General features: G+C 40.2%; 2 protein-coding genes, 1 long non-coding RNA gene and 1 pseudogene across 15 annotated transcripts; 3 read left to right on the top strand and 1 right to left on the bottom strand.

The window, feature by feature from the left end:
- The first annotated feature begins 26,947 nt into the window (after window positions 1–26,947).
- BTG3 (BTG anti-proliferation factor 3) lies at window positions 26,948–46,234 on the top strand. 11 transcript variants are annotated; one of them, XM_054675202.2, is made up of 8 exons: window positions 27,048–27,167; window positions 28,095–28,292; window positions 30,721–30,901; window positions 31,670–31,693; window positions 34,874–35,011; window positions 35,595–35,726; window positions 41,054–41,261; window positions 45,550–46,234. In XM_054675202.2, exons 3-8 carry the CDS (start codon window positions 30,729–30,731, stop codon window positions 45,787–45,789), a joined length of 915 nt encoding a protein of 304 aa, XP_054531177.1. In that variant the 5' UTR covers window positions 27,048–27,167; window positions 28,095–28,292; window positions 30,721–30,728; the 3' UTR covers window positions 45,790–46,234. The 11 variants fall into 11 exon arrangements, with proteins under 11 accessions (XP_054531180.1, XP_054531179.1, XP_063659575.1 ...); XM_054675205.2 differs by lacking the exon at window positions 35,595–35,726 and having other exon boundaries at window positions 26,948–27,167; window positions 28,095–28,249; XM_054675204.2 differs by lacking the exon at window positions 31,670–31,693 and having other exon boundaries at window positions 26,948–27,167.
- On the bottom strand, window positions 44,864–127,153 carry CXADR (CXADR Ig-like cell adhesion molecule). Of its 3 annotated transcripts, none has more exons than XM_001156087.7 (8): window positions 126,965–127,125; window positions 92,953–93,119; window positions 88,191–88,395; window positions 81,018–81,173; window positions 79,335–79,457; window positions 78,684–78,822; window positions 74,566–74,749; window positions 44,864–46,737 (listed from the first exon to the last, which is right to left on the bottom strand). In XM_001156087.7, exons 1-8 carry the CDS (start codon window positions 127,005–127,007, stop codon window positions 46,696–46,698), a joined length of 1,059 nt encoding a protein of 352 aa, XP_001156087.2. In that variant the 5' UTR covers window positions 127,008–127,125; the 3' UTR covers window positions 44,864–46,695. The 3 variants fall into 3 exon arrangements, with proteins under 3 accessions (XP_001156087.2, XP_016793916.2, XP_009443294.1); XM_016938427.4 differs by lacking the exon at window positions 126,965–127,125 and adding an exon at window positions 108,418–108,523; XM_009445019.3 differs by lacking the exon at window positions 44,864–46,737 and having other exon boundaries at window positions 73,208–74,749; window positions 126,965–127,153.
- Window positions 121,068–121,720, top strand: LOC101058502 (basic transcription factor 3 like 4 pseudogene; annotated as a pseudogene).
- A 144-nt stretch (window positions 127,154–127,297) lies between the features above and the next one.
- LOC134809234 (uncharacterized) lies at window positions 127,298–139,759 on the top strand. Its single transcript, XR_010154436.1, has 2 exons — window positions 127,298–127,802; window positions 139,404–139,759. It is a non-coding gene; the product is annotated as an uncharacterized LOC134809234 (long non-coding RNA).
- The last annotated feature ends 4,420 nt before the right edge of the window (window positions 139,760–144,179 follow it).

Raw genomic sequence — 144,179 nt, 5'->3', positions numbered from 1 at the left:
GGCCGAGGGGCGAATGATATGGTTTGGATCTGTGTCCCCACCCAAATCTCATGTCAAATTGTAATCTCCGATGTTGGAGGTGGGGTGTGGTGGGAGGTGATTGAATCATGGGGGTGGTTTCTCATTAATGGTTTAGCACCATCCCCCTAGTGCTGTTCTCATGATAGTGAATTCTCATGAGATCTGGTTGTTTAAATGTGGGTAGCACCTCCCCCTTCTCTCTTCCTCCTGCTCAGGTCATGTAAGATGTGCCTGCTTCTCTTTCACCTTCTGCCATGATTGTGAATTTCTTGAGGCCTCTCCAGAAGGAGAAGTTGCTATGGTTCCTGTACAGCCTGCAAAACTGTGCCAATTAAACCTCTTTTATTTGTAAATTACCTAGCCTCAGATGTTTCTTTACAGCAGTGCAAGAATGGACTAATACAACCTACTTAAACTTGATTTTGTGGACAATGTTATCTTATTATCTTATCCTCTTTTAGACCTTGGTCACATTTTACCTGGATCTCTGCCATTGCCCAACTACTCTGGCTCTGTGCCTGCTTGTACACTCTCCCTACCCCAGGACCACCCAGAACACTTATGATGAAAATGCTAATGTTTGTGTAGTGCTTTATAGTCTGCAAAGTACTTTCACATAATCATCTTATTTAACTCTCACCAAAAACTATGAACATGATGTTATTTATATTCTCATCTTTCAAATTGTATTTATTTTTTACTTTTTGTGAGAAAGGGGCTCACTCTGTTGCCTGGGCTGGTCTTAAAATCCTAGCCTCAAGCAGTCCTCCCATGTCAGCCTCCCAAAGTGTTGGGATCACAGTTGTGAGCCATTGCACTCAGCTTCCATTTTATAAATAAGTAAAATGATATTCTAGGTATATATACGATTTGTTCAAGACGAACATCTGACTCCTTACACTTTGCCTGTGCAGCTTTAGCTTTCTAAAGCACAGATGGAGTCTCCTCTTCACAAAACAATGTTAATGTCTTCTAATTACCTACAGAATGATGCAACCTACCTTTCCAGTTTTAAATCCTCCACAACCTATTCTACAATTACTCACTATTCTTAGACTGTACAAGTGCTTTCTCAACTCTATTTCTGTTCACACTCTTCCCACCACCTGTAATACCCTTTTTTTCAATCACCATCTGACAAAATGTATGCATATGCATCACTCAAGGCCCTGTGTAAGTAGCCTTGCCTTTATGGAGTCCTTTCTCAATTAACTATGACACACCCAACCAATGCATCCTTTCCCTCTTTTGCTAAATCATCCAGAGCAGGGCAAATATGAATATTGCTTCTGGAGTCCGAGAACCTGGATTCCAGTATGGCTGTGCCATTTCTGAGCCTTGGGCTTCAGTTCCTATTGATAATAACAGTATCTAGTTCATCAGATTATGATGACATGCCAAACATACTACTAAAAGATATACAATAGTGACCAAACTGGCAAGGTTTCTGTGGCTGTGAAACTTTATATCACAGGGGGAAATAAACAATAAATTAGTAAACATAAACATTGATATGTAATGTCTTAGCTGGTCATCTATTAAAAGGTCCCCTGAGAAGTGAGGAATGAGCAGGGGCTGGCCCATTCAATGTGCTGGAGGAAGTGTCCCAGGAGGAGCAAAGAGCATGTGCAAAGCAGTAGAGCAAAAGAGGCAGATATGTTTGTGGAGCTGACATGTCCAGTAACAGAAGCACAGCAAGGAGAGAACAGAATAAAATGAGATGAAATTGGAGCGATAATCCAGGCCTCATAAACTGTAGCAAAAAAAAAAAAAAAAAAGATTGTATTTGATTTATTTCTTTTTAGTTATTTATTTATTTTTGAAACAGGTTCTCGCTCTGTCGTCTAGGCTGGAGTGCAGTGGTGAGATCTCGCTCAGCTCACTGCAACCTCCACCTCCAGGTTCAAGCAATTCTCCCACCTCAGCCTCCTGAGTTGCTGAGTTGCTCGAACTACAGACTGTGCCACCACACCCGGTTAAATTTTGCGTTTTTTAGTAGAGACAGGGTTTCACCGTGTTGGCCAGGCTGTTTTGGAACTCCTGACCTCAGGTATCAATCCACACGCCTTGGCCCCAGAAAGTGTTGGGATTACAGGCGCGAGTCACCACGCCTGGCTGTATTTGATTTATAATGAGAAGTATTGAAACATTTTAAGTGAGCAAACAACATGGCCCAATTTTTCTTTTTAAAAAAATTATCTGGGAAAAGGGAAGGAAGGGAGGAAGGAAGGAAAGGAGGAAGGAAGGAAGGGAAGGAGGGAGGGAGGGAGGGAGGGAAAAAGAGTGTTTTGGCTAACATTTGTAGAAGTGAAACAACCTTGTTCAGACATTAGCGCATGGGCATGTAAGCACTTTCGGGCAAATTGTATCTGGCATTCTACTGTCAAGAAGTGGGGTCTGGCCGGGGGCAGTTGCTCAGGCCTGTAATCCCAGCCTTCAGGGAGGACCAGGCAGGTAGATCACCTGAGGTCAGAAGATTGGGACCAGCCTGGCCAACATGGTGAAACCCCGTCTCTACTAAAAATACACACACACACACAAAAACTAATTAGCCTGGTGTGGTGGCAGGAGCCTGTAATCCCAGCTACCCGGGAGGCTGAGGCAGGAGAACCTGGGAGGTGGAGGTTGCATTGAGCCGAGATCGCACCACTGCACTCCAGCCTGGGTGACAAAGTGAGACTTGTCTCAAAGAAAAAAAAAAAAAAGCGATGGGAGACTTAAAGAAAAAAATGTGGGATCAGGTCCTCTCCCCTTGAATAGAGAGGTAAGCCTATGACTACAGCAATAGTAACACCATGTGACATATAAGGCTGAGTCATAAAAAGCAACTCAGCCACCATTCTGTGCAGATGCCAAGCAGCTGCATAGAGGAGCCAGTGAAGGTGTTCCAGGCACTGTCCCAGTGGAGCCATCAGCTAACAGCCAAAATCAACTCCCAGACATGTGAGGAAGCAAGATTTCAGATTATTCCAGCCTTAGTCCTTGAGCCACTGCAGCTGATCCCTGCCGCAATCCAGACCTGAGCATATTAAATGTCGTCATTGTTTAAGTCACTAGACTTTGCCGTGTTTTGTTGCACAGCATTAGATAAATGAAACAGCAACTGTTAGTATCAATATCATGTCTGCTAATTACCCAAAAAACTCTCTCCTACCTTCTAAACCTCAATTTTCTTTGACGCGCAAAATACCCAGTTACAAAAACTTATTTCCCCAGATACCTCACAACGTGACGTTAGTTGACATGTAATTCATTTCTGATTAATGAAATGTAAATGAACATTTACTGGTTAGATCTTCCAGGAAAGCTATTTTATTCCTAACGAAAAGGGACAGAATCAGTTAGTATATACCTTTTGCCTTCAGCTTTTGATCTTACTGCCCAAAAACAGGATTCAAAGTCTGGAGCCATCTTGCAACACTGCATCCTTTGGAAGCAACTTAATTAATTAATTTTAAAAATTAACCATTGCAGATGGCCACTCCCGCTATTTTTATTCAACATTATCCTGGAGGTTCTAACACTATAATAAGGAAAGAAAAATAATAAAAAGCAAATAGACTGGAAAGGGAGACATAAATCTCTGTTTATTCACAGACGATATTATCATCTATCAAAAAACCCTAAAGAATCCGCAAATAAGCTGTTAAAACTGAAAGTGAGTTTAGTTCGGTGGCAGGGTACAAAGTCAATATCAAAAACCAGTTGCATTTCTTTATATTAGCAATAAACAATCAGAAATTAAAATTAAAGTTTGCCATGTACAGTGGCATCAAAACTGTAAAATGCTTAAGGATAAATTCGACAAAAGATGTTCAAGACCTGTACACTGAAAACTATAAAACATTGCTGAGTAAAATTAAATGTTAAAGAAGACCTAAGTCAATTAAGAAATATACCATATTCCTAGATTAGATGACTCTATATTGTTAAGACTTCAGTTCTTCCAAATTGATCTGTATATTCAGGGCATTCTAATAGAAATCCCAGCCAGCTACTTTGTAGAAGTAGCAAGCTGACTCTAAAGTTTAAATTAAAGTGCAGAAGATCTAGAACAGACAAAACAACTTGGAAGAAAAAAGAACAAAGTTAGAGGACATTTTGTGTGTGTGTGGTTTTCTTAAAAAGTATTTTTTTAGGAAGTAATTTCTAAGAGTAGAATTAGTGGATAAAAGGCTAGAAGAAAGCTCAATATCTTATTAAAATAAATTTCATAGTTCAAAAACTTTTTGATTTGAATTATTTTAAAAATAAATTTTAGGATCTCGTGAGCTTGAGCAGTGCCCAAGTGATTCCACCCTCTGGAGGCCAGGTGATAATGAAATGAGATGTGGTGGGAGGATGGAGTAGGAGTACCTGCTGGTGACATAAATGATGAATGGGAAAGAAAAATTCTAATTTACTAGCTAAATTAATATTGTGGTAAATTTACTAATAAATAAAAGGAAAAACATCCTACCATATAGAAGATATTTTACAAATATTTGATGTTTATAATTATGCTTCAATAGAGCAAAGACTATCTTCACATTAATTTTTAGAAGCTCTAGAAGATGTACTGAACTGGGAACCTGCTGATGTAAACTTTAGTGCTCTGTGTGCCACTAACCAGACAATTGACTTTGGGCAGGACTTTACGTCTCTAGGTCTTAACCTTGATATTTTCAAAAGGAGGTTATTAAAGGACTATTTTGAGAGTTATGCCACAGATTCTATTTAGGCCTTTCTATTAATATTTCATTACTATTACATTTTGATACAACTTCCATCCATTTCTTCCCTATAGAATCCAATTCCCTATAATTTATCTTTATTAAAGAGCAGTACCATGGGATTATGTCCAAGGAATCAAAGGTTCTAAAATGGTCTTCCCCTTTACCATCAAGGATCAGTAAAGAAGGCATTTAAGCCCAGTATGGTGGCATGCACCTGTAGTTCTAACTACTCAGGATGCTTAGGCAGGAGGATTGCTGGAGCCCAGGAGTTCAGGGTTGCAGTGTACTATGACTGCACCTGTGAATAGTCACTGCACTATAGCCTGGGCAATATAGCAATATCCCATCTCTAAAAAAAATTAAAAATTAAAGTTTGAAAAAGAAGACATTTAGCATGTCTCTACCACTCGTTATGGAAACTTCTGTTTTTGCTTCTTTCTGCAGTCCTCCAAATGTAGTCTGTGATGTATCATAGGCATGGAATACCACCATTATTTCTCTCTAGTGATTTCTAGAACAGTCTAGAGTATTGGAGAATACATAAATAAACTAAAAACAAGTTCATGTCCACCAACTGACCTTTCTCTAGCTACATCTGCAAAGCTCTGTCTCATATTTTTGTAAGTTCTGATTGCTTACTTACTGGGAAAACTACTGGGCTCATAATAATTTTACTCCGAAAAGAGCCCTGTTTAGGCTATCTTATTTTAGTGCAGAGAGTCAGACTTTAAAAAGATACACAACATGAACAAAATTTTGCAAAGTCTTAAAAAGTACTTTGTCTTTTAGCTATGATAGAATGAGGTACAACTACATTATTCTGCCCAAGGTAGGCCCCAGATGAAGGATCCCCCCATATAGGACTTCACTATTTACGTAGAATTTAAGAGATAGGAAATCTCTCCTCTGAAGATCATACTCTTGGGTTCATGAGCTTTTAAAATTTTATTTCCTCCTCTGTTATTCCAGACTATGCCATCAGCCCAAATGACCTGCTAATCTTTACTAGTGTATGTGAGGCTATTCTGAGATATAAGCTTCACATAGCTAATGAAAACTTCAGGGCTAGTCTCACGTTGTTGTAAGGGCAAAAGGAACTTTCTTTTCACCTCCTGAAGGTCTGAGAATTCGAATCTATAAACAAACTTACAATAGACAGATTAATGGGAGAACAGGCATACAAATTTATAAATGTACAAGCACATGGGAGTCAGACAAAGTATAAAACTCAAAGAAGGGCCAGATTATTGAAGGTTAAATACCTTCTTCATAAGGCAGAGGGAAGGAGGGGATGTAGGTAATTTTAGAGGAAGAATAGATAATTTTTAGGGGAGATGAATTGGCTCAAAGAACAGACAATAGCCTGGGACAAAGTTAGTCTGGGCTCTGAGAGAGATGGTGACAATTTATGAGAAGTTTAGTGGCAGAATTGCACTGTGAACAAAGGCTGTCTAATTACACAGATAAAGTCTCTCAGGCACCATTCCTCAGAAGAATAGATGAAAAGTGTGTCTAGGACTATGTGGGGACAATCTTTTCTTTTAATTTTTTTTGAGGGGTCTTGCTTTGTTGCCCTGGCTGAAGTGCAGTGGCACGATCACAGCTCACTGCAGCCTCCACCCAGCTCAAGTGACTCTCCTGTCTCAGCCTCCTGAGTAGCTGGGACTAGAGATGTGCACCAACTCACCCAGCTATTATTTTTTGTAGAGATGGAGTCTCACTATATTGCCCAGGCTGGTCTCGGACTCCTAGGCTCAAGCCATCCTCCCGCCTTGGCCTCTCAAAGTGCTGAGCTTATAGGCATGAGCCACCGGGCCCAGCTGATAATCTTTAATTTCTTCTTTGGTGATTAATCTTCCCTGGTTAGTGAGATTTCAGACAGGAGATTGAAGACAATTGTGTTCCTTTTGGAAGGAATTCCCTCAGTCAGAACTTCAGGGAGAGCTCTCCCTGTGCCTGGGGGAAGAAAACAAAGGAGACCTTGATTCTGAGACAGCTTTTCAGGCCTTCCAATTTTCTTTAATTCACTGTGTTCAACATGCTATAGAGCCACACTATGAGACATCGTTTTCTGAGCCCCAACATTATCCAATTGTCTTAGCACAGGTTTAGAGAATAAGACCACCTAAACCTTGGGAACACTGTGATTATACACCTAGCCAAATCTGAGCACCCTCCTTCAAACCCTTCACACCCTTCTCTTCAGAGTTTTTTTTTTTTAATTTTTTTGAAACAGAGTCTCACTCTGTCGCCCAGGCTGGAGTGCGGTGGCGATCTCGGCTCACTGCAAGCTCTGCCTCCCGCGTTCACGTCATTCTCCTGCCTCGGCCTCCTGAGTAGCTGGGACTGCAGGCGCCTGCCCCTACGCCCGGCTAATATTTTTTGTATTTTTAGTAGAGATGGGGTTTCACCGTGTTAGCCAGGATGGTCTCGATCTTCTGACCTCGTGATCCGCCCGCCTCGGCCTCCCAAAGTGCTGGCATTACAGGCGTGAGTCACCACGCCCGGCCTCTCTTCAGTTTTAAGTACAGGTTAATGACCACATGACTTGCCAAGTTTGTTTGTGTCTCCTAAATGTCGCGCTTTGGAAACCTTGACCAGCCTGTTCTAACCCCCTTTGAGTTGAGCCTCCACATCAATATGCAACTGTTATTCTGAGTGCTTTCCTTATCTGTTCTTTTTATAGTTCTTCTTATCCTTGATCTTTCTTAATAGGCTGTTCACTTACATGGTGTTCTCTTAAGTTTCCCTCTGAGCTCTTAAACTTTGTTTTTCACAGACATTTTCACTCAGGCTTCAATCTTAACGTAGACTATAAACCCTTCAAACTCTTGGGGAGAAGTGTGAATTTTGTCAACTGCGAATGGTCCACTCTGAATCTCTCACTATATGGTACTGAAACTGGAAATACATAAATAAATAAGTTATTTATACTCCAATTCTCAAACATGTTTGCTGCTTTCTGTTGAAATTTCCAAATTCAGGCTGGGTGCAGTGGCTCACACCTGTGGTCCCAAGCACTTTGGCAGGCCGAAGCTGGTGGATCGCTTGAGCCCTGGAGTTCGAGACTAGCCTGGGTAACATGATAAAATCCTGTATCTACAAAAAATTTAAAAATTAGCCAGGTTGGTGGTGCACGCCTGTGGTCCCAGCTGCCCAGGAGGCTGAGGTGGAAGGATCTATTGAGCCCAGGAGATAGAGGCTGCAGTGAGCCGTGATCCAAATTCAAACATTTTTTAAGCCTCATCTTCCTTTAATTGTCATCATAATCAAGTGGTATCTAGTCTACCACACTTAGGGGTAGCTGAGCAAAACAAATAAATGTCTTTAGCTTAGAGTCTGTCTTAGATGGCAGTAATGTGGAGAAATGTATAAAATGACAGCAATACCAAGAGTGAATATAGAAAGCTAAAATCATTAATACTGTCATGTTAATCTCACCAGGTCTCTATGAGAACGAATATTTGGTATGTTTGAGGTGTCGCTGGAGTTTGCACTGATTACTAAACCCTGAATTTTCAAAGCTGATTCTGACAATGCTTTAGTATATTTAGAATTCATCAAAATTATTTCATTAAAAAAGAATACAGGTTGACATCTGTGAGTGCTATCTCACACTTGAGTAAAAATGAAGTCAGCTGCTGCCTGGCTGCAGCAGTACTTTTATTTGACACTTTGAAATACTTGGCTAAAAACGAACTAGTGTGCTGGCCAACAAAATGCAAAAGAGCGTGAAAAGCAGTGGGATGATAAAACTGGGTAAGAGCAGACATTTTCAGTTCAACTGTTTTATTTTATAGTCTAAGACTATAAAAGCAACGAACTGTAAAACTACATGAACCTATTTACCACTGAATTTTACATGATTCTACCGTAAGTGTCATAATCTATCTTTTCCTCAAGAAAAAAATGGTAAGTTCTATATTTAGGCTAAAGAACCCACAGTGCTAATATAACAATCTATTTAGTAGGTTCAATACATTTTACTATTCAGATTTCCATCATTCTTTTAATATAATACTGATCTTTTTACAACTATCTTAGAGAATCTCAAATTTGGTTCACTTTTTTTGGTAAGTACAAGGAAGCCAGGGAGTTGCCTTATCTCTCTCTGTGTCATCTCTCTTTCTCCATTGCTGCTTTCTTTGTCTTCTTGTTCGACACCCTGCGTTTCGAATTCTGCACTTCCTTCCTCTTTTCTGTAATCCATTACCTTCCTGGAAAGTATCTCCTAAGTTCCTTTGCTCCCATAATTACCTTTGACTTAAAGCTGAGTAGGAAGCAGAATTTCTGAAACAATACAGTGAAATGTAGATTATATTGCAGAAAAATAACTTAAAATGAATATTATAACAAATTCAATATATGGAACATTTTTAATGACAATAGATGCATTTTCTTCAACAAATCAATACCATGAGAAATCAAAAAAAAAAAAAAAAAAGAAGAAGGAAGAAGGAAGTCTTCTCTACATTTAAAAGACGGGAGAGTCAAAACATTTAAATATGTGGACTTTGCGTTACCATTCAACTAACCAACAGTATACAGAAATATTTTAGACAGGGATATTTTAATATCGCTGGCTATTCCATAATACCAAAAATACCAGGAATTACTATTAATTTTGTTAGATGTAAAAATGGCATTATGAATTTTTAAAAGACCATATTTTTTAGGGATGCATCTTGAAGTATGTAGGAGTGAAATGACAGGATTTCTAAGATTTGTTTTCAAATATTTAGCAAAGAAAGAAAAAGCAATTACGCAAGTGTGACACAATCTTGGTAATTTTAAATCTCGATGGATATTGGGCTTCATTGTGCTTTGCTCTCTATTTTTGGATATGTTTAAAATTTTTCACTTCATACAATTTTCTAATTTGGAAGTAAAAAATAACATATTCCTGTTCTTAGGTCTCTTGATAAATCCTGAATCTTAGAAACTTTCATTCGACTGTCTTTTTTTAATTCAAGAAAGAGCCCAATATATTTTTGGGTAGCCTTGATTTCTTAGAATCTCACTCTTAATGTCCCAACTACATCCAACACCCGGAAGCCCATTTACCTCCCACCTGGGGCAGTTTGGAGACATCCTGGGTTATTCTGGCAATGCTCAGATAGCTTGATAGCCATAAATAAAATGGCCCATCTTGGTGTTTTCCTAAACAGAAACTATTTTCCCTGTAACTTTATTGACTTCACCTTTCTCCACAGGCAGAGTTTATCACTCTCCACTTTGTTTTATTTATTTATTTATTTGCTTATTTGTTTGTTTGTTTATAGCGCCAGGGTCTCACTATGTTGCCCAAGCTGGTCTCAAACTCCTGGGCTCAAGTGATCTTCCTGCCTCAGCCTCCGAGTAGCTGGTATTACAGGCATCCACCACCATGCCCAGCTCCTCCATTTGATGTTTTCAGAGAATTAAAATAAAGACCTATATTGGAGTATGAATTACAAGTTGCAATTTTATTTGTCTGTTTTGTTTTTTGCTTCTTTTTGGGTTTTGTTTTGTTTTGTTTTGTTTGAGACAGGGTCTCACTCTGTTCCCAGGCTGGAGTGCAGTGGCACAATCACAGCTAACCACAGCCTCAACCTCCTGGACTCAGGTAATCCTCCGACGTCAGCCTCCTAAGTAGCTGGGACTACAGGCATAAACCAACATACATGGCTAATTTTTTAATTTTTTTTTTTTTTTGAGACACAGTCTCTCTCTCTCTCTGTCGCCCAGGCTGGAGTACAGTGGTGCCATCTCGGCTCACTGCACTCTCCGCCTCCCAGGTTCAAGCGATCCTTCCACTTCAGCCTCCTGAGCAGCTGGGACTACAGGCCTGCATCACCATACCCAGCTAATTTTTGTATTTTTAGTAGAAATGGGGTTTTGCTATGTTGGCCAGACTGGTCTCAAACTCCTGGCTTCAAGTGATCGGCCCACCTCGGCCTCCCAAAGTGCTGTGATTCATTGGCCTCCTTGTCTCTTACCCCCAGTAAGTTGTAAGCTCCTTGAAGACAGAGACTGTGATGGTTAATTGTATATGTCAACTTGACTGGCCATAGGATGCCCAACTATTTAGCCCAGCATCATTCAGGGTGAGTCTGTGAGGGTGTTTCTGGATGAGATCAACATTTAAATCAGTAGACCTAGTAAAGCAGATTGCCCTCCGTGCTGTGGATATGACTCCTCTAGTCAGTTGAAGGCCTCAGCAGAACAAAAAGGCTGACCCTCTCCCAAGTGAGAGAGAATTCTTGCTGCCTGATTACTTTCTAAGAACTGGGACATTGGCCGGGCACGGTGGCTCACGCCTGTAATCCCAACACTTTGGGAGGCCGAGGAGGGCGGATTGCCTGAGGTCAGGAGTTCGAGACCAGTCTGGCCAACATGGTGAAACACCATCTCTACTAAAAATACAAAAAAATTAGCTGGGCGTGGTGGCGTGCGCCTGTAATTCCAGCTACTCGGGAGGCTAAGACAGGAGAATCGCTTGAACCTGGGAGGCAGAGGTTGCAGTGAGCTGAGATCACGCCACTGCATTCCAGCCTGGACGACAGAGCGAGACTCCGTCTCAAAAAAAAAAAAAAAAAAAAAAAAAGAACTGGGACATTGACGTTTTTCTGCCTTCGGACTCCATCTGAAACGTCAGCTCTTCCTGGGTCTCAAGCCCGCCGGCAATGGGACTGGAACTACACCATGGACTCTCCTGGTTCCCAGGCTTTCAGACTCAGGCTAGAACTACACCAGTGGCTCCCCTGGGTCTCCAGCTTCCCAACTTATCTTACAGATCTTGGGACTTGCCCGCTTTCATAATCGTGTGAGCCAATTCCTTAAAATAAATCTCTTTATATATATTTATACACATCTTATTGGTTCTGTTTCTCTGGAGAACCCTGACTAAAACAGAGACCATATCTTATGCATTTCTAAAGGCCCAGAACTTGGAACAGTGCCTAACAAAGAGTAGATGCTTCTTTTAAAGGTTTGCTGAATGAAATGGTGCTTTTATAGTCTCTTAAGTGTATAACTCTTATTTGAGTATTGATTTGTTTGTGCATAAAAAAAGTTGGGCTTTGAGAAAAGGAAAAGTTGAGTTCTACATTAGTGTGAAAAAAAGAGAATTACTTGCTTTTAGAAAAAAATCAACTAAAAACTTAATCAACTAAAAGAAAGAAACTACTGAACTAGACCAGAATTGGACTTGTTTCCATATTGTATTGACCCAAACTTTAAATTTGTTCACACATCCATACTTTTACCAATCTGGGTCTTAATTTTCTCATCATGGTCCACAAAGCTGGATCCTAATCTGGCATCTCACTGGCTCTGAACTTTTGTCTCTCTCATCTTTCCGAGTAGCAACTACAAGTTAATTTTCCTAACATTGCTTTTATCTTGTCTCAAAATTTTTAGCAGCTCTCTAATATCTACTCCTTTTGCTCTGGTATTCAAGTGACTCACAATCATCTCTTTTATTTACTTTTAAATATTTTGTAGAGACCATACTTCCCGATGGTCTTGACTCTTGGGCTCAAGCAATTCTCCTGCCTTGGCCTCCCAAAGTGTTGGGATTACAGGATGGTGAGGTCAGGTGCATGAGGTGCCACACGCAGCCTCACAATCTTAACTTGCCTTTTCCAGCCTGTCTTTCATCAGTCTCTCAATCAAGTCCTTTGTCCTTCCTTGTTGGTTAATGACAACCCATTTATTACACATCTTACTAAATTTACTCCAGTTCTGTTTTTTTTTGAGGTGAAGTTTTGCTCTTGTTGCCCAGGCTGGAGTGCAATGGTGTAATCTCGGCTCACCGCAACCTCCACCTCCTAGGTTCAAGTGATTCTCTTGCCTCAGCCTCCTGAGTAGTGGGGATTACAGGCATGAGCCACCACGCCTGGCTAATTTTGTATTTTTAGTAGAGACGGGGTTTCTGCATGTTGGTCAGGCTGGTCTCGAACTCCTGACCTCAGGTGATCTGCCCGCCTTGGCCTCCCAAAGTGCTGGGATTACAGGCATGAGACACTGCACCTGGCCTCCTCCAGTTCTTAAAATGCCTTACCCCTTGCTTGTAGCCAGTCCAAATTCTCTCACGGGATAGTGGAGAAAGCACAAAGTTTGAAGTTAGGAAACCTTGCTTCTTGTCTCTTTCAATACCACCATGTTGTGTGACATGGGGCAATTGTGTCAATTACTCTTCTGGAACTCAATTTCTTTACCTATATGATAATGGGGGAAAACAAAAGGGTTCTAAGTTCTTTCTCAACTAAAACAATACTATGGTTTCTTTACCTTTCAGCACAGCTTTTGTCATTAATTCAACAAACAGTTCTTGAGTGCTTTTTATGAGCAATAAACACCTGCTCTATGAAGCCAGCCTTAACACCCACTACCCCATTCCCAGCAGCTGCACTTGCTGACTCAAGTGCACCGATTGTCTATGCCACTCATTATTTATGTTATTTTTATGCCATAGCATCTTAAATATAGTATTAGCTCCTTATCAGCAGGGACTTATGCTTCTGCATATCCTTGACAGATAAAGTTGTCAGGCTTTGAAAAGTATAACCTGAGAAACTTGCTAAAAAAAATGCTGATTCCTTGGGAAACTTTTCATCAAGTAAGAAATAAAGAAAAAAAAATGTTGATCCCCAAGTCTCCCATCTACCCCCTTCTAATTCTGATTGAGTAATTGGTAATTTACATGGTAATAAATACCATTATCACCACCCCATCATTCAGATTCAGATGGTCCAGGAACCAATTTTGAGAAAAAACTGCTCTGCAGTATATAGCACATTTTCTTGCTTACATTTAGCATGTGCTCAAAAATTATTTTTTAAAAAACCTGTGTTAATTCCAAGGGGATAGGTATGTTTGCATTGACAAAGATCTAAAACAGAAAATGGCTCATGAGAAATGGGTAACTCTAAAATAGTCTGTCCGTATATGAAAAAAAATGCCCATGAAGAAAGAAAAGGGGGAAATGCATAGGACACCGAAAAGACTGCATAAGGTAGACCAGCTGCAAATGAAAAAGTCATTGGCTGAAACCCATAACAATGGGGAAGGGAAGGCTAAATGTCAAAAATGGGCTAATGGTTCTCAAAAAGCTGTTTTGTTAAGTTCAGAGAAAGTCTTCAGACTCCCGCTCAGTGCAGATGGAGGCAAAAATAAAATCTTCAGAATCTCATTTTGTTTCATTCTTTATTCCAAGAAAAGCAACCTTAAATAAAAAAGAACAGAGCTAACATCCTAAGGTGAGGAGTTAAAGAAAAAGAAGAAATAGTAACTTTGAGGGGATTAATATCTCTGGTGCTAGAATCATCTGTAGATTTAGGGTATGCTGTTGATAAGTAATTAAATGAGGAAATGTATAAGAGAAATATCAAGAATTTGCAAATGGTGTATGTCCTGATTTTGAAAGAAGATGAAAAGTGATTTGAAAACTACAGACTTGATCTCGAGCTCTTTAAAGATTTTAGCACAGATTAATAAAAAGTTTATCAGCAATTAGAGATGAAAGAGATGAACACTTTGAGCTAGTTTAGGTATACCAAGGACAGTAATGCCAAGCTACTTCTTTTCTTTTTTAAAATTAATATATCAATTATATATCACAGTTGTACATATTTTGGGGTACATCGTTATTTTGATACATATATACAATGTGTAATGATCAAATCGGTAATTGGGATATTTATCACCTCAAACACTTTTCTTTGTGTTGGCAACATTAGAATTCTCCTTTTCTATCTATTTTGAAATCTGCAATAAATTTTTTTCTTTCAGAGCTTCAGGAGATACCTATAGAAGTTGCTATAATGACCTCAGCAAGGCATTTGACAAACTAATGGTATTCCTATGAATAAGTTTTAAAAAAAAATAGTTCCTTAGGTAAAATTCACACTTCGCGGACTCATGTTTTTGCCCAGACATGATTAATGCAGTGGGGCCTCTGGGGCTTTTTTTGGTGATTCAACAAATATTTATTGAACATTTTACCAAGTACAAGAAACAGGTCTAGGTAGGGCAAATCCAGGAGTGAATAAATCAAAGTTTCTGCTCCCAAAGGTCTTAGTAGAGGGAGACATATAATAGATACACAAATATATTCTGTCACATAGTGGTTAGAGAAAGAAAACAAAAAGCAGGTTAAGGGGTAAAAAAAAGTGTAATGGGGGATGTTTCTTTTACAGGCTGGTCAGAAAGGCTGATAGGATCTGGTGATACCTGGGCAAGGACCTGCTGTGTAATGAGCTTCGTAATTAACCGGGGGAACAATATTCCAGGTAGCAGGACAGCAAGCGTATGGGCCCAGAGATGGAAGCATGCGTGGCTAAGAGACCATACGGTAGGCAGATAGTGGTGCCCCAAAGATGTCCATGCCCACATGCCTGGCACCTGTCAATTTGTTACATTATGTGGCAAAGAAATTGCAGATGGAAATGGCATTTCAGACCTTAAGATAAAGAGATTATCCTAGATTATCCAGGTGGGTCCAATAGAGTCACATGAGCCCTTAAAAGCAAAAAACTTTTTCTGGCTGCAGCAAGAGAGATTCAGCAGAAGGGAAAAATCAGAGAGATTCCAAACATGAGGATAGCATGCACTGTTTCTGGCTCTGAGATATGGGGACCCATGAGCAAGGATTGTCCTCTGGGAGATAAGGGCGGGCCCTAGCTGACACCAGTGAGGAAACAGGGACCTCAGTCCTGCAGACTGAAGGCACTGGATTCTACCAACACAGGAAACAGCCAAGACAGTTCAGACCTCCAAACTACAGAACTGTGAGATAATAAATTTACGTTGCTTTAAGCTGCTAAGTGTGTGGCAATTTGTGGTCATTTGTTGTGGAAGTAATAGAAAACTAATACTATGAGACTTGATTGAAATGGGAGGTGAGTATAGCAGGAGATGAAGCAAGAGAGGGAGAAAGCATGGGCTGGGGGAGGTAAGGAAATGAGGGGTCAGCTACTGTGGGGCTTAGTAGAACATTGTGAGACCTTTGCCTTTTACTATGGGTGAAATGGGGAGCCTATGGGGGTTTGGGGCAGAGGCATGACACGATCGGCTTTACACGATAAAAGGATCACCGTGAACTACCCTGTGTAGAATGCAATTAGACAAATGTTGCCATCGTTCATGCAACAGCTTGAACTAGGGAAATTACAATGGACATAGGAATGGTCAGATTCTGGATATGTTGGGTTGAACCATTTAAAACTGATACTTGAGTGTCTCAAAAAGAATTGAAAATTAGGTTGAATCAAGAGGATTTGCTCAGGGATAGCTTATGGGGTGTTGGGGAAAGAGGGGTGTCATTGTTGACTCCAAAATTTTTGGTCCCAGCCATGGAGAAAAAAGACATAATGAGATAACAAAGAGGAGTGGCAAGTTTAGTGGGAGTTGTGGGACAAGGGCAAACAAGGGTTTATCTTGGGACATGTTATGTATGAAATGCCTATCAGCTATCCAAGTGGAGATGTCCATCACATTGTTAGATACACAAGTTTGAAGTTCAGAGGATTATCAAGAGCTGGAATGATTAATTAGGGAGTCCTCTCACACAGGCAGTACTCAAAACCATGGGGTGAGTTCAAACACAGAGGAAATGAATGTAAAGAGAGGAGTGATGCTGCCTCGGGGCTTAATTGTTTTCGAAAGTCTCTCTTACATTACAATTTTTTTTTTCTGATTTGTGAATACAAACATATCAGTAAGCACACACACCAAAATATTGTTTAAAACATTTAGTTATGTATTTAATGAATTATCTGTCTATAAGATAATAAAATCGAATTAAAAGATACATCAAAGAAATAAAGGGTCCAGAATAAATAAATACTTCCAGAATGAAGAGTCATCACTTTGGCTGGGTGTAGTGGCTCACACCTGTAAATCTCAGTACTTTGAGAGGCCAAGGTGGGTGGATGGCTTGAGCCCAGGAGTTCAGGAACAGCCTGGGCAACATGGTGAAACCCCATCTCTATAAAAAAATACAAAAATTAGCTGCGCATGATGGCACATGCATGTTGTCCCAGCTACTCAGGAGGCTGAGGTGGGAGGATTGCTTGAGGTGGGTGACACAGCAAGACCCTGTCTCAAAAAAAAAAAAAAAAGAGTCATCACTTAATTTTAGATATTCCAAATTAAACAGATTATATACTTGAGGATCCCCAGTGAAATTAGCATAAGCTACACACCCATATTGAAGGACCAGTGAATATATTCTCCCAATAGTTGTTGCTCTGAAACATTTTAGTGTCTTAGAATGGTGCACCTTTTTATATTATATTTATGTTGAGCATTCAGTGAGAAGAATTATTCTCTCCTATTTGTTCCTCAGCTCCATGATAGTTCAATATTTACAAGTCTACAATTACGAACAAAAACAAAACAAAATAGAGTCACCAATCTAACAACTTCATTCTACTCTCCTTCTATACATAATACCTCCATCGTGTTTTGGTTGTTGCTAATGATACACATCATAGTTTATTAGTCTCACCAACTTTCCTTCTGGAAAAAAAAACAGTTATTTGTGAGCACATTAAGCTAGGATAAAAACACTGACAAAAAATGTTCTGTCATAAATCTCTTTTCATGCCCCCCTGAAATAAAGCATATACATATATGCATTATATATAGGTATAGACATGTCTTTTTGTATCACAAAAAGAGTTAGCTGTAACTTCCTACAAGGTAAAGAAAAACCTGACCTGCTGCCATTACCTCCTAAAGCAACTTTTATAAGCACATCATTACAAAATATTTTGCCAACCACATCACAAACATTATTAATATACTAACTACAGTCCAGGTTTTGAGCTCCTCCTGGGCTGGGGTGGGGTGGGAACAAGCTCTTTATGGTAACATTTCATTGGGTCATCTGCTGACAAAGCAGAATTTTAAAAGCCTACCCGTAATCACCCTAATTAAGCCATCAAGTGTCAGGACTTGCTGTGTGAATCTGATTAATTCTAGCCATCTCTGTGGTGCAACTGATGCTGCCTGTATTAAAGGAGTGACTCTGCCTCAGAGGCAATTCCTTTATGTTTATGCCTTCTCCCTTTCTACCAGTCTGTATCGGAAAATTACAAAGAAGGTTTGCAATGATGCCCTCATAAGCCTGTGAAACTTCCTTTCAGCTGGGAGCCCAACCACATACAAACCCTTTTATATACCTACACCATTATTGTCTTTATACTTTTATGCGGTATTTAATTCATAATACAACTTGTAATGTGTAAAGTAGATTGCTCACATATGTCTTAGTCTGTTTGTGCTGCTACAACAAAATACTTGGAACTCGGTAATTGAAGAACAGAAATTTATTTCTCACAGTTCTGGAGACTGGGAAGTCCAAGATCAAGTTGCCAGCAGGTTCTATTATCTGGTGAGAGATGCATCCTCTAGAGAAGAGGAAGGATGTGTCCTCACGTGGCTGAAGGCAAGTGGGATGAAGAGCCTCCATCTAGCCCTTTTATAAGGGCACCTAATCCTGTTCATGCGAGAGGAGCCCTCATGGCCTAATTACCTTCTAAAGGTCCCATCTCTTGGTACTGTTGATAGCATCAGCAACACCTGAATTTTGCAGGGGTCACATTAATTTATAGCAGTATCTTTGACTGTATTGTGAGCAATTTATTATTTCCTTTTGATCCTTTCTAATGTGTGCACTGTTCCCAATGCTCTAGCACAAATATTTGACATGGTTATGCTGCAGATGCTCCTGAAAACAGACATCCAATCCTCCTTCCCCCGTCCCCACCCCATCCTCACTACCACACAACTGACTGAAAAGAGCAAAGAAAAATAAAAGCAAGGTAATTTGTTTTCTTAATAAAAGCATGCTTTATGTGGTTCACTAGGGGATTTATGTTTTAAAACCTATTTATCATCATGCCTGTAAGAAAATGCTATTGAATGAAGGTTGTTGTGATGGTTGATTGTATGCGTCAACTTGGCTAAGCTATGGTGCCCACATCCAGATTGCTAGATGTGAATGTGCTTAATATTTATACTCAGTTGACTTTAAGTAAAGAAGATTATCCTGAATAATGTGGGTGGATATCAATCATTTGAACATTTTAAGAGCAAAAACTGAGGTTTTTTAGAGAAGAAATTCTGCCTCAAAACCATAACATAAAAATCTTGCCAGTGGATTTTGGGTTTAAGACTATAACTTCAACTCTTGCCTGAGTTACCAGCCTGCCAGCTTGCCCTGTAGATTTCGAACTTGCTAGCTCCCACAGTTGCATGAGCCAATTGTTTAAAATAAATCTCTCCTCTCTGTCTTTTTTCTTTTAAAATTATTTATTTATTTTCTCTCTGTGCCTCCTATTGGTTCTGACTCTAGAGGACCCTGATTAATAAAGTTGTATTTCAAGCAGTTTTTTTTTTACGTTATTTCTGAACCTTTTGCTAATTGAATGCAGGCATATCTAGCTTTATTGCCCTTCACTTAATTGGAACTTGCAGATATTGCATGTTTTTTTACAAATTGAAGATTTTGGCAATCTTGTGTCAAGCAAGTGTTTAAGCATCATTTTTCCAACAGCTTGTGATCACTTTGTGTCTCTGTGTCACATTTTGGTAATTCTCACAATACTTCAAACTTTTTCAAAATTAATATATCTGTTAAGGTGATTTGTGATCAGTGATCTTTGATGTTACTATTTTGATTGTTATGAGGTGCCATGAACCACACCCATATAAGACAGTTAACTTAATAGATAAATGTTACATGTGTTCTGACTGCTCTACCGACCTTTGCCATTTCACTGTCTCTCTCTCCTTGGGCTTCTCCATTTCTGAGACACAACAACATTGAAATTAGGCCAATTAATAACCGTACAATGGCCTCCAAATGTTCAAGTGAAAAAAAGAGTCACACATCTCTCATTTTAAATCAAGAGCTAGAGATGATTAAGTTTAGCGTGGATGGCAAAAGTCAGTCGAGACAGGCTGAAAGGTAGGGCTCTTGTGCCAACTCGTCAGCCAAGTTGTGAATACAAAAGAAAAGTTCTTGAAGGAAATTAAAAGTGCTGCTCCAGGGAATACATGAATGATAAGATAGCATGATATTGCTGATATGGAGAAAGTTTTAGTCTCTGGATGGAAGATCAAACCAGCCACAACATTCCCTTAAGCCAAAGCCTAATCCAGAGCAAGCCCCTAACTCTCTTCAATTCTACCAAGGCTGAGAGAGGTGAGGCAGTTGCAGATGAAAAGTTGGAAGCTATCAGAGGTTGGTCCATGAGGTTTATGGAAAAAAGCCATCTCCATAACATAAAAGTGCAAGGCGAAGCAGTAAATGCTGATAGAGAAACTGAAGCAATTTATCCAGAAGATCTAGCTAAGAACACGGTTGAAGGTGACTACACTAAACAGCAGATTTTCAATGGAGACAAAGCAACCTTATAATGGAAGCAGACGCCATCTAGGCCTTCATAACTGGAGAGAAGTCAATGCCTCACTTCAGATCTTCAAAGTATAGCCTGAATCTCTCTCTCTCTTTTTTTTTTTTTTTTTTTTTTGAAACAGAGCCTTGCTCTGTTGCCCAGGCTGCCAGACTGGAGTACAATGGCACCATCTTGGCTCACTGAAACCTCTGCCTCCCAGGCTCAAGCGATTCTCCTGCCTCAGCCCCCTGTGTAGCTGGGATTACAGGCATGCATCACCATGCCCAGCTAAATTTTGTATTTTAATTTTGTATTTTGTATTTTTAGTAGAGATAGGGTTTTGCCATGTTGGCCATGAACTCCTGTTGGTCTTGAACTCCTGGTCTTGAACTCCTTGAACGCCATGTGGGTCTTGAACTCCTGGTTTTACGTGATCCACCCACCTCAACTTTCCAAAGTGTTGGGATTACAGGCTTGAGGCATTGCGCCCAGCCTGGCTAACTCTCTTAATAGGGGATAATGCAGCTGGTGACTTTAAGTTGAAGTCAGTGGTCATTTACCATTCTGAAAACCCTAGGGCCCTTAAGAATTATGCCAAATCTTCTCTGCTTATGTTCTAGAAATAAAACAACAAAGCCTAGATGACAGCACATCTGTTTACAGCATGGTTTACTGAATATTGTAAGCCTACTTAAGTGACTTATTGCTCAGAAAAAAATATTCCTCTTAAAATATTACTGCTCATTGACAATTTACCTAGTCACCCAAGAGCTCTGATGGATATCTACAAGGAGATTAGTGTTGTTTCATGCCCTCTAACACAACATCTATTGTGCAGCCCATGGATCAAGGGATAAGTTAGAATTTCAAGTCTTATTATTTAAGAAATACATTCATGGCCAGGAGTGGTGGCTCATGCTTGTAATCCTAGCACTTTGTGAGGCCAAGGCAGGCGGATCATGAGGTCAGGAGTTTGAGACCAGCCTGGCTAACATGGTGAAACCCTGTCTCTTCTAAAAATACAAAAATTAGCCGGGCGTGGTGGTGCATGCCTGTAATCCCAGCTACTTGGGAGGCTGAGGCCAGAGAATTGCTTTAACCAGGAGGCAAAGGTTGCAGTGAGCCAAGATTGTGTCATTGCACTCCAGCCTGGGCGACAGAGCAAGATTCCATCCCCCCCTCCAAAAAAAAAGAAAAGAAAAAGAAATATATTTATAAGGCTATAGCTTCCATAGGTAGTGATTTCTCTAATGGCTCTGAGCGAAGTAAATTGAAAACCTAGGGAAAGGATTTACTATTGTAGATGCCATTAGAAACATTCGCAATTCACAGGAGAAAGGTAAAATATCAACATTAATAGAAGTTTGGAAGAAGCCGATTCCAACTATCATGAATGACTTTGAGGGATTCAAGAATTCAGTGGAGGAAGTAACTGCAGATGGGGTAGAAATAGCAAGAGAATTAGAATTAGAAGTGGACCCTGAAGATGTGGCTGAATTGCTGTAATTTAATGATAAAATCTGAATGAATGAGGAGTGTCTCCTGTTGCCCAGGCTGAAGTGCAGTGCTGCGATCAAGGCTTACTGCAGCCTTTAACTCCTTGGACTCAAGCAATCCCTCCCAAGTTGCTAGGATTACAGGTGTGAGCCACGGTGCCTGGCTACAAAATGGTGTTTTGAGATAGAATCTACTCTTAGTGAAGATGCTATGAACATTGTTGAAATGACAACATAGAATTTAGAATATTACATAAACTTAGTGATAAAGCAGCAGCAGGGTTTGAGAAGATGGACTTGCATTTTGAAAGAAGTTCTACGGTGAGTAAAATGCTACCAAACAACATCACAAGCTACCAGAGAAATCTTTCATGAAAAGGAGAGTCAGTCAATGGAGCAAACTTCATTACTGTCTTATTTTTTTTAATTGCCACAGCCACCCCGACCTTCATCACCCGCCACACTGATCAGTTAGCAGTCACCAGCATCGAGGCAAGACCTCAACCAGCAGAGAGATTAGGACTCCCTGAAGGCTCAGATGATCATTAGCATTTTTGGCAATAAAATATTTTTTAATTAAGTACTTTTTAGACACAATGCTACTGCACACTTAATAGACTACAAATAGTGTAAACATAACTTTAATAGGCACAGGAAATCAAAAAGTGTGTGACTTGCATTATTGCAATATTCACTTAATTGTGGTGGTTTGGAACTGAACTCGCAATATCTCCGAGGTATGCCGGAATACCTATATTCTTATTATATTCTTAATTTTGTTGCACTAAAATAAAGGTAGGAGTTGTGCTCGCTTCGGCAGCACATATACTAAAATAAAGATAGGAGTTTATGCATTACTCACTAATAAAAGTCAGTTTCTCTGCTGGCATGGAGAATAGGAGAGTATTGCCAAACAACAACAACAACAACAATAATGGCACCTCTCCTGCCAAGCTGGGAAATTTTACACCAGGGATTTCCAATATGAACTTCTACCTAAGCATAGAGTGTCTGGCCCACTTGAGTGTCATAACTTATACATCACCCTAACCTAGTTCACATAAATCCTAACCAATTACCAAACAATAATATGAAAAGTTTGATCAAAGCATTTTCTTCTGAAAAAGATGAGCCAAGTTTGAGGCCTCTTTGAGGTAGGGAGGAAAGTTTCCACAGTTAATGCAACTCAAAATAGGAGGTTGGTGTGCCCAGTTTCCATTGCCTCATTCATCAAGAGAGTTTGTGTTTTGACTTTTGGAAGTCAGTTTTATGGCATGATGTAACGGAGAAAATAATGAAGATTGCAAATTTTCTTTATGCTTATACTTTAATCACTGCTGCTTTATGGATATTTAAGAAGCTAATGCAAGAGAAGTAGATTTAGTCTTTTTTAATTTAGTTACATGGCTAAGTTCTGGAAATCTTTGAAGAAATGTGTTGAAGTGTTCTTAAAATTATAGTCTCAGATCTTACTTGCTGGACCTCCAAAGGCCCCAGAAGGCTGCACACACTTTTCCTTGATGTTACATAGCATAATGTAACATATGCTATGTAACGTAACATCCTCTATGTTACATACCAGTTTCTCTACATAGCTAATGCAACTAACATAACACAAAATCCTCCATGTCCATTATAAAAGTGACTGTTTTGGCAGATCATGAGGTCAGGAGATCGAGACCATCCTAGGTAACACAGTGAAACCTTGTCTCTACTAAAAACACAAAAAATTAGCCGTGCATGGTGGTGGGCGCCTGTAGTCCCAGCTACTCAGGAGGCTGAGGCATGAGAATGGCGTGAACCCGGGAGGCGGAGCTTGCAGTGAGCCGAGATCGCACCACTGCACTCCAGCCTGGGCAACAGAGAAAGACTCTGTCTCAAAAAAAAAAAAAAAAAAAAAGACTTTTGTATTCAGATTCAAACTTGACAAGTGAATTGAGAAGATGGTACCCAAGACTGTTTTTTTTTTTTCCTTCTTTTCTTTTTTAGACAGTGTCTTGCTCTGTTGCTCAGGCTGGAGTGCAGAGCACGACGATCTCAGTTCACTGCAACCTCCACCTCCCAGGTTCAAGCCATTCTCCTGCCTCAGCCTCCTGAGCAGCTGGGATTACAGGAGCATGCCACCACACCTGGCTAATTTTTGTATTTTTAGTAGAGATGGGGTTTCACCATGTTGGCCAGGCTGGTCTCAAACTCCTGACCTCAGGTGATCCACCTGCCTCAGCCTCCCAAAGTTCTGGGATTACAGGCGTGAGCCACCACGCCCCGCCGACTGTTTTGCTTTTAATGCTGAACTCTTGAGTTCAAAGGATTTTAAAGACTCACGTATTTAGTGAAAATAAGTCCTAATTTTGAAAGCTATTTCACAGATTTTGTTGATTCTAAGTTGCATTCTCTGCAACTCTGAGATACAACCACAGGATGTGTGTGATGATTCCTGTGATTATAAAGCCCTAGACATATTAGAGTGGCTCATTTTCATAAGAAACCACTTGTGCTAAAAGCAAACTACACCATTAACACACAATAGAAGTGAATATCTTAAAGTTAGCTGTGAAATGGAAATACATATTAATGAGTATAGTAGTTCCCTCTTATCCCTGGTTTCATTTTCGCCAGTTTTAGTTACCAGTGGTACAGTACAATAAAATATTTTGAGAGAGAGCGAGCATACATTCACATAACTTTTATTACAGTGTACTATAATAATTGTTCTGTGTTATTATAATTATTGTTAATCTCTTACTGTTCCTAATTTATAAATTATACATAGGGTTTGGTACCATGTGCAGTTTCAGACATCCACTGGGGATCCTGGAACATATCCTACCGTGGATAAGGGGGAACTACTGTAATTATTTACATCAGCTCTGCTCCTGTCTTATTCCAGGATGCTACAACAGAATACTATAGACTTTGTGGCTTAAACAACAGAAATTTCTCACAGTTTGGAGGTAGGGAAGTTAAAGATCAAGGTACCAGCAGATCCAGTGTCTGGTGAAGGTATGCTTTCTGGTTTGCTGTCTTCTCCCTGTATCCTCACTTGGCAAGAGAGCAGACAGAGTGATCATCTCTCTCATGTTTCCACTTACAAGGGCACTAATCCCATTCATGAAGGTTCCACCCTCATGACCTAAGTGTCTCCCAAAGGCCCCACCTCCAAATACCATCACATTGGGGATTTAGTCTCCAACATACGAATATTGCGAGGGACACAAACATTTAGTTTATAGCAGCTCTCCTCTTTCAGTCCCATAAAGAGGAGGGCTCTGCCTTGCCATACCAATTCATTTGTGATTTTGTGATTCCAACTCACAAGGAAAGAGAGCTGGGGCAAAGCATCTGAAGCACACAAGAGTAGGGCAAGTTTTGAAAGAGACATACAAACAAATACTGTGTGTGCAAGGGAAGTGGATGAGAGAAAAAGTGTTTAAGAGACATTGTTTGCTATGTGTCTATTTCACAGTGTTCAGCTATGAGAATTTTTTTTTCTTTTTTTAGACAGAGTCTTGCTCTGTCACCCAGGCTGGAGTGCCATGATGTTATCATAGCTCACTGCAGCCTCAATTTCCTGGGCTCAGGTGATCCTCTCACCCCAGCCTTCAGAGTATCTGAGACTACAGCTGCATGCAACCACACCTGGCTAATTTGTGTATTTTTTGTAGAGATTGGGTTTCATGATGTTGGCCAGGTTGGTCTTGAACTCCTGGAGTCAAATGATCCTCTCTCCTTGACCTCCCTAAGTACTGGATTACAGGCATGAGCTACAGTGCCCAGCCTGAGAATTTTTTAAAAGTCATTTTGAAATTGGGTTTCAGGTTCTTGCCTGTATTTTTTGAATATGGTACTGCTCTAAGACCGGAAAATGTGGACCACAGATTTATAAATACTACACAAAATACTAATCCTAAACTATAGAAATTTCTGGACAAATTTTGAGTAATGTGGGTGGTTACCTAGCTATTTTATGAAACTGCAGAATTAAAGGCCTTTATCTGTAAAAATAACCTCATCAGATTGTTATGATTTTAAAATAAAAACGCCTTCACACCTCCTAGAAGACTCCAAGGTGTAAATATCCTCTTTAAATGTACCAGTAAGTAGACTAAGTCCTAGAAGAGTATAATTTTTTTTTTTTTTACAAATAAAGTTTATTGTACTGTTTGGGGGATGGTATATTTATTACTGCTAAAAAAATTACCATTTTGAATTGCTAATTGGCTATAACAAAGATCAGTAATACAAATTTAAAACATTCATAAAACTGAGCTGAAAACATGCTCCCAAGCCTAGTGGGCAGTAAGGAATCTGGCCAATATACTGTACAACTTGAACATTCAGTTCTTAAGTAGTTTACAACATGGTTTAGCCCTCTTTTAATAATAATAATAAAAAGGTAGGAATATCTTGTATTCCTCCCGCTAGTTGGATGTATTAAAGTGCTTTCACAAAACTAAGACCATGGTGCTAACTCAATATAAAAGGTTGAAAAGATGTTCCTTCTTTTCTTCAGAAAGTTAATGTTCCCTCTCCATATTTGTATTTGCTCAAAGATGAAGCTTTGCATCTGGGAAGTCCTTGAGTAGAGTGTCTCAGAAATAGAAAGCCTGGACTCTGAAGGCTTCATTCCTTTGGCCAACATCTTTGGAGCCTCTCCTTTATGCAAAACACAGTGGCCGGTGCCAGGGCAGCACACAAGCGTCCACAGGAGGCAGGCCCTGCTGTGAGGGGCCCGGGAAGGGCCCAACTAGGAGTGCCAACAACCGCCTAAAATACAGCAGGGCGGCTGCACGGTTAACGTGCGTGTAATTGACTACAGCAAGAAGGATGAGGATCTGTCCATAAATGCCAAGTTCCCCTTCCCGTCGAGTCCGTGTCCCCCATGAAGCCCCGGGTCTAGAGAGCTGGGTCTAGAACTCGCCATCCCGCCCTGAGGGTGTCAAGTGCAGCGTGGAGAGACCTGAGGGGGAAACAAAAAGGCCGAGACAGCCGAAAGGACCAAGCCCGCGCGACCCCCGAAGGCGCTGACGCACGTAGGGCGGCCGGGCGGGGGGTCCCACAGGCCCTCAGCGCCGCTTTTTGCCGGGGAGGGTAGCCCGCGGTTCTGCGGACCGCGCCGTCGCGGTCGAGGGTCTGCGCCAGGCTCAGGGCAGGGTGAGGATGTGTCGCCTCCCGTGCGGCTAGGCCCGGGGCTCCGGGGTGGCCTCGCGGCGAAGCCCCGCCCCCGGCACCGCCCCTCAGGCGCGCGAGCCGATCCCGCGCGGCGCCAACCCTTTCCCGGGTCATCGCCCCTCCCCTCTTCCGGGCCGCGAGCCCCCTGCGCGCCGCTTTGGGGCTGCGCTCACTCGTGTGCGCGCTCGTCCGCCCGCCAGTCCTCTCAACGCGCGCTTGGCCGCCCGACGACGCGGGAGCCGCACGCGCCGGACGAGGCTCGCTGCGCTCCCTGTTGCCCAGCGCGGGCCCGTTGAGGCGGAGCCCTCAGTTCCCGGCCAGGACACGGTCTGGGCCGCCGAATCTCCGGCCGGAGAGCGGCGGCGGCAGCGGCGGTGAGGAGACCGGGCCGGGGAAAGGCAGACATGGCGGGGCTGTGGGTATCGGGGGAGGGTGGTCCCGTCGCCCCTGCGGCCACGTCGAAGGCTCGCTGGCGGGCGGCGCACCGGGGACAGGGGAGGGGCAGGGGATGGAACCAGGTTGCATGGGCTCCGGCTCGGCGCCAGAGCGGGGCTGCGGGCCGCGAGGGCGGCCCGCGAGGCTTTCCGCGGGACCCTCGGCGGGCGCCTGAGGAAAAAGACGCCGCCTCAGGGCTCCTGCCACAGCGCGTTACATTCCGCCTCCGGGTGGGCGACAACCCCGCGGCTTCCCACCCTCTGTCCACCCCCTTCGCGTCGGTGTTTTTTCTGGAGCTCCGCTCGTTTGCTAGAGAGTCGCGCCTCCGGGAAGCCGGGTCCTCGAACCCAGGGCCGCCCGCCGGGGACAGCGGACCCGCGGGGCAGGCGCACCCTGGCGAGGATGTTGTCGGGGGAGGCTGGGCATTGGGCGCCAGGGCCCTTCCCCTTGAACTTGGGGAAAACCGGGATTGCAGAAGTTGGGCGCAGCTCAAGGCGGTTCTTTCAAGAGTGGGTGGAGATGTTTGATCCCTCCTCACCTACCTCTCTCAAAACCCCAGCGGGAGAGCCTAGCAGCAGGTTTCGATGGCTTCAAAAAGTCCAACTCTTAGCCCCTTGGAAAATTATTTCCCCTCTTCATGGTTTGGAGCCCGCTTTGTGGCGCCGCTGAGGTCGGGCCGGGGCTCCTCACCCCACGGGCCAGTCTTCTCGCGCCCTCCACCTTGGGAACGTCTATCAGGAGAAAAATGTGTTCCTAGAAACGTTTGCGATTAGCTTTTCGTTACAAGGGAGGGAAAAGTACAAAAGTTATAAACTCCTGCGAGGCCGAGCTTGATTCTGGATTCCCTTTGGGTTTTATCCACGCAGCCGTGAGCAGAGGAGCCTTGTGGAACAAAGTAGAACTTGAGGAGCAGCCGCCGCGGTGACGAGGTCCCAGGATGACGTCACCGTGCGATATTTAAAATGGGAGCCTTTTGCTCTGAGTGTGGGTGGAGGACGCCTACTTACTCAAGACGCCTGAGGTCTTCTTGGCCCTGCTTGCCTCTGGTGGTTCTTGCCCTGACTGTAACTCTCCCTCTTTCACCTTTTGGTACTCCTAGAATACTGGTGGGAGTGGGCTTATTTTTCAGCTGTTCGAGCTATCATTTCTTCAAACGGGGAAAACAAAAGTCCAAATGAGTCATCTTGTGTTACAACCAAAAGCAACCACTAAGTGGTTCTTTCCTTCTTTTCTATTTTTTTATATGAAGCAGAGCAAACAAAAACAAATCCAGAACTCAGATATGTGGCACATAGTTGGCAAATGTAATGAATGAGGAGAAAGATCTAGTTAAAAGATTCAGTAAATTTCTTTAGTGTGGTTCCTTGTTTGCTTTGGTGGAGTGGAGGCTAATGTAGTTCCATCAGCAAAACTTTCTTCCCAACCCGTATATTAAATTGCCTTGGGTTTTCTTTTCCATCATATCGTGGTGGAATATAAACGTAGCTTTACAAAGTGGAAATGGCTTACATTTTTCAGGAGGAGGCTGCACAGCAGTCGTGCTGGGCTGGGGTTATGTATACTTGTACACTCGTGTGTGGACCCATGCCCGGTGCCTGGTAGCTGGCTGTAGAAGGTGAATTTCTCATTCTAGGGTTCTGGGAGGAAGATTTGTGTGCCTTCCCCTCCATCAGGCTATGTGTGGCTGCCAGCACACCTCTCAGATAACTGTGTAGAATTTATTTCACAGTGAGGTTCCTTGTTTGAATTTGCACTTGGAATAAAGGAGTCACATTCTGAAGAGAGACTTAAAGAGCAGTTTGAGAAAAGAAAGCTAACAATCAGCTTTATTTTTTTGGAAATGTGGGAACACAAACTACTGCTAGGTTAGTTGTTTTTATGCTAAACATAGCAGAGGCTGTATGTTTTTAATACGTAATTGGCTCCCAAAAAGGTGATGTTGCTTACTAAATGCAGCATCTTAATAACTCCAGGTTACAGCAGCCAGATGAATGAGCTCACTGAGTAGAGACAACATACATCAAAACAATCTTAGGACAAGGGTTTGCCCTTAAGGATTAATCAATGATAAGTCAGATATACCATTTTTAAAGTCCTTTGAGGCAATCCAAAATGTAGCTAAATCTCTGATTATTTCTTTTAGTTTGTTTTTCTGTGGGTGACCTGAATTTCCATTTCTTAAATATGTCCTGATAGATCCACTAGTTTTTGTGTCTCTTAACTTGTGGATAAATGTATCTCTCTTCCTGAAAGAGTACTTTCGGAAAGTCAATGCTGAAATTTTTTATGTAGAACAGTTTTGGGATTTAATTTATATACCGTGCAATTCACCCATTTAAAATGTACAGTTCAATGGTTTTAGTATATTCACGAAGTTGTACAACGATTACTATAGTGAAATTTAGTAAATATTTTTATCACCTCAAAAAGTAACCCTGTACTTATTAGCAATGCTCCTTTTCTTGGCTTCCCACTTTCCCGTAGGCCACTAATCTGTTTTCTGTCTATATAGATTTGCTTATTCTGGATATTTCATATCAATGGAATCGTACAATATGTGGTCATTTGTGACTGGCTTCTTTCCCTTAGTGTGATGTATTCAAGGTTCACCCATGTTGTAGCTTATATTAGTACTCATTCGTTTTAACTGCTGAATAATATTCCATTACATGTATATACCACAGTATTTGTCCATTCCTTAATTGGTAAACATATAGATTGTTTTTACTTTTTAGCTATTATGAATACTGCTATGGGCATTTCTGTATTCAAGGTTCACCCATATTGTAGCTTGTATTAGTACTCATTCCTTTTCATTGCTGAATAATATTCCATACATGTGTATAACACAGTATTTGTCCATTCTTTAGTTGGTAAACATATTGTTTTCACTTTTTAGCTATGATGAATACTGCTATGGCCATTTCTGTACAAGGTTTTGGTGTGGACATATGTTTTCATTTCTCTTGGGCAAATAGTTAGAAGTAGAATTGGCCGTGTCATATGATAACTCTGTGTTTAACCTTTCTAGGAACTGCCGAACTTTTCTGTTATAAAATAGCTCTACGGTTCTAGATTTTAAAGTAGACTTTTTTTATGTTTTAAAGTTCAAATCATTTCACAGAATTTTAAACTTAGATTATTGCAGCTAAATATTGACACACACAGTAACATCTATGTCGTATCATTTATTATAGTGCTTCTCTTTTACTGATAGGTGTGGTTTTATTTTAGCCAACAGGAGCGATGTGCTCTCTTTATGGAATTTCTTCATGAAGCTAAGTGATAAGATTTTTAAGTAGTATTTTATAATAAGGCCTTTATGGCATAAAGATAAGTAGATTGTTCTCTACTCCAGATATAAGCCAAAGAAATACAAGATAAAATTGGAAGGAGGAAGGGGAGAGCTGTAAAGGAGGTATATCTTACAGAGCTTCATCTTCCCAGTTTTTATATTTTGGTTTTTTGAGAAAACATGTTTTATCTTTGCAGGGAAAAAAATGAAGAATGAAATTGCTGCCGTTGTCTTCTTTTTCACAAGGCTAGTTCGAAAACATGATAAGTTGAAAAAAGAGGCAGTTGAGAGGTTTGCTGAGAAATTGACCCTAATACTTCAAGAAAAATATAAAAATCACTGGTATCCAGAAAAACCATCGAAAGGACAGGCCTACAGGTAAAGGATTAGATTGGATTAGCTAGAGGCTGATCAACCCCTGAGGTGGGTTCAAGGCCAGATGATTGAAGGGTGTGCAGACCATGTCTACAGGTGTTTCATCTGCAAAATATAGAACTCTGGGGTGTTTGTATATTTTCTCCTTACTCATTTTAAAACAAGTATTTGTTGGTGGAGTCCCACTGCCTGGACACAGGAGGCCAATGCTATGGGGTCATAGGAGTTAGTCTTTTGTGGTTATAGCCTGGCTCCTAACAGTGCATTTCTGTTTATCACAAATACTTAGGGATTTTCACAATTCTAGAGGACCCCTAATAACACATTAATGGGCATGGTAGGAGTTGAAAGAAGTGAATCTTGCATCTAAAAGTAAATTACATGTTATATGTTCTTTGAAAAAAAAAAGTATGGAAAAAGGGAACTAAGATTATCAGACACCTGATATGTCGTTAATACAAGAATAATCTCATTTATATATTTGTGGTAGAAGTCAGTGTAACTATTTTCTAGATGAATGTGACTCACCTGTGATCCACGACTAGTAAATAATGGCTCTGGGATTTGCTTTTTTGGGAGTTTTTTTTTTTTTTTGTGGTATTGTTTTTGCTCTGTCACCCAGTCTAGAGTGCAGTGGTATAACCATAGCTCACTGCAGCCTCAAACTCCTGGGCTCAAGCAATCCTACTGCCTCAGACTCCGAAGTAGCTAGGATTATAGACATGTGCCAACACACCAGGCTAATTTAAAAACAAATTTTTTTTTATATAGATGGGATCTTGCTGTGTTACCCAGGTGAGTTTCAAACTCCTGGCCTCACGCGATCTTCTCCCTTTGCCTCCCAGAATGTGAGTATTACAGGCGTGAGCCACCATGCCTGGCCAAGGTTCTGGGATTTGAACTCAGGGCTACATGACCCCATGTTTTCATGGGCTTTCTGCACACCACAGTGTTACCACTGTTTTGGCACTGAGAAGGAAGGTAATTCTCACTTGGAGCTGTCTTTTGTACTCTGCTTTATAAGGTACATTTACAGCTTAAAGTAAAGAAGAGCAGACTCCTATAAAACATGCCCTGGCATGCTCACTGTAGTATTTATGTGACTGCTCAGGAACCTCAGTTGAGAATGTTCTGCTAAACTCAGCTGCCAAACATTGTCCCATTTTGTGGATGTGGCCACAAGAAATAAAAGTGGAACAGTGACTATAGTGATAACTACAGAAATTCTCTTTTATTTGTGTATATTGATGTCCCCAAAGTTTCCTACACAAATCAACACTTTGTGCTTTGATGTCAGAAGGACTTCCTTTCTGCCACTGAGCTCTTGCAAGTACAGCACTATTCAAGGAGTCTAAAAAGGAGGCAAACATATTATTTGCTAATTTCTCATGTACTGAAAGTCAAGTGAGCTTGTGTTCTATTGACAAGAAGAGAATCAAAATAGTATATTTTCCTTTTCATTTTTAATCCAAAGAGGTTTCCAGTAAATTGGAAAATGAATTAAAATAGAAATGTGCACGCTAACACAGGCTCAAGTCATTTTTTATCTTATCTCTTGATTATCTTAAATTTTTTTTTGCATATTTTCATTTCCAATAGAGTGAACAGCTTTCGTTAAGTTAGAACTGTTGAGGCTTTTTACTCTGATTTAACTGACATTGGATGAAGGCTTTTTGGAAGTGCCAAGCCACCATACTATTACTGAAAAAGGAGGCACTGTCAAGTAAATACTTAAAGGTCAGACAGTGTACAATTTCATTTCCATTAATTCTAAAAACTTGAGAAAAAAACTGAAACGATTAAATTGGCATGTGATCAGAAGTATCATTACTGAGTCATTTTAAAGCTGTATTTGAAGTAGAAAAAATAGTGGGTTGTTACTATTATAAAAATGAATAGAATATAAGATTAACCAAGTTAGTAGAGACTTCAGTCCATAGAATAGGTGGAGTGTTCTTTCTCTTACAAAATGTTTGTAAGTTGAAATTGTTTTTCTGCAATATAAATAAGATACTTGTGGAGAGCAATTTGGCAATATTATCAAGATCTATAAAAATATTCATACCTTTTGAACAGTAAGTCTCCCAAGAATCTATTCTAGAAGTATAATTAGAAATGCAGACGAACATGTATGAATATGGATGTCTCTTACACTTTGTAATTGCACAAATGGAAAGAACTAAACTGTCAACATTAAGTAAATGATAGAATATTTTTATGCAACTTTTAAAATTTTGTTTTTGAAGAGTAGTTAATGGATAAGTAGTCAGTATGTAGAGTGAAAAAAAACAGTACAAAACATGTAAGGTATGCAGATTTTGTTGAAGCATAGTCTCTGTTTAAGCATCTATATTTATATATAATTTGTAAGCTTAGAGCCTGTATCACCTTAATTGTAGATGAGAAAAACACATACATCTAAGATATATCTTTTTATCCTTAACTGCTTTTGGTCCCAGAGCACATGGGATCTTTCAAATTACCCTATACAATATTAGAATCTATAGCATAAGACCGTGTTTTTAAAAGGACTAAGCAGTATTTTACATACTAGAAAATAATTTTTCTCACTTTGCCTTTGTTATATTGTTAATGGTGATGCTAAGATAGGTACGTATATACAGGGTTGAGTATTAAGGAAATAACTTGCTCTTTGGAGTCTAGTGGCCTGGATTTGAACCCTAGATCCATCACTTAGTAGCTGTGTAATGTTGGGAAGTTACTCAGACTCTCTCTGCCTCCTTTTTTCTTTATGTTGAGGAAAAAAGTATCTAACTCACAGGATGATCATGAGAATTAAGAGTTAATACATGCAAAGCATTTAGGAAATTGTCCATTGCATAATAAATTTTTAAAAATGGTTATTATTGTTAATATTATTATGTAGAAACACTTATTCCTATTACCTATTGAGAACTTTTTCATTTTTTAAATAGAAATTAAAACCAACTAATAATTTAACTTTTACAAAAACTTTAAATAGCACATTAGTCTTTATATCATTGTATTTTACAGCGTAATTACTATTCATCAATTAACTTGTATTTCCATGTTTTATAGTTACAGGTCTGAGGAAGAGGTACAGTGACTTAACTAAGCTTACCTGATAAATACTAGGATTAGTGCTGAAATCCAAGTTCTCTTGATTGATTCTTGATTGTAGGCAGTAAATACTTTTCCTTCATAGGCCCTATTTCCCTACTTAATCAGAATGCTTATCATTTAACAGAATGCATATTTTTTATTTATTAAACATTCCATTAGGTAGATGTCGTATACTAGGTTAAAAAAAGATGGGACAGAGGCTCTATTGGTTTAGAAATTTTCCTCACTTAATTTTGACAACTATTTAAATAAAAGTGCTTGGGTAAATAGAAGTTAAATGAAATAAGCCAATAACATGTTAGTTAGGTATTTTAATCATAAGTATATGATATGAATGAATCTGTGTCCTTCACTTATCCTGTATTTATAGAACAATTATAGGTAAAGCAAGGGTGTCCTCTTACCACTTTACTATCTGAGATATAAAAGCAAGTTAATGACAGATCAGAACTTGTCATAAGCATTTCCAAATACCATCTGAAACATTAGATGAGGCCTTTTGTTAGAGATTTTTTTGTATAGGAACTTGGCCTATGGAAACTTTTACCTTCAGAGTTCTAAAATTTCGTGCAACTTTCATACTCCTTGCTCATTTAATGTACATGGGTGGTCAAGTCTCTGGGTAGACTGAGGTAGACCCAGTACTAGTGATTTCCTTGGGCTCACATAGGTGCCGTCTTTTTTTCAGGCTGCCTCTGTGCCTGTAGTTCACATTTATTATCTGTTTAGGATAGATATGCTCCTAGGTTCTCTACCAGGGTATTTTTTTTATTACTATTTTATTACTCACCTTGGCAAGTATGAATAGATATTACGGCGTTTATGATTAAATTCATTTAAATCCATTAACGTAACTCCACTTTGTTGTAGATGTATTCGTGTCAATAAATTTCAGAGAGTTGATCCTGATGTCCTGAAAGCCTGTGAAAACAGCTGCATCTTGTATAGTGACCTGGGCTTGCCAAAGGAGCTCACTCTCTGGGTGGACCCATGTGAGGTGTGCTGTCGGTGAGTTCTCAAGTTTAGAGGCTGAACTGATGACCATGCTGGAACTAATTTTATGACATTCTGTCATGTACGGCCTGCCTGTGTATCTTTATGGCCAGGAGCTGGTGGTTTAACTCTCTCAGTGTAAATTTTATGAAATACTTTTCTGGAGGTGATGTTGAAGGACTAGTTAGATTTCTGCTTTATAGCCGAAAAAAGAAACTGATTAGGTGGGGGTTTTCTAGTAGTGCTTTGCCAAGAAGCTTATTGTAGACCAAGAAGTAGACACCTAGATTCCGCTAGGTGTCTATTATCTTTAATTGGTGGTGCACTTGTCTGTCTTCAAATTAAGAAGCTAATCCCAAATAATACTGGATAACCACTTTTGGTTTGTTTCTGTTTCTGTTTATTCTCCCTGTCTCCTCTTTTTTTTTTGGGACGGAGTTTCACTCTTGTTGCCCAGGCTGGAGCGCAATGGTGCATTCTTGGCTGTCTGCAACCTCTGCCTGCCGGGTTCAAGTGATTCTCCTGCCTCAGCCTCCTGAGTAGCTGGAATTACAGGCGCCCACCACTGTGCCCGGCTAATTTTTTTTTATATTTGTAGTAGAGATGGGGTTTCACCATGTTGGCCAGACTGGTCTCAAACTCCTGACCTCGTGATCCGCCCGCCTTGGCCTCCCAAAGCGCTGGATTACAGGCGTGAGCCACTGCGCCCGGCCTCCTCCTTTTTGATTATGTAAGTGACTGAGTGATACTTCGTGGTTTTATTTTTATAATGGAAGTTATTTTTCACATGTCCTAATGAATAGAGTTGTGAAAGATCAGTGCTAGGTATGAAATCTTTTTGAACTCCACTTGCTCAAAAACCATTATTTGTGGACCAGGCACTCTCAGTTGTAGGGTTTTCAAAAACAAAAGCAACATTCTGCTTTTAGGTAATTCAGTTTGAAATTAAGGAGAAGAAAAGTAAGCAAATTACATTGTTATCTGATTTATGTTAGAAATGTGTACAAAATGCAGTGGTAGGTTGCACAAAGTAGAAAGTTACTGCATCTGGTGAGGAGTCAGGAGACTACTGAGTAGGTGATACTTGAGCTGGGAGGTGAAGGATGAGCCATGGTTGACCAGGTGACAAGGTGGGAAGGATGTTCTAACTAGCAGGAAGAAGATGAACAGAGGCATGGAATTCCTGCAAGAATTTTCCTGTGGCTCTACCTTTAGGATGTTTCTATTTGGTTTTGAGGTACAATTCACCTGACCACCTGGCCTCTTTATTGATGGTAGTAATGTTGCTTTTTGAAGGAACCCTAACTATGTACTCCTAAGGTGGTCGCAGACTGACCTGATTCCAGCAATGAAGGTGGAGGTGAAGACAGGAGAGATGAATTACATGATTATTCTTCCATTAAATTTTGTCAGGACCACCGCTTGAGGTTACTACCTGATTTGCCAGTGGTTGGTGTAAGTTTATTGCTTTTGGAAACCAGATGTAGGTGGTAGAGGTTTGTGATAAACGTTCTCCAGTACTTCTTTCTCGGGTAGAAAAGGAGCAAGCTATCTCAAATTTAGGTCTGAGAAAATAAACATTTTTAGATTCTGGGACTAATTAAGGACCTGCTTTAGGCTAGTTTCAGACTTGGAAAACTTTGGCCACTGAACCTGTGCAGAAGACCTCCATTTATAAGAAATAGCTGTCAAAAAGCTACTATATTGAATTGTTTACTTTTTAATTTGACCTGCACTTAGATCCTAGTTGGCTCCTATTTAACACACAGTTAAGTTAGTTGTGTGGTTTCTTAACCCATGAAATGTGAGAAGCAGCATTTTAAAGAGGGTTGATGAGTCAGACGCTACCAAAAAATGTCATGTGGTCTGACATAGAGGCAAAAATGAAAAAGCTAAAAAATCAGCACAATTATGTTATCACACAATCAAATAGTTTATGTTCAATATAATGATCCTAAACCATCAGGGGAAAGTTTTTATGTCCAAGGATGTTTAACAAGTTACATAATTATATAAACATTTTGGACCTATGTATTTAAAATGCTTAAAATAAGTCTCAGTACCTGAACATAAAAACTTTAGTTATACGGACATTCTACTTCAGTAGACATTTCATTACTTGATGATGCCTGGTAGGAAAAAACTGCTACTTTGCTTTCATCTTATTAATCTTAGAAAACCTTTTCATTCAGTAGGCTTCTAATTTATATGTAAATTTGCCAAAAATTGGCTCTGATGTGATTTTTTTCCACAGCTAATAGAAATCACCTGCGAGTGTCAGGTGTTCATTCAATAACAGAACCCCAAAAAGAAAGACGTATTAACCGTTTAGTAGAGGTGGTTGATATAAGTTAACAGAGGAAAAAGACATTGAGAAATATTTTTTCACCCAAACTGGAAACATAGATATTTTGAAAATTAAAGCTGATCTAGCAAGTATACAATTGATCAAATATCTGAGAATCTTTAAAAATAATAACTCATTGGTATACTAGAGACTTAAGATTGTAAAAAAAAATTGAGATGCACTGAGAACATTCTTCATAGTCTTCACTTACTCTGATAGAATAAAATGCTGCAGGAGTACAAAGAGTGCCATATAGTTAGAAAGGTTATCACTTCGTGATACAGAATAGAAAATAAATCTTGCCTATGATGAGAAGTTCTGAGAACAGATGCCAGCTTATCTACTCAACATATTTTACAACTTTTTTTTTTTTGGTGATTTCTGCCATCCTTTTTTTCCCCCAATAGAGTGTTAAATACTATTGATTGTTTCTAAATAACTAAATTAGCCTTGATGTTTTACCAGTGATCATTGAAAAATGGAAAGTTTAAAAGTTGTCCAGGTGTCTACTAATTCTCCTAAGGGATCGACTGCACATTGTAATGTTATAGTAGTATAGTCAGCAGCTTCTCTTACCATGAAGAGAGCCTTCATACCAAAATAGTACAAAGGGAAAAATGCAGAACCAAACTAGGTGTCAAAGAAATCTGAGTTAATAATGCTGATCCTTCAATCATTAGATATTTGCCCTTGGTTGAGGTTTCTGTCTACAAAGGCAGGAATTTTTCTCAAATTTCTTGCCTTTCCATTTTTGAATTGTGATTCCATTAATGGGCAAAACTGAAGATAGGCCTAAGTCATTGTTATATTAGTGTCATTAACACATGAATTAACCCTTGATTGTCTTGAAATTTGTTGAGTCTTCCAACTGTGGAGGGGACATGGAGTAAATGTGTATTGCTAAAACCTTATGCTAAGTAAACTTGAAATTAGAGAACACAAATTTTATGTTGTGAGGAACTCAATTGTTTAGGAATTTATTTTTTGTTTGTTTTGTTTTGTTTTAGAGAGAGGGTCTTGCTCTGTTGTCCAGGCTGGAATGCGGTGGCATGATCATAGCTCACTATAATTGTGAACTCCTGGGCTCAAGCAATCTTCCTGCCTTGACCTTCCAAAGTACTAGAATTATAGATGTAAGCTACCATGTCCAGCTTCTGTTTAGGTATTTTATACTACGAAGAGTCACCAGCCGTAGATCAACCACTATCTAGCCAGCTCCAGCTTCCTCGTCCAGCATATAGGAAACTAAGGCCTAGGGAAATTAAGTGACTTGCCTCTGGTGACCAAGCTAGTCAGTGGCAGAGCCAGAATGAGAAACTAGTCTAATGCCCTTTCTACCATCCCGTAGCAACTTTTTTTTTTTTTTTTTTGAGACGGAATCTCACTCTGTCGCCCAGGCTGGAGTGCAGTGGTGCGATCTCAGCTCACTGCAACCTCTGCCTCCCAGGTTCAAGCAATTCTCCTGCCTCAGCCTCCCGAGTAGCTGGGATTACAGGCGCTCACCACCATGCCCGACTAATTTTTTGTATTTTTAGTAGAGACAGGGTTTCACCATGTTGGCCAGGCTGGCCTTGAACGCCTGACCTCATGATCCGCCCGCCTTGGCCTCCCAAAGTGCTGGGATTACAGGCATGAGCCACCGCGCCCAGCCCCTGTAGCAACTTTTATGAGGTAAACTAAAAAAGAATAGAAAAGCGAAGTTATGTACTATATTTAAGTAGTATTTATAGTTTCATTTGGCCTATAGGAATGGAAGACAGCATAGCTATCTGAAGAAATAGAACTCATCTATGTGTGATCTCTGAGACTGCTAGATTTCCACATACATTTTCTTTTCTGTTTTTTTAATTTTTTGTTCTTGTTTTTTTGTTTTTTTGAGAGACAGGGTCTCACCATGTTACCCAGACTGGTCTCAAATTCCTGGGCTCAAGCAATCTGCCCACCTAGGCCTCCTGAAGTGCTGGAATTACAGGTGTAAGCCACTGCACCCAGCCTCATGTACATTTTCAAAGGCTTTATAGCAGTTAAGACTTTTACTTTATAATAGATAACCATTCTGATTCAGAAATAATTTGAGACGAGTGCTATCTTGAAATGAATTAACTTCAGCTAACTATTGAATCAAAAGCTTGACCTTATTTCTACTTAGAGTTACTTATTTTTATCTTTTTTCAAACTTAGAATCACTTTAATTGCATTTCTAACTGTATGTGTTTTGTAAGAACTGCTTAACAATATCCTTTGTCCTGATGCTAGAAATTGTTTGATAGTGTTGACACTGTGCAATCTATTTAAATAGATTTGTGGATTTCTCCTATGTCCACTGAATAAAATCTCTTGGTTTTACTTGAGTTTATTACACTATTTTCCTACAGTTCAGAATTTTTTTTTAAGTAACCAGCAGCATAGGTTACATATTTTGACAACTTAAAAAAAATCAAAAATCTTCAAAAATGTTTTGGAAGAATAACAAGATTTTTTCATCTTACCTTAAAAAAAAATTAAGATGAGAGGTGAGTAGTTATCCTAGGAAACTCTGAAGTAAGCAATATAATTTAAGCAAAACCTCTATATTCTTCAACAACTATCTTTTTTCTTTAATCTCAATAACTGCCTCAGTTCTCATTTTTGTGAGTATAAATAACAGGCCCCCTTTTTTATTTAATTGGGGTTAAAGTCAATTTTATAGGAAATTTCTAGTTGATCTGTGACTTGAATTACTAGCATATATGTTACATTTATAAGTACAGCTGGGGCTGGGCGTGATGGCTCACGCCTATAAACCCAGCACTTTGGGAGGCCGAGGCGGGTGGATCACCTGAGGTCAGGAGTTCAAGACCAGCCTGGCCAGCATGGTGAAACCTCATCTCTACTAAAAATACAAAAATTAGCTGGGCGTGGTGGTGGGCACCTGTAATCCCAGCTACTTAGGAGGCTGAGGCAGGAGAATCACTTGAACACCTGGGAGGTGGAGGTTGTAGTGGGCCGAGATTGCACCCATTGCACTCCAGCCTGGGCAACAGAGTGAGACTCCGTCTCAAAAAAAAAAAAAAAAAAATCAGCCAGTGGCGCATGCCTGTAATTCTAGCACTTTGGGTAGCTGAAGTGGGTGGATCTCTTGAGCCTAGGAGTTTGGGACCAGCCTCAGCAACATGGTGAAACCCTGTCTCTAAAAATGTATATAAATTAGCTGGGCATGGTGGTACACTCCTGTAGTCCCAGCCTCTTGGGAGGTTTGAGGTTGGAGGATCGATCACCTGAGCCCAGGAGGTAGAGTCTGCAGTGAGCTGTGATTGTGTCACTGCACTCCAGCCTGGGCAACAGAGTGAAACCCATCTCAAAAAAATAAAAATACATCAGAATGTTTTATTCTACAACCAATTTCATTGGTACATACAAAAATGTAATCAAAACAATGGACTTTTTTTGATGTTTTAAACAATTTTTTTTTTTAGGAATTAGTAGAAAGAAAATAAGGGAAAGAAAATGGGGTTATGTTTATGAATACTTAAATAGACCAGAAGTAGAAAACTGTGGTTTGCTTGCTGGCATTGAGCTGTATTAGGATATTAAATGTGTAGGGTCAAGTTCTGTGATGATTCAATCTTTGCCTTGTATTGATGGCATGTCCAGATCTCTTTGTTTTTATGGACATTTTTTGCTTTGCTGATGTGACTTCAAGATTTGTAAGTTTTTAATTTTATTCTTAGGTATGGAGAGAAAAACAATGCATTCATTGTTGCCAGCTTTGAAAATAAAGATGAGAACAAGGATGAGATCTCCAGGAAAGTTACCAGGGCCCTTGATAAGGTTACCTCTGATTATCATTCAGGATCCTCTTCTTCAGATGAAGAAACAAGTAAGGAAATAGAAGTGAAACCCAATTCGGTGACTGCAGCCGCAAGTCCTGTGTACCAGGTAACCATGAAAACAGCTCAGTTTTAAAGGGATGTGCAGGGATTGCCAGGACCTTTCAGGTAGTCCTACTTGGCATTGCCCAAGGTTTCTGACTTGAGATTCTGGATAATAGTTCTTGCCTTTCCCCATGCTAAGGGAAAGCTGTTTCTCTGGCACGTAAATAGGCATCCTGAGTCATTTTATCAAAGGTCAGCTTCACTATACAATAACTAGGATAAATATATTTCAGAAAAATTGGCAAAAAGTAGAAAATTCATGATGGTAAAACATTCCTGATATTTTAAAATCTCATTCAAAAGTTACCACTTATTTTTTGTAGTATGTAACACTTTGTTTTGTACCTTTGGGTTTAACTTTCTATTCTCTCCCGTTCCATGATTAAAGAGAAACCTCTCTAAATTTATTATATTATAATTAATATTTTACTCAAGCTGAAACATTGTCTCCCTTTTTGCTTTACTAGTTGAAAAGTCATATAGCTAGTGTGCCTGCACTTACAGATCCATTCACTGATTTACTATTTATATCTACATACCAAAGAACATTTAATCGACTTTAAAAAATTGTTGACCAAACAGCATTCTTCAACAGGAAAGATATTTTAAAGTCATAACAATTTAAAGAGATTTTTTGAGTTGAGCCTTATTCTGTAAATGTACTTATTACTAATTTTTAAAGGTATCTATTTTTACTTACTTGCTTTGATTAAATGTAATGAAACATACCAGGTTTGTGGTAAGGTTGAGCTGAAAATGAAAATTTAGACCTAATGAGTAAGAAGCAGAATATTGGAGCTTTTAGTATGATAAACTAAACTTTTAAATTCAGCATACATTTACATAATGAACATTATTTCGGTGTAACTTAATTTTTGGTTTCTCATTTTTTTCTCAGTTGAATTATTCTTCCTAGACTTTAGGGGAAGATTATTCCTGAAGATTATCATAATTTAGGAATCTATGTATATGTATATGTATATGTATATAACATGTACCTGGCTTTATGAAACTTCAAACAGTACAAGACAGTATAATAGTGAGAAGTCCTCTTTCTCCCCAACCACCAGTCCTATGCATTTCCACAGAGACATTCATTACCAGGTTTTTTTTTCTTTTTTTTAGTATCCTTCCAGAGACATTCCCTATATCAATAAGTAAACATAGTATTTGTACTTCAGGATCATTTTTAAAACCCTTGCCATAAATATTTGAGGCATTTTTTTTCTCTGTGTGATGGATTATATATTGCAAATTAGGTATATTGAATTTTCTGGAATTCATCCAAATGTGTGGCAATTTTACCTCAGAATTTTATTTGTTGTTAAGCAAGAATGTAAGTCTCAAATTAAATTGATTGCTGCTAATTTTTTACAAGCAAATTAACCTTTAACTTTTAGGATTTCTTTTAAAATTAAATTGCATTTATTTTCCCTCATGTTGAAAGACTATTAGGATAACAGAAAGGTATGGAAATTGAGGTGTCTCTTACGTGCTTTTTAAGGAAAACATTTCTCCTTGGCCTAATACTCATTAGCAAAACATTTTATAATAGAGAAACACTACTTGTGTGAAAGCTAGTGCAAATGGCCCACTTTGATTTTCTTCTTTCTAGTATCTTGAATCTGGCATTGCCACAAGCTTTAAAAAAGTTTTATCAAATAAGGACAACAAAATTTCTAGCTTGGAATTTTTGTTCTCTGCTGTTTTCTAAAAGGTATCCCAAGAGAGGGGATAAAGAATTATTCATATCTTAAAAAACGAAGAAATGAAGATTGTGTCAGTTCTCCTGAAATAGATCTGTAGATCCAATTCAGTATCAATGAACATCTTAAAAGGTTTTTTTCTGGAAAGTGACAAATTGATTCAAAATTTTTAAAAAGGAGGATCAGTTGGAGGGCTCACACTAATTCAAAGCTATTATATATTCATCAAGACAGCGTGGTAATGGTTTAAAAACATACAAATATATTGATGGCACAGGATAGAGAGTCCAGAAGTAGACCCACATACATACAATTAGTCTTTTTTCTCCCTTTTAACAAAAGTGCCAAAGCAATTCAATGGGGAAAGTCTTCAAGAACTTGTGCTGAAACAACTGGATGATCCGTGTAGGAAAAAAAACGAACCTAACTTAGCTGACACCATACACAAAAATAGTGATTTGAGATGGATTGTGTACCTAGACATAAAAGATAAATCTCTGACGCTTTTAGAAGAAAACATAGGGAAATATAATCTTTATTTTGTGACAGGCAAATATATCTTCTAGAGGGTCACAAAAAGTAACTAATAAGGGAAAAAAATTGACAAACTGGACTTCATCAAGATTAATCATCTTTTTGTTCATCAAAGAAACCATTAAGAAAATGGGCAAACCATAGACTAGGACAAAATATTCTCATTACATATATCTGTAAAGGACTTATTTCCAGAATATACTTTTTAAAAAATCGCTCACAAATCACTAGTAAAAGGTAAATGATTCAATGAAAAATAATGGGCATATCCTGCTGTAATCTCAAAAAAAGGGCGGGAGGAGCAAAAGATGTGAATAAACACTTTACAAAAGGAGTTATGTGAATGGCCTCATTTATGATCAGAGGAATGCAAATTAAATCCATATGAAACACTAGTTCTTCCAGAACTGCACAATTTAAAAGCCTGACAGCATGAAATGTTAGCAAGGATGTGAAGCAGCTAGATTCATAAACTTGCTAGTCATGTAAAATAGTACCACTACTTTGGAAAACTGGCACTTTTTAACGTTAAATGTGTAACTCTTCTATTACTCAGCAGTTCCACTCCTAAGTATTAAATATTTACCAAAAGAAACGAAAATATGCCTATAAAGCCTTCTATTAGAATTAACTATGCTGTTATTCATTGCAGCATTGTTTTGTTCGTTGTGTATCATTGTTTTTTTAATAGTAAGAGACTGAAAACAGCCTCAATGTCCCATTACTAGGAGACCATTTAATTTATAGTCATTGCTATACTATCTAGCTGTAGAAAAATGAGAAGGATCTTTATGTATTGATATGTTTCTGAAATGTATTATTATGAAATGTAAAAAGCAGGATACAATCCAGTATACATATATATTTTTAAAGTGTGTATAGATGTGGATAGAATATCTCTAAAGGTATTTTTAAAATACCTTTAAAAGGTATTTTAAAGTTGCCCTTGAGAAGGTTTAAGATAAAGAAGATAAAGGGTGAGATAAAAAAAGAGGGACTTTCCACAGTTTACCCTTTTGTACCTTTTGAATTTTCTATCATGAATGCAATGCTATACACAATATAATTTTTTTTTTTTAAATCCTATACTTAGAAATGCAGATTTGAGATCAGCAAAATCAGAAATTTAAGAAGATGTGGCATTCTAAGCAGAGAGGTCTAAAACTGCTGATAAGAACACTTTGAATAATGTGAACCTGATGTGCCCACCTGATTTATGGGATAATCTAAAACTATTATTCCCAAATACTAAACTGGCTACATCAGAATCACCTGGGGAGCTTTGTCAAAATACCTGGCCTCTAGTTCTGAGATTTTATTATTGTTCATTAGACCAGTGCTAGGGCATGAATGTTTTGTGTTTATCTTTTTTTTTTTTTTTTAACTTTTATTTAGGTTTAGGGATACACATGAAGGTTTGTTCCATAGGTAAACATGTGTCACAGGGATTTGTTGTACATATTATTTCATCACCCAGGTGTGAAGCCCAGTACTCAATAGTTATCTTTTCTGCTCCTTTTCCTTCTCCCACCCTCCCCTCTCAAATAGACTCCAATGTCTATTGTTTCCTTCTTTGTGTTCATAAGTTCTTATCATTACCTCCCACTTATAAGTGAGAACATGCGGTAGTTGATTTTCTGTTTCTGCATTAGTTTGCTAAGGATAATGGCCTCCAGCTCCAATGTTTTGTATTTAAAAGCCTCCAAGTGACTCCTGGCTTAGCCAGCTGTGGAAACCACTGGACTAAAACAAGTATGTCCTTACAAGCTTCCATTCGTTCCATGTTTTGGTCTTTTCTGGTTGAAGTTGTTTAGGAAGTACTGTGTTTGAGTTTATTCATTTCTTTATGCATTCAGAAAACATTGGTCACCTGTTATACATTATACGTCTATTACACATGAGGTTTTTAATGTATTTAGACCTGACAATAGGAGTGTCACTTAGATGTGATCTCAGTGTTGTGGGTAACTTTGTATGTCTTTAATGAGAAATCTGGAACATAGATGATGAATTTTTCCTTTGAATTAACTTAATGTGTTCTCTTCCCTACAGATTTCAGAACTTATATTTCCACCTCTTCCAATGTGGCACCCTTTGCCCAGAAAAAAGCCAGGAATGTATCGAGGGAATGGCCATCAGAATCACTATCCTCCTCCTGTTCCATTTGGTTATCCAAATCAGGGAAGGAAAAATAAACCATATCGCCCAATTCCAGTGACATGGGTACCTCCTCCTGGAATGCATTGTGACCGGAATCACTGGATTAATCCTCACATGTTAGCACCTCACTAACTTCGTTTTTGATTGTGTTGGTGTCATGTTGAGAAAAAGGTAGAATAAACCTTACTACACATTAAAAGTTAAAAGTTCTTACTAATAGTAGTGAAGTTAGATGGGCCAAACCATCAAACTTATTTTTATAGAAGTTATTGAGAATAATCTTTCTTAAAAAATATATGCACTTTAGATATATTGATATAGTTTGAGAAATTTTATTAAAGTTAGTCAAGTGCCTAAGTTTTTAATATTGGACTTGAGTATTTATATATTGTGTATCAACTCTGTTGGATACGAGAACACTGTAGAAGTGGACGATTTGTTCTAGCACCTTTGAGCATTTACTTTATGGAGCGTATGTAAGTTATTTATATACAAGGAAATCTATTTTATGTCGTTGTTTAAGAGAATTGTGTGAAATCATGTAGTTGCAAATAAAAAATAGTTTGAGGCATGACAACGCGTGTTTCTGTTGTGTGCATAAAAGGGGAAAAGAACAGGGGTATTTCCCTTCAATGTATTTAACTAAATAGCAAAAACATTAAACAGAATGTAAGAATTTTAAAATTTCCTTTGAAAAATCAACTATTAACCATACTTTTCCTAAAAGACCACATATCAAAATATGCATATGAAAAGTTAAAAATTTGTTAGTGGTAGTTATTGAAAATATAATAAAACATCTTTTAACTATCAGTGTCACTATACATCATAGGGTTTTTTAACCAAGAATTTGGCTCGTACTAATTTTGACATGACATCTGACTTACATGTCTAATGCCATTGCATAAAGTAGATGTGTTCTTACAGCTGCTCTAGTCTCTGTGCCTTGTGCTTTTTTTAAAAAACATTTAAGTCTTTACTAGAGGCCTAAAATAAAGTCAAAGAATACAATACTTCAGATTCTTCAGTAGTCCATATTTATACAACTGTAATTCCATCAGTCTTGTAAGGGTACTTGAACTACAAAAAGAAAAAAAGAGATATCTCTATAAGAGTTTTGATTTTTCTCCAAAGGTAAATTTTTAAAAACTAAGATCAGCAATACTTTTTCCATCACCTTCATCTTTAAATTTACAGTCTTAAATTATTTGACTTACCAGAAAAATCACAACTTGCTAATAAATCATTGGATGGCCATGGCTATTCCACAAATTATTGTTTTTTTAGGAAGATAAATCCTGTTTAAATACAAAACTGCACAAATCATAAAGGTATAGCTCAATAGTATGAAAATGTAAAGTCAGTTTTTAAAGTTTGCAACTTCAGAAAACTCATTTTTAAACCTTAGAGACTTTTCTAGTTTTAATATTGTACTCTTTAAGCCATACACAATTTTAACATCTCTCTAAACCATATCTACTCTTTTCCTGAAATCTAGTGACTGCCTATTCAAACATGAGCATGTCTATTAGTGTCACAAGGGAGATGTGTTTTATCTTTTTTAACCAAAGTTATTGAAAGAAAAAAAGGGAAAAAAAAATTACTTTCAGAGTCATCACACTGCTTCCTTATGGGTCCTTGAGAGTTTTGTGGTGATAATGACAGATGTGTAGGTGATTGGTGTAAAGTTGGAAAGTTTCAAGTATTTTTATCATGAAGTTAGCAGACAGAATTTATTTGTTGCTTTGCTTATGAGCAAATTGGTCCTCATCTGTAGGTTTTTCATCTGTATTTAACCATGTATGGAAAATACTCAAAATAAAAATTAAAAAATACAAATTTTAAAATATAACTATTTTCATTGCATTAGGTATTATCTAGATTTAAAGGATGTACATAGGTTATATGCAAATACGAAGCCATTTTATATAAGGCACTTGAGCATCTGAGGATTTTGGTATCCAGGAGGGTCCTGGAACAAATCCTCCCAAGGATACTGAGGGATGACTATATAGGTTTGTTGGGAAAATCAGAAGCATAATAGTGTAAAGAAGGAAGTGTTATTTTTGGCACATACCTAGTAGCCAGAACATTCCACGTTACTACAAAATCTCCTTAATTAGTTCTGACGATTAAATGACAGGGCCTCTTGGGGAAACCACTAGTTTTGAATTCAACTGCATACAGGTAGATGTATTACTCATAGAAGATTCTGCCAGTGTTTCGACTACCCATCCTCCACCTTGTCCTGAAACTTATTTAGAGCAAAAGAAAGCTCTCATAAATATGGCTTTTCCAATCTATTCCTAATGAAATAAAACTGTCACTCAGCAACTGGGTCTTAAGTTCTAGCAAGCATGGGGTACAAAAGAAGTTTGCCAAACCCTTTTTTAGTAGTAATTATGACTCTAGGTGCTTTGGTCTCTTAAGTTTGTCTCCCTTAGACAACTCCAAGGTGGCTCTTAAAACATGACTACATAATTTCAGCTTGAAAGCCTTATCGGGCTATTTCAAGCAGGAGTGGTTTATCACTGAACAATAATTTGTTTAAATTCTCCATTTTATTTTTGTATTTGTAGGCATAACTGCAAAGCTCTAAATTTTATAGGTTAAACTTGGATATTTGAAAAAACATTTTTAGTAAGTTCTATCACATTAATACTAAAGAAGTGCTTATTTCTGGTTTATTAGTATAATATTTCTCTCAAAGTATTTAACTTTTTAGTAAACTTCTGTGGTTCCAAGCTAAGATAATAAAGCATTTATGTTGACTTCTCAGCTAACAGAGGTATGTGTTAATTTCTTATTTTATGATTAGGAAGAGGGAAAAATACAAACACCTACCATGTACAGTTTATTGTGTAGCCATTCTGTCCATTTTACAGATAATAGTAAGTTTTTTAATTTTTATTACTACATGGCAACAACTTATTTAATCATCACAGCCTCAGGGGGTAGGTACCATTATCATCCCAGTTTAGATAAGGATTCCAGAGAAGTTAAAAATGCCCAAGATCACAGAAAACTAAATAATGAAGCTCTGACTTAAAACCCAGCTGGGCTTTTTTAAGGCCCATGCCATGGTACCTTGCCACCAGATTCATTTTGTTACCTATAAAATCTACCAAATCTTGAAACTTGTAAGAAGGTTCATTATCAGACCAAGATTTTTTTTAAAAAAAGGAACCAGTGCGAAGGTAAATTAATGAGAATATAAGACATTAAAGTATCTATTGATTAACCACTAATAAATCTTTGGCCAAGTTTCTTGTTACAAACTACTCAGATATATCTGAAGAGGGAGCTGGCTGATCATCTGATAGTAATTTTATTGCTGGAAATAGAAATTAAATTGCAATAAACAGTACAACCCAGTAGACTGAAGACTGAGATGACAAAGCAAACTGTACCAATGACTTGTTACATGGAAAGATCACACATAATGAGTAGTAATTCCCAAGTCTGTCACAGTCTTTAACTTTTTTTTCTTACTTATCAGTTACTTGGCAATTTAACAGAGTGTACAACGTTAGTAAACTTTGTGCCAAATTTCTTCATATACTCTGGAATCTATTGCAATGGATGAAGCAATAACATTGTGAGGCTCTTACGGAAACACAACAATATCCCTGCATTGCATATGGCACTTTATGGCATTGACTCATACTGCGAAGTTGTCACACAAGCACTCATGAGCACAAGGGAAGGCTCATGCAATTCCTCTTTAAAATATGTACACTTTATTCATTGCAGAAACCATCACCCACTTCCAAATTTAATAGCATTAGTCCATCTTCTATGTTCCTTTGTTCTTTCACGTATACTTTTAAGGATAACATAAGGACAAAAGTGGAAGCATGTTTAACCCTTATCAAAAACAAATTCACCATTAAGACCTGTAGCAGATACATCACTGCAATTAGGGTAGTTTGATGTTTATTCTGTAAAGCACACAATCAATCAGCACAAATAAAAGTACTGAATTTGTTTCTCCTATCAAAAAAAAAAAAAATACCTAGCTATAAAAATTTCTTCCATAAAAGTTAAGAAACATAATCATGGGAGACTTTGTGCTTAAATTTCATAGGACTTAAAAATACGAATTATGATTTAGACAGCAATGCCATGGCTAAAAAACGTTTATTTGTGTGTATACATATATAAAATTTATAAAATATAAATCCATACGGAATATGGGTGAAACACATTTCTATCTAGACTAGAGGTTTAATGGATCATTTCTGTGTATAATATTAGTGTTATGACCAATAAATATATGAACACTAAATACAAATTAAAACATTTATTTTGGGAATCAAAATTAATAATGCCCAATATTGGTGAGGGTGTAGGGGAAGCAGTCTCTTACAGTGTTACTAGAGGCTTAAAGAGGAGGGCAGTTACACCTTCTTGAAGTATATATCCCTTGATAAAGCAATTGTACGTACTTCTAGAAATTTATCTACAGAAGTACTCAAACGAGGACCATTACCTACGTAATAAGTGTTCACTGCAACATTGTTTTGGGTGGCAAAAATAACAAAAGCCCAAGTAGCCACCAATAGATGAACAGTTTAATAAAATTTGAACATCTGTTCAAGGAAATGCTGTGGAAAATACCATGTAGCCATTAAAAAAGAGTAGAATAAAAAAAAATGGTATGCCTAGAATGGTGCTAGTATTGTCTGGGGGCAAAAAATGGTTAATGGTAGTTAGTGTTCTCAGAGGCGGGGAATGGGACAAATACAGAGAATATTATTTTTCTACTTTCAACATTTTGATCTTTAAATTTTTATATTGAGCATTATTACTTTGTAACTGGAGGGTAAAAAGACACTTTCTCAAAGGGCTTTAAGACAAGTTCAATGGATTTATTTTTAGCAGATGCAAATGCTGCCATCAGTGATAATCAAATTGTATGTTTTGTGGACAATCTGTTGTATTTCTGAATTAAACAATTGCAATGTGGCTACAGTTTTATGTTTGTAATCATACTGTGTCTACAAGGAAATATTCTGAAATAGTAAATACTTATAATGGGGTAGCAATAGTGCATAGTTTCCTCCAGTGTTCCCATTATATATAATATGATAATATTCATGAGAAAAATGTTAAATATAGTATTTGGTGGGAGAAAACCCCATTATTAAGAAAAAGTATTAGGGAGTAGAGGGATGCAAAAAAGAAAAGAGAAAATTTATTAAATACCTGGAAATAAACTTTAACAACAACAAAAAGGAGTGAGTCCTATAGAGAAGAAAATTATTAAAATTTGGTGAAAGACAAAAACTGAATAGAAGAATATATCATTTTTAAATGGACTTGATATTATAAAAGCTTTACTTTTCTACAAATTAATATATAAAGTCAATAGAAATCATAATTTTAAAATCCCAGCAAAATTTTATGTAACTAGAAAGCCTGATTTTAAGTTTACATGGAAGAGTAAATTTCAAGAATTACCAAGAATTGTTTTAAGTAAAACAATGAGCAGAGAGTATTTTTCCTTTTACATTATTTATTAATACATACTCTGAAGTATAACATAGGAATAAACTAATTCACCAGTGAAACAGAATTACAGGTCCAGAACCAGAAACATTTATATACAGAAGTTTGGTGAATGAGGCTTTTCAAATTAAAGATGAAGAATCCACTAATCAAAAATTAATAGGTATTCTTATACACCAATAACAGACAAACAGAGAGCCAAATCATGAGTGAACTCCCATTCACAATTGCTTCAAAGAGAATAAAATACCTAGGAATCCAACCTACAAGGGATGTGAAGGACCTCTTCAAGGAGAACTACAAACCACTGCTCAAGGAAATAAAAGAGGATACAAACAAACGGAAGAACATTCCATGCTCATGGGTAGGAAGAATCAATATCGTGAAAATGGCCATACTGCCCAAGGCAATTTATAGATTCAATGCCATCCCCATCAAGCTACCAATGACTTTCTTCACAGAATTGGAAAAAACTACTTTAAAGTTCATATGGAACCAAAAAAGAGCCCACATTGCCAACTCAATCCTAAGCCAAAAGAACAAAGCTGGAGGCATCACACTACCTGACTTCAAACTACACTACAAGCCTACAGTAACCAAAACAGCATGGTATTGGTGCCAAAACAGAGATATAAACCAATGGAACAGAACAGAGCCCTCAGAAATAACGCCGCATATCTACAACTATCTGATCTTTGACAAACCTGAGAAAAACAAGCAATGGGGAAAGGATTCCCTATTTAATAAATGGTGCTGGGAAAACTGGCTAGCCATATATAGAAAGCTGAAACTGGATCCCTTCCTTACACCTTATACAAAAATTAATTCAAGATGGATTAAAGACTTACATGTTAGACCTAAAACCATAACCCTAGAAGAAAACCTAGGCAATACCATTCAGGACACAGGCATGGGCAAGGACTTCATGTCTAAAACACCAAAAGCAATGGCAACAAAAGCCAAAATTGACAAATGGGATCTAATTAAACTAAAGAGCTTCTGCACAGCAAAAGAAACCACCATCAGAGTGAACAGGCAACCTACAGAATGGGAGAATATTTTTGCAACCTACTCACCTGACAAAGGGCTAATATCCAGAATCTACAATGAACTCCAACAAATTTACAAGAAAAAAACAACCCCATCGAAAAGTGGGTGAAGGATATGAACAGACACTTCTCAAAAGAAGACATTTATGCAGCCAAAAGACACATGAAAAAATGTTCATCATCACTGGCCATCGGAGAAATGCAAATCAAAACCACATTGAGATACCATCTCACACCAGTTAGAATGGCGATCATTAAAAAGTCAGGAAACAACAGGTGCTGGAGAGGATGTGGAGAAATAGGAACACTTTTACACTGCTGGTGGGACTGTAAACTAGTTCAACCATTGTGGAAGTCAGTGTGGTGATTCCTCAGGGATCTAGCACTAGAAATACCATTTGACCCAGCCATCCCATTACTGGGTATATACCCAAAGGATTATAAATCATGCTGCTATAAAGACACATGCACACGTATGTTTATTGCGGCACTATTCACAATAGCAAAGACTTGGAACCAACCCACATGTCCAACAATGATAGACTGGATTAAGAAAATGTGGCACATATACACCATGGAATACTATGCAGCCATAAAAAATGATGAGTTCATGTCCTTTGTAGGGACATGGATGAAGCTGGAATCCATCATTCTCAGCAAACTACTGCAAGGACAAAAAACCAAACACCGCATGTTCTCACTCATAGGTGGGAATTGAACAACGAGAACACATGGACATAGGAAGGGGAACATCACACACCAGGGACTGTTGTGGGGTGAGGGGAGGGAGGAGGGACAGCATTAGGAGATACACATAATGTCAAATGACGAGTTAATGAGTGCAGCACACCAACACGGCACATGTATACATATGTAACAAACCTGCACGTTGTGCACATGTATCCTAAAACTTAAAGTATAATAATAATAAAAAATTTTTAAAAACTAAAACAAAACAAAAATTAATAGGTATTTGGCTATCCATTTTTAAAAATTAACCCCCTACTTCAAACCATAAAAATAGATTCCAAATATATTAAAGAAATCACGTAAGTTATGAAACTACAGGAGTACTGAGAAGAGGCTGACTCACACCTGTAATCTCAGCACTTTGGGAGGCCAAGGTAGGAGAACTGCTTGAGGCCACAAGTTTGAGACCAACTTAGGCAACAAAGTGAGACCCCATCTTTACCAAGAATAAAAATAAATAAAAGAACTGAGAGGAAATATGGAAGGATTATACATATATAATATATATTATATATATACACATTATATATATATATACACACATTTTGTATATATATATAAACTTTAGCTTTGGGAAATATTGGAAGACAGGCCATTTGGAATGGGGAAAAAATTTTAAATTTTCACAAAATGTGTAAAAGAAAATGAATTAATGTCACTATATACAAAAAGCATCTGTATATAATTAAAGTAAATCATTTAGTAGGGCCAAATCAATAAAGAAACACAAATGGCTAAAAACATTAAAAGATGAGACAATGGCACACTAATGACGAGGGAACTATAAATTGAGACCATATTTAGACCAGATGAAAAGGAATAAATCGCCTATAAAAATTACTGGCCACAAGAGGGCATCAGATTTCCCTTTCCAGCTTAGCTAAATACTATATTCGCAAAGAATAATCTAGCTTCTACATGAAAAGTGTTAGTGGTTATAGCTTAAATCACTTCTTTTCCTATGGGTCTACATGTAAAAACTGTCACTGGTAATGGAGAATTTTAATGAATTATGTCATAGTTATTATACAAAACATTTCTTTACTATAATTATTTTTCTGTTAATAAAAGTAGTATTGTTCATTTAAGAAAAGAATTAAAACCGGGCGCGGTGGCTCATGCCTGTAATCCCAGCACTTTGGGAGGCCAAGGCGGGCGGATCATGAGCTCAAAAGATCGAGACTATCCTGGCCAACATGGTGAAACCCCGTCTGTACTAAAAATACAAAAAAATTAGCTGGGCGTAGTGGCACGCACCTGTAATCCCAGCTACTCAGGAGGCTGAGGCAGGAGAATCGCTTGAACCTGGGAGGCGGAGGTTGCAGTGAGCCGAGATGGTGCCACTGTACTCCAGCGTGACGACAGAGCGAGACTCGGTCTCAAAAAAAAATAATAATTAAACACCCAGAAGCACAAAGACAGATCATTGGAATCGAAAACCACTATTAATAGTTTAATGGATGGGGGAGCTTCTACTTTATATACTCCTATACTGTTGTATGATGATATGAAATATATTCATTTTATGGTCACACAATTCGAAAACATGGAATGTTTTCTTACGCCATTGTTTTTTTCCTAAAACATGATTTTTTATAGTTTCACGGTACTCATATGTATGTGCTGTAATTGATTTAACAAATCTTTATTACTAGATTTTAAGCTACAAATCTCTTTCAGAAATATCTTTTCAATCATATATCTCAATGCATATCAATGTCAGATGTTGGTCAGGAGTATTCATTTAAAGTCCAGAAATAAACAGACAAGTTAATCTCAGAACTACCAACTTTATGAATTCACACATAAAAAATATAGACAATACATTTTTCAGAGTTAATTTAATAAGTAAAGCCACAAAATTCAATGGAAAAACAGTGTGATTTTGTTTTACTAAACTCTATGGAAAAAAACAAACATTGTTTTTGCATCTTATAAATCATCCATCAACCACTTCTAAAGAAGAAGTGATAAAATATACTGATTGAAAATGAAAATGTATTTAAAAATTTTGAACTTTGTTTAAAGAGACTGTAACATGAAAATATAAAGTCAGTTTTGTTATTTGAGTTTTTGTTTGTTTGTTTGTTTGTTTTTTGAGACGGAGTCTCTCTCTGTCGTGGAGTGCAGTGGTGCAATCTCGGCTCACTGCAACCTCCGCCTCCTGGGTTCAAGCAATTCTCCTGCCTCAGCCTCCAGAGTAGCTGGGATTACAGGTGCCCGCCACCATGTCCAGCTAACTTTTTGTATTTTTAGTAGAGACAGGGTTTCACTATGTTGGCCAGGCTGGTCTCAAACTCCTGACCTCGTGATCCGCCCTCCTCGGCCTCCCAAAGTGCTGGGATTACAGACGTGAGCCATCACGCCCGGCCTAGGGGCAGGACTTTTTAAAACTTTCAGAATCGCAAGACCTTAATAATAGTAAGATGTCCAAATACATTAGGAACCATTTGAACGTTTGCAAGACAGAATAACCAAACTTGTGAATGCAGGATGGCACGATGATGTGTACGTGAACCACCCTGCACTACAATACGCTCTTTCCTCAGAAGATGATCTTCACATCGCTGTTACAGACCAAAATAAATAAAATAAAAAGCCAAAGCTACGTCTTTAATTAAAAATCATCATTTATTGATGGCTTCATACCAGCCAAACGCTGGACTAGGTGCTTTACATGGACTATCTCATGTATGTTCTTGAGGTCTATACAGTTTGTTCTTCATTTGTTAAGTGGCTGAGTCAGGATAACCTCTAACTCCAGAGTCCAAACTCTTAACCATTACATTTACTTCTTCTAACAGAATCCTTCCATTTATCTTAAATCATGAGTAAGCACAAATCTTTCCCACCTGAGTTGATTGCATACACATACACACACAAACACACAAACCCAGGAATAAGCATGTCCTATGGATGCAAGCCTCGAAAGCACTAACTTGTGGCTATAATGGATCCCTTTCTAACATAGCAACAAAAGGAAGGAAGGAGGTGAAGATCCATTCTGTGTGAGGTACTACACCCGTAAGCAGCCCTGTAGATCCATTACAAGCTAATTTTAACAGAGATGGGACCAGATCATAATGAGGTCTTTCTGGTAAACTGTCCTCAAAGAAAGGGTCCAAAAAGGAATCCCATGTGATCATTAGGATAGTGCTGAATTTTAAAAATCTCTTTAAGATATTTCTCTCTTCTTCCTCAGCCTTTGAGCAAACTCAAAGAGAGGATTATACATTTATTTCTTAGTTAACATTTGGGTATTTAATCATTAAAATATGTCTGTTCACTGATACCAGGGGGAGCAAAGTGGATTTTCGAGTGTGTGTCAGCATGGCCAAATCATCTGATGGCTATTTTGGATGAGATGGTAGCGTATTTCAAGTATTGCTCTGATACTAAAATGGATGATGTACAACAGTTATACATATATGTTGGAGAAAATGTGAAAAACAACCACCCCAAGTTAATCTCTTAAAATTTGGTATATCTTTCCTATGACTACTACAGACATTTAAAGGTTTTTATTTTAACATTTAAAACAGCCTATGGACATTTCTGTTTTTTGCAGAACTTTAACTGCTATGTAAATTTCTTCACTTAACTGTACCACAAATCTTTTGCCCATAACATTACAAGAAGTTTAAACCAAATCTATATATACATACATTCATAAAGCTCTCCTGGTCTACTATAATAGCACATCTTTATCGTGTCCCGAACACAGCAGATAGTATCTTTTACTTGACAAGGCAGAGATTATGGTTCCTCTCATGTAATTGTTTAATTTTACTTTGTGTTCTCTCGTTTCTGTGAACACATAAAATGTCCCCTCCTTGTCAGATTAAAAGACTGGTGAATGTTAGAGGACTATGATTTCCCAACAGGTTGCAAATTGCAGTCACTGATATCTTTTCTATCACGTTCTCTCCTCCCAGAATCGCAAGGTCATTCTCCTGTTCCCCAAAAATTATCTCATTGTTGACAGTTCTGGGACTATGTGAGAAGATGTCTTACTTAGCAACATTAAAAGAGCACAGTGCCAGCAGCCAACATTGAACTTGGGATAGTGTGTGACAGCTGACCTAAGATGTAACCTAGACACATCTTTTCAAATGCAAGATAACTCATTTTCTTCATTAGTTTGTGCTGATTCCATAAAACTGCTCTTGGCAAAAATTCCGACAACTTGAAGAAACCAAAGATAAATCAAGGAGACACACTGTTATGGGGATACATGCAGCAATGGCTTGATATGAACACAGCCAGAGCTGCTACAATTATTATCATCAGCAAAGATTACTGAGAGTTTATGTGTTGAACAGTTAGATGTAAAGATGTTTCTGCCTTTCAGAACTCTGACATCTGCTTAGAGATAGGAGATAAACACATGAAAAGACAGGTGACCCTGAGCTCCCAGTGAGGGTACAATTTCAAGGAGGGAGAGATAAGTCAGGTTGAACCAGAATGGTTTGGAAATGGCTTCTCTGTGGGACTTAGGAAGGATTAAGATTACATAGCCATAAAAGGGCAAATATAAACAGTCAAAGATAACTTGAGGGGAAAAGTTGCGGGTCAAATCACAAAGAACTAATATTATTAATATTTAAAAGCTCCTCCAGCGGGCTGCGGTGGCTCATGCCTGTAATCCTAGCACTTTGGGAGGCCAAGGCGGGTGCATCACCTGCGGTTAGCAGTTCGAGACCAGCCTGGCCTACATGGTGAAACCTTGTCTCTGCTAAAAATACAAAAATTAGCTGGGCGTGTTCGGCTAGACCAGGAATCAGGAGACCTAGATTCCACTCCTAGCTATGTGGCCTTAGGAAATGGTGGCAGGTGCCTGTAATCCCAGCCACTCAGGAGGCTGAGACAGGAGAATCACTTGAACCCGGGAGGGCAGAGGTTGCAGTGAGCCGAGATTGTGCCACTGCACTCCAGCCTGGGCAACGAAGAGTGAAACGCCGTCAAAACAAACAAACAAACAAACAAACAAACAAACAAACAAACTCCTCCAAATTAGCAGAATACTAGTACAAAGGAAAAATGGAAATCTCAAAAATATAATTTTTTTTTTTTTGAGACAGAGTCTAGCTTTGTCACCCAGGCTGGAGTGCAGTGGTGTCAGAGCTCACTGCAGCCTCAATCTTCTGGGCTCAAGTGATCCTCCCACCTCAGCCTCCTGAGTAGCTGGGACTACAGGCACATGCCACCACATCCAGCTACTTTTTTATTTTTTGTGGAGATAGGGTCTCAACTATGTTGCCCTGGCTGGTCTTGAACTCCTGGCCTCAAGTGATCCTCCTACCTCAGTCTCCCAAAGTGCTGAGATTACCGGTGTGAGCCACCGTGTCTGGTCCTACAAATGTTTTTAAACAAAGAAAAAGATGCTCAACTGAGCAAATTGAAAGAGAGGTAGACTTTTAAACCATGTGATAATTTTCTCCTGAGGTCAGGAAAGATCAAGAAGTTGGATAAAAGTATGGTGAAGATTTTCAGGGGATAAACACTCTCATATATTGAAAGCATAAGCTGCCACAACACTTAGGATGCTGTTTTAATAATATCTATCAAAATATTCTTTACTCATTTGCTCCTTTTAGAAATTTATTTTAAAGATATATTTATACATACACAAAATGACACACATACATATACATTGATTGTAATTTTACTTGTTATACCAAAAGGATGGGATTAATTTAAATGACCATCAATTGGAAACTGATTATATACATTATAGTGTATCACTTTGATGTAACACTGTACAGTTTTGGGAGAAAAAAAGCTTGCTTTGTACCAAAGATAGCAGATACAAAGGGAAATACAGAATGACCTGAGAGCAATTATTAAATTAAAAACAAGTTTGTGACCTAGCAAGATGGTTCATGCCTATAATCCCAGCTCTTTGGGAGGCTAAGGCAGGAGGATCACTTGAGCCCAAGAGTTTGAGACCAGCCTGGACAACATAGTGAGACCCCCTCACTACAAAAGAATTAAAGATTGGCCAGGTGTACTGGTGCGTGCCCATAGTTACAGTTACTTGGGAGGATGAGGTGGGAGGACTGCTTGAGCCCTGGAGGTTGAGGCTGCAGTGAGCCATGATCACACCTCTGCACTCCAGCCTGGGTGACAGAGCAACACTCTGTCTCAAAAAAGAAACATTGTATAAACTTTTATTTTAAAAAAAATACATGTATATGCCAGTATAAGGATAGAGTAAGTATAATAGCGGAGGGTCAGATGTAAAAGTCTGAAGCCACTAAACCTATGGTTTAGACTTTAATCTTTATTTATGTATTTTTGGTTTTGAGACAAGGTCTCACTCTGTCACTCAGGCCAGAGTTCAGTGGTGCGATCACAACTCACTGCAGCCTTGACCTCCTCAGGCTCAGGTGATCCTCCTACTTCAGCCTCCCAAGTATCTGGCGCCTGCCACCCTGCCCAGCTAACTTTTGTATTTTTACTAGAGACATGTTTCGCCATGTTGGCCAGGCTGGTCTCCAACTCCTGGGCTCGAGATATCTGCCTGCCTCGGCCTCCCAAAGTGCTGGGATTATAGGTGTTAGCCAACACGCCTGGCCTGGAATTCTTTAAATTGGAAGTTGTCTAGGAAAGCTTTTGAGCAAGAGAGTGAACATAAATGTTTTAAGAAAGTTAACCTAGAAGTGAGAGTTTTCGTCAACTCTTGTCTAGGAGAACATACTTAACTGCAGAGGCTGTTTAATAAATTAACAAATTTAATAAACGGCTGTTTTCATAATCAAGTGGATTCATATTTCTTTCTAAAGTGGTCCAGGGCCAGGTATGGTGGCTCATGCCTATAATCCCAGCACTTTGGGAGGCAAAGGCTAAAGACTGCCTGAGGCCAGGAGTTTGAGACCAGCTTACATAACATAGCAAGATCCCATCTCTATAAAAAATATAAGTAAATAAATAAAGTAGTCCATCACCTCTTCATGTCTTCCTGAGGTTAGAGGCACCCAAGTCCTCTATATGCAATAGTAAATGAATAGGAAAGGTTGTTTCTCTTTATAAAATACAACAGGAATGGAACAAATCATGTCTTCATACAAACACACTTTTATTGAGCACTTACTCTGCCAGCTAATATCCAGGCCCTAAATGGCCAGTGTAACAAGTTTGTGATTCAAACCTCACCAGCACCATCACCATTCAAGGACTGCTTTCTGTGTTCTAAGCCTCTTCTCTCTCCCATTCTTCATCCGAAATTTCCTAAATTTCATCTCTTTTCTGTCTTCTTAACCTACCCTACAACTGCCAACCCGCCCAGGGAATGGCCTCACCTATACGTCATAAAGAAAAGTGAGACCGGCAGGGCGCAGTGGCTCACGCCTGTAATCCCAACACTTTGGGAGGCCAAGGCGGGCAGATCACGAGGTCAGGAGATCAAGACCATCCTGGCTAACACTGTGAAACCCCGTCTCTACTAAAAATACAAAAAATTAGCTGGGTGTGGTGGCATGCACCTGTAGTCCCAGCTACTCGGGAGGCTGAGGCAGGAGAATCGCTTGAACCTGGGAGGCGGAGGTTGCAGTGAGCCAAGATTGCACCACTGCACTCCAGCCTGGGTGACAGGGTGAGACTCCATCTCAAAAAAAAAAAAAGCAAAGAGAAGAAAGGAAAAAGAAAAGTAAGACCGTCTAATAACATGCTATCCGCACAGTCACAAATGTGTTAAATCTGCATCCATCTCTCTCACTTTCTCAAGTTCTTCATTTCATCTTGGCCCCTTCTTTCCAGGCTCTCTTTCCACAGCCTACATTAATTATGCTTGCATCTCTCCTATCTTAAACTAACCTTTGCCCTGCTTCTAGTTACTGTGCCCTCTTGCTTTTTCCTTCCCTTCACCACCAAGGACTTTGAAAGAATACTCTATTAGCTTTTATATTGGGTCTTATGAATCAGCTGTCTCTGGAACTAGTGGGGGATCCGGTGAAGGGGGCATGTGGGGAGGCAAAGAGAAGATAAACAATAACCATTTCATCTGATATGATTTGAACCTTACATAGGATTTCATTTGAGACAGGTATATGCAAAATGTACTGCTTCCTTAGATTTCTTAATTTTTTTTGAAGACAAGGTCTTTTGCTCTGTCACTCAGGCTGGAGTGCAGTGGCGCTATCATGGCTCACTGCACCCTTGGGGCTCAAGCAATCCTCCCACCTCAGCCTCCTGAGTAGCTGGGACAACAGGCACGTGCCACCATGCCCGGCTAATTTTTATATTTTTTGTAGAGAAGGGGCTTCACCATGTTGGCCAGACTGGTCTCGAACTCCTGGGCTCTGCCTGCCTTGGCCTCCCAAAGTGCTAGGATTACAGGTGTGAGCCACTGAGCCCAGCCCTGCTCCTTAAGATTTCTTTAATCCACTGTTCTAAGTGTTGACCCAACAATCCTACCAGAACTGGTCCATCATCATGTATGATTTCATTTTCACAGTAGGGTTTTCTTAGTTCCTGCGTGCCCCAGGGCGCTGACTTGGGCTTCTTCTCACTCTACACACTCTTACCTGGTGATTTCACCATACGCCTTTCACTTAGAAAGGCCAGAACTTATCACCTCACACCTGTTAGTTTAGCTATTAAACAAACAGACAAAAACAAACCAAAGGTAAGTGCTGGTGAAAATGTGGAGAAATTGGAACTCTTGTACACTGCTGGTGGTAATGTAAATTGCTACAGCCATTACAGAAAACAGTAAGGAGATTCCTCAAAAAATTAAAAATAGAACTACCCTATGATCCAGCAATCCTACCAATCTTTTGGTATTTTCAGAAGAACTGAAATCAAGATATTGAAGAGCTGTTTGCACTCCTATGTTCACTGAAGCGTTATTCACAATAGTCAAGATGTGGAAACAACCTAAATGTTAATAGATGGATGAATAGATTAAGAAAATGGTATCTAAATACAATGGAATATTACTCGGCCTTAAAAAAAGAAGTCCTGCTATATCCAACATGAATGAACCTGGAGGACATTTTGCCAAGTAAAATAAGGCAGTCTCAGGAGGACAAATATTGCATAAAACCACTTTTATGAGGTATATAAAATAGAAAGCAGAGAGTATGACGTGCCAGGAGAAACGGGGAGGGAGAAATGGGGAATTGCTATTCAACAGGTAAAAAGTTTTAATTATGCAAGATGATTAAGTTCTCATGTTAAATGTTTTTACCACAAGTTAAAAAAAAAGGCCAGAAGTTCACTTTTTTCCTTACCAAGGTTTCTTAAATTGTGTTCTAGAGGTCAATGCATCAGTTAAAAAAAAAAAAAAAAAAAAAAAGCTTGCAGAATGGTCTGACGTGTGAGAAAAAGTGGTTTCACTTACATTTCATTTCATTTTTCCCAACAACCCTTTGTCTTAATACCTGTGCTCTGAATGCTCAAAAGAATGAAAAAGACTCCAGGAATGCAACATTACATATGACATAAAATTAAAAACAATCTCTAGGTCCAAAAATAAGAAAATGATAAGTTATGGAACGTCAACTTAATGAAACATCATGCTTCATTAAAATGGATATATATGAAATACTTCCAACAACAGATGTTTAGGATACAATAATATTAAGTAGAAAAAAAATTAGAGAACATGCACTTTAAAAATCAAACATATATATTTAAATATGCCAGAAGTGAAATAGGACAGACAGGTTTTGATGATGATGTCAGGTAAAATATTTTAAAATTCATTTACTATTGGTCACAGTGTTATCTTAACAAGGAAACAATTTTTTTTTTTTTTTGAGACAGGGTCTCACTCTGTAGCCCAGACTGAAGGGCAGAGGCACACTCACAGCTCACTGCAGCCTTGACCTCCTGAGCTCAAGTGATCCTCTCACCTCAGCCTGGCGAATAGCTGGGACTACAGGCATGTGCTGCCACATCCAGCTAATTTTTGTATTTTCTGTAGAGACGGGGTTTCGCTAATGTTGCCTAGGCTGGTTTTGAACGCCTAGGCTCAAGCAATCCACCCTCCTTGGCCTCCCAAAGTGCTGGGATCACAGGTGTGAGCTACTGCGCCAGGCTGGAAAACAATTTTTTAAATATTTCACAGTCAAGTCAGATGAAAATCAAATTTGAATTTGGATAATAAATGAATTAAACACATGCTGGCTTATAGAGAAATTATTTCAATAGTTCTCGTTACTGGCAGGTATTTTGATATAACACAGTAAATGATGTCACACATTACAGCAGTACTGGTGTATATCCTAGAGTTTTGGAGATAGTCTAAACAGCATGGAAATGTAACACATTTAACTATAAATATAGTGTTTTTTTGTTTTTTGTTTTAAAATAAAGACTAGTCAAGTGCAAAAGTGAGAAGGGGCAAAAGAGTAGAACAAAGAGCTTGACCTGTAACTGTGAACATTGAATGGAGATAACTCACTACCTTTGGAACTGCTGGTTCTGCTTTTGATTGAACAGTGACAGAGAAAGTGTGAGTAGAGACATTTATTTTTCTCATGGTTAGTACATAACACCAATGGACTACTTCCGAGTTACTGTAAAAATCCCAAAGGCAGGGTAACCATAAATCTTACTGCCCAATCTGACATACTTTTGAGAGCAAATGATTTATTGCTGTTATCAATTACACCGAAGTAACAGACATAAATCTACCCCCGGAAAAGTGGGATACAGTCACCTTATATTAGTGAGATATGAGGCAAATATTACTAGTATAATACAAGAATAATAACGATGCTAAAAGCTAACACTTAACTGAGCACTGACCAGGTGCCAGCCTGTATACTTGACATATGTAAACAGCAATCCCATAAAAATTGGGATAGATACTACAAGGTAGATACTATTATCCTATTTTATTCATGAGGTAAAGGAGTATAGAGAGGTTAAGTGTCTAAGGTCATCCAGCTAGTAAGTAGTGAAGCCAGAGATGGAACCAGAGCTGGCTATCTCCCAAGCTCCTTTTATGGTGTTATCCTGACCAAAGTATTTTTGGAGGATTCCCTAGCTCCCTGCCAACAGCCTATTAAGCACTTACTGCATTTGCACCAAATTAAATTTGTTCAATCAATGGAACCCTGTTGGGCATGTTTCTTTTTCCTCCTTTTCAAAGCCCTTAAAAACTTTTTTTTTTTTTTTGAGATGGAGTCTCGCTCTGTCACCCAGGCTGGAGTGCAGTGGCGTGATCTCGGATCACTGCAACCTCTGCCTCCCAGGTTCAAGTGATTCTCCTGCCTCAGCCTCCCAAGTAGCTGGGACTACAAACACCCACCACCATGCCTGGCTAATTTTTGTATTTTTAGTAGAGACAGGGTTTCACCATGTTGGTCAGGTTGGTCTTGAACTCCTGACCTCAGGTGATCCACCAGCCTCAGCCTCCCAAAGTGCTGGGATTACAGGCGTGAGCCACTGCACCCAGCCTAAAATCATTTTTTTTTTTTAACTTTAAAAATTTTACAAATTAATCCCAGCACTTTGGGAGGCTGAGGTGGGTGGATCACGAGGTCAGGAGATCGAGACCATCCTGACTAACACAGTGAAACCCTGTCTCTACTAAAAATACAAAAAAAAAATTAGCTGGGCTTGGTGGTGGACACCTGTAGTCCCAGCTACTTGAGAGGCTGAGGCAGGAGAATGGCGTGAACCCGGGTGGCGGAGCTTGCAGTGAGCAGAGATTGCGCCACTGCACTCCAGCCTGGGCAACAGAGCAAGACTCCGCCTCAAAAAAAAAAAATTTTTTTTTTACAATTGAGGACAGGCATGGGGGCTCACACCTGTAATCCCAGGACTTAGGAGGCCGTGGCAGGGGTATCACTTGAGTTCAGGAGTTCCAAACCAGCCTGGGCAACACAGCAAGACCTCTCTCTACCAAAAATCAAAAAAATTAGCCAGGCACGTGGGTGCGCCTGTTATCCCAGCTACTTGAGAGGCTGAGGCAGGAGTATTGCTGAGCAAAGAAGATCGAGGCTGCAGTGAGCTATAATCGCACCACTGCACTCCGACCTGGGCAATAGAGCAAGACCCTGTCTCAACAAAACCAAACAAAACCAAACAAAACAAAAAACAGAAAAGCCTTCCCAACAGGAGCAGCAGCAGATAGAATGAGACACTTCATTCAAGGTTGCCAGGAATATTATCTTTCTCACTGGCTGACAGCATTGGAACCCTAAATATCAACCCGTATGTATGTATGTATGTATGTATGTATGTATGTATGTATGTGTGTGTGTATATATGTAATATATATATATTCCATATTTTTCCATTTCCCTACTTCCTATTTGAGTGAAGTGCCCATAGTTTGGGCACTTGTTTATATCACACACATCCTTGGTAATCCACATTTTTCTATCTCCAGTCCTCTCTCCTACTCCAGATACATCTAGGTATCTATTCAACATCTCCATTTGCATATCTAACAAACTTCTCAAACTCAACATGTTCAAAACTGATTTCCTTAGCTTCACTTCTGAACATTCAAAGAATTAGTGCTCTGATCACCGCCTTTACTTCTGTCTGCATTCTCTACCATGATGACTTCATCTATTCCTGTCTAAAATCTGCCTTAAGGCTTAAAACTGCCCAATTTTCTCTCCATTTCTGAATTTTCTACTTAGGTCCAAGTTGGTAATTCACCTGCCTCCTATCATCATGCCTGGATTCTAATAGACATTTTATATGTTGCATGGCTAAAACAGGGTTCTGCTTTCAAATTTGCTAATCCTTCTGTCTTTCCTAGCTTAGTATCATAATTTCCCACACAGTTGCTCCAACCAAAAACCTAATATCCACTCACCCATCATGACCAATCCATTCACTGTTAACTTTTTAAAATAAATATTCAGGATAAACTCACAAACACACATACACAAGTACTGGACTATGTATAGAGCATTCCTAGAAGGGTAAATAAAAAACTGATCACATTTTTCACTATATACTCAGACCTTTTGAATTTTATTCTGTGAAACAGATGACCTATTCAAAAATTATCAAAATTGAAGAAGCAATCAGTTAATGCCTTTTGAAGGGGAAGTGGGGACAGAAACTGGGAAATACGGGTGAGAGGGTTAGATTTCACTCTATACTTTGTGCATCACCTTTCTGAAATACTTTACAAACTATTTCAGGTTCATTAATAGTTATCTTGTGAATAACTTAAAATGTAGAAGTTCTTATCACTTCCTGGCCTTTTGGCTAAGATCAAGTGTGAAATGTAGAAGTTCCTCTAAGCTTTACTTCCCTCAAAAACTAGTTTTATCTTGTCAGCAGGATTCACTTAAAAAGACAAATTCATAATGTTTTTTCTCTTTTTTACAGGGTCTGCTCTGTTGCCCAGGCTGGAGTGCAGAGGCACAATCTCGGCTCACTGCAGCCTCCGCCTCCTGGGTTCAAGCAATTCTCTTGCCTCAGCCTCCCGAGTAACTGGGATTACAGGCATGTGCCACCACCCAGCTAATTTTTGTATTTTTAGTAGAGATGGGGTTTCACCATGTTGGTCAGGCTGGTCTCGAACTGCTGGCCTCAAGTGATCCACTTGCCTCGGCCTCCCAAAGTGCAGAGATTACAGGTGTGAGCCACCGTGCCCAGCCTCATAACCGTTTCAACTACTTTTTCACTTGACAAGCAGATGTGAAGTTAACAAAGTCACCCATATTTGAAATAAAGATAGTATATTCCTGGGGCAGGCAGAGGCAGTTGAGGATCATGAAATAACTATGTTGGCATAGTTATTTAGGTGTTGATACTGTTATTATGCCATTGAAAGTTAAACAGAGAACCCTCTGGATACATGTTTTATACCAATGCACACTATCTTATTAGTCCCTCTCATAATGTGCAGTCATCATTACTGTTACGGGTTGAGGTGTCCCCATCCTCTATGGGACACCTCTATGTTGAAGTCTCAGATTCCCTAGAATCTCAGAATGTGACCTTGTTTGGAAACAGATTTGCTACAGACACAATTAGTTGAGATGCGCTTATATGGGTAGATCCTAATTCAGTGACTGGTGTCCTTAAAAAAATGGAAATGTACACACGGTGATAGACATGCATAGAGGGAAGAGAGATGGAGAAAATGGTCACCTACAAGCCAAAGACAGGGGTCTGGAGCAGATCCTTCCCTCACAGCCCTCAGAAGGAACCAATCTTGCCAACACCTTGATTTTGGACTTCCAGCTCCAGAACTATAACACATTTCTGTTCTTCAAGCAATTTGTAGCCATTTGTTACAGCTAATACAATCACACATAGAAATGACTTGTAAATGACTAGGCATTTCAGAAGACTAGCCATTTAAAAAGACTTTGACGGAATACTCTTCAGGTCTTTTGGAAAGCTAAAATCTTCTAAGAAATTGTTTTCGGTATTTTCGCAGATCACCTCAAATTCTGATACTAAGATATATTATTAGTATACCAAAATTAAACAACAAATTTTAAGCAGGTATTTTTTTTTTCAACCACACTAAAAGTCTGCAATTTTGTGAAGCCCAGGGGAAAAAAAACTTAACGTTAGTTAGTGCCTCAGCATGGAAATCAGTCATCTGCAAAGGGTTTCCTAAGCACCCAGAGGCTCCCTAAGTTGGTTAATTATTGAAATTATCTGGGAGAGAAGAGTCACTGATTTCACCCTAGACCTACTCAGCAGGAATCCGTAAGAAGGGCTTTAGAAATATATTTCTAAAATGCTTCTTATAATGAGTTCTGTTTTCCGTGTTCGCTACTACTGAGTCAGGTAACCCCATGCTGTATTTGTGCAAGTTAACTCTTTAAGCCAAGTGCAGCCTTTCCCCTCACTGCACATACTCATCCTTTTTCTCATGATACTGCCCCTTTTTTTTTTTGAGACGGAGTCTCACCCTGTCACCCAGGCTGGAGTGTGCAGTGGCGCGATCTCGGCTCACTGCAACCTCTGCCTCCCAGGTTCAAGCAATCATCCCACTTCAGCCTTCCAGGTAGTTAGGATTACAGGCATGCACCACCACGCCTGCCTAATTTTTTTTTTTTTTTTTTGTATTTTTAGTAGAGATGGGGTTTCATCATGTTGGCCAGGCTGGTCTCGAACTCCTGACCTCAAGTGATCCGCCTGCCTTGGCGTCCCAAAGTGCTGGGATTACAGGCGTGAGCCACCCAACCTGGCCAATACTGCTTTTTTGAAGAGACCAGGCCAGGTGTCTTGCAGAGTATATGATGCATATTTAATGAACACATATTTGTCCCTAGTGTCCATAGGTTTCTTACTAAATATCCACTCAACATTTACTGAGCAATTTGGAAGTCATAGACTTAGGCAGTGGGGACTGAGGTGGGTAAATCACCTTCAGGTTACTGAAGGAGGTATATCAAGCATGTGAAACAATTAGAATGCAAAGGTTTTGTGCCATAAAAGACCTGTGTTGACACTGAGGAGGGCACAGAAGTATCCCTAATTTGGAAAACCTAATAGCTTCTTTTTGTATAGTTACCTTAGAGTAGCAACTTTTCCCCCTATAAATATTTAACACAATTTAAAAATCATCTAAGTAACAAAGTATGTGTTTGACTTACATTTTGGAAATACTGGCAGAAAAACTGAGCTTAGTTTCTTGGAGTAGCTTCTTGATTTTTTCACTGTTGGTATTATTGCATCTTGAAATTATCTTTGATTATGCCTTAGACTTACACTATTTTTACTGAATAATAAGTTACTTCATACCCAATGTTGTCTCAGTTTAATCAGCTTTGCCATTTGTTAACCAGAAATATGATCCAGCCATTAGAGCTATAAGATTAAAATACGGTCTAAATGAAAGGCATTTAATTATTCTCAGTTCCACTTGGCATATTGTACTGTAATCTCGATTCCTTGAAAGTCTGTATCATTATCAGCATCCCAGCTATCAAGGATAAATACAAAGAACTTTCATTATTATATCAGTTCTATCTCTTTGAAATCTTCCAACATCCCCTGTGAAGTAGGTATTTTGTACCATTTTAAGCACTAGGAAACTGAAGCAAAGTGAAGCAACTAGTAATAAGCGGTATTTAAACATGCCTGACTCTAAGCCCTGTGCTCTTCACCTTTTAATCCCCGAGTAGAAAATTTCACATCAGTATAAATCCGTGGTTCTCAAAAGGAGGCGATTTGGCTCCGACCCCAGGGGAGATATTTGGTAATGTTTGGAAATACTTTTTATTGTCACAACTGTGGTGGGGATGCTGTGGTGGGGGGGACCAGGGTGCTACTGATATCCAGCGGGTGGAAGCCAGGGGTGCTGCCAAACATCTTGCAATGCACAGGACAGTCCCCTACAACAAAGAATTATCCAGCCCAAAATGTTAATAGTGCTGGTTGAGAAACCCTAGTATAAACACAATATTCCTCAACATGCTTCTTAAAGTAGCATCAACAGCCCATTCTGGTTTTTCCTGAAATCAACATTTACAGTGAAAGAAAATACTTTAAGCCATAACGAGATGTTACTTTGGTTCGAATATCTGTGCCTCCCTAAAATTCTCATGTTGATATACATTTTATTAGCCAGAAGCCCAAATCTCACCATTATGTTGAAATCTTAATACCCAACGTGTTAGCACTCAGATGTGGGGCCCCTTTGGGAAGTGATCAAGTCAGGAGGACTCCACTCTCATGAATAGCATTAATGGCCTTATGAAAGAGGCTAGAGGAAGCTCCCTTTCCTCCTTTCTGTCATGTGAGAATACAGCAAGAGGCACCATCTTTGAAACAGAAGGTAAGCTCTCACCAGACACCAAATCTGCCAGTGCCTTGATCTTTGACTTCCCATCCTCATATCTGTGTATATATACACACATTGGGCAATGTATCTGAAAAATGTTTGAGTTTATACTGTAAATTCTGAAATGATCACAAAACGTTGGAGGTTTCAACCCCAAATAGTATATACTGTTATATAAGCACACAGGAATGGGGAGATAATGGTCTGTATGCTTGACATGTTTTCAATGATGTATTAATATGATTGTCGCTATCTTTATTCTTTCTATTTAGAGGATACACGGTGGGGGGGGGGGGGGGGGGAAGGAAACCATGACACAGCAAGCAGGGAGGAATAAAATATTAAAGCTTTAGTGGACACTGTATAAAAGGCACAATAAAGCCACACCATGAGGCAGAGAACTGCTTTCTTGATTTTATTTCAAAAGTACACAAGGTCACAAAACTAGAGCAAGTTGTTTTTCTTAACAAATTTTGTTCTTACAAATTTCAAAATCTGCACCATTGGATATATAAGCCAGAAATCATACATACAAAATCTGAAACTGACACTGTCAGTTCTATACTTTGCACACGTGAAGTGTCAGAATATTTTCCTCATTAGTACAGGTGTATTTATCACTAAAATTCACAATTAGGGAAAAGAATAAGTGAATCAATGAATTGTGGTTCTCTTAAAACTTGTGTCATTAAATAAGTTAGCAGAAAACACAAAGTTCTGTTTTGATGGAGCTTTTAGTCTTGGTGACCAAAACCAAACCCAACTGATATGTACTATATTCTTAAATTATAAAATAAGATAAATTATAAAAGTTAACCATAATGAATAAGAGGCTGGGGTTATCTGCTATAAGATAAATGATCAGCCTTCCCTAAAGATAAATAAACTGAACCACAATTCACAAATGTGTTTATTATTCTTCCCTGCTTCTATAACATTTATAAAAGGAATTTGTGCTCAGTTGTGGTCTATTTTAGTGTTAAAATAGGTAAATGAGTAAGAAATCCTATTGCAGAACATGATGCCTTTATTGCTGGAATATCCAAAGGCATTCAAAATATTAAAACTTGCCCAGAACATTTACACTACTAAACACAGGAATGTTATAAAGATATATGTACATATATATATAATATATAATGTCACAAGCCACTAAGAAGTTAAAATTGTGCCAACATTTTCTACAAACTACTCTTTATGTGACACATCAAAGCATTAACCACATAAAATATGAACTTTTTCTGTTCACACTGGAATAAGGCATCTGAAAGCCCTAAACACTGCTGAAGTGAAAATTAGAAGAAAAAACTCAACATTCACATAACATCAAATGTACATGCTGCACGCACACAAAAGACACTGAGAATATTTTTAAGAAGCCACACATCACAGAATTTGATAGTCAACTTCATGCAATGAGTTCCTTTTATATTTCATCAAAAGGTTTACTTGCCCCTTTACTTGTTCCAAATTTCCAAGATTAACTCTTAAATTTGAAAAAGTATCTTTTTAATAAAAATCAGGTATCTCTTTATATCCATGATCTATATGGATAGTGATTTGGATTTTTTCAATCAAACTCTCCCTAAGATACACTCAGGCTGTGTTTCCATTTTAGAAAGTCCATGGCAGATAGCTCAAATTAAAAAGAAGCAATTTGTCCAGAATAATTGGTTACTGTCATGAATAACAGACATTTTTGGGGGTGGGGGAGTGAGAGGCTCTCTAATAAGGGAATCATATTAGTTAAGATTACCAGCAAGAAAAAAAATAGCTGTAAACTACTCCATATTCAAAGTACAGAACTGGCTGGATGCTGCGGCTCACACCTGTAATCCCAGCAATTTGGGAGGCCAAGGCAGGAGGATCTCCTGAGCCCAGCAGTTTGAGACCAGCCTGAGCAATAGTGAAACCCCATCTCTTAAAAAAAAAAAAAAAAGTACAGAACTATATATTCTACAGTATCATTTCTCTTCAAATTATCCTCTGTAACCTAAAGAGATGGATGGTATCAAGTCTCTCAGTTATAAAGTAGAATAAAATGGCTTTGCTGTTAAGATGCAGTACTGGGCCGGGTGCAGTGGTTCACGCCTGTAATCCCAGCACTTTGGGAGGCTGAGGCAGGCAGATCACGAGGTCAGGAGATCGAGACCATCCTGGCTAACACGGTGAAACCCTGTCTCTACTAAAATTACAAAAACTTAGCCGAGCGTGGTGATGGGAGCCTGTAGTCCCAGCTGCTCGGGAGGCTGAGGCAGGAGAATGGCGTGAACCTGGGAGGCGGAGCTTGCAGTGAGCCGAGATCCCGCCACTGCACTCCAGCCTGGGTGACAGAGCGAGACTCTGTCTTAAAAAAAAAAAAAAAAAAAAAAAAGATGTAGTACTGTCCTTGACTGATCTAACGGAAATGCTTTAGTAATTTTTTGTTCAACTACTTGATTACCAGTAGTAATTCGGGAGCAAATATTTGATCTCTGGTTCAACTAAATTATCAGTGAGAACTACTTGAAAACGTATTGGTACTATTTGGCTGACAGAATTTTACAGTGAGACATAAGCCTTTAAAACAATGTCCTCTAAAATATGAAGTATATGGGAAGAGAAGTCTTGTTCCTCATATGTTATTAAAAAAAAAAGGAAGGAAAGTCTTATACGTGTCCACTTTCTATGATAACTTCTACTTAGATCAATAGGATAATTTTCATTATATGAAAGTCAGGAATAGGAAGAACCAAAACTTTATTATTAATGTTCTGTTTATTTACTTATTTTCTATAATATTTTACAAATAAACTTTATTCATATAAAACAGGCCAAACATCTGACTTTCAAAAATGGCTAGTGTTATAAAATCAGAAACATAGAGTGTTGGGAATATTGAAATTTCTAAACCTTTATGAATAACACAATTGCTTAAGTTATATCCACAAAGAACAGAAAAGAGGCAAGCTTGAAAATGTGAGGATAGAAAGGTGTCACAGTGATGTGTTTTTAGAAACAGTACCTTCACCTCTAAGCACCTTTCAGGTAGGTGATAGCTAGCTCATAGGCACCAGAAATTCATAATAGAAATTAAATTACCAAAAGGCACAGAAGAAAATGTTAACACAAGTATAAAAGTAATTTTACGTAAGGTTAAAACCTGTTTTTAAAATGCTTCCAAATATGTAAAACTATACACAAATCCATTACACATTCAGCTTAAGTTTACCATTAAAAAGTGTACACACAATACTCTAACTGTAAATACATGCCACCGTTCATAATATAGCATTTACCACCACAGCACCCAAAGATATTAACAGAAACCAACTCCCTACTAAAATCTAGGGAAAGGTTTTAGAGCTAGTGAAATAATTTATTGCAGACCATATTTATTATAAAGAAACTGTTGGCTCATTCTACTATATCCACACTCCCTCACAATCTTAAGGGAAATACAATAAACCCACTTTCTTCTCCTAAAATGATATTTAGCACATTTGGCAAGGAGGAGTAGTCCCTTTACTCCTTTTTCTTATCTTTTTTTCTTTTAAGAATAAATCACTTTCACAAAACTAAGACAAACTTTTTCGAAGCTCAGCTTGATTTGCTGGAACTACACAGAGACATGTTTGATCACACAACAGCAACTGTACATCCTCCCAAGTCTGGAATACAGAATTGATGGAGGACACTTAACTTGCTTAAAATGTATTTGATTATTCTGCATTTATGATAAAAAATATCATCCAGGGATTATATTCAAGAGGGTAAATTTAGGATTACATGTTTCTAGAACATATAATATGTAACACCATCCAAAAACAACAACAACATAAAGCACTGGAACCAAAGAACCACTTAAAATTTAGAATAAATTAGGAAATTTCAATCTATAAGTGTCAAACAATAAATGAGTTATAATATTTTTCTAATAAGAAAAATATCACCTGGGAACTATGAGATACTACATCCTTGATCTGGCTGGCCACCATTTTGAAGACCACCACAGATCTCAAGGCATGAGACCACTCACCAACAAAATCTATCCCTGCTATTGCACCTAGTGTCATCTCAATATGTGGCTGACAGCAAATGTTCTAACTTAATCTGATAGATGCTCCTTTAGCATATAAAAGAGCTTGCTAAGTCCCTATTACCTGTAGCAGTCTATCAACTAAATATTTAAGAAGTCATTTCATAGACAAGGTTTATGAATGACTTAGAAGTAAAATTAGTAATTTCTAAACCACTGTAGTGTTTTCTATGTTTCTAGAGATATTCCAAACACAGAGTTTTCAAAGGAGCTGTAAAACCAAGTACAAACATACGTAAGTAATTTTGTCATGGATATTTCTGTACTAATTTGGGGGAGACTGGTGGGCCATAAATAAATGAAATACACATCCTAAAAATAATGGTAAAAATGATCAAGTACCACTTTCAGATGGTTATTCAAGTATCAACTTGGTATGCAAGTAAGTTCACCCATGTCTTCACCTATGATTTCATATTCAAAGCGCTACATCTTACTTAGGTACTGATAAATTTAGAAACCTTTATGATCAACCTCTTAAAGAAAATCCAGCCTTTTCAGATGGTAAACTTGTCTTTACTAACTTTAATGCCTGTAACTATTTCGATATAACCAAACAAAAATTTTTAAAAATATATTCCGTACAGTTCCTGATTAACTTATTTTTTGATGTATTTTGAGGCTAGTAACACAATTTAGACCAGAATAGGTTTTCATATATCAAAAAAAGGAAAGGAACACGGAGAGCACAGATGAGACATATAGAGGCTCTATACTATAGACCCATCCTTGCTCTGTGCTGGAATCATCACAGGAATCGCACCCATTCGACTTAGATTAGGGGCAGCTACCTTAGCAGGTGGGAGAGTCGGACTCTGAGGAGTGCGTTCAAAGTCTTCACTTGGTACTTGGTTATACTGAGTCTTGGAATATCCTTCCATGTTGGAAGGAGACATGGACCCCAGGGATGAATGATTACTGCCGATGTAGCTTCTGGCAGTGGACGTACGGCTCTTTGGAGGCGGCACATCTTCCCTGCAAAGCAAAATCCCCAATACATGTCAAGAGAATAAGTTTCGAAAAACCTACAATTATGCAAGCTATGAATCATGGATAAGAGCCTGTATTTAGGTACTAAACATATAAAAGTGTGTGTGTGTGTCACAAAAAAGCAAAAAGCACAAGCCATAACGTCATAAATTGTGTATCTGTCTCCAATCTGTCATTCTGATTAAAGAGTTATAACTTCACACTTAATGAAATATGGTATTTACACAAATGTAGATGATTCTAGAATGTTGTCTTACAAAACAAAAATCTCAAATAGTTTCATATTCTAGTATCACTGGTCAAGACAATCTAGTTAAAGCCATGTAACACTTTATAGTTGAGAAAACACTAACACCTACAGGTATATTTCTATCTTAATCACACCTGTAATCCCAGCACTTTGGGAAGCTGAGGTGGGCAGATCACTTGAGATCAGGAGTTCAAGACTAGCCTGGCCAATATGGCAAAACCCCATCTCTACTAAAAATACAAAAATTAGCTGGGCTTGGTGGCAGGTGCCTGTAATCCCAGCTACTCGGGAGGCTGAGGCAGGAGAATCGCTTGAACCCAGGAGGCCGAAGTTGCAGTGAGCCAAGATCGCGCCACAGCACTCCAGCCTGGGCGCCAGAGTGAGACTCTGTCTCAAAAAAAGAGAAATAAATAATAAATTTTAAAATTTTTTAAAAAAGGAAAAGAAAAAATTCTTTTTATATTAAAGTTATCTAAAACCTTAGCTGAAAACACTACAGATTTAAGTTTGCTGGGAATTTAGGCATAAGAATTTTCATACCAAACACTGACAGAGAGCTCAACTGGCCCTCCACATCCACGGGTTCCACATCTGTGAAGCCAACAAACCATGTATAGAAAATTTTGTTTTAATATTTTTAAAATACCTAACATGTACAGCTTTTTTGTCATTATTCCCTAAACAATACAACAATTATTTACATAGTATTTACATTATATTAGGTATTATAAGTAATCTAGAGATGACTCGGAAGTATACAGAAGAATGTGTGCAGGTTATATACATTGTATCTTTTTCTTTTTCCTTTTTTTTTTAAATAGAGACATCTTGCTCAGGTTGGTGTCTTGAACTCCTGGGCTCAAATGATCCTCCCATCTCCGCCTCCCAAAGTGCTGGGATTACAGGCGTGAGTCACTGCGCCTGGCCGCCATTTTATATCAGGGACTTGAGCATCCTTGGATTTTGGTATCTGCAGGAGGTCCTCCATGGATACCGAAGAATAACTATGTATATGAGTTATCTTTGGTGCATTTAAAAAATACAGCCATACTCGTTTCATTGTGCCTTGCTTTTATTACACTTCATAGATACTTACTGCATTTTTGTTTTGTTTTGTTTTGTTTTTTTACAAATTGAAGGTTTGTGGTAACCTTGTGTCAAGCAAATGTATCAATACCTTTTTTTTTTTTTTTTTTTTTTTGAGACAGAGTCTTGCTCTGTTGCCCAGGCTGGAGTGCAGTGGCCTGATCTCAGCTCACTGCAAGCTCCACCTCCTGGGTTCATGCCATTCTCTTGCCTCAGCCTCCCGAGTAGCTGGGACTACAGGCGCCCGCCACTGCGCCCGGCTAATTTTTTGTATTTTTAGTAGAGACGGGGTTTCACCGTGTTAGCCAGGATGGTCTCTATCTCCTGACCTCGTGATCCACCCATATCGGCCTCCCAAAGTGCTGGGATTACAGGTGTGAGCCACCGTGCCCGGCCACCAGTACCATTTTTCCAACAGCATGTGCTCACTTCATGTCTGTGTTGCATTTCGGAAATTCTCACAACAGTTCAAACTTTCTCATAATCATACCTGTTAGGGTGATCTGTGATCAGTGATCTTTGATGTTACTATTTTAACTGTTTTGGGGCACCATGAATGATGCCCATAAGAGACAGCAAACTTAATAAATGTTGTGTGTGTTCTGGCCACCCCCCCCAACATCCTCCCCATCTCTCACCCCTCCCTCAGGCCTCCCTATTCCCTGAGACACAATGATATTGAAATTAGGCCACTTAATAACCCTACAATGACCTCTAAGTGTTCAAGTAAAAGGAATAGTTATCATGGCTCTACTTTTTAAAAAATTATCTTATTTATTTTGAGACTGTCAACCAGGCTAGGGTGCAGTGGTGCGATCCTAGCTCATTGCAAGCTCAAACTCCTGGAGTCAAGCAATCATCAGCAAGGCTCTCTTTAAATCAAAACCCAGAAATAATTAACCTTAGTGAGGACAGCATGTTGAAAACCAACACTGGTTGAAAGCTAGTATCTTGCACCAAACAGCCAAAACAAATTGTAAATGCAAAGAAAAAGTTCTTAAAGTAAAGTCAAAGTGTTACTCCAGTGAACACGTGAACGATAAGAAAGTGAAGCAGTCTTATTGCTGATATGGAGAAAGTTTAGTGGTCTGGATAGAGGATCAAAATAGTCACAACATTCCCTTACACCAAAGCCCAATCCAGAGCAAGGCCCTAACTCTATTCAATTCTATCAAGGCTGAGAGAGCTAAGGCAGCTGCAGAAGAAAAGTTGGAAGCTAACAGAGGCTGGTTAATGAGTTTAGGGAAAAAGGCCATTTCCATAACATAAAAATACAAAGTGAAGCAACAAAGTGCTGATGAAGAAGCTACAGAAAGTTATCCAGAAGATCTAGTTAAAAGATCGTTGATGAAGGTAACTACACTAAGTAACAGATTTTCAATAGAGACAAAACAGACTTCTACTGGAAGAAGACACCATCTAGGCCTTTAGTGGCTAAAGATGTCAATGTCTGGCTTCAAAGCTTTAAAGGACAGGTTGACATCTTGGCAGGAGCCAATGCAGCCCAGGAGTTCGAGACCAGCCTTGGCAACATGGTGAAACCCCATCTCTACAAAAAATACAAGAATTAGTCAGGTGTGGTGGCTTATGCCTGTAGTCCCAGATACTCGGAAAGCTGTGGTGGGAGGATCACTTGAACCCAGGGTGCAGAGGTTGCAGTGGGCCATAATTGTATCACTCCACTCCAGCCTGGGCAACAGAGAGCGAGACCTTGTCTCAGAAAACAAACAACAAAAAACCCAACAACCAAAGAAAGAAATTGCCATAGCCACTGCAACCTTCAGCAACTACCATCCTGATCAGCCACCAGTCATCAACAGTGAGGCATGACCTTCCACCAGCAGAGAGATTAAGACTCACTGAGGGCTCAGATAATCATTAGCATTTTTTAGCAATATTTTTTTAATTGGGGTATCTACACTGTTTTTTTACACATAATGCTACTGCACATTTTAGACTACAATATAGTATAAACATAACCTTTTATGCACTGGAAAAACAAAAAAATTCATGTGATTTATCGCAGTGTGCTTTAACTCTGAAATGTGCCTGTACAAGTGTCCAGACCCCACCCTAGACCTGCCAAATGTCAATTTCTAGGGTGTGAAGTCACGTGTTATTACTTCTAAAATTCTATTATCTAATATGCACACTTCTCGTTAAGACCTACTGATTTAGAATATTTAAGGAAAATAAAAATTATACTACCAATTGTTCTACAAACTTCCAGATTACTTGATACAATCAGGTCAGTTTTTTTTTCAAACCTCAATATCTACTTCATCCCTACCACTGCAGGCGGGGATTCTTCTCAAGAAGCAGGCAGTCTTGAGATAATCATTTGGCAGTGGTTCTTAAAATGGGGTACGAGAAGGTTGGGGAGCGGGGCACAATGAATGGTGGTTGGAGCTCTGCACTTGCAGTTAGAAGTAAATGCTTTCAAATGCATTGAGAAGAAGGCGGCCAGAGCTTTTACCCATTCTCCTAAGAAAGATGCTTTAGGTGGTTAATAAGAGAACGAATGCTTTAGAGAAATGACATATATTTGGTATACATCAGTCAACTCCTGTCTCACTTAATTACCTGATATCGTGATGAACTTCCTTTTCATATTTTTCTTCTCTGCGCTTTTTACGACAGCAAAAGATGATAAGCCCAATGAGCGCTAGAGCAAGCAAAGTTCCTATAATGGCTCCTGCAATTAGTCCAGCTTTATTTGAAGCTAAAATAAGAAGAATTAATAGTAAAAAAAAATATATATATATATACATGTATAGATACTGAAGGTAGGCTATACATTTTTAGATTGATTTCATCACATGTGTTAACTTTAAGACAAATTATTTAGTCTTTTTGATCCGGGGGAAAAATTCATAAAAAGAACTGTCTTCTGAACTGTATAATCTATTCCAAGCATTAAAATGATAAAACCTGTCTGAAAGATTTTAATATTCAAAGCTATCTTGGTTAACATATAAGAATGTTCTAAGCTACTCATACTTATAACAGCTAAATATGGTACAAGGGTTGATTTGACAACTCTTACCTTCTTATCATTGCAATTATGAAGTTTTTTTAATAAAATATATTTTTCTAGAAAAGCTAATAATCAAACCACAGTGTTCTGATCAAAGTCAGTGTCCCTTTGCCCTTAATACACACTTGCTGACTGAACTAAAGGAGGTGGTATAAAGATAACAGAAACAAAACCACCAACAGAAAGAAGATACTTACGAGGGACAACGTTTAGACGCAACAGGCACTGATCAGAGCCCACTCTGTTTCTGACTGTACAGCTGTATGTCCCAGAGTACTCAGAAGAGGCATTTTTTACAGATATAACAGACGAAGTCATTTCTATGGAAGGAGGAAAAAGAAAACAAACTCATTTTTATAGTATGTATTGTTGTCAGGTGTTAGTAAACATAGTCCTCTCCAAATTTAACAATCCAGTTAAAAGCAAGACAGACCAAGGCTGGATGCAAGCAAACTGGCATTGAGCCACACAGATGTTTCCAGAATTCAATCATGCTTCCAGTTCACATGTATCAAGGTGAAAGTAACCATGATCCCCTGCAGCACACAGCCTCAGCTGGAGCAGGGGTGCTGGTCCACTGTGTAGCTGCTGCAAACCCATCTTGGGGCACATAAGACTATAAACGCTACCGCATTCCACAAAGGATCTTTCCTGCAGCAGGAAAACATACAAAACCTATTTTATTCCCCACTAGATGGAAGAAACATACAAAAGGAAGTCAGAAGAGGACTCCCAGATTGGTCTCTTAGTTTGAAAAACAGAGAGGCAGAGAGAAAACCTACTAAAGACCAGGATGCAGTGGATGGCGGGGTGGAGCCTGGTCATCAGTTTGAACTAAGAAGTCAATTATAACAAATAGGTGAGCAGATTTGGCCAATTTGTAACTTTCTAGTTAGTGTCACACGGGTTTTCTTTTAATTTACAGACACACCATGGGTAAATTACTATATTTTCAATCTAGGCAAAACACTAAAGAGCCAACTCTTATTAGACTTTAGCCACCATCTAAGTTATAATCATGAACATGTCTCATCAATTAAAAAAAAAAATTCGCCAGGCGCAATGGCCCACACCTATACTTTGGGAGGCTGAGGTGGGTGGAGAGCCTGAGCCCAGGAGTTTGAGACCAGTGTGGGCAACATGCGGAAACTCCATCTCTACAAAAAATACAAAAATTAGCAGGGTGTGGTGACACATGCCTGTAGTCTCAGCTACTCGGGAGGCTGAAGTGGGAGGCTCACTTAAGCCTGGGAGGTGAAGACTGCAGGGAGCCGAGATCCTACCACTGCACGCCCAGCCTGGGTGACACAGCGAGACCCCTTGTCTCGGAAAAAAAAACAAAAAACAAAAAAAAGTACCAAAGTAACTAATATCCTAAAAAAATGAAATCATAGAATAGCTCTTCATTTATAATATATGACACTAAATTGATATTATAAAACACTGAAAAATTCCTATGGAAATCCTGATTATTCTATGTAGAAAAGGGAAAGAAAGCATTTGGGAATCTACAATATACAAGCAGGCTGGGCACATGCCTGGGCTCATGCCTGTAATCCCAGCACTTTGGGAGGCCAAGGAAAGAGGACTCCTTGAGCCCAGGAGTTTGAGACCAGCACAGGCAATGCAGGGAGATCCTGTCTCTACACATTTTTAAAAAAAAAATTAGCAGGGTGTGATGGCATGCACCTGTAGTTCCAGCTAACTGGGAGGCTGAGGTGGGAGGATGACTTGAGCCTAGGAGGTTGAAGCTTCAGTGAGCCGTGATTGCAGTGAGCCTGGGTGACAGAGCGAGGCCCTATCTCAAACCACACACACACCCCTACTAGACCTTAGTCCAAATCAATGGCATGTGGTACAAATACTATTATCAGCAGTACCTGCTAACCATGAAGTGGGCATTTTCTGTGAGTCAGACAATTTTTGCCACTCATACTGTAATGGAAGTGAACCTTCTTTTGGTTCACATTTTATCTTAAAGTCACTTCCAATTTCTTCTGATCCATCAACGTAACATCTCGCACCTGAAGGCTTAACTGAAAAAGAAAACAAATTATAAATTTACATAAGAGAACGGAACTTACTTTTATGAATACAGCATTGTACACAACCACTGACTCATTATCAGTTGGTTCTGGGTTCAGAATTCACAAAAGAATGAAAGACCACAGTAAGTGATCAACATCAGTTTATTCAGCTTTATCTGACACAAAACAGCAAAGAATAAGCTCAGACAAGCAGCCACTGCATTAGTAGATATGGCAATATCTCAGGCATAGCTCGGTGCCTGTCCATTTCATGGGGCACATCTGAAAAAAAGCAAGAATGATGCACTTGCTTTTTTCAGCAAGACCACTTGAGAGTCAAGGAAGCTCCCCCTTCCATTCCTTAGCTATTCTTCCCCATGCTTGACATGTAGCCCTCTGGCAGTATGTACCAAGTCACATCCCTCTAGGTGCCATAACCCTGACAATCAGGCAGTTTATCATCAACAATACTAACAACACTTAGTGTAGCAAGGAACAACTAGCATTCTGCATTTACATCACCTCAAATCCATCCAAAGAGCAGGCTACAAAAAAGAAAACCTGGGCTGGGCATAGTGTAATCTCAGCACTTTGGAGGCCAAGACAGTGGGGGGATCACTTGAGGTCAGGGGTTTGAGACCAGCCTGGGTAACATAGTGAGACTCTGTCATTATAAAAACTTCGAAAAATTAGCTAGGTGTGGTGATGTGTGCCTGTGGTCGTAGCTACTTGGGAGGCTGGGGTAGGAGGATGACTTGAGACCAGGATTTTAAGGCTGCAGTGAAGCTTTGATCATGTCACTGCACTCCAGCCTAGGTGACAGAACCAGACCCTGAATCAAAAAGATATTCATTGCCTGGAAATTCATGTGTAAAAAAGAATATTTAATTAAAAAAAAAAAAGGAAATCTGAGGTTATATTCCAGGTATTTCTGGGTAACTGTTTAGAACAACTACTAACTCCATTACCTGCAACTCACCCCAATCCTGGATTAACACCTTGGCATTGCATACTCTTCTGCTGAACTTTAGTAAGGTATAATATTCACACAATAAAGTTAACATGTTAATCACGTGGGCTGATCACTTTTAATAAATGTGTCTATATCCATTAAGCACCACTCCAACCCTCTCCCAAGGAAGTTCCCTCATGCTGGTTACAATAGATGTGACTCCAAAACCCTGGACCCAGGAAGCCACTGATCAGATTCTACCACTGTAGATTAGCTCTTCTTCTGGAACCACATGAATAGAATACTACAGTATGTATTTTTTTGTCTTCTTTTATTCAGCATAACATTTCTGAGATTGAGCCGTTATTGTATATATAGTTATTTTAGTATTTCAATGGACTATAACACAAGTTTGCTTATCCAGTCACCTGTTAATGAATACTGTGTTTCCAGTTTGGGGCTACTGTCAAAGCCCAGTCAGCCAAACTGACAAGGAGCAAGTGTGTGGTCTATCAAAATCAGATTGACTAGTGAGGACAGCATTACGAGGAACCACGGAATCCCACTGGACAAGAGCAGGGATGCTGAAGGATTCTCAGGAGGTTGTAAGGAAGTAGCCATCAGCTGTCAATCAGCTGTTTCTGAGATTAGGAAAAATGAGGATTAAACAGGAAGTGGGAGCTGTGAGGAGGTGGGGCCATTTAGTAATTGAGTATTCCAGTAAAGGATGGGTAGAGAAATGTGGGTCTGGGGGCAACACTAGAAAAGACAGCAATAGTCTATGCTTTACTACTACTCTATAACCTTGGGAGAGACAATGTTTTCTATAAACTCTGTGGCTGACTTTAATCTGTATCTGTCCTTCCGGCTGATAAACGTCAAGACTTTTTTCTTTTTTAGTTTAAGCTGATTTTCATTTTTTCAGTCGTGAATGGGTTTTTATTCTTTCACTACTATGAATAAAGGTAAATGCATTTTTGTTTTGCAGTATTATGAATAATGCTGCTTGAACACTCATGTGAACATTGGCGTATGCTTTCCTTTGTCTTAGTAACTGCTGGATCATATGGTGACTGCACATATTTTAACATTGTAAGAAATTGTCAAATTGTTTCCCAAAACTGGCTCAACACAATTTATCATATTCAGTGGGGTATCTTCAACTAAGGTTATCAACCATGACCTTACTCCTTCTTAGTAACTCCTTAACAAATTTAATTGTATTCCCCTTCATCTGCTCCTACTTACATTTTTAACATAAGGGTCAACACATATTTAACTGCACTGTTGATTTTTCCAAACAAATCTGTTTATTTTTCAATCTGACCAGGTGCTCTGGAGACTACATCAATTGGACTTTTAAATAAGTTTTGCAAATTATTTCATTCTGGGAGTCTTCAATGAAATGAGCCTTGTTCTCTTCCAGTTCTTCAAACTACCAATAAATCCTTTATTAGAATAAATTACCAGCAAATAAATAACTGATGCAATGCTTTGTGCATCAAACATCTATGGGTAATATGGTATTCTAACTCTAACGCTCATCCTTTCTATATCCATTTTCTCCCATATAACCAGCAATCTAAACATATCTAATAACGGATAGTTATTTAAAATTGCTGCTAGGAAATTCAGGGCCTCACTACAACCCGTCCACAATAAAACAAGATTCTACCAACACAGGTTTCTGAATGACACTTTGGAGCGGCCCACCTGCTTTCCACTGGGAAGAGGAAGTACAAGTCTTTTACATGCCAACATCCAACCATTACACTACGAGGAAGATTAATTCTTAACCCATGGTACTCTGCTGGAACAGAAGAAAACCACAAAGAGAGCACGAATAAAGTCTTGTCTCCTAAATGTTTCTTTGGTCTGGACTTCCCACATACTGGCCGCTGTCCTCAGAACATCTGCTTCCATGATCACTAACACAAACAACAGTCCTTCTCAGATAAGGGTATGTGACCATCAAGTTGTAGTTGGACATGGTATCCCACCAATTTAGTAATGCTCTGTTCCATACACGTATTCCTTCATCATCTTTCCCTGCTAGTGGCTGCACCAGTCTACTGGAAATACTCTCTAAATCCCTACATGAGACAGGGGATACTTTTATCATGATGTCATCCTTCCAAGAAATATAATTTCTTATTGGTTCAAAAATACCCTGACTCCAGGCAAAATCTATCAATAGATGCTAAAATCAATAGGCAAAAGTTAAATAAGAAATAACATATCTGCATAGTCTCGAAGTAGCTCCCCCAAGACATTTTTTAATTATAGAGGGAAAAATAGTAACTCTAGAGTGGAGAAGCCCATCAGATAAAACTTAAACCAAGTGATCACGATTAACAATAAGACATGACATCACGTGCCCCCGGACGTGACTGGAGGAGATTAAGGAGATATAAATGCCATGTGGATTCTAGACGCAATCCTAGTACAAAAAGGACATTACCGGAAAACAGTAAAATTCAAATTGGGTCTGTAATTTAGTTAATAGTATTGTATCAATGTTAATTTCTTGGTTTTGATAATTATAATATGATTTTGTAAGATGTTAACATTAGGGGAAATTAGATGATGGATCCACTCTCAGAAACTTCCTTGTATTTTTGCAACTTTTCTATAAAACTAAAAATTATTGTAAAATAAAAAGTAGTGAGGGGCCGTGCCCAGTATCAATGGTTTGCAAATCCCTTAGGACCTTTAAGGCCAGTGATGACTGAGCCACTACACTTGCTGCTGCCACTGTGGCATGGTGCAGTGGGAGTATACCATATATGTCCAGGAATTGTTAACTGTGCACGTTCTGCTCTTCAAAACAACTCTGTCTCTTTATACCAAAAGGTTTCAATAAACAGGCCCTTCCAGAGCTCCAGGGGAAGGTGCCCGTGATATATGGCCACAACAGTAACCTTCTATCAACTCTCTTTGTTATCATTTCCCACTTCTGCTTCTTTACTGAGCTGCATCCACAAGAGCTTTTGCTGTGTCTGAAAGAGCAAGGCAGGCATGGCAATGGAGCAAGCTACAGCAACATGCTGCCCCTCACATCCAGACGACTATCAATCATTTCTGTGGGTTAACGGCCACATAACACACAAGCTCAATGAATGCACTGCCATTACCCTGTGAATGCCATGATGGCAACTACTTCAGATTTCCCACAAAAGAACCAAAGCATTAGACAGAGCCACTATCAGTCAATCAAATGAGCTCCAGTGACCACCACTTAGTTGGGTCACTAGAGGGCACTTCATCTTATCTTTTGCCCCAGATAATCCAGGCAGAATTTCCAGGCAAAACTAACAGATAAGCTTCAATCCAATTAATTTTCACCTTCGAGAGAATATAATTCTGGTGGTTTCTCCCAGCAGCAGTCACGACTCATCTAAAAACATGGAAGAAAGAGCTACAAGGAATTCTCTGGCTCTGACACAACCTCGTCCAGATCAGAGTTCCAGTCGTCCCTACTCTTCGGCAATCACTTCCCTGCTTTCTCCTCTCATCCCCAGTTTATCCCCTCTCCCCCTCCTTGGTTTGAACTGAAGGCTGACTTGGCTTTAAAATTCTCCCCAGGAGTAACTCAGGGTGAACTGTGTCAATGCTTCCCACTTACCCATTCTTAGGACATGCTGGGGTTCAAAGTTTAATATAAAAAGGCCATTCCTACTGCCGGGCAGTCACGGCTCCTGCCATGAGTGAACTGAGCCACATTATGTGCCATCCCTACCATCCAACTCAGGTTCCTTTTTGGGACATGTTCTGCTGTAATGTTCTCTTCAGTTGAGAACTGCAAATGTGACCCTGAACCTGGTCCCACAGGATCCAGACAATACACAAACACACAAACATGCTTGTCCACAACTCTTCTGGGAATATGTGCCAACCCCATTAACCCCAGTGTACCTGTCCCATCAAACAGGGGTTTCACAATAAATAATTCCGATAATCAAATATCTTCTGCTTCGCATATCATGAACCAGTTAATATTCCGTATACATCTTCCAACTTAATAGTTCCTAGAGAGCAGTGTTGGAAGAAAGTATAGTCAGGGTTATAATCTCAGGAATTCCTGGGTCTGTGATAAGAATTCGGACCAGGCAGCTGGGTGCGGTGGCTCACACCTGTAATCCCAGCACTTTGGGAGGCCAAGGCAGGCAGATCACGAGGTCTGGAGATTGAGACCATCCTGGCTAACATGGTGAAACCCCGTCTCTACTAAAAATAAAGTCAGCCAGGTGTGGTGGCGGGCACCTGTAGTCCCAACTACTCAGGACGGCAAGACAAGAGTATTGCTTGAACCCAGGAGGCGGAGGTTGCCGTGAGCCGAGATCATGCCACTGCACTCCAGCCTGGGTGACAGAGCGAGACTTGGTCTCAAAAAGAAAAAAAAAAAAAAAAAAAGAATTCGGACCAGGTGTTAATCTTTCACTTGCTTATACATTTATAACAAAGAAAAGTTACTCCATGTTTACTCAATGAAGACACAGAAAATTCAAATTTCCAACATTACCATATTCCTTTTCCTGGTTCCTTTTTTAGATTGACTTACTTTCACACCACAAGAAACATTTTTAGTTAGTGCGATTCAGAATGATGCATTTCACCAGGACCTCTTCAGGTCCCCATTCAATGATGCTGCCAGCAGAGTCTATCTACCAAGACAATGCATGAATTTGCCATGAAGGTACACAAAAATCCCCACTCTTGTTCCTAGCCTCTAGGAGTAAGAGTTAAGTGCTGGGTCTACTTGTAGGAGGAGTAGTTAAGTGTTGGGTGCCCAAGTCATCTTGAACATTGCTCTCCTAAAGAGTATTCTTGTAATCTCAGCACTTTGGGTGGCCGAGGTGGGTGGATCACCTGAGGTCAGGAGTTTGAGACCAGCCTGGCCAACATGGTGAAACACTGTTTCTACTAAACATACAAAAATTAGCCAGGCGTGGTGGTGCATGCCTATAATCCCAGCTACTTGGGAGGCTGAGGCAAGAGAATCACTTGAACCTGGGAAGCAGAGGCTGTAGTGAGCAGAGATTGTGCCACTGCACTCTAGCCTGGGTAACAGAGTGCAACTCCATCTCAAATAAAATAATATTAAATTAAATTAAAATTAAAATAAAGAGTATTCTTTAGAATATTCTACCCCACCCCTAATCAGTTCTCTAAACAGAAGGAATGAGGTAAATGTTGATGTGGGAGGCCTGCCCTGATCAGTTACTTCCAGTCATGCTAGACAATTCTAGCATCAGCTTTTCCTATGAAAGTCAATCCCCAAGCGTCCCCTAAAACATGAGGACAGGGGAATTTACTGTCATTAAACAGAGAGCTAGACAGCTATGTTTTTCTACATGGTAGCCAATGTACATTTTGTGTAAAGCTTACCACAGTATGGTTTTAGAAGTATATTTATGAACTATTATCTTTCAGTTTCTCAATTTGAAGGGATTAAGAGTGCTTGTAGACATTATCACAGAATCTAGAGAAGGATAATAAACTCTGTAGTCTTTGGCAGTTTACAAAGCAGTTTACACTACCTCCCTCTTAACTATTATGGAGAGGGCTGTAAGATATCAGTGAATGTCTCATCTCCTCACTTTAATGATGAAAAACAGTGATGCCAAGAAGCTTAAATACTATGTGATGCCTAATGGCCTTACTTGAATTCAATACTCCTTCTTCCATATTTCTTCACCTCCATTCTAAATGCTTAAATTATTCATCATAGAAACATGGTTCTACATAATTCTCAGGGCAAATTCTGAGGACAAGGCAAAAACCCTAGATCTCCTAACTCCTAGCTTAGGGTTCTTCCTCCATACTATAATACTCGTTCACTTATTTTCAAACTCTTATGAATTTCACAAAGAAGTTGATCACTTCTTACTTTTCCTATCCAAAACCAAAAGCTAGTTTTATATTTGATGCTATCCAACATAGAAGTACTTCAAGTGTTTAAAATTGTTATTCTAAAAAATTAAGCTTTGTTTTATACAAGTGCTGCTACTACAGTACTATGACTAATCATTCTCTTACTCAGTAACCCGTTAACACAAATAAAAATAACTTACCAAGAACTACCAGATGAATCTTCTTATTTGCAACACCAGGAGCTTTTTTCACTTTGCACTGATATGTGCCAATATCTGACAGCTGTAAATTCGTTACATTTATTGATGCATCACCAGATTTGAGATCATTACTCGTAAAATGTACTCGGCCTTTCAGATCTGGATAGTAGTCATCATAAATTTTGTCTCCAGAATATAAAATAATCTAAAAGAAAGCCAAAATTAGACAGGAGGAAAAACAAACACACACACAAAAAACTGTCTCTTAAAGGAGCCCTGGATACACCTGCTGCTACAGAACCCCCCGCTCCCAGAAAAGAAAAAGAAGAACACAGTATTATGGGGAAACATAAAACTACCCAAACCACAGAACGAGAAAATGGAAAGGAATCAATATGATCCTTGGGTATAGTCCCAGACTTCTCTTTTTAATGGGGAAACCAAGACGCAACATGATAAAATAGTAAAGCCCTATACTGTCCTAGAGAGCAATTTAGTAAGATTGGGCAAGAACACAGATTTGCTTGTTCGTTGTCTTTTCTTTTCCTTTTCTTTTCTTTTTGAGGTGGAGTCTGTGTCTGTGGCCCAGGCTGGAGTGCAATGGTGAGATCTCAGCTCCCTCCGCCTCCCGGGTTCAAGCAATTCTCTCGCCTCTGCCTCCCCAGTAGCTGAGACTTCAGGCACGTGCCACCACAGCCAGCTAATTTTTGTATTTTTAGTAGACAAGGGATTTCACCACGTTGGCCAGGCTGGTCTCGAACTTCTGACCTCAGGGGATCCACCTGCCTTGGCTTCCCAAAGTGCTGTGATTATAGGTGTGAGTCACCATGCCTGGCCTGCTCATTCTTATATACTCTATTTTTCAACTGCCTCTGAGGCTGTAGTTTGCCAACCAAGTGTAACAAAATCAAGTACCTACTGCCCCCTGCCCCTACAAAGGCTTATCATAATTTGCCTGTGGAATCTAACAAAAAGATAACTTTGTTTGGTCTTAATACTAAGTTGGAGTTACTTGAGGGCTCTAGACTCTAACAGATAAAATCATAAAATAAACCTCTTAAGATACGTGTACCCAGGTTAACAAGTCCTTTGAATGAATCTTCTGTAACTAAAGCAAAGACCTGTGCCTAATCCACTGAGTTTTCTGAACCACACATAGCCTTTGAAGGCAATTACTAAAGGCTGGATGCTTTAGAGGGAAAATAAAATCTATGTTTGGAATATTTTCTTGGAAGAGAACTGTAGTAGTCATCTCTAACAATCTCTAACATTAATTTAACACATTTTATAATTTTTCTTTTTTGCTAATGAAATCTCTTCATTCTGGTTATATAAGACCCATGGGCCAAAGAGCAGTGATGCCAAAACTCAAATAATAATCAGGAAACACAACTACGGCCTGTATCCTGCAATTAATTTCTTTTACCTGAGTGCTAATTGTGGGCAGTATAATCAGAATAAATGTCATCTAAGAACACTGTTTTCCAGGTTTATTCTGCAGAAACTTCTTGAGTGGAGGAACTTGGGTTCTCTTCTGTATTATCTCCTTCCCAACCACACTGACCCCACCCCAACCCACCAAAGATCTTTTTTTTTTTTTTTTTTGAGACAGTCTTGTTCTATCGCCCAGGCAGGAGTGCAGTGGTGTGATCTTGGCTCAATGCAACCTCCACCTCCTGGGTTAAAGCGATTCTCCTGCCTCAGCCTCCCGAGGAGCTGGGACTACAAGTGCCCACCACCGCGTCTGCTAATTTTTGTATTTTTAGTAGAAACAGGGTTTCACCACATTGGCCTGGTTGGTCTCGAACTCCTGACCTTGTGATCTGCCTGCCTCGGCCTCCCAAAGTGCTGGGACTACAGGCATGAGCTACCGTGCCCAGCTAGATCTTTTATTTATATATGAACTGTGTGCATCTAGGTTGCGCTCAATACCAGTTTGCTAAGTAAATAAAAGAAGTAGTTGACGGGTCCACAGCTGACTTACTCTGTAAACACAAGCTATTACTTTATTTGCTCAATCTTCTTGACATACCCACTTGTCAAAAGCAACACTGACTAGTCCACAAATCTGGCTACTCTATCTTCCTTTGATTAATTTCCTTTGATTAAAAGGCTTATCATAATTTGCCTGTGGAATCTAACTCTAAAGGTCGTAGAGTTCAATCTCTTGTACTTCCAATAGCTCATTATGCTCCACACACACCTTAGTAGTCCTTTAAGGGGGGCTTGAGAAATAAGATGCATTCCCGCTGTTGGTTATTTTATAAGCTAGCTTAGTGTCTTCCCAGAAAACAATGTTATAAATATTAGTTAAGGAATGGGAAATTTACCATGAAATTTTACATGTCTTCAGATTCCCCTTCACAACCCTGCAAGGACGATGGCATTGTCCACATTGACATTTAGGCTGAGGAAAGAAGTGGCTCTCACTGATCAGCTTTTGCCAAGTCACACAACAAAGATGCAGACCAGATCCATTTAACTTGGCACAGTACATGATTATCATTTCAATATCATTTATAAGCTTACAGAATGCTTGTGAATACAGTATTTTGCTGAATTCTTATAATGACCCTGAGATGCTAGGTATAGCTGTTCCTACTTTACACATGAGGAAACAGGTTTATGAAACACGGGAGGCAGCAGAGGACAGTGCAAATGATAACAGAGCAGCTGTGAGAGTCAGAGGGACCTGGGTTCAAATCCCAACTGCACTTGTTACTCTGGGCATGAAAATCTCTGGGCCTCTGTTTCCTCCTTGCCATATGTATAATAATTCTCACCTTACTATGTTGTTTTAAGGCTTAAGTATATACAATTAAAGTATACAAAACACTGCCCAAGCACGTTGTTTACAGTAACTGCTTACTAAAGAGATCACATAAGGAATAAGAATGCAAATTTTTCCAGCTCAGTCCTCCAATTCCTAGTTTTTAACCATTCTGTCTACTAGCTGAAATATATTAAAATAGGGGCTCTGTTAACATATGTAGCTTAAATTCCATGTATGCATCCTCTTCTGCATCAATCTCTTCCTAACCCTTCTTTCTTTTGGTCTGATGTGACTGTGTTTTAGGTTAGAAGCTAGGTTTTTAACCCAGAAACAGTCACTCAGAGTCAAGTCCCAGTTTCACATTTATCTTACAACTCCTGTAGACAGCAAAGCCATGCCTCTCACTCAGCATGGACGACTTGGAGTCTTCTTCTCGTTAACAGACACGCTAATGGCTCAGGGCACAGTGCTTCTTGGTCTCCACATGCACCTGGTCACAAGCTTCACTCAGCAGAAGCACGGAAGACCCACGCTCTCCATATGGTTCCTAGGCTTCCCCTGTCTTACGCACAGGATCAGAGTCCTGGGCTCTAAAGCGGGACAGGCCCTGCACTGTCACAGGAACGGGGAACTGCAGGACCTCAGACAGGAGCCTGTACTCTAGGTGCCAGCACCTCCAGAGAGAGAGAAGGGAGAGAAGGGGGAGGTAAGAGTGACAGGGAACAGGGCAACGAGGCTGAGTAGATAAAATGAGTCAGGCCCGATTTATTTTGCTCAGGGAAACAGAAAGAAGTTCTGGTAACAGAATCAGGGCAGAGGTTACATCTTCGGAGGGGGTGGCTCTAGTCACTGACAACTTGGGAAAGCACCTTAATTATTTCCTTAACATAAACATCAAGGGCAAACCGACTGGGTTTGCCAAAAATATTAATTACCTAACTGCACTGATTCAGCCATTAAATGGAAGGATGTTACTTGTAACTTTTAAATATCCCCTTCTTTTACATGAACAAATGAAGTAAAAACAAAATTTCTCTTCCAAATATATATATTACTATATTTACCTAAATATTTGGACTTATTTTCCTCTCCCTGATCTAATATAATTTATTAACTTTTTAAAAAATTAAATGTGTCAGACAAAGCCAATATGCAACATTCTAAATAAAGTATTCTGGAACCATTGAAAAGGTAAAACATGACATATATTTGGAGATGAGATTATTAGGCATGTTTCCTCCTCTGTGCTATTTTTGGCTTTCCAAGTTTTCTACATTAGACTCTTATTACTTTGATTAGAAAAAATACTGAAACAATGTTTTAAGATTTTTTAAATTTAAGACTAAATATTTTATAGATTGTTTTTTGCTCTAAAGACTTCATTTTTACACTGGGAAGTTTTAAAGTCAAAGTAAAAAAATAAATTTAAAAAGATTTTGTCTTTTAAAAAATTCATTGGACAGGATATTTAACTTGAAACAATAAGGAAAATAGGCTGTAATACTATGTAGTTGTTACACCATAGCTAATGACACTTCTACTGCTGACAGAATCCTTGGGTAAAACTTAAAAATTTCAATTCTGTCTCACGTTTAACAAAGCACAGTTGTGTGCCATCTCCTAACACAACACACACTCCTGTCTCAACGTCATGCCTGCTCCATCTAGGCCTCTGCTATTCCCCGCCTCAAATCCAGATTGTCAGAACTTTCATAAGTTCCTCTTCTTCCCTGAAGTGTCTCTAAGAACTCCAGTGATCTTTTGCTCTTCTGTAACCTTAGGTCACACTCATTATCTATTTCCCTCCATTACATGTGTCCTCAATTTCCACCAGAGCAATTGCCTTCCTCACCCAGACCATAAAGCCTGAGAAGTTGGGGGGCTTCCTTCCTAGCTCCCTGCAGCCCATCCATGTGACTGGCAAGGTGATGGACACATCAGATAGTTGCACAGACAGCTGCTAAGCGAGCAAGGACATATCAAACTTACCACTTGATCCACCTTCTGATTATCAGCTGGTGATATCAGCCACTCGATGTCCAGAGGTCCCTGGTCTTCGGGACTAAGCGTAAATTTGCATGGCAGATAGGCAGTTTCCCCTTTGGCTTTTTCAATCATCTCTTCAGGAGTAGTGATACTCAAACTTCTGGCGAAATCTAGAGAAAGAAATGTACAAGGGACTAAGCATTTGCTATATGCTGACAGCCCACACAGTGCCCCGCAGCCATTGAGAAGCAGCACATTGATGCGAGGGATACAGGACGGGGTTTGGGTCCCGAGGAATGGAGTCCGAACTCAAGAGATGCCCAGTTTTTAATTTGTGCCTTTGTAAAAGTAGAATGACACAAGTAGTATCATCTTATTTGATACAATTCCCTTAAGGAACGCTGTGAACTTCCTGACATTATGTAAGTTTCTACTGGTAGAAGGTTTCTATATGCAAGCAGATGTTTAAAACTGAATTTGGCTAGAATCTCTGAAAGGTGAGTGATACAGGTTGGATTTGTGACCCCGCCCAAATCTCATGTTGAACTGTAATCCCCAGTGTTGGAAGAGAGGCCTGGTGGGAGGTGACTGGATCATGGGGGTGGATTTCCCCCTTGCTGATAGTGAGTAAGTTCTCAGGAGATCTGGTTGTTTAAAAGTGTGCAGCACCTCCCCCTTCTTTGCTCTGGCCACGTAGGACGTGCCTGCCTCCCCTTCGCCTTCTGCCATGATTGTAAGTTTCCTGAGGCCTCCCCAGCCATGCTTTCTGTACAGCCTGCAGAGCCAATTAAACCTCTTTTCTTTATAAATTACCCAGTTTTAGGTATTTCTCTATAGCGGTGTGAGAATGGACTAATACGGTCAGTCATGTCATACAAATTCAAGGCTACATTAATTCATGCTCACCACAAACACACAGGGAACTAAGTCACTGTCAGTAGGGTATATGCTGATCAACTGTGACACAGTTTCTGCTAAGGCTTCTTTAAATTTTTATTGGATTTAATTCTATAACCTTCTATTGAATGCTTAAAAATATTTCTAAGCAATAAGTTTTGATGAGGATAATTCAAAAAGAAAAGGAACACTGTCAATTTACTTATCTTTTAAAAATGTACAGCCAGGCACGGTGGCTCATGCCTGTAATCCCAGCAATTCAGGAGGCCAAGGTAGGTGAATCATCTGAAGTCAGGAGTTCGAGACAAGCCTGACCAACATGGTGAAACCCCATCTCTACTAAAAATACAAAATTGGCTGGGTATGGTGGCACATGACTGTAATCCCAGCTACTTGGGAGGCTGAGGCAGAAGAACTGCTTGAACCTGGGAGGCGGAGGTTGCAGTGAGCCGACATTGTGCCATTGCATTCCAGCCTGGGCAATAACAGTGAAACTCTGTCTCAAAAAAAAAAAAACAAAAAAAAACAAATAGTTGACTCATATTATTTTGGAGACACTTCTTACTGTTCATCCCTTTTTATTTGCCTTCTGAAAAAGCCAATAATCACATTTATTTTATTTTATAAAAGACTTCTTAAAATTACATAACTTAATTTCACCAACATGGTGAAACCCCATCTTTACCAAAAATACAAAAATTAGCCTAGCTGGGTGTGGTGGTGTGCACCTGTAATCCCAGCTACTCAGGAGGCTGAGGCAGGAGGATTGCTTGAACTGGGGAGGTAGAGGCTGCAGTGAGCCAAGATCGTGCCACTGCCCTCCAGCCTGGGTGACAAAGCAAGACTCTGTCTCAAAAAATTAAAAAATTAAATGCAAATTTAGTCTGTAAGTGAACAATCACATAAAACTTTTTTTCCTATTCACACTATAAAAGTATGCATAGCACTAGTTTGTCACATCTATGGTTTACTTGTGATTACCCAACATTTTCTTAAGTATAAATTCAAACATCTAAAGTATGCATAACCATTAAGTTTCACTACTTTCTGTTGAAGAGCAACTCTATTTGGACCTATGTCACCTGACTCTGACAACCTTCAGAGCTGGATGATGACCTGGAGGAGGCCCTAAGCACTAAGATATGGTATGGTTCACGGGGCCTGCCTCTCTCTTCCTCTCCCTTTTCCCCTGCTCCCACTAAAAAAAAAAAAACACATTAGAGCAAAATTAGGAATAAATCAATCCAAAGTCCTAATTCTCCACATGACTATCTTGATGTTGTTTTTCAAATAAATTTTGACAGAACAAACTAAAATGAAGAGGAGTTAGTCACTGCATGATTCTTTCCATTAGTCCTAAAATAAGCTTAATATACACAGACTATCAGTTCTAATAAAATTTTAATAAAGTCAAAGCCAATAGACTGAGAACTAAAGAAAATCCTGGTTACATTCAACACCATTTACGTTTAGGCACCATCGTAAGCTTTCAATCACATGCAAATGCACTCCTGAAATAAATTTAAATTGGGATTCAAATTATCTGCACCTGCTCCCTTAAACCTGAGGCCCGCCCAGCTTTGACCAACAGGATGTGCCAGGAATGACCTGTGTAGTTCGAGGTTAGGCCTCAAAAACCCTTGCTGCACCCACTCTTGCCTCCTCGGTCACCGGCCACTGTGTGAACAAACCACAGAGGGGGCAACGGAGGTGTCTGGCCAACCCTCGAACACTCAGCCCTAGTCTAGACCAGCTCTCTGCAGCCCCACTGTTGAGCCCATAATTTTCCATCCTAGCCTAGTCTAACTCGCAACCCACAGGATCATGAATATATGATTTTTGTTTTAAGCCTCTAGAGTTTGAGTTGTTTTGTTATACAGCAAATATTGATCAGACATCATCCAAACCCACTGATCCAGCCCAAAAGTCCAACTACTCTGGCCTCCATTTCATGCCCATGTTTCTATTTAAAATGATATGATTTGGTATTTATGTACATAATCTCAAGTGTTTCTCCTAAATATGTAACCTAAATACACTCTATTATTTCTAATAAACTCAGTTCCATTCCTATCTCATTCATTAAGGCATTTCTACCTCTCCACCCTACAGTGATTTTTCTTTCTTTCTCTATGAATGCTGATTGTACTTTACTTTCTACCATCGGTATCACTTACTTGGCACTTAGCATATGTTGCCTTGGAATTTTTTTTCCTCTATAAATTTTATGGTGAAACTGACTTAGGTGGCATCCAGAGTTGTGTCACATGTTCTATTTTTTATTTTTTTAAGAGATGAGGTCTCACTATGTTACCCAGGCTGGTCTCTAACTCCTGAGGCTCAAGTAATCCTCCTGCCTTTGCCTCCCAAAGTGCTGGGATTACAGGCTTGAGCCACTGTGCCTGGCCTGTCACATCTTCCTAGATGTTGAGAAACTTATCTTCTTCCCATGTTACCTTGTATTTTTGCGAACTTTTAAAATGCATGCCCTGATTTACTATTAAATCATTAGCTCTATTAGGGCTAAAATAAATTGAAAATTGAGGCTACCTCTATCTCCTGCTGTAGTTCTTTGCACATAACAGAAAAGAATTAATGAGTGAATTATAAATTTGATCAATTTCAGAAATTTAGTTTGGTTATTAACACATCATGCATCAAATAATATAAGAGTAATCTAAGTACCCTTAAAAATAAAAATCTCATTCCAAAACGAATCAAGAAATAGTTCAAATATGGAGCTAAGAATATATAAGTGAGAATAAAAAATTGCTATCAATAACAATAAAAACTTCCTGGTTACTGTGTGTTTTTAGAGTTTTCATTTTGTAGAAATCAAATAAAAATGTTAAATAACTTCAATTAGACACCTACATTTGTAAAAGTTGAAATCCCCCAAATTCATGCTCTCAGTACTTACACTATACAAAGTGATCAAAATAAAATACAACTTAGTTTTTATATTATCTTTCTTTCTCGTTTGATACATAAAAATTAATTTTAAAAAACTGCCTTAAAATAGTCATATATGTGTAACAAAATAATCTAAAAAGATAAATGTCAAATTGTTAACAGCAACTACTTTTGAGAATTAGGATTTTAAGGAAGACAACTGTCCATTTCTGCTTTATTCTGAGATTTTTTAAAATGAGTATGCTGCTTATGATATTTTAAAACGATTTTTTAATGACTTTTAGATTGTTTTGTTTTTTGTTTTTCTTTCAAAAAATGGTTAAAGCCTTCAATTCCTCTTCACTGTGTTGCACTAGAAATGAATTAAAATCTTGAGATCATATAAAACAGTTCCTGGGTTTCCTAGCAACACTGAAGGGCCTCTTTTCACAGAGGAATAGTTTTTCAAGTGCTGAAGTACGCAACAGACACAAATTAAAGACAAAAGACAGACACTTGGTCTCACGCAGCGGCCCTGGGCATCTTTCCTAATACTGCCCAATTTTATTTATGCAGCAAGTAGATTAACAATTTAACTTGCAAACTACTTGCAGGTTGAAACACGGTTTAAAAGGTAAATCAAATATCAAATCTTCTTACAATTTTATTCAAATTTATAATTCAGGATGTGATAAAATATGCGGCACATTATTAAGCTGCAAGTATTTGCAGTCTAGTTAATAAGTGCACAGCACTAGATCATATTATGTAAATAAACAGACGGAACCACATCCCATATTGGCAGTGACTGAAATAACATTTCCCAGTTTTCTGCTTGCTTTTCTTATCTCCAGTTTCTAAATCACTTGGATCTTTAAAGCTTCTCTTCTGCACAGTCTGACTTATATCTGAGCATCAAAGTGACATGAGTTCATCAAAGAGTATTTTTTTAGCCCTTGATGTCACCTCCTACTACGGCCTTAGAAGATCTGGTTCCACTATAAGATTGGAAGCAAACTGGAGAGAATGGAAGAAGCTATTCTTCTAGAAGGGAGGTAATGTTATGAACTGATAACATGCATTGGCTTCTTTCACTTGTTTTTTCAAATTTAAGCTGTTTGTTAACCTAGGTGGTCTTCAGTGATCTTTTCCTTCTGGCAATCTTAAAGTCATAAACATTAGAAAGTGCTCGTGAAATGTTACCACTAGTTTTTTAAAAAGAGAAGTAAACATGAGAATTTTTAATAATGTTTTGAGTGAGGAAAGCCTTAGAGAAAAGTAGAAGAGAAAAACACAAAAGCTATGGAAGAAGACAAAAATTTAACTATACTAAAAATCTTATTAAAAAATCACCATTTGGCAAAAACAGAGTAATAATTGTTTCAGGCAAAATATTGAAAATTGGTGCTGAAAGCTATGATGAGAAACAGCATTTGTTACATAATGTCAAAGTATCTTCCCACAAAACACTTTCATTACAGAGGAAAAAGTAGTAACTTTACAGTGAAGAAATCTGGTATACATCACCTTAATCAAACGATCACATTTACCTTCACCAGAACAAATGGACATTATGTACCTCCTGATTAGAAAAGAACATAGTATTACTTCTGTAGTATTGCATACCAAGTCAAAAATGCATACTCTAGCCATGAAAAGGCATGGAGTAAACTTAAACACAAATGCATATTACTAAGTGAAAAAAGCCACTGTATGATTACAACTATATGACATTCTGGAAAAGGCAAAACTACAGAGAGTAAAAAAAAAAAAAAAAAAAAAAATCAACAGATGCAGGGGAAAGAGGGAAGAGGAGAATAGGTAGAACATAGGATTTTTTTTTTGAGACGGAGTCTTGCTCTGTCGCCTGGGCTGGAATGTAGTGGCGCGATCTTGGCTCACTGCAAGCTCCGTCTCCCAGGTTCACGCCATTCTCCTGCCTCAAGCCTCCCGGGTAGCTGGGACTACAGGTGCTCACTACCACGTCCGGCTAATTTTTTTTTTTGTATTTTTAGTAGAGACGGGGTTTCGCCGTGTTAGCCAGGATGGTCTTGATCTCCTGACCTCGTGATCCGCCCACCTCGGCCTCCCAAAGTGCTGGGATTACAGGCGTGAGCCACCGCGCCCGGCCGGAACATAGGATTTTTAGGGCAGGGAAATGCTTCTGTGTAATACTATAATGGTGGCTGCATGTCATCCATTTGTCCAAACCTGTAGAATGTACAAAACCAAGAGTGAACCCCGATGTAAACTATGGACTCTAGGTGGTAATGTTATGTCAATACGGGTTCATCAATCCTAACAAGGTACACTCTGGTGGGGGGCGTGTTGACAAGCGAGGGAGATGTTGGTGCATGGGGGAAAGGGGTACAGGGGAACTCTGTACTTTCTGCTCGATTTTGCTGTAAATCTAAAACTGCTGTACAAAATAAAGTCTATTTTTAAAAAAGATTAACAAGAGAGCACACAACCATATTTATAATTAAATAAATATAAATTAGAATAACGTAACATATTTCAAATATAAAATTGACGGTGGTTAAAAAAATTCAATAAGGCCAATCTTGGCAAAAGTGTTGGAAACTGTGGCAACACAGAAAGTAAATCAGCACAACCTACTGTCAACGCAGTAGAAGACGTGTGAAATGTCAGTGTGCTAATCCACTTTTAGGAACTGCAGCTGAACTCTCATAACTGAACAGCTCATATGTACAAGGATATTACTCACTGATGCTCTCTGAAACACAAAAACATCTGAAAACAACCTAAATGTCCAACAACAGTCAGGAAAATCAGAGTAAGAAATTCAAGCTCACCTACCTCAGACAAAGAGCAAGGACAAACAGATCAGGTAGAGCCAGTCCCCTCCAGCAAAAAGATGCTACTAAAATTTGGCTTCTGGGGAGTAATGCTGACTTTCACTCATATAAATAGAAGTATGACTAAATATTGCCACCTTCACCTTTGGTTCCATTCACCCAACAGCAAATACAATCATCGAATGAAATTAGGTCTTTCAAAAGGAACATAACATTAAACATATAATGTATACTAATAAATATATTAATAGAATAAAAATACTTTTGGGGGACGGCGGTAGAGTAAATCATGTCCCCCCCAAAATTCATATGTTGAATCCCTGACCTCCTATGTGACTGTATTAGAGGTAGGGCTTTTAAGGAAGTGATTAAGATTAAATGAGGCCATAGCATAGAGCCCAGAACAGATGGAACTGACATCCGCTTAAGAGAAGGAAACACCGGAGCACTCTCTCTGCCACGTGAGGATAGAGGGAGAGGGCAGCTGTCTACCAGCCAGGAAGAGGGCCCTCACCAGAAACCAAACTTGCTGGCATCTTAATCTTGGACTGCCCAGACTCCAGAGCTGTGAAAAACCAAGTTTCTATTGTTTAAGGCATCTATGGTATTTTGTATTGGTATTTTGTCTATGGCATTTTGTTATGGCAGCCTGAGCAGACTAATACAGACTGCATATAGAGCAGTGAAGTTTCTCATCATGGATAGGGTATACTGTTCAACTGGACATGAAGTTAATGATTTCAGCAGAAATTCTCAAGAAGATTTAAACATATTGGGAATTCGCAAAATGATGGAAAAATGTACTTTTCAATCCATTAGCCAATAAAGACACGAGGAACTGCCTGGATGGTCCCTCTCAGGAGAAAAAAAAATTATGTACATTAATATACAGAAGTGCACAGGAATTTAAATTTATTGCTTATCTGTAAGTCAAGCATTATGCAAAGGGCTTTAATTATTTCATCTGATCCTTACAAAACCTGTGGAACAGGCATTACAGACAATGACATCAAAGAACTGCTTCTTATGCAAAATCCAAGTAAATGTTGAATAATACCAGTTACTTAATCCAGACTAATGTGGAAGGAGAAGAGGGAAGTGAAAGATCATAAAGGCACTGAAATAAGAAAAATGAGGATATGAGACAAGAAAATTCAAGAGCAGGAAGAAGTCTGTTTAGGTAATAGGGATATCCTTGTAGATCCCCTGAGAATCTAAAATAAGGAAAGCACAAACCAGCGACAGTTTTAAAGCTGGGCTGGAAGACTTCTAATAACACAAGAAAATATGGGGGTAATTTTATAATTCAACCCACATACTTGATTTGGAGGCAGGGGGACCAGTGGCAGCAAGCTGAGATGATGTTTGATCAAACTGTTTGTTTCCCCAGCACAACCCTAAATTTCTCCTTTGAACTCCTTATCTCAGTGACGTGACCTACTACCAACACTTTTGGCAATCAATCCCTGCATAAGATCACAGATGCAAGAAATAGCTGCATCACCAATCATCTGCACAAACCTGGAGACAAAATGAAAGGCAGCAGGGTATCAACGTTCACTCATTCAAAGCATACTATGTCCTATTAATTCTGCCTCTTTAATACATTCCAAATCCAACCACTTTTACCTATATCCAGGCCACTATTATCTTTCATGTGGCCTGGATGTAGCCTGCTAACTGGCTTCCCTGGAACCACACTTTCTCATTTTAACTTGTTCTCCATACTTCACCCAGAGTGTTCTCTATATAATTGCTTTTATTTATCTATTTTTTTGAAACAGGGTCTCACTCTGTTGCCCAGGCTGAAGTGCTGTGGCACAACCAAGGCTCACTGTGGCCTCAAACCCCTGGGCTCAAGGGATCCTCTCCTGCCTCAGCCTCCCAAGGAGCTGGGACTACAGGTATGTGCCACCATGCCCACTAATTTTATTTTTATTTTTATTTTCCCAGTGGAGTTGCAGTCTCGTTATGTTGCCCAAGCTGGTCTTGAACTCCAGGGCTCAAGTAATCCTCCCACCTCAGCCTCCCAAAATGCTGGAATTACAGGCATGGGTCACTGCATCCAGCCTATAACTCCTTTTGTAAAAAAGACGTCACTGACATGTCTGACAATCTCTGGTCGCTCCTCATTGATTCAGACACCTTAATTCTCCCTCAAGGTCCTTTGACTAGCCACCCTCTAGCACCTTTAGCTTCTTACCACTTCCCACTCCCACAGTATAATACAGCCATCATCATCTCCATCATCATCTCGCCTCACTCAGCACGAGCACAGTGTAAGATACCTCCTCTTGCTGGGCGCGGTGGCTCACACCTGTAATCCCAGCACTGTGGGAGGCCAAGGCAGGCGGATCACGAGGTCAGGAGATCGAGACCATCCTGGCTAACACGGTGAAACCCCGTCTCTACTAAAATATAAAAATTAGCCGGACGTGGTGGCACATGCCTACGGTCTCAGCTGCTCAGGAGGCTGAAGCAGGAGAATGGCTTGAACCCGGGAGGTGGAGGTTGCAGTGAGCCGAGGTCGCACCACTGCACTCCAGCCTGGGCAACGGAGACAGACTCTATCTTAAAAAGAAAAAAAAAAGATACCTCCTCTTCTGCTCCATCCCACCTTTTAGGCTTACTATGGTCTCAGTTCAGCCCCTTCCTCCAGAACGTATGTCCTCTAATTACTCCTCGGACTAGCACTAACAATGCTTTCATCACGGGCACTTTCCTCACTTTACTGAAACTGCGCTCACCCTCTGCCTCCAGGGACTATTTCACATTTGACTTTGGTGGCAAAGCTCATGCTGTTCTTGATCATCACTGGTTTTTTTTTAGCAGAGCAAAATTTTGGGCACTTGGCATTCAACAAACATTTGTTGAATGAAGGTTTTCTTTTTTCTATCACTGAGGAAACAAAACAAAAGGAACACTTTGAAACATATTTTCTGTGTTTTTAACCTATCCCAGAAAGATACTAGATGTAAACCCTGATCAGTGATGGCACATACACAGGGATTTTAAAGATCATGACTCACTGTAGAATTCAAGCAGGGACAGAGAGGAGCTATGAATTATGAGTTAGGCAACTGCATAACTGCATAATCTGTCTTGACATCTAAGCAGTCAACAAAGCACTTTGTTGTAACAATAAAACAGCAATCAGGCAAGTCTGGATGCCTGGAGGTAAGCAGATAACAATTTTGGGATCTCTGAGGGAAGTGGCAGGCAAAACAATGTTCACAGGCACAAGTGCCTTTGTATAAGAGAAGGGAAATTGCACTAGGAATGAATGACGGTACATTTACAAATAGTGAAAAAAATTGACAACAAAATGAACCACAACAGTGAGATTGTTTTGGTCTGGGACCAATAATAAAAACAACAAATCAGAGGAGGCACTAAGGGGAAAAAGACAAATCAGTCCACATGTGTGTAACACTGTTGGCATATGCTTTTCCTTCTATGTGCAAAAGTCCCTTTTCTCTCTTACTCCACCTTGTCCCCAGAGAGCACCTCTAGTCATTTATCAAAATACATTTTAGGTTGGGCATGGTGGCTCATGCCTGTAATCCCAGCACTTTGGGAGGCTGAGACGGGCGGATCATTTGAGGTCAAGAGTTTGAGACCAGCCTGGCCAACATGGTGAAACCCCGTCTCTATTAAAAATACAAAAAATTAGCTGGGCATGGTGGTGGGCGCCTGTAGTCCCAGTTACTTGGGAGGCTGAGGCAGGAGAATTGCTTGAACCAGGGAGGCAGAGGTTGCAGTGAGCTGAGATCACACCACTGCACTTCAGCCTAGGAGACAGAGTGAGACACTGTCTCAAAAAGAAAAAAAATAAATAATGCACTTTACTTGTCAGCTCATCTCAGAAGTTCCCCTGATCCCCACAGGCAGTGTTAATTGCTTCCTCCTCTGTTTTATACATTTCCTCTAGGTATTTACATGTCCCTATTCTGAAGCACATACTAACTTAACTGGAAGTGAACGTGCTTCCTCTCTGGAGGGTGTGTCCCTAGACTTATTCAGTCAGCCTTCTCCCTTCCAGCCTTGGACAAGTAGAAGGAGGGAGCTCAGAGCAGAGGGAAAGTGAAATGAAGGAGCTATCTGAAGGCAGACCGGTGATGGGAGAGAGGACCATAAGGCATGAGAAGGGAGCCCTGGGGTGACTGTGCATCCAGAGAAGCAAAGAACCCGAACAATGAAGCCTACATGGGAGAAACAGCTCAGGGAATTGAGCGAGCCTGGTCACATACTGATGGAAGGAAAGACAGGATACTTATTTTTTGATGAGAAATGTTAGCAAATCTGAGAAGAAATGAATACTGATGCTACTTTATGTATAGTTGTTGACATAAAAGAAGTATGTTAAGAACAACTTTTATTGTGGATACTCTAAAATCACAACTACAGATTCTTCATTCTATAGACGAAAAGAGTTGTTATCTTTCAGCTATCTCTAGGATGAAATAAAGGAAAAAAGATTACACACTGATACATGATTCTTCTCAAAATATCTGGCGCCATTCCAAAGAAATTAACAAAAAAATGAAAAGTTTTACAAATAAAAACAGGAGAAGTTTTCTTTTTTTGGAGGCAGAGTCTGGCTCTGTCACCCAGGCTAGAGTGCAGTGACACAATCTTGGCTCACTGCAGCCTCCACCTGCTGGGCTCAAGCCATCCTCCCACCTTAGCCTCTTGAGTAGCTGGGACTACAGGTGCACGCCACCATGCCCCACTAATTTTTGTATTTTTTTTGTAGAGATGGGGTCTCACTGTGTTATTCAGGCTGGTCTTGAACTCCCGAACTCAGGCGATCCACCTGCCTGGGGCTATCAAAATGCTGGGAGTACAGGTGTAAGCCAACGTGCCCAGCCAATAAGAGGAACTTAAATTTATATTCCAAAGTCTTACATGCTTGTTCGGTTGCTTGGAAAGGGGATATGACCTTAATACCAAATGTTATGAAGAACTTATTTAATATTGAGCTTTGTGAAAAATGTCAAAACCCGTCATAAGGGTTACTATTTTAAAGGGAGAACACATTCTGAATGTGAATGCTGAATTCGAATCATAGAAATCAGAAAACTTACTATAAAAACACAGTAATATGGCTCATCCCTGTAACCATCCCAGCACTTTCGGAGGCGCTGAGGAGGAAAGATCACTTGAGTCCAGGAGTTCAAGACCAACCTGGGCAACATAGTGAGAATTCATACCTACAAAAAAATAAAAAAATTAGCCAGGCATGGTAGATCTAAGCAGGGTACATCATAGTGAGAGCTCATATTTACAAAAAATCAAAACATTAGCCAGGTGTGGTAGTGCACGCCTGTGGTCCCAGCTACTAGGAAGGCTGAATAGGAGAATCACTTGAGCCTGGGAAGCTGAGGCTGCAATGAGCCATGACTGCGCCTCTGCCCTCCAGCCTGGGCAACAGAGCAAGACGCTGTGTCAAAACACACACTCAATAATAGTCAAAAAATGATTCACTACAGCAACTTTAAGAAATAAGTTAGAGGCCGGGCGCGGTGGCTCATGCCTATAATCCCAGCACTTTCGGAGGCCAAGGCAGGCGGATCACCTGAAATCAAGAGTTTGAGACCAGCCTGGCCAGGATGAAACCCCATCTCTACTAAAAACACAAAAATTAGCTTGGCGTGGTGGCATGTGCCTGTAATCCCAGCTACCCAGGAGGCTGAGGCAGGAGAATCACTGGAACCTGGGAGGCAGGGGCTGCAGTGAGCCAAGATTGCACCATTGCACTCCAGCCTGGTGACAGAGCAAGAGTCCTTCTCAAAAAAAAAAAAAAAAAAAAAAAGGAAGAAAATAAGTTAGACAAATCAGGAACTAGTATGTTAAAAGATTTATAAGTAGATTTAGAGGTTCGAGAAAATGAAGAAGAAGATTGATAAAGACAAGTGTAATTTTGTGCATTTAATTACAAATACTATAGATGTCTAGGTTAGCAAGTCACTGAGATACTCTAAACTCTATACAAAAAGATGACTACCATGCTATTTGCACCATTTCCTTTCCCCCTCTGCCAGACCCTAACTCCAACCTTTGCCTTTCTTCTTCCCAGGAAGTTGCTTTGAGATTAGCAATATTTGAAAGTCATCTAAATAGTGAGTATCCCAGTTTATAGAAGGGAAAAACACTTTAAATATGTTAACACTAATTAACTCTACCAACTAAGGCTTTAAATACTGCTAAGGCCGGGTGCCGTGGCTCAAGCCTGTAATCCCAGCACTTTGGGAGGCTGAGACAGGCAGATCACAAGGTCAGGACATCAAGACCAGCCTGGCCCACATGGCGAAACCCCGTCTCTACTAAAAATACAGAAACTAGCCGGGTGTGGTGGCAGGCACCTGTAGTCCCAGCTAGAGGCAGAAGAATCGCTTGAAACCCGGAGGCAGAGGTTGCAGTGAGCCAAGATCGCGCCACTGCACTCCAGCCTGGGTAACAGAGCGAGACTCCATCTCAAAAAAAAAAAATATATATATATATATACATATATATATACGTATATATATATAGCTATATATATAGCTGAGAAAGAGAAGAAAATACAGGGAAGTAGAAATTATGCTCTTCATTGTCTAGGAGTTTTAGTTCTTTAATTCCCACGAGTGTTACTCAGTATAGACTGTTAATATGTACTCAGAGCTAAGGAAATTAATACAGCAAGATAAATTAGTAACAATGAGAAATGGCATAAGTATACACACTTGCTCTTCTTTGTACTTTTCAAATATCAATTCCCAGCTCCCTATCCCCAATGAGAAATCAAAAAGCAGGCCCCCAGGAAATAAACTGGAATAGAAATGGGGAAACCTTCACCTTAACAATAAACAGCAACTAAACAGTTACTGAGTGCTTATGACAGACCAAGCACTTTTCAAAATGCCCTACACGTATTAACTCTTTCCATTCTCATAACAACTCCAAGAAAAAGGTACTAATATTATGCATCCGTGTTTTGCAATGAAGAAACAAACACACTGAGACACATCTAAGCTACTGAAGGAGCAAGATTCAAATCTAGGCCGACTGATTCTGGAGCCACACTCACTCTGTATGCAGAAGTCAATCCACGAACATCATACAACAGTAATAAAGATTTCATTTCTGAAGTCACTATAAAATACAATGGGTGCATTATTAGAAATCCTATTCCAATCACCATGGTAGAGAAATGTTTGGAATTTATACTCTTCTTCTATGCTACATTTCTAGTAGCATTTTAGGTGGCACATGGTTCAGGGGTTTGGGTGAAACTTTTTCTTTTTTTGGAAAAACAGAAAAATAAATGTCAGACTAGGTTATCTGACTGTTGCCAAATTTATTACACAAAAAAGCTCTGTATGATTTTGGACAAGTTGCTTCCCTAGGGCTCAAATGTAAATTAGGGGTGTTGAACTAAATTATCTATTTCAGACCTAACTAAGTATGTTCTAATTCTAGCCCATTGATCAATCAACCAACAAGAAGCCTTCCCTGACAATCATTTCTTCCCCTCCCCTGTATCCACATCTCAAAGGCATTAGCAGGAGTTCTCTGAGTCCAGCTCCCAACAAATGCAGACATTTCTTAAACAGTAGGAGTTCTAAAGTTAGATCTGGGTTCAGATTCAAATTTATCTCACTAAACGCTTGGCCACAGGCAATTTCTAGCCTCTCCGTGACTAGATGTTTTCCTCTCTAAAATGAAGATTAAAAATAATAATGCCTACTTCATTGGAGAAATTAAATAACACATGTAAACCTCTTAGAACAGCTGCAGCACATCCTGGTGTTCACTCTTCAATAAATAGTAGCTAGTAGGCAATTCACTGTCATCTGATAAGCCTAATACTTCTACTATGATACATAACCCTATGTCTTGTCATCTTTTATATTTAAAAGGCATTTAGCAGTGCCTTCCACTAGGAAGAACTCACAATTTATTACGTAAAAAAAATGACACTGAAATGTATCCACTAGATTTGGCAATTAGAACATCATCGGTGTCCTAGGCCAAATCAGATTTAGTGAAGGTTTTGGGGAGCTGCAACAGGATATTATCTGACCACAGTGCTTGAGAGATGTGAGCAAAGACAGAAATGACTACTAGTTTGAGAAATTTGTTCTCGATGAGGGGAGAAAATAGACAGTGTATGATATGTGGTCAAGGAAAGGTTCTTTTTGAAATGGGAAACATTGAGTACATTTATAAGTCAAAAGGAAAAAGCAAATAGAATAGGAGACGTTAAAAATCTTATAGCCAAACACCAGAGACTAAAAGATCAAGCCCTCAAAAAAGAATGAGACCTAGAGAACTGTCAATAAGGACCTGTTCACCACACCTGTAATAGCAACACTTTGGGAGGTTGAGGCAGGAAGACTGCTTAGGCCCAGGAGTTTGAGACCAACCTGGGCAACATAGGAAGCCACCATCTCTAAAAAAAAAATTTTTAAGTTAGTTGTACGTGGTGGTGCATGCCTGCAGTCCCAGCTACTACGGAGACTGAGGTGGGAGCCTGGGAGGTCGAGGCTGCAGTGAGTTGTGACTGCATTACTGCATTCCAGCTTGGGTGACAGAAAAAGACCCTGTCCCCCACCACCAAAAAAAAAAAAAAAAAAACCCAAAAAACAAATATCAGGAATAAGACACCTTTTATTAGACCCTAGGCACCGTAGCTCAAGCCTGTAATCTCAACACTTTGGGAGACAAGGAGGGAGCATCACTTGCTCAACCAGCCTGGACAATACAGTGAGACCTTAACTCTAAAAAACCAAAAAGAGATTGAAGGAAAGATGTAAACATTGGCACACTTATCATTAAGTTTACACATTAGAGTACAAGAAATTGCAAGAATTTGTACCTGATATCCTCTGTGACAAACGGGGACTACAATATTAACTTAGAATACAAGAGGCTGAACATTTTGTAGGTAGAGAATTTTAGAGACTGGTCCAAGTCTGAGACACCTGTGAGGAGGAATGGCGAAACAAATCAAAGTCAACAGAGCAGCAGAAAAAGTCCGACATGAGCTGAGAGTTGATAAAGCTGAGCAAAGATACACTGGGATGTGCCAAATAATTTTCTCTAGTTTTACATATATTTGAAATTTTCCATAACAAAAAGAATAAGAAAAGAAAATTACAATGAGATGGCACTAACACATCCACCAGAACAGTCAAAATGAAAGAAGGCCATGATAAGGATGTAGCGCAACTGGAACTTTCTTAACTTTCTTTTTTCTTTTCTTTTTTTTTTTGAGACAGAGTCTCGTTCCGTCGCCCAGGCTGGAGTGCAATGGCACAAACTCAGCTCACTGCAACCTCCGCCTCCCTGGTTCAAGCGATTCTCCTGCCTCAGCCTCCTGAATAGCTGGGATTATAGGCGCCCTGCCACCACGACCAACTAAGCTTTGTATTTTTAGTAAAGATGGGGTTTCGCCACACTGGCCAGTCTGCTCTTGAACTCCTGACCTCGTGATCCACCCACCTCGACCTCCCAAAGTGCTGGGATTACAGGCGTGAGCCACTGCGCCTGACCGCAACTGGAACTTTCATACTCTTTGATCGAAGTGTCAACTGGTACAATTAGCTTTGGAAAACTAACTGGCAGTATCAACCACAGTGAAACTTATGTATAACCTACAGGACTCAGAAATTCCATTGATAGGGAGAAATTTATGTGCATATGCATGAAAACACATGTAGGATAATGTCACAGTAGTATTTTCTTTTTCTTTTTTTTTGAGACTGAGTCTCGCTCTGTCGCCTAGGCTGCGGTGCAACAGTGCAATCTCGGCTCACCGCAACCTCTGCCTCCTGGGCTCAAGTGATTCTCCTGCCTCAGCCTCCCTAGTAGCTGGGATTACAGGCATGCATTACCACGCCCGGCTAATTTTTGTATTTTTAGTAGAGAAGGGGTTTCACCATGTTGACCAGGTTGGTCTTGAACTGCTAACCTCAAGTGATAGGCCCATCTTGGCCTCCCGAAGTGCTGGGATTACAGGCGTGAGCCACCACGCCCGGCCTTCACAGTAGTTATTTCATAATGGCAAAAAAGCTGGGAAAAAGGGTCCATCAGTAGAATAAATAAATCAATGTGATACAGTCACATATTAGAATATCACACAGCAATGCAAATGAATAAAACAAAGCTACACAACATGAATAATCTTACAAACATGAGAAGTAAAATAAGACAAAAAACACAAACTGTAAAATTCTATTTATATAAAATGTTAACACTAATCTACACTGTTAGAAATCAGAAAAGAGTGGAAAAAAGGGTGAAGGAGGCCGGGCCCAGTGGCTCACGCCTGTAATCCCAGCACTTTGGGAGGCCGAGGCGGGTGATCGATCACTTGAGGTCAAGAGTTGGAGACCAGCCTGGCCAGTATGGTGAAACCCCGTCTCTACTAAAAAATACAAAAAAAAAAAAAAAAAAAAAAATAGCCTGGCATGGTGGCATGCGCCTGTAGTCCCAGCTACTCAGGAGGCTGAGGGAGGAGAATCGCTTGAACCCAGGAGGTGTAGGTTGCAGTGAGTCGAGATCAAGCCACTACACTCCAGCATGAGCAACAGAGCGAGATTCCATCTCAAATTAAAAAAAAAAGAAAAAGAAAAAGAAAAATAGTAAAGGAAGGGACTGGAAGGGGCATGACAGGGCTTCTGAGATGTGGGTTGGGTTCTATTTCTGGATCAGGTTGCTAGGTATGCAGGTGTGGCCACTTTGTGACAATGCTCTACCCTGTACGTTTATAAAAATTAATGGTCTAAACTGTGTGGTATTCTGTGCATGTCATAACTTCAATTAAAAGCTTTACTTAAAAATAAATTTTAGAATACCTGAAGGAATAAGCAACAAAAAAGCAAATTCAAATTGTCTTTGTGTTAAATACATAATGTTCTAATGCTTTATTAATGTACTTAATTCAAAAAGGCGGCTGGGCACAGTGGCTCACACCTGTAATCCTAGCACTTTGGGAGACCAAGGTGGGTGGATCACTTGAGGTCAGGAGTTCGAGATCAGCCTGGCCAACATGGCAAAACCCTATCTCTATTAAAAATACAAAAATTAGCAGGGCGTGGTGGCACATGCCTGTAATCCCAGCTGTTCAACAGGTTGAGGCATGAGAATCACTTGAACCCGGGAGGCAGAGCTTGCAGTGAGCTAAGATCATGCCACTGCACTGCAGCCTGGGAGGGAGAATGAAACTGTGTCTCAAAAAAAAAAGCCAGGTGCAGTGGCTCAAGCCTGTAATCCCAGCACTTTGGGAGGCCGAGGCGGGTGGATCACGAAGTCAGGAGTTCGAGACCAGCCCGACCAACATGGTGAAACCACGTCTCTACTACAAAAATTAGCCAGGCATGGTGGCGGGCTCCTGTAATCCCAGCTACTCAGGAGGCTGAGGCAGGAGAATCACTTGAACCAGGGAGGCAGAGGTTGCAGTGAGCCTAGATCGCGCCACTGCACTCCAGCCTAGGTGACAGAGTGAGACTCTGTCTCAAAAAAAAAAAAAAAAAAAAAGACAAAAAGTCCAGTCAAATTGGACAATAAAAAGTACCTCCCCAAGCCACACAGCTGTGCATCACAGTCCGTGAGTAGGAGCAAAGAAACTGCCCCGGAGAACTGATCCACATCAGGAACGGGAGCTGGAGTCTGACCAGGACTAGTGACGAAATTCTGGTTTTAAAGTAGCCAGAAGACCAGCAGGGGTGTGAGAGTTGGGGAAGGCTCTGGAGGCCTCACTGATATTAAGGAGAAGGTGTGATGCAGAATGAGAAAGCTGGGAGGCATGACATTAGAGTTCAAGATTTTAGAAGTGAAGATCTAAGCATTAAAGGGTCTCTGGTTGGCCGGGCGTGCTGCCTCACGCTTGTAATCCCAGCACTTTGGGAGGCCAAGGTGGGCGGATCACCTGAGATCGGGAGTTCAAGACCAGCCTGACCAACATGAAGAAACCCCGTCTCTACTAAAAAATACAAAAAATTAGCTGGGCGTGGTGGCGCATGCCTGTAGTCCCAGCTACTCGGGAGGCTGAGGTAGGAGAATCGCTTGAACCCGGGAGGTGGAGGTTACGGTGAGCCGAGATCGCGCCACTGCACTCCAGCCTGGGTAACGAGCGAAACTCCATCTCACAAAAAGGGTCTCTGGTTTAGCGTGGGAAAAAAGAAAAAAGAACTAAGCATGCCGGGCGCGGTGGCTCACACCTGTAATCCCAGCACTTTGGGAGGCCAAGGCAGGCGAATCACGAGGTCAGGAAATTGAGACCATCCTGGACAACATGGTGAAACCCCGTCTTTACTAAAAATACAAAAAAATTAGCTGGGTGAGGTGGCAGGCACCTGTAGTCCCAGCTACTCGAGAGGGTGAGGCAGGAGAATGGTGTGAACCCAGGAGGCAGAGCTTGCAGTGAGCCGTGATCTCACCACTGCAATCCGGCCTGGGCGACAGAGCCAGACTCTGTCTCAAAAAAAAAAAAAAAAAAAAAGAAAGAACTAAGCATAAGGAGAGCACTGCCTAAGTAAAATTGCTAAAAAATACCTTTCACTGTATTTGAAAGGTCAAGAAAATGTGGTGTAAGGATGTTAGAAAAGTGCATTGTAAAACGTAAATACTAAAATGCCAGATAATGCTGGGGCAGGGGGTGAATATGAAGCTGAGCATTTCCTGTCAACAAGGAGAAGCAGGCTGCATTCCAGCCTGGGCGACAGAGCGAGATTCCGTCTCATTAAAAAATAAATAAATAAATAAATAAATAAAAATAAAAAAATAAAAAAGGAGCAGCAACTATAAGTTAGATATAAGCAAAGGGCAGAAGTCTCAAAGGATGAGGGGTTCCCAAGGTGGAGGGAAAAATGGTTTAGAGATGCCAGTTAAGGCATGGAAGGAATAATCAGAATACCTTACATTTTCAGATAGCATATCTGCTATGATTCCTGCCTTGCTCTGCCTGGTACCATAGCTGCACGAATAATTGTCTGACTCCTCCCTCTGGATTTAAGCTTGCCAAGAGTACTAGAATGGTGTGTTACTCATTTAAATCTCCTGAAGCAACTATTACAATGCCTTGCCCATAAGTACATATTATTTATTTGCCCTCAAACTTCCACAGGAATTGAGGCTGCTTATCAGAAATATTTAATACAAATTTACAATGGAAAATCAGATAAGGGGAGCTAAAAAGTAAACATCCTGGCAGAGATTTGCTGAACTGGATTGTGACTCAACCCTTCCCCACTCCACTAGCACACAGACATACTCAACTTGGGGGAGCGTTCAAATTCCAATTCTAGTCAAAACTATTCTTCTTCTTGGTTGGTCTAAAAGCAGTGCATTATTTCAATCAATTGTTCACAGTTACAGATCCAACTCTTTGTTCTTCTCTTTCCCCCCTTCTTACTACTGCACTTGACTAGTCAAAAGAAAAATTATTCTCCTTTTCAACCGAAATAGTATATTACCTTCCTCATATTCTCTACTACATAGATCCTAATTTCAGAATTCTCTGGCAAAATAAATGCAAATAGGGTATTTTGCATTATGGGTAAGGCAGATCAGTTGCCATGGTGAATATTTTCATCACCTTCATAGAATAATATGTATCACTCCATATAAGGAAATCTTCCTTTGCCTCCTGGCTCATATAAAACTTGTAGCTCGCTTCTCTTCCTCTTCAATTAACATGAGACAGGAAAAGTGACTATTTAGCAAAACAAAAACAAAAACAAAACACCAAAACCCACCCAGATGAAGTGTCTTATAAAGATGTGATCACAAAAAATAAGAAATCCAAGAAATAGACACAGATGTTATTAGCAAAATGAGCAAATAGTGTATTTCCTTATAGAAAAGTCCTGAAGTTAATGAAGAAAAAGTTAACTCCAATAAGAAAATTATCCCTGTTGTGAGCATGTCTAACCTGATTGCCCCAATGTTGGTATAGATGCCTTTTTAGTAACTCTAAGTGAATTCAAATTTCCCCAGCAACCACTACCTGGGGCCATTCTATCCTGCTTCTTTTGGACCTTTCCATAAATGCATTTATTTCCCCCCCTAGGCAAATTAAAAATATAATTATTATGCATATACTTTTCTGCTTTATACTCAAGATGTGATTGGCTTTAACTATGGAATAAGGAGAGCTGATACAATTTTGTGTGCCTGTAACAAATGTATTGATGACTACAAGAGATTAAGTAAGAAATAAGAAACTATTTTAGCTCATCGCTAACAGGAAACAAATACTATGTGACAAAAAAAAAAAATAACGATTTTAGAAGTAAAATCTCATGAAAACTATTCCAAAGGCATGTTCCATTTGAGAAAGCTGTTTTGATGGCACACTGCCCCCATGCTTTTTCAGGTTAAATGTTCTAGGACTATGGTGGAAGATGACTGGAACTAAAACTCCTAGTGCTGACCAATACAGTAACTGCTGGCACTTGAAACATGGCTAGTGCAAATGAGATGTGCTGTAGGTCAAACACTGACCAGATTCTGGCAAAGTACGAAAAACATTTTAATATCTCAATATTTTTCATTTGAATACATGGGGAAAAAAGCATATTTTGTATGTATTGTGTTAAACAAAATATATTGTTTCATTTCACATTTTTCTTTTTGCCTTTTAATGTGGCTACTAGCAAATTTTAAATTACATATGTGGCTTGCATTATATTTCTGTTGGACAGCACTGTTCTAACACCAATGCCACAATTGCCTCGGCTTTAGGACTTGTTTCCTATATATGAGAATAATATGATGTGTCCTTTCTATCCCAAGGTTAAGAGAGTGGCTCTAAATGAGATCCGTGTGCAATTGTCTTTAAAAATAAGATATGATCATTTTGCTCGTCCAGATTTACAAGTTCATTCTAGAAGTATCAGATTTCCACTGTACAACTGAGTAAGTTAAGAGTCTTCTCAATTCTTCCTGCAGAATTACCCTGGCACAAAACAAAGTCAAAAGTTTGTATCTGGTCCTTGACAGAAATCTCCCATGGGAACTGTCCAGTATTCGAGTGTTTAAAATACATGTGAGAGAGACTGAAGAGAATAAGTGATAGTCACTCCAACAACTGAACAAAGGTGGGGGCTGAACAAATTTGGTTCATTGTATGTCCCTTGAGATTCCTTGAGAGGACTTCAAACATACAGTCAATCCACCCTTCCTCTGAAAATGTCTAAAACTCACATAGAACACACATCTAACGATGGGAAAGTGAAAAAATAACTGCAATTAGTTATGTTGTTTCTTCTTAAAATCTTAACATACTTTTATTTCTTAGAAGTAAATGAAATTAAAACCATTCCCATTCCACTTTGTAAGAAATATCTTTGAAAGAATGAAAATGATTTTAACGTTTCCAAAGAAATTTGCATTTTCTTAGTATGTATAAATGTTGGTTAATTTAATTGTTAATCCTTTTTCTCACCAAGTACCAAAGGACAAATTGAACCATACCACTGATCTCACACTTACCCTAAAAATATTGTTACTATTATCTCCTTCCCTTTTCCTATCTTCCTTTTTTTATCAATAGATCAAGAAAGTCTTTTCTTCTGCAAACACCCCACCAACTGAAATAAACTACAAAAACTTGAGTCAACTTAAACTCAAAGGCTTAATTTAAGTCTAATTGGCTAACTTTTTTTGGACACAGGGTTTCACTCTGTCGCCCAGGCTGGAGTGCGGTGGTGCAATTATAGCTCACTGCAGCCTTGACCTCCTGGGCTCAAGTGATTCTCCTACCTCAGCCTCCCGAATAGCTGGGACTACAGGAACGTGCCACCACATCCGGCTAATTTTTGTATCACACGTGGCTAATTTTTATATTTTTTGTAGAGATGAGGTCTTGTTATGTTGCACAGGCTAATCTTGAGCTCAAGTGATTCTCCCACCTCAGCCTTCCAAAGTGCTGGAATTACAGGCGCGCACCACCAACTCCCAGCCTCTAACTGGCTAACTTTTTTTTTTTTTTTTGAGATAGAGTCTTGCTCTGTTGCCCAGGCTGGAGTGCAGTGGCATGATCTCGGCTCACTGCAGCCTCTGCCTCCCGGGTTCCAGCGATTCTCCTCCTGGGTAGCTCCTGATTCAGCCTCTTAGGTAGCTGAGATTACAGGCACACACTACCACGCCCAGCTGATTTTTGTATTTTTAGTAGAGACAGGGCTTCACTATGTTGGCCAGGCTGGTCTCGAATGCCTGACCTCAGGTGATCCGCCTGCTTCGGCCTCCCACAAGTGCTGGGATTACAGGCATGAGCCACCACGCCTGGCCCTGGGTAACTACTGAAAAAAGAATGGGTGAGGCAATAAGGTGAGGGAAGAAAGACAAATGGGAAGGCACAGAAGAGATCAATGTAGGCCAGGCACAGTGGCTCACACGTGTAATCCCAGCACTTTGGGAGGCTGAGGTAGGTGGATCACCTGAGGTCAGAAGTTCAAGACCAGGCTGGCCAACATGGTGAAACCCCAACTCTACTAAAAATACATACGCGCGCGCACACACACACACACACACACACACACACACAAAATCACCTAGGCATGGTGGTGAGCGCCTGTAATCCTAGCTGCTTGGGAGGCTGAGGCAGGAGAATTGCTTAAACCTGGGAGGCGGAGGTTGCAGTAAACCGAGATCGTGCCACTGCACTCCAGCCTGGGCGATGGAGCAAGACTCTGTCTCAAAAAGAAAAAGAAAAAGAAAAAGAACCAACCTAAATCCAAACCCAATTGAACAATTATTATTCTAGATTACTAGGTTTGTTTTCTTAAGAAACAGAAGTTAGATGAAAGACAGTAAGATAAACCCATAAGCTCATTCTGGTTGGATAATTTTTAATTGTTTTCTGCATTATTTTAATAATTATCTTATTTTAATAATTAATTTAATTTAATAATTATCTTCACATCAACTACTTGCTAGCCACCAAATAAACTGAATCCAAAGTTCCCAGCCTCAATTATTTCCTTTATTTAATGACACAAAGCATCAACTCTCATCTGATGATGACTTCTATGACAGATGAAAGGTGGAAATAAGGGAAGGGGAGAGAACTGGCTGCAAGTAGGAGAACTAAATGTGAGTGGTGATATAAACTCCACCCCTGAACACCTGGCAAAGCTGACACAAAGCTGACCTGTGCAGGACACAGAGCCCAGCCCTGCTCACCTCTTCCATGAGGTATCTATTCTTGATCTTCAAATGCTCTTTCTCTTCTAGGTCCTTCCCAGGCCTACAAACATGAATTCCTGTCTAGCATAACTTTCCCCATTTATGCAATGAACATGCCCTGTGCCATATACTGGGAATACAATGTAAACAGTGCCTGACCTATGAAATGTACATTCTGGCAAGAGAAAACAATGACAGTATCGGCATGCTTGATAAAGGTTAGAACATGCTGCAGTAAGTAACAGGATGTGCCTGGAGGACAGGGTAAAGTTCACTCAACAGGAGGCCAATTATGAAAGCATCTCAACAAGCTGAAGAGAGAATGGTATAACCTAGATTACAGGTAGTGGCTGGAGGGACACAATGACTTCGAAATTGGATATGAGCAGATGGGAAAATAGGAAAGGCCAAGTAAGATATTCATATTTTCGCCTGGGCATTTTGGTGTCTGAAAATGCCAATTAATATGAGAGAGAAGAGTGTGAAACAGAATCAGCTGGAGATGCCTGTGGGAAGTCTGTGTAGAGACATTAAGTGGATGGTTTTGATGTGGGTAAAGTTGGAGAAGGGAGACTAGAAATGTACTGGAGACTGTAGGCAAATAAACAGTAACTGCACCCATAAACTGAGAAATGTTGGCATTTACGGTACACGAAGGAAATGGACCATACAAAGGGAAATGAGGAATAGCTCAAGAGCAGAAAGAAACTGTTCAATAGAGCTATTTGTGCTGGGGTTTAAGAGGCTGAAGATACGATGTGACCACCGGATGTAGCCACAGTGTCAACTGCAATCTACAGCAACTGCAGTTTCATAGAAGTAGAAGGGGATGAAAATTAGATTGCAAAGGATGGAAGAATTAGTGGGCATGGAAGAAAATAATGCAGTCAGTACATGCAGGCTATTTTTTCCAGAAATCTGGTTAATAAAGAAAAATAAAGGCTGAGCGCAGTGGCTCACACCTGTAATCCCAGCACTTTCGGAGGCCGAGGCGGGCGGATCACCTGAGGTCGGGAGTTCACAACCAGCCTGACTAACATAGAGAAACCCCCGCTCTACTAAAAATACAAAATTAGCCGGGCGTGGTGGTGCATGCCTGTAATCCTAGCTACTCGGGAGGCTGAGGCAGGAGAATCGCTTGAACCCGGGAGGCAGAGGTTGCGGTGAGTCGAGATCGCGCCATTGCACTCTAGCCTGGGCAACAAGAGCAAAACTCCGTCTCCAAAAAAAAAAAGAAAGAAAGAAGAAAAATAAGGCTAAGTGCCTGTAGTCCCAGCTACTTGAAGGCTGAGATAGAAGAATCACCTGAGCCCACTGTACTCCAGCGTGGGCAAGAGAGAGAGACACCGTCTCAAAAAAATAAATAATTTAAAAATAAAACATAAAGGCAAAGCGACAACAGTACCAAAGGAATATAAAGAGGGATAAATAAGCTTGGTTAAAGTTGACGGAATCCAGATATAATAGATGGGATAACAGAGTGACATCCCTGAGAAGCCAAAAGGTCCAAAGTTCAGGAACTGGCCTTAAGGAGAAATACCATGTTTTGTGGAATGATGATGTGGACAAGACTGTAGGCCTAGATGGAGGGAAGTTAAGAGTCTTTATCTGCTGGCTTCTACCTTCTCCCCTGGGATATGCTACTGTCCTCTGGAATTAAGGCCACACATGCAAAGCTTCACTGTCAAACCACCTGCAAATGTGAAGTTTATTTTTCACTCTCCACTTACCTGATGCCCACTCCTCTATCAAAATTTGGCACCTGGCCAGGTGCAGTGGCTCACGCCTATAATCCCAGCACTTTGGGAAGCCAAGGAGGGTGGATCACCTGAGGTCAGGAGTTCGAGACCAGCCTGGCCAACATGGCGAAACCCCATCTCTACTAAAAATAAAAAAATTAGCCAGGCGTGGTGGCGGGCACCTGTATTCCCAGATACTCGGGAGGCTGAGGCAGGAGAATCGCTCGAACCCAGGAGGTGGAAGTTGTAGTGAACCGTGATCGTGCCACTGCACTCCAGCCTGGGTAACAGAACAAGACTCCGTCTCAAAATAATAATAATAGTAATAAAATCTGGCTTCACTCTCACCTCTGCAGAGCTGTCTTCCCCATGGGAACTTTCTGAATGTTCTCAACAGTCTCCCAGTGCTAAAACCCACTAGCCTCACTTTTGCATCATTCTCTAGGACAGCTTCATCCTCTAGGTCTCCTATATCCCCTATCACTCCTTCTTACTCCCAGCTGCTTCCTCATGTACTTATTAGAAGTTCATGTTTCCCCCGCCTCACATTTCACCTTCTCTTCTAGTCCTACCTGCATTTCCTCCTTAACTTTACACAGACGCCACCTAACAGCAGTGAATTCTCAAGTCTGTATCACCAATGTCTGTCTCTTTCCTGAAATCCAGTCCTGTGTTGCAATCTTCCTATCAGATATTTTTTTACCTCCTTCCCTCTCAGGCACCTCAAATACTACCTGTCCAAACTTAAGCTCATTGTCATCTCCCTAAAACTTGCTCCTTTTTATTTCCCATAGGTTAGTGACATCAACATACACTCAAGCCAGAAATCTCTCCAACTTTTTCATGCTACTCATTCAAGCAACCAGACATCAGGTTCCACTACTATCTTCTTCAGGAAAGCTTTCCAGATCAAAGCGGAAGCCCAACTCTCTTCTGCTGTGTTTCAACAGGGACTGCTTACGTCCAGATCATCCCAGAGGATTCCTGTGTTAGCTCTATCAGTTCTACCTTCCTTGAGAACTGCTACATAGCTGCCATTCAATAAAATAAATCTCAGCGTATAACCTTACTTCTCGACACTTCCACAAATGTCTTAGTACCGTGGGGTTAGGGTGCATAACCTGACAGACCTGTCAGCTCCCACCAAGCTCTCAGTACGGCCTTTAGATCTTTGCCCACACAAAACGTGGTCAGCAGTGACATCATGTAAAACTTGTTAAAATGCAAACTCACAAGCCCCACCTAGACTTCCGTGTAAGAATCGTTCAGATGCACAAAGTTTGAGAAGCACTGGCTAGATGCCTTACATGCACTGAACTACTCAACTCCCAAGACATATCAAACCCTTCAGATCTCTATGTCTTTGCAAAAGCTGTACCATCTGACTGGAAAATTCTGCCAAAGCTTTTGCAGCTTGCAATGTCATATTCTATTGTAGGGGCACCTAGCACATGGCTTTGCACATAGTAGTATCAGTACATTAAGTATCACTTAATTAACAGGTGAGTGTACTTGGAGAGTGAAGAGTGTTAGGTATTCGAATGGAAGTTGAATAGTTACGCAGTTGGAAATAGTGGCCCAGGATCCAAAGCAGAGGTGGGTTGAGGTGCAAATATATATTTTATATATATATATATGTGTGTGTGCATGTGCGTGCATATGTGTGTGTGTATACGTATAATTTATTTTGAGATGGAGTCTTGCTCTGTCACCCAGGCTGGAGTGCAGTGGCGCGATCTCAGCTCACTGAAACCTCAGCCTCCCAGCTTCAAGCAATTCTCCTGCTTCAGCCTCCTGAGTAGCTAGGATTACAGATGCACATCACCACGCCTGGCTAATTTTTGTATTTTTAGTACAGACAGGGTTTCACCATGTTGGCCAGGCTGGGAGCTGAAAATATTTTTAATTCACTACCAATACTTGGGAGATTACCATGATGGATACAAGAGGTCACCCAGGTTTAAGGTCAAGATTGACTATGGGCTAAACTATAAGGAAGGCTGACATTTAAGGGACTTATTTTAGAAGACAGTAAAGCACAGGTCAACAGGGTGGGAAAGAACCAAAATAGGTGTCAAGGAGTTCCAAAGAGATAAACCAATTTGGCACATGCATTACTGTAACCTTTGGCGACTGAAGCAGGAGAAAAAAATAGAACGAGGTCAAAGATAAAGCAGAAGCTCAGCTTCTTTAGATTAAAAACTGACTCAGACATGACTAGTGGAATAATCACTGTAAGGACCATCTTTATTAGATGAGAAGGGAGAGAGTGATGAACTGAAGAGAGCTCTATCATACACACAGGCCTAGTGGCAAAGAAGTTGAAAACTTTCAGTCATGCAAAAAGGACTTGCTGAACACTAGCTGTCTGCCAGGAGCCACAAGACCATGCAGGGACTGCAACAATGAATATAGGTAATGGCCCTGTCCTCTGATCTAGTGCAGTGAGCTAAGTTGGTAATCGATGGAGACCCCACAACAGACAGGGTAAGGAGCCAATGTAGGGAGGCTTGCCTTGGAGGGGAGGCATTTTTCCTCTGATGGTGGTATAATCGCAGGAATGAAAAGATTAAGAGGGGGCATATCGGGCAGCCATCTTGCTCTTGCCGCGTGCTGGTGCTGGAGGACCCTCCCTGCTTCAGATTTACCAACAGCACGAATCAAGAAAAGTTAGCCAAACTTCAGGCTCAGGTCCGGATAGGGGGCAAGGGTACAGCTCGCAGAAAGAAGGTGGTACATAAAACAGCCATGGCTGATGACAAAAAGCTTCAGAGTTCTCTAAAAAAACTGGCTGTGAATAATATAGTTGGTATTGAAGAGGTGAACATGATTAAAGATGATGGGACAGTTATTCACTTCAACAATCCCAAAGTCCAAGCTTCCCTTTCTGCTAACACCTTTGCAATTACTGGTCATGCAGAAGCCAAACCAATCACAGAAATGCTACCTGGAATATTAAGTCAGCTTGGTGCTGACAGTTTAACAAGCCTTAGGAAGTTAGCTGAACGGTTCCCACGGCAAGTCTTGGACAGTAAAGCAGCAAAACCAGAAGACATTGATGAGGAGGATGATGATGTTCCCGATCTTGTAGAAAATTTTGATGAGGCATCAAAGAATGAAGCTGGCATGGTTTTTGGAAGCTGGCATGGACTAGATTTAACAAATCAGCTATGTGGTTCCAAAGTTTTACAGACAGAGAACATCACCTGTTACTAGTTCACTAATATAAATATTTTGCATATTAATAATGCTGTTTGTTCAGCATTTTTCGGTCATTTGATTTTGCATTTTGCCTTCCTCCCAGGATATTTTTTTGGTCAAAATATGAAGTATTGGTGCAGTTTGAGGGTGTTTTGGGTTTTGATTCCTGGTTTTTTTGTTTTTTGTTTGGGGTATTTTTGGTGTATGTTTGCTTATGTATGTGTGTGGGTATGTGTGTATACAGTGGAGAGCAAATTGGAAAACAGTTCTATTTATCCTCCTCCCTCCCCAGTAGAAATAAAAAAAAAATCTTTACATTTGTTACTTTTCTTTTCCCCCTATAAGACACAGAATTAATGGAAAGTGAGTATCTTGGATTTCAGATCTGAAGAGATTTTTACCATTAGTGGTTTGATTTTAATCTGCTTGGTTAACTATCATATTTTTCATACACTTCTCTGGGTTTAAAATGTCTTGAGGTATTTTGCCACTGGCTTCATGCTGGAGTAATGGGTAACATATCTTTGGTATGGTTCCCTTAGATTCACTTACCTAGTCAGACCCAGAAGAACTTCTTTTACTAGCTTGCTTCCTAAATGCCTTTTTTCCTTTCCTTTTGGTCTCCAAATGGCCTGGTCAGCTTTTGGTAATATTCTTCCTCATCTTCCACCTAGCTTGAGAAGGATGTTCTCCATATAGAGTTAAGCGAGTGCCTAATCCCACCTTTTGTAAGATTTTGTTCCCTCATCTTGAGGAACAACAACTTCATCTTCAACTTTTTATTTCTCCCCGATTTTACAGTTTGGTAGATTTCAAACTGGAATAGCTAGCATGTGCTTGCTAAATAATTTTATGCCAGCCTTATCCTGTATCCTAGCTGTTCTTAATAGCAGGTACAAAAATGCCTCTTTTTCAGCAAGGTTGAAATTGGGAATGTGCTTTTGAATCAGAAGAAAATAGGCCACAGACTCATCCTCCAACACAAATGGGCATTCTATGAAATGGTACTGGCCCTAAGAGGATTTCCTCAACCACTCTCCTACTCTTGGCCTTGAACCTACCTCTGGGTTGGATCTTACTATTGTAGCTGCTCACTATAACCTCCTGCATGCTTAGAATAATGCTTTGTGGGGAGCACTGGTAAAACACAGTATTTATTATTTTACCTCCTTTAAGAGGACTTAGAGGTAAGTTGCATTCATTCACTCAAGTTTCCCTCTTGCTGTCTAATAGAAGCTTACGTTTTGCTATATCAGCATTTGTTACAGCCAATATTTAAGGATAAAATTTAGAAAATATATCATTTCCTGGCCCATCATCAAACTAATACAGCTTAACCTTGCAGCTACCAACTTTTGTGTCAAGCTACGTATCTTTATTTGATATCTGAGATGCAAGACCAATAATATATTAAGAGATCTACAGACATGAAGGCAAAGCTCTTGTATTTTTTTTCATCCAAACACCTCAATTTATTTTATAAATTTGGTATTTTTCTGTTTTTTTTTCTATTTTTCATTGACAAAAATTGTGTATGTTTATCTACATATAACACATTATTTTGAAATATGTGTGCCTTGTGAAATGGTTAAATCAAGGGAATTAACATATGCATTACCTCACATACTTTTTGTGGTGAGAACACTTAAAATCCACTCATAGCAATTTTCAAAAATATAATACATTGTTATTAACTATAGTCACCATGTTGGATAATGGATTTAATTTTGTATCCCTTGACCAACATCTACCCAACCCTTCCACCTTCAACCCCCATTACCTGCCCCAGGATCCCCATTCTTGACACATAAGGCAACAGACACACAGTGAGGCTTGGCCACCATCAAATAGCTAACAAGAGGTTGGGAGACCAGACTTTTTTAGTTCCATTCATGTTGGCAATTGAAGAACACCACCCCAAACTTTAACAAGATCCCTAAGTAATGCTGATGCTGCAGGTCCCTAGGCCACATTAGTTTACAATGTCAACCCAAGCCCTGGAGAAACTAGTGTCCTCACAATGCCTCAAAGTATTCAATTAAGACTATGACATTAAAGAGCTAATAATAAAAGCCTTCAGTATTTGACACACAGTCAAACCAACAGTAGGTTCTTAATAAATGACAGACGACCAGTGGTAGTAAGAGAAAGTGGCTGCTGTAGGGACAGAAGAGCATAGTGTGATGAGAACACAGATTCAAGAGCAAATCTGTGATCTTCACAAGTTAATTATATAACGACTCTGTGCCTCTGTTTCTCTATTTGTACAACAGGGATAAGTATAATAAATACCCTCTCGGGTTGCTTGGTGGATTGAATATATAGGTATGTAAAGCCCTTAGAACAGTATCTGGCATTTCATAACTGATCAAGGGTTTAATTTTACTACTACTGCTACTGCCACTGCTTACTACTGCTGCTACTACTGATTACTAGTAGTATGACTCACTAGTAGGCAGCCAATAAAAATGCATCGAAAGGAGTCCCATCTGCAGCCAGAGTATACCACAAAACTGTTTCAGTGCTGGAGGAATATCACTGACGGTATAATCTGAATGAGTCTTTTCCTTGTTTTGCTAAAGTAGGAGTCAATCATGTTAACAGTGAACTTGAGTTAATAACAATGCCTTTTTTGTTGTTTATTTGTTTCAGAGACGGAGTCTAGCTCTGTCGCCCAAGCTGGAATGCAGTGGCGCGATGTGGGCTCACTGCAAGCTACGCCTCCCGGGTTCACGCCATTCTCCTGCCTCAGCCTCAGCTGGTACTACAGGCGCCTGCCACCAGGCTCGGCTAATTTTTTTGTATTTTTAGTAGAGACGGGGTTTCACCGTGTTAGCCAGGATGGTCTCGATCTCCTAATCTCATGATCTGCCCGCCTCGGCCTCCCAAAGTGCTGGGATTACAGGCGTGAGCCACCGCGCCCGGCCCATACCCATGCATTTCTAAATGGTCAGAAATATCTGAAGAAATAAAGCCATTCATCAATTTGCATGTCTTTTTTTTTTTTTTTTTTGAGACAGAGTCTCACTCTGTCGCCCAGGCTCGAGAGCAGTGTCATGATCTTAGACCTCACGAGCTTAGACCTCCCAGGCTCCGGCAATCCTCCCATCTCAGCCTCCCGAGTAGCTGGGACTATGACAAGCATCACTGCACCTAGCTAGCTCTTTTTGGGTTTTATTTTGTTGTATTTTTTGTAGAAATGCGGTCTCGCCATGTTGCCCAGGCTGGTCTCAAACTCCTACACTCAAATGACCCTCCCGTCTCAACCTCCCAAATTGCTGGGATTACAAGCACCGTGCCTGGCCTCAGCTGTTTCTTAAACTGAAAAACTGGAATAAAGATAGTTGCCTTGTTTAGCTGAGACACTGGCCCTTCGAGTAGATGTTCACTGTACCCGTGTATACCTTATGAGCACAATGACTCTCTGCATCAAAATATTATTTCTTAGAATTGTTCCTATCAAAGTGAGGCATTCCAAAAAAAAAAATTAAATCCAATTATCTAAATATTCCCATTAAAACAACAACAACTAGTTCCTGCCAGGCATGGTGGCTCACGCTTGTAATCCCAGGACTCTGGGAGGCTGAGGGAGGCGGATCACCTGAGGTTGGGGGTTTGAGACCAGCCTGACCAACATGGTTTCTACTAAAAATAAAAAAATTAGCCGGGCATGGTGGGGGGTGCCTGTAATCCCAGCTACTCAGGAGGCTGAGGCAGGAGAATCGCTTAAACGCGGGGGGCGGAGGTTGTGGTGAGCCAAGATCACGCCATTGCACTCCAGCCTGTGCAACAAGAGCGAAACTCCATTAAAAAAAAAAAAAAAAGTTCCTCCACATAATTTATGTTCTTCCACTTTTCTGCTTTAGATGTGGTCTAAAACTATTATTATTATTTTTTTTTCCAGAGAACACACTGTGTTCTCAACTTCATCTTCAGGTTCGGCCTAGATAAAAAAAAGAAAAAAAAGAAAGAAAGGTGGGAATGTACCTGTAAACTGGTTCTATGACCCTTCATCTTCTCCGGAAGGCTTACTTTGGACATTTCAGCCCGCCAAGTCTAAATGATATATATCAAAAAGGTGGAGGTAGTGCTATAGGCTCAGATCGAAGATTAGACTTGCTAATAGAATGTTGATCCCATGAGTAACGCTCACAGCTGTGGCATCCAACAATGGAATTAACATTTCAACAGGAAGCAGAGAGCCATCCCAACAGAAAGGGCCACTAGATCCTGCTTCAGAGCACCTAACAACAAAAAATTACCCTTCCAGAGGCTATACTAAGTGCGCCTCCTAGGATCCCACCTACGGATTTTTAAAAATGAATTATTTGGTTATAAAACGCAGCAAGTGCTTAGTTTGACAAACAAGATCAGTTGGTTAAAACACCGACATGGAAAATCCGTTTTTTAAAGTGTCAAAATGATTACGCCTCCTAATGGTCCACGCATTTTTCACATGCCTTTTTTCCCCTCCCAGAGAAAGGAGCAGTCGACAAACGTACTTGGCAAATCCTCTAGCAATTACCCTGTACAACTCAGCCCGTCTTATCTCCAAAATGAACGACTCATTACAAACTCAAAAACGAGGTCACTGAATTCTCCTTTGCACTTCGCCCAAGGACTGCAGAAACCAATGCTACATTTTTGCAGGAACCCACTTTTGATTTTCCACGGTCTCCTTCACAATGCGCGTCTGGTTAGCAGCTCCTGCCTGGGCGAGCTGCTTCCAGGAGACTAACACCGTCCAGGCTGGCGTTCGCTCAGCGCCTCTTTCCTAGAGGTAGCCTAGCCGATCCGAGGCACCGGGCAGCTCCATGTCCATTGAATAATGGCGTTTGCAATTCAGCCTCCCCGCCTGGGCGACTCGACACCTGAAAACTCGCCGCCCAAGGCTTTTGAAATCGGGTAACGCTGGAGAGAACCGACACGAAGGCTGACAAGGGAGACGGCGACAGCAAAGAAAGGCAAGCCCGCACCGGGGCAGAGAATGCTATGGGAGAGCTGCGAGGCGCACCCGACACGCCGCGCCCGAGCCCCTCCGCCTCCACCCCCCGCCGAGGGCTCGGTCCCCGGGCACTCCGCGCGCCCTGCGCGGCTCCCTACGGGACGGCTCCAGGAGCGCCCGGCCCAGGAAAAGCGCCCCTGTGCAATTCTGCCCGCCCCGCCGCCCCTGCAGCAGCGCCCCCAAATCGCGCCCGCCCCCTCCCCCACGCCCCATTGTTCCTGGGTGGCCGCGGGCAGCGAGCGCCCCCGGGCTGGGCGGGTGCTGAGGACCCCATGGCCCCTACTCACCCACTACTCCGCACAGGAGCACGAAGCACAGCAGGAGCGCCATGGTGGCTGCCGTGCCGTGGGCGGCGGCTGCAGGTAGGCGGCTCTCGCTCCTGGTCCCAGGCTCCCCGCGCCTCGCGCGCTCCCGACTGGCTCGCGGCGGCGGCGGCACCTCTGCACCCTCCGCCCCTCCTCCCAGCCCCCGCTCGGCAGGTGAACTCGCGTCACTTCCGGCAGCGGCCCGGGCCGGGCTGCGAGCGCCGGCTTCTCCAGCCGCGTGGGGTTGCCTTGGCAACCGGGCGAGGCGCTCCTCTGTCCCCGGGACCCTCCCGGCGCCGAACTCTCAGCCTCCCGGCGCGCGGCGTCTTAGGTCGCGGGCGGCCGCCTCCCACGCCGCAAGCCTGCGCAGGGGTCCCCGCCTCCATCCCTTAAGCTAAACCAGGGTTTTGCGCGCGGGGGTGGGGCAGCCCGTCTCCCAGATACTGAAATTGCGTTGGCGCCCTCCTTTAAGGCGAGGCACGGGACACTCCCAGGGGCCGCCACTAGGGCGGCTCCTACCCTCCGCCCCGCCTGCACCCACCCGTCCCACCCCTCGCGGTTTGCCCCAGGGGCAGGGTCTCTGACCTCATGCTCTCGGGATGCGACCTGTGCAGCCCCTGGCCTTCGCTCTCTTAACGAGCCGCTCTGGCTGACACAAAAAGCGCGAGAGGGCTTTTCTCCATCTCTGGTAGGGATAGAGCCCCTCTGCAGCTACCGATTTGGGAAATACCTGAGGTTTTTTCCACTTGCACAGAAAGGCTATTCTAGCCCTGAAGCTGGCTAGTAAGACGCTATAGTCCCAGCTACTCCGGAGGCTGAGGTAGGCAGACAAATATTATCCAATATTAGTGAGTGAGCTTTGAAAGTGGGGCTCAGTAGTTGTGGTTGAAGGCGTCAGTTGGAGTGTGGGGTCGGGGAATTGGAGATCTTGAAAGTTGTTGTCGGCTGCTCTTCCAGATAACGTTTATTTATAACTACGTAGAGACTTTGTAGTGCCGCGACAGTTCCATAACAGAAATGAATTGAAGAAGAGGAGCGGTGGGTAAGAACTTATTCCGCGGAGTGGGGCAGTAACTGGGCAGGTTTCATAGAAGTGGCACCTACTTCGGGGTTGCTATGAAAGTTAAATGAGATAATGCACAAAAAATGCTTGGCACCCTGCCTGGCACGTAGTTTTAATTAGCTTCCACTTACTGAGTTCTTGCTTACAGGGTTCCTGCTTATGTAGTCTATAAGCTTACATAGTTTGTAAGTTCCTGCTTACTATCTAGACTAAGCAGGAACCCCCGTAAGCAGAATTCAGTAAGTGGAAGCTAATAAAACTAATATTGGAAAATTCTTATTATGCATTGAACCAGAAAAGAGAAGGGGCAAAGAAATCAGGTATCAAGAAGACCAGAATTGCGCAACTGCAGTTTAGCCTGGTGAGTTGCAATTCTGGCTGCACATGAAAATTACTTGGAGAATGTTTTTAAAATACTAGTGCCTGGCTGGGCGCGGTGACTCACGCCTGTAATCCCAGCACTTTGGGTGCCCAGGCGGGCGGATCATGAGGTCAGGAGATCGAGACCATCCTGGCTAACACGGTGAAACCCTGTCTCTACTAAAAATACAAAAAATTAGCCAGGCGTGGTTGCAGGCGCCTGTAGTCCCAGCGACTCGGGAGGCTGAGGCAGGAGAATGGCGTGAACCCCGGGAGGGGGAGCTTGCAGTGAGCCGAGATTGCGCCACTGCACTCCAGCCTGGGCGACACAGCGAGACTACGTCTCAAAAAAAAAAAAAAAAAAAAAAAATATATATATATATATATATACTAGTACCTGAGCCTTACTCAAGTGATTCCAATTTAATTTGATTTAAGGGGAATCCTGCTTTACGGCAGCCCAATAAATGACAGATGACCAGTGATAGTAAGAGGAAGTGGCTTTGCAAAATCATACCATCGGATTGTAAAGTTCTGCCAAAGCTTTTACAAACTAGTAAGAGTTCAATACAGACGTAAGACAACATGAGTAACGGCTAGGGACTTCCCATTTGAGCAAACAGGAATTCTACTGGATATAATTGCGTGTAAATAATATTTGGAATTTAAATTTTTACTCACCACACTAAATGAAATCAAGCAGAGAAGAGCAAGTATTGAAGTTGTTCATCTGTTTAACAGTGTTCTACGAGAACTTTTCTATACTCGCTCTGTCGCCCAGGCTGGAGTTCAGTGACCCCATCTCGGCTCACTGCAACCTCCGCCTCCAAGGTTCAAGCGATTCTTCTGCTTCAGCTTCCCGAGTACCTGGGACTACAGGCGCGCGCCCCCACGCCCGGCTAATTTTTGTATTTTTAGTAGAGACGGGGTTTCACCATATGGGCCAGGCTGGTCTCGAACTCCCAGCATGTTGGGAGGCAGAGGTGGACGATCGCCTGAGCCCAGGCGTTCGAGACCAGCCTGGGCAACATGGCAAGACCCCCCCATCTCTACTAAAAATAAAAAATGAGCCGGATGTGGTGGCGCGCAGTGCCTGTAGTCCCAGCTACTCCGGAGGCTGAGGTAGGAGGACAAATATTATCCAATATTAGTTTTGTTATCTTCCACTTACTATGTGCAGGAACCCGGTAAGCAGGATCTCAGTAAGTGGAGCTAATAAGGTGAGCCCAGGGAGGCAGAGGTTGCAGAGAGCCTTGATCCAAGAAGGAGAAGGAAGAAGAAAGAAGAAGAAAAGAAGGAGGAGGAGGAGGAAGAATTACCCAAAAGGATTTAGGAGGGGGAGGGGGAGGACGGAGAGGAGGAGGAGGAGGAATTACCCGAAAGGATTTAGGAGGAGGAGGGAGAGGGGGAGGACGGAGAGGAGGAGGAGGAGGAGGAGGAGGAATTACCCGAAAGGATTTAGGAGGAGGAGGGAGGAGGACCGGGAGGACGAAGGGAGGAGGAAGGAGGAGGAGGAGGAAGAGGAACAACAACTACCCAAAAGGATTTTTATCTTAATCCCTTTCCTGGTACTTTTTCTTCTAATTCTTAGCTTTTGCCTCCTTCTGTGTTAGGCATTTGCATACCTATTAATCACTTTTCTTGTTCTAAATACTTCTAGAAGGCTGAAAAAGCACATTTTTTTTTGTCTTCGTCACTTCTGAAAGCACATACTAGGTTCTCAAGTATTTCTCAAGTTGAATTGAATGCTTATTTTCTATGGCAATATGTTAATAAAATGTAAGTATCTGTGCAACAACAAATCATTGCACCTTAAATATATCTTTTCAGAATGTGCTTTTTTGGGAGAGGGGGACAGGATCTCGCTCTGTCGCCCAGGCTGGAGTGCAGTGGCGTGATCTCGCCCACTGCAACCTTGGCCTCCCGGATTCAAGCGATTCTCCTGCCTCAGCCTCCTGAGTAGCAGGGACTGCAGGTGCACTCCACCACACCCAGCTAATTTTTGTATTTTTAGTAGAGACAGGGTTTCATCATGTTAGCCAGGATGGTCTAGATCTCCTGACCTCAGGTGATCGCCCACCTTGGCCTCCCAAAGTGCTGGGATTACAGCCGTGAGCCACTGTGCCCAGCCCAGAATGCGTTTTTTAAAATGTAAGTTTTACATCAATTTTTTTCTGCTGCTTTAGATTACTGAACACAGATTTTTAAAAAATGTACCATTCTAAGATTTAAATAATCTTGAAAGAAGCAGTCGATCTTATTTGGGGAAGTATTGTTCTTTAAAAAGTTACATGAAGTCATTTTTAGACTTTGGTTTGTGACTAAATTATTTCATAAACAGTAGCTAAAATTATGCAGTTATGTGAAATATATTAAAGACACCTTAAAATGCATTTGTGGCTGTTGTCAGCTTGGAAATTATGTCTTCTGGAAGCTATAATAAGATAATCTCATTTATTCTGGAACATATAAATTATTCTTTTTTGTCTTCAAACCAAGCTAAGAAATAGTGCACAGCCATTAAGTGAATTGCCCTGTCTTAGTAATGCACCAAGCACTCCACATTATATAGCCTCTAAACCAGCTTAAAGGTGATGATCCTTGCTCCATCAAGGCTATAATTACAGATACACAAATAACTGTGGTTAATAAAGCATCCATCCTTACAAAAATGTCTCAGCACTAATAGATCTATGAACACACCCATAGATTATTAAAATCCTACAATCATATTCAAAGGTTAATTTATACTTAAGAATTAAAGGATTTTCACCTCTTCTTAGCTTGGAATATGAAGACATGTGAATTAAGAAACTTTCTTTCTTTCTCTTTTTTTTTTTTTTTTTTTGTGACGGAGTCTCCATCTGTCGCCCAGGCTGGAGTGCAGTGGCATGATCTCGGCTCACTGCAACTTCGCCTCCCGGGTTCAAGCAATTCTGCCTCAGCCTCACGTGTAGCTGGGATTACAGGCATGCACCACCACACCTGGCTAATTTTTGTATTTCTAGTAGAGATGGGGGTTTCGTCATGTTGGCTAGACTGGTCTCAAACCCCTGACCTCAGGTGATTTGCCTGCCTCAGCCTCCCAAAGTACTAGGATTACAGGCGTGAGTCACTGCGCCAGGCCAAGAAACTTTCTATTATATGTGAAACTGCTAATTTTTATGTTTTCTGAAAAATGATAATGCTGTTCTTAAGAAATGAAGATTTTGCCAGTCACAGTGGCTCACGCCTGTAATCCCAGCACTTTGGGATGCCGAGGCGGGCAGATCACCTGAGGTCGTGAGTTCGAGATCAGCCTAACTAACATGGAGAAACCCCATCTCTACTAAAAATACAAAATTAGCCAGGTGTGGTGGCACATGCCTGTAATCCCAGCTACTCGGGAGGCTAAGGCAGGAGAATCGCTTGAACCTGGGAGGCGGTGGTGGGTGGAGATCGTGCCATTGCACTCCAGCCTGGGCAACAAGAGCGAAACTCTGTCTCAAAAAAAAAAGAAATGAAAATTTCTTTCTAGTGTGTTCTATTTACATTAACAGGAACATTGGCTTTATGGGTTAATACCATCCAAAAGTTACCTGTTTACTCCCAAGCAATGAATGTATAAATACATACACTTTTTTTTTTGAGACGGAGTCTCACTCTGTCACCAGGCTGGAGTACAGTAGCGCGATCTCGGCTCACTGTGACCTCTGCCTCCTGGGTTCAAGCGATTCTCCTGCCTCAGCCTCCCGAATAGCTGGGACTACAAACGTGCGCCACCATGCCTGGCTAATTTTTGTGTTTATAGTAGAGACGGGGGTTTCAACATATTGGCGAGGATGGTCTCGATCACTTGACCTCGTGATCCTCCCGCCTTGGCCTCCCAAAGTCCTGGGATTACAGGCGTGAGCCACTGTGCCTGGCCGCTTAACTTCTTTTTAAACTAACTTAAGCCAATCTCCCTGTTTTTAGCCCCACCTTCGCTTCACTCTCAGATATCCTGGTACCATCAAATCCTGAAATTCTTGGAAGGTTCACTTTGATTACTGCTGGTTTAGAATTCAGCTGTCTGGAATGTGTTCAGTCAGTATCTCTCATCTATCTGCCTTCCAGTTCCCAAAATGTTGATATTGTCTTCTACCCTGTTATCTTTGTCTTTCTGCCTTCAGGCTTTTTTTTTTTTTTTTTTTTTTAAAAAAAACCTTTTAAATTCTATTAATGTGGTTTTAATAAGGGTTTCAGGAAGAATCACGGTAAATGCATGTGTTTAATTCTTCATTATTTTTCGGAAGTCTGCCCTCAGTTGGGATGAAATGCCCCCATGGATATTTAAATTTAAAAGTCTAAAGAAAATGAACATTTTTATTATTTTCCTGAATAATCATAGATCTTAGACTGTTTTAACTCCTATCATATCCCTTTCCTAATTTATAGTGTAATCCAATGTTTCTGTCCTGTCCACCTTCTAAGTTATACATTGACTTGTTTTTTAATAGTTGACAGTAATAGTCAAACTCTGTAAAATATTTGAAGATATTTATTCTGAGCAAAATATGAGTGACCATGGCCCATGACATGGCCCTCAGGAGGTCCTGAGAACACATGCCGAAGGTGGGCGGGGCACAGCTTGGTTTTATGCATTTTAGGGAGGCATGAGACATCAATCAAATACATGTAAGAAATACATTAATTTGGTATAGAAAGGCGGGGCAACTCAAAGTCGGGCGGGGTTCCAGGCTCTAGGAAAATTTAAACATTTCCTGGTTGACAATTGGTTGAGTTTATCTAAAGACGCGAGATCACAGAAAGGAAATGTTCAGGTTAAGATAAGAGATTGCGGAGACCAAGGTTCTTTTGAAGTCTTATAGTGGGTGCCCTTAGAGACAATAGATAACAAATGCTTCCTATCCAGATCTTTAAAAGGTGCTAGATTTAGGCCGGGTTTGGTGGCTCACGCCTGTAATCCCAGCACTTTGGGAGGCCGAGGCGGGCGGATCACCTGAGGTCAGGCGTTTGAGACCAGCCTGGCCAACATAATGAAACGCCGTCTGTACTAAAAATACAAAAATTAGCCAGGCGTAGTGGCGGGCGCCTGTAGTCCCAGCTACTCGGGAGGGTGAGGCAGGAGAATGGCGTGAACCCGGGAGGCAGAGCTTGCAGTGAGCCGGGATCGCGCCACTGCACTCCAGCCTGGGCGACAGAGCCAGACTCCGTCTCAAATTTTCTTTTTCTTTTCTTTTCTTTTTTTTTTTTTTTTTTTGAGACGGAGTCTCGCTCTGTCACTCACGCTGGAGTGCAGTGGCGCGATCTCGGCTCACTGCAAGCTTCGCCTCCAGGGTTCAAGCGATTCTCCTGCCTCAGCCTCCCCTGTAGCTGGGATTACAGGCGCCCGCCACCACGCCCGGCTAATTTTTTTGGATTTTACTATTAGTAGAGACGGGGTTTCACCACGTTGGCCAGGATGGTCTCAGTCTCTTGACCTTGTGATCCGCGGTCTGGGCCTCCCAAAGTGCTGAGATTAAAGGTGTGAGCCACCGCTCCCAGCCAGTTAATCTCTTTAGGATTGGGAGGTCCTAGAGGAAGAAGAACTAGCTATGTTAATAGAAATTCCTTACAGATGCAAATTTTCCCCCACAAAGGACAGCTTTCAAGATACGGCAAAGAAACATGTTTTGGGGTAAAATATTTTGATTTTCTTCCTTGTCTCTGAATGTTATGCCAGAGTCAGGTTGGAAAGTAAGTCACTATATATAGGGTTAAATAAAACCCATCTGATGAGAATTTATGATTTCTAGGCCATGACTCCCCAGACCCCTTAGATAAGAATTTGGGAAAGATAAAAAAAAAATCAGAGTTTAGTCCTCAATAGAGTCAATGTTCCATTAGATTTGTCTACATGTCTTTGTTCACCATTTCTTCTTGCATATCAAACCACTTCTGGGATAATTCCTTCTTCCAGAAGTATGTCCTTTACAAATTACTGAGTATCTTTTTTATTTTGTTTTGGCAACTTGATTACACCAAGAGGACTTTTTTTTTTTTTTTTTTTTCCAGACAGAATTTCACTCTTGTTGCCCAGGCTGGAGTGCAATGCTGTGGTCTTGGCTCACTGCAACCTCCCCCTTCCAGGTTCAAGCGATTCTTCAGTCTCAGCCTCCCAGGTAGCTGGGATTACAGGTGGCCACCATGCCCGGCTAATTTTTGTGTTTTTAGTAGAGACGGGATTTCACCATATTAGCCAGGCTGGTCTCGAACTCCTGACCTCAGGTGATCCACCTGCCTCGGCCTCCCAAAGTGCTGGGATTACAGGTGGGAGCCACAGTGCCTGGCCTAAGAGGGTCTTTTTAAAGCAAACTTTGTTTTTATTTGTTTAAAAATACCTATCTGTGTTATCCCTCAATTCTGGAAAAATCTCAATATTTAAATTCTTGTTCAATGTTGCTTTTCCCATATCTCTCTATTGTCATCCTCTGGGGTGCCACTTAGATAAGTGTTATACCTTCTCATCCTATCCTTTATATCTTATTGTCTCATATTTTCCATGTATTTGATATTCTGAGCTGAATTCTGGGTGATTTTTTTCAGTTTTATCTACCTATTAACAACTTTGCTCTTCAGTTGTGTTGAATCTACTTTCAATTATCCTTAAGAGTTTTTATTTAAGTTGTGTATTTTTATTCATAATATTTAAGCTTTAAAAATATATATCTGCTTGGTTGCTTATTCCTACTCATACTTCCAGTTATCATTTCTTTAAACATGTTAAATATACTTATATATTATGTGTGCAATAATTGCATGATCTGAAATCATTATGTGTCTCATTTTGGTTTGTTTTCTTTTTCCTTTTCCTTTTTTTTTTTTTGAGATGGAGTCTCACTCTGTTGCCCAACCTGGAGTGCAGTGGTGCAATCTCCGCTCACTGCAACGTCCACCTTCTGGGTTCAAGCAATTCTCCTGCCTCAGCCTCCCGAGTAGCTGGGACTACAGGTGCACACCACCATGCCTGGCTAATTTTTGTATTTTTTGTAGAAATGGAGTTTCACCATGTTGGCCAGGCTGGTCTCAAACTCCTAACCTCAAGTGATCCACTTGCCTTAGCCTCCCAAAGTGCTGGGATTAACAGGCGTGAGCCACCATGCCTGGCTGTTTTTTTTTTCTTTAATTAATTAATTAATTAATTAATTTTTGGAGACAAGGTCTCTCTATGTTACCCAGGCTAGACTCAAACTCCTGGACTTGGCCAGGCACAGTATTCATGCCTGTAATCCCAGCACTTTGGGAGGCTGAGGCAGGTGGATCACCTGAGCTCAGGAGCTTGAGACTAGCCTGGCCAACATGGAGAAACCCTGTCTCTACTAAATATACAAAATTAGCCAGGTGTGGTGGTGCATGCCTGTAAACCCAGCTACTCGGGAGACTGAGGCAGGAGAATCACTTGAACCCAAGAGGTGGAAGGTGTAGTGAGCCAAGAATGTGCCATTGTACTCCAGCCTGGGCAACAAGAGCAAAATTCAGTCTCAAAAAGCTCCTGGACTCAAGCAGTCCTCCCTCCTCAGCCTCCCAGGTAGGTGAGACCACAAGTGTGTGCCACTGTGCCCAGCTCTCATTTTATTGTCTGCTGTTTTTGTACATTTTTGCTTATGTTAGGCTTCTTATTTCATGTGTTTTATGATGATTTTTTGTTATAAACTCATGTTTATGGAGCTTTATCTGTGTGAATTGTTTGAGGGTTTTAAGTGTTTTTTTTTTTGTTTTTTTTTGAGACGGAGTTTCGCTCTTGTTGCCCATGATGGATTGCAATGGCACAATCTTGGCTCACTGCAACCTCTGCCTCCCAGGTTCAAGCGATTCTCCTGCCTCAGCCTCTCGAGTAGCTGGGATTACAGGCTTGTGCCACCACGCCAAGCTAGTTTTGTAGTTTTAGTAGAGCTGGGGTGTCACCATGTTGCCAGGCTGGTCTCAAACTCCTGACCTCAGGTGATCCACCTGCCTCGGCCTCCCAAAGTTCTGGGATTACTGGCGTGAGTCACTGCGCCCGGCCTTAAGTGTTTTTCTTGAGAGGGGATTTGTATTAGCTTCTGACAGGATCCTAGGGACACTCCTATTCCAGGAAAATGTTTAAAATACCCTCTTGGTGCTACGTTATAGATTATATTGTTAATGTAAATTCGGATCAGACACTAGCATGAGGAAGGGCTTGTAGTTACCAATTCTTTTTTTTTTTTTGGTATTAAGGAGTGGAGAGTTTAATCGGCAAGAAAGAAGGGAGAAGAAAAAAGGAAGAAGCTACCCTGTACAGAGACAGATGCGGGGGCTCCAAAGCCAAGAGAAGAGACCCCCTTTTTTTTTTTTGAGACATAGTCTCGCTCTGTTGCCCAGGCTGGAGTGCAGTGGCACTATCTTGGCTCATTGCAACCTCTGTCTCCCAGGTTCAAGCAATTCTCTCACCTCAGCCTCCTGAGTAGCTGGGATTTTTTGTATTTTTAGTAGAGATGAGGTCTCACCATGTTGGCCAGGCTGGTCTTGAACTCCTGACCTCAGATGGTCCACCCACCTCGGCCTCCCAAAGTGCTGGATTACATGCATGAGCCACCGCACCTGGCCTATAATTACCAATTCTTAGATGAGGTTCATGACTCTCTTCAATAGCCTTGTAAATAGGGGAATATACCCCATGCCGTGTACATAAGCTGTATGGAGAAGTTAAACCACAGTTTCCTTTACTGATAATCCCCCAGGGTTGGTTGGTTGGTTTGTTTATTTGAGACAGAGTTTCGCTTTGTCACCCAGGCTGGAGTGCAGTGGCATGATCTCAGCTCACTGCAACCTCCACCTCCTAGGTTCAAGCAATTCTCATGCCTCAGCCTCTCAAGTAGCTGGGCTTACGGGCCTGCTGCCATGCCCAGCTGATATTTTGTATTTTAGTAGAGATGGGGTTTCACCATATTGGCCAGGCTGGTCTGGAACTCCTGAGCTCAGGCAATCCACCCACCTCAGCCTCCCAAAGTGCTGGGATTACAGGCGTGAGCCACCACGCCCAGCCCAGGTTCTGTTTTTACTTAGCTTCCTCCATTCAGTTTATTGAATTACTTCTCAAATATTGTATTCAGTTGCTTTTGTGGAATTCTCTAGTGTCCAGGTAGAATAAATAAATAGTCAAGGATGTCCTCAGCAAGTTTTCCTCAAAATATCTAAGATAGGGCATTTCCAGGGCCACATTGTGACTTTCAGGGGCCTTAAGTACTTTCATCTTTGTGAACCCCTGCCACCATTAAAAATAATAATAATTGTTTTTACAACAGTGTTGGTATAAAGACAAATTTAATTCAGGCTGGATCATATCATTATTTCTTCTGATTTTAAAAGAAATTAAAACATTTTCACGGGCCCTGGATAAGTTGGCCCTGGGTTTTAAGTGTCTCACCCTCCCTCCATCTCTACTGTAAGCTATATTAGTGAAAGGAAAGAAAAGAGTGAACTACTGGGTGTGGTGGCTCACTCCTGTAACTCCAGCACTTTGGGAGGCTCAGGTGAGTGGATCACCTGAGGTCAGGAGTTTGAGACCAGCCCGGCCAACATGGTGAAACCCCGTCTGTACTAAAAATACAAAAATTAGCTGGGCATGGTGGCATGCACCTGTAATCCCAGTTACTCAGGAGGCTGAGACAGGAGAATCGCTTGGACCCGGGAGGCGGAAGTTGCAGTGAGCCGAGATCATGCCACTGCACTCCAGCCTGGGCGACAGAGCAAGACTCCATCTCAAAAAAAAGAAAAAAGAAAAGGAATGAACCTATATAAATTTTCGTCTCATCCCTGTTTCCATTTCACTTCTTTTGCCAAAGTTCCCATTCTTGTAGTATCCTCATCTCTAGTCCTTTTTCTCTACTTTCCTTCTTAGGCCAAAACAGTTCACAAAGTAGCAAACCTGCCCTGTACTAAAAATAAGAAAAAGATAAGATGTTTACCCAGGAATAAAAATCTTTTGCTTGTTTTATTTAAGCTTTTCCTTATCTTTGTGATCATGTTTGTATTTTGGTGTAGAGATGCTTTTGATTGGGCGTTTGAATGAAAAGAAAGAAGACTAGCAGAATAACGACTAATTTGTGTTCATTTTCTGAGATTTTACACTAACTTTGGTGGTGTGCTTTAGGAAAAAAATTCAAAGAAAGAATGATAATGGCTGGTGTTTGTGACATACACACCCCCAGAGCATTTTGAGATTAGATGACTCAATGTTTGCATAGTGCTGTGGGCATTATAGATCAAAGATGCTGGGCTTAACCCAATGTTAAACCCATGTAATTTATACCCAGATTATAAATTTAAATATTACAGAAGTGTGTGGCGCCTCATATACTTTGTATTTTGCTGGTTTCTTTTTGGCTGGGGACAGCTTTTTTTCTGATAGATAATAACAATGCTTTATGTTTATAGGCAGTATAACATCTTTCATCCAAGGAGTTCAAAGAACTCAGCAATTATGACTCATTGTTCCTTAAAATACCTTTATAAAACTGGAGGTGACAAGCATTGAGGTAAACTTGTTATAAGTAAGGAAACTAGAGTCATGGAAACATTAAAGCACTAACCAGATATTTTGGGAATCAGAGATGGAATTCAGAATAAGTCCCCCTTCCTTTGATTAGAATGAAACCAGTGGCACCCTCATTTCCTCCTCATGAAGGGATTGATTCAAGGACTTCAGTTGCATTTATGATAAAGATAATACTTAACTGAAGGGTTTGCATTTACCTGCCTCTCTAAGTTCATCTCAATGTCCCCGTCCCCACTGTGGCTGTTTCCTTTGCAGATGCTGTTCCCTTTGCCTGGAATACTTGACCTTCTCAAGCGGGTATCTCCTAGTCATCCTTACTATTTCAGAACAAGTATCCTTTCCTAAGGGACCCCTCTGATTACATTTGATTTAATTTGTATTACAGCTGTCTCTTCCTTTCTTTGCCATTGTGGTGTGTGCTTGACTCCACTTTTCGCCGTGTTTTCTCACGCTTTCAGGATTAATTCCTGGCAATGAAACAAAAGCAAAATTATCCCATTCCACAGTAGATTCGGATGAAAACTGGAAATAAAATCGGGTACAACTTCAAGAGGAGATATTGGAGAAGAACCAAGCTGGGTCTGCAAGGAACTGCATACGAGATGGCACACGTATTTATGCTGTCTCAAGGTCATGACCATGTTACCATATCAAGCTGAAAATGTCACCACTATCTGGACAGTTGGTCATGTTTTATTGGGAATATATTTTTTTCCTCTCTGAATCTATTGTGAATGCGCTGGTTGGCTGGGTTCAGTAATAAATATGTGAGACCTTTCATTTGAAAAAATAAAAATAATAATAATTTGCATTATATTTCTCAAAGCACCGGTCACCTCCCCTTCAGAGCACTTTCTACAGTTGCAGTGTCAAACTTGAATGTGTTATTTGTTTGATTTGTTTGATTCATGCCTATCCCACTCACCCAACTGTAGGCTCTGTGAGGGCAGGGTGCATGTCGGTTTTTCCTTACTGTTGTAGCTCCAGCATCTAGTTTAGTACTAAATATAGGCTCAAACGTATTTGTTGACTGAATGCATTTAGATTTTAGAAAGAGTGTTCTTTCTTTAAAAGAACAAAGAGAGAGAGAGAGATAGGCACTGGCTTTGTTGCCCAGGCTGGTCTTGAACTACTGGCCTCAAATGATCCTCCTCCCACTTTGGCCTCCCACAGTGTTGAGATTACAAGCATGAGCCACCATGCCCAACCAACAGTGTTCTTTCTTTTTTTTTTTTTTGAGATGGAGTCTCGCTCTGTTGCCCAGGCTGGAGTGCAGTGGCATGATCCCAGCTGACTGCAACCTTCACCTCCCGGGTTCAAGTGATTCTCCTGCCTTAGCTGGGACCACAGGCGCTCCCCACCACATCCGGCTAATTTTTGTATTTTTAGTAGAAACAGGGTTTCACCATATTGGCCAGGCTGGTCTTGAACTCCTGACCTCGTGATCCGCCAGCCTCGGCCTCTCAAAGTAGTGGGATTACAGGTGTGAGCCACTGCGCCCAGTTGAGTGTTCTTTCAAAATTTGCACCCAAATTCTGCAACTTCAACTTGGGATTATAATTAGGGAGAAAATGATTGGCATTCTAATTATTCTAAAATCTGCTTGAACAGAAAATTTATAGAATGCCTTAACAACTTAAAATATAGTCATTAAAACTTGAGTAAGATAAGAGACAAATTAGGAAGGTAGTGAAAGGGGGAGAGCTCAGAAAAACTGGGATTAAGGGGATCTACCACAATTAATACAAAATTTAACTCTGGTTATTGGAAATCTGAGATTAGACAGGAAAGCCAGGGGATTATTTCTGTAGCAACTGTCCCCACTTGAATACAAGAGGCAGACTCCTCTCCATGCATCTTTTTTGCTCTGGGTGAGGGGGTACTCACTGAAGATTTTTCTAGGGTACCTGAATAGAGAAGACTGAATGCATTAGAGCTGTCTATTCTCTGGCCTTATTGAGGGGCTCACATCTGAGACTCCTGGAGAATTGCTGCCAGCAAAATCCTTGTTGTACTGCCCAGGTGCTCAAATGTGACAGAATGGGCAAGAATCCCTCTTCTTCTGAAGTCAGGCTTTTTGATTTAGCAGACAGAACAATCTAAGTTTGCTTTTTTTTTTCTTTCCTTTTAAACAGGGGCCGATCATAATCCTGTCTGTGTTTTGGAAAGAAAACTCTAGAGGCAGTGCCAAGGATGGATCTGAAGAGGGCAGAAAAAACAAAAGGGAAATTATTGAAGAAATTGTTTTCATAGTCACAGTAAAAACTGGTGGGGTCTGAACTCAAGTTGTTACAGCAAACTGAGAGGCTTAGGAGATTTTTGGAGGGATGACTAGCAAAATTTGAGCCCAGCTGGATATAGGCAGTGAGGAACAAGAAACAAAGCTGTTTCAGGTTTCTAGATTTGGCAATCAATGTAAAAAGGTGCTGCTAATTGAATAGGGTTAGTGGACAAGCAGGTTTAGTGGGATACAAATGTTAGGTTTTCAATGCCCGAGGGACATCCAAGTGAAGATGCCAGAAAGAGAGCCGACCTGGCTGGAGATCTAGATTTTGGAACCTAGATTGTACTCCTTTGAGGAATTTGTTTGTTTTTCATATTGGAAGTAAAACTAAATGCATCTTCTCATAGCAGCTATGCTGTAGATGAATGTAGTTAATTTACCAAGGAAGCCTCCAAACACCCATTTAGCCTACAGTGTTCTTGACAGAGCGTGGTGAAATATTTATAAGAATGTTTCTAGGAGGACTTGGATTCACCAGGCCAAGTCAGTACTCTGGTAAAGCATCTTTCATGAAAAAATGCTCACCATCACTGGCCATCAGAGAAATGCAAATCAAAACCACTATGAGATATCATCTCACACCAGTTAGAATGGCAATCATTAAAAAATCAGGAAACAACAGGTGCTGGAGAGGATGTGGAGAAATAGGAACACTTTTACACTGTTGGTGGGACTGTAAACTAGTTCAACCATTGTGGAAGTCAGTGTGGCGATTCCTCAGGGATCTAGAACTAGAAATACCATTTGACCCAGCCATCCCATTACCAGGTATATACCCAAAGGATTATAAATCATGCTGCTATAAAGACACATGCACACGTATGTTTATTGCGGCACTATTCACAATAGCAAAGACTTGGAACCAACCCAAATGTCCAACAATGATAGACTGGATTAAGAAAATGTGGCACATATAAACCATGGAATACTATGCAACCATAAAAAATGATGAGTTCATGTCCTTTTAGGGACATGGATGAAATTGGAAATCATCATTCTCAGTAAACTATCACAAGAACAAAAAACCAAACACCACATATTCTCACTCATAGGTGGGAATTGAACAATGAGAACACATGGACACAGGAAGGGGAACATCACACTCTGGGGACTGTTGTGGGGTGGGGGGAGGGGGGAGGGATGGCATTGGGAGATATACGTAATGCAAGATGACGAGTTAGTGGGTGCAGCGCACCAGCATGGCACATGTATACATATGTAACTAACCTGGACGTTGTGCACATGTACCCTAAAACTTAAAGTATAATAATAATAAATAAATAAAAGAAAATATGAAATAAAAAAAAAAGCATCTTTTCTTGCTCACAGAATTAGGAGTCAAACCTTATTCTCCTTCCTAACAAAGGAGCATAGATGGTGGAAGGGCAAAGTGCAGATTCTTTGGTGTTGAACTAATACTGCTTGTAGTTTTAGGGAGACAGGGTTACATTTTCATGTTACAAAGTGAGAGAGAGAATTGGCAGATGTTTCAGGAAAGGATAAGTATCTAGCTTAGGCAGAGGCTGATAGTAATGGAGTGGAAAGTTGGAGTGAAGGACCCTGATTAGGGTTGAAGGAGTGAGTAGCAGGAGTGGTAATTCAGCAAGAATAGGATGCCTGGGAACCACAGATCCCTGGCAGCTTTGGTGACCTTATTATTGAGTTTGGGAAGATAGCAGCCACACATTCTACTAATCAGTAATGAAGAAGAGAAGGGAGGTGAAGTGGAGTGGGTATCCAGGAGCAATAGGAGTGGGCAGGGAATGGTGGTTCTTTGGATACTAGATGACTCCCTGTTAGGACAGCCATTTGTAGGTATGTTGATTTAATTTACGATTGCTGGTAGCAAAAACATATTATCTCAACTCACAACTCAAACTCTAAAGGACAAGGAAACTTGCACATTTCTGATAAAGGAGGAACTCTGCTATTATGCAAATGGACATGTTGTTCAGCTGATCTTAGCTATCCCTACTTTCATAGCTTTCAAAGTCAGTTAAGCCAAACTCAAAAGTATGTGCCTTTAGTCCCAGCTACCAGGGAGTTCAGTTCAAATTCATCCCGCGCAACACAGCAAGACCCCATCTCTTTAAAAAAAAGTCAGTTAAATGTTTCTTATTCAAAAACACTTGACAGGTACAGTTAGATGGAGCAAGTTGTAGTATCCAATAGTAGAATAGGGAAATTATAGTTAACCATAATTTATTGTACATTTCAAAATAGCTAGAAGAATTATTATGTTCCCAACACAAAGAGAAGATATATATTTGAGGTGATGGATACCCCCAATTACCCTAATTTGATTTCACATAGTATACATGTATCAAAATATCACAAGTACCCCCAAAATAGGTACAAATATTATATATCGTTTTTTAAAGCACTTGAAAGGTTTACAAAGTCTCTCATTACTAAAAAGCATTCTTGTCACCATTAGGCATTATGATTTCACTTTCATGAAAACTTTATTGTATATAAAAATAAACGGGGATTGATTTTCTCCTTTTTTGTTTGTTTCCATTTCCCTGGCAGTGCTATTGCTAAGCAATGAAGAAAAGAAAGGAATATAGGGGGTATCACTAAAGGGAGACTGATTTCTGTTGGATCAGTGAGTCACCCAAACTTCAGAAATGGCAGGAGATGCTGGGTGCGGGTGACAGTTGATCCTTTGTAGAAACTTAAGAAAAATGAGAAAAGAACACTTAAACATATTTGATATGTATTGATTCAAAAAATATTTAGGTAGTTGCAATTTATAGCATTTTCATTTTTATGTTATTCAGATGGAGATTAAATATTCTCTGGCTTGACCAAGTAGAAATGCATTCAGCGCATATGTTGGACTGTTAACATGATAGGAATTTTCCAGACTGTGTCTTGTAGATGTGTTAGGCCACATCTTTTTTGAGTTCCTTATTCTAGTATTATATATTTCCTGTTTCCTTGCTTA

The sequence above is a fragment of the Pan troglodytes genome, chromosome 22 (genome assembly GCF_028858775.2).
Source record: "Pan troglodytes isolate AG18354 chromosome 22, NHGRI_mPanTro3-v2.0_pri, whole genome shotgun sequence".
NCBI lineage: Eukaryota > Metazoa > Chordata > Mammalia > Primates > Hominidae > Pan > Pan troglodytes.
This window is presented reverse-complemented; position numbering and strand designations above follow the sequence as displayed.

Excerpts from the sequence above, each read along its gene's own strand:
- BTG3 (XM_054675201.2), top strand. The coding sequence starts at position 30,729 with ATGAAGAATGAAATTGCTGCCGTTGTCTTCTTTTTCACAAGGCTAGTT. Across the intron at positions 31,694-34,873 it reads GATCTTGCTGTGTTACCCAG|ATGTATTCGTGTCAATAAAT; the intron begins GTGAGTTTCAAA and ends ACTTTGTTGTAG. Across the intron at positions 41,262-45,549 it reads CCGCAAGTCCTGTGTACCAG|ATTTCAGAACTTATATTTCC; the intron begins GTAACCATGAAA and ends TCTTCCCTACAG.
- CXADR (XM_009445019.3), bottom strand. The coding sequence starts at position 127,007 with ATGGCGCTCCTGCTGTGCTTCGTGCTCCTGTGCGGAGTAGTGG. Across the intron at positions 81,174-88,190 it reads GATTCATCTGGTAGTTCTTG|TTAAGCCTTCAGGTGCGAGA; the intron begins GTAAGTTATTTT and ends TTTCTTTTTCAG. Across the intron at positions 74,750-78,683 it reads GAAGTTCATCACGATATCAG|GGAAGATGTGCCGCCTCCAA; the intron begins GTAATTAAGTGA and ends TTTGCTTTGCAG.